Source organism: Strix uralensis, chromosome 34, assembly GCF_047716275.1.
Source record: "Strix uralensis isolate ZFMK-TIS-50842 chromosome 34, bStrUra1, whole genome shotgun sequence".
NCBI classification, from domain to species: domain Eukaryota; kingdom Metazoa; phylum Chordata; class Aves; order Strigiformes; family Strigidae; genus Strix; species Strix uralensis.
Window position 1 is genome coordinate 3,098,762 of NC_134005.1, and position 132,159 is coordinate 3,230,920.

The 132,159-nt window shown below is 52.5% G+C and overlaps 5 protein-coding genes and 2 long non-coding RNA genes across 30 annotated transcripts; 1 reads left to right on the top strand and 6 right to left on the bottom strand.

Annotated features, from left to right (window-relative positions):
* Positions 1-690: 690 nt before the first annotated feature.
* On the bottom strand, positions 691-2,147 carry LOC141936848 (uncharacterized). The gene is made up of 2 exons (XR_012626833.1): positions 1,829-2,147; positions 691-1,135 (listed from the first exon to the last, which is right to left on the bottom strand). It is a non-coding gene; the product is annotated as an uncharacterized LOC141936848 (long non-coding RNA).
* A 3,096-nt stretch (positions 2,148-5,243) lies between these two features.
* LOC141936845 (uncharacterized) lies at positions 5,244-7,062 on the bottom strand. The gene is made up of 4 exons (XR_012626831.1): positions 7,023-7,062; positions 6,523-6,614; positions 6,048-6,221; positions 5,244-5,380 (listed from the first exon to the last, which is right to left on the bottom strand). It is a non-coding gene; the product is annotated as an uncharacterized LOC141936845 (long non-coding RNA).
* A 37,917-nt stretch (positions 7,063-44,979) lies between these two features.
* Positions 44,980-79,528, bottom strand: LOC141936804 (uncharacterized). Of its 17 annotated transcripts, XM_074854118.1 has the most exons (18): positions 79,356-79,528; positions 79,045-79,223; positions 78,194-78,544; positions 77,390-77,450; positions 75,421-75,478; positions 74,818-74,960; positions 73,900-73,961; positions 72,803-72,956; positions 72,328-72,584; positions 72,035-72,152; positions 71,573-71,688; positions 70,985-71,096; positions 47,998-48,151; positions 47,523-47,779; positions 47,258-47,347; positions 46,767-46,882; positions 46,182-46,290; positions 44,980-45,681 (listed from the first exon to the last, which is right to left on the bottom strand). In XM_074854118.1, the coding sequence occupies exons 4-9, from the start codon at positions 77,416-77,418 to the stop codon at positions 72,413-72,415; spliced, it is 618 nt and encodes a 205-aa protein (XP_074710219.1). In that variant the 5' UTR covers positions 77,419-77,450; positions 78,194-78,544; positions 79,045-79,223; positions 79,356-79,528; the 3' UTR covers positions 44,980-45,681; positions 46,182-46,290; positions 46,767-46,882; positions 47,258-47,347; positions 47,523-47,779; positions 47,998-48,151; positions 70,985-71,096; positions 71,573-71,688; positions 72,035-72,152; positions 72,328-72,412. The 17 variants fall into 17 exon arrangements, 13 of the variants coding, with proteins under 13 accessions (XP_074710219.1, XP_074710231.1, XP_074710229.1 ...); XR_012626803.1 differs by lacking the exons at positions 70,985-71,096; positions 71,573-71,688; positions 72,035-72,152; ... (7 more) ...; positions 79,045-79,223; positions 79,356-79,528 and adding exons at positions 49,093-49,154; positions 50,100-50,147; positions 50,608-50,709; ... (2 more) ...; positions 54,233-54,364; positions 54,544-54,716; XR_012626802.1 differs by lacking the exons at positions 70,985-71,096; positions 71,573-71,688; positions 72,035-72,152; ... (7 more) ...; positions 79,045-79,223; positions 79,356-79,528 and adding exons at positions 49,093-49,154; positions 50,100-50,147; positions 50,608-50,709; ... (2 more) ...; positions 54,233-54,369; positions 54,544-54,716.
* On the top strand, positions 55,151-109,396 carry LOC141936803 (coiled-coil domain-containing protein 81-like). 5 transcript variants are annotated; one of them, XM_074854114.1, is made up of 8 exons: positions 55,155-55,482; positions 55,845-55,944; positions 57,098-57,207; positions 80,657-80,756; positions 107,318-107,379; positions 108,312-108,465; positions 108,682-108,938; positions 109,114-109,396. In XM_074854114.1, the coding sequence occupies exons 1-8, from the start codon at positions 55,456-55,458 to the stop codon at positions 109,219-109,221; spliced, it is 918 nt and encodes a 305-aa protein (XP_074710215.1). In that variant the 5' UTR covers positions 55,155-55,455; the 3' UTR covers positions 109,222-109,396. The 5 variants fall into 5 exon arrangements, 3 of the variants coding, with proteins under 3 accessions (XP_074710215.1, XP_074710216.1, XP_074710217.1); XM_074854115.1 differs by lacking the exons at positions 107,318-107,379; positions 108,312-108,465; positions 108,682-108,938; positions 109,114-109,396 and adding exons at positions 81,910-82,019; positions 82,778-82,904; positions 85,123-85,521 and having other exon boundaries at positions 55,161-55,482; XM_074854116.1 differs by lacking the exons at positions 107,318-107,379; positions 108,312-108,465; positions 108,682-108,938; positions 109,114-109,396 and adding exons at positions 81,910-82,019; positions 82,778-82,904; positions 85,129-85,521 and having other exon boundaries at positions 55,161-55,482.
* LOC141936802 (uncharacterized) lies at positions 59,667-61,920 on the bottom strand. Of its 2 annotated transcripts, XM_074854113.1 has the most exons (3): positions 61,689-61,920; positions 61,386-61,563; positions 59,667-61,015 (listed from the first exon to the last, which is right to left on the bottom strand). In XM_074854113.1, exons 2-3 carry the CDS (start codon positions 61,437-61,439, stop codon positions 60,218-60,220), a joined length of 852 nt encoding a protein of 283 aa, XP_074710214.1. In that variant the 5' UTR covers positions 61,440-61,563; positions 61,689-61,920; the 3' UTR covers positions 59,667-60,217. The 2 variants fall into 2 exon arrangements, with proteins under 2 accessions (XP_074710214.1, XP_074710213.1); XM_074854112.1 differs by lacking the exon at positions 61,689-61,920 and having other exon boundaries at positions 61,386-61,622.
* LOC141936800 (maestro heat-like repeat-containing protein family member 7) lies at positions 64,318-69,546 on the bottom strand. 3 transcript variants are annotated; one of them, XM_074854106.1, is made up of 13 exons: positions 69,052-69,546; positions 68,480-68,608; positions 68,292-68,359; positions 68,009-68,158; positions 67,699-67,853; positions 67,259-67,406; positions 66,816-66,953; positions 66,452-66,628; positions 65,952-66,107; positions 65,337-65,438; positions 64,857-64,959; positions 64,634-64,696; positions 64,318-64,516 (listed from the first exon to the last, which is right to left on the bottom strand). In XM_074854106.1, exons 2-13 carry the CDS (start codon positions 68,598-68,600, stop codon positions 64,383-64,385), a joined length of 1,515 nt encoding a protein of 504 aa, XP_074710207.1. In that variant the 5' UTR covers positions 68,601-68,608; positions 69,052-69,546; the 3' UTR covers positions 64,318-64,382. The 3 variants fall into 3 exon arrangements, with proteins under 3 accessions (XP_074710207.1, XP_074710209.1, XP_074710208.1); XM_074854108.1 differs by lacking the exon at positions 68,480-68,608; XM_074854107.1 differs by lacking the exon at positions 64,634-64,696.
* On the bottom strand, positions 89,956-92,018 carry LOC141936816 (uncharacterized). The gene is made up of 6 exons (XM_074854139.1): positions 91,997-92,018; positions 91,558-91,751; positions 90,975-91,076; positions 90,495-90,597; positions 90,272-90,334; positions 89,956-90,154 (listed from the first exon to the last, which is right to left on the bottom strand). Exons 1-6 carry the CDS (start codon positions 92,016-92,018, stop codon positions 90,021-90,023), a joined length of 618 nt encoding a protein of 205 aa, XP_074710240.1. The 3' UTR covers positions 89,956-90,020.
* Positions 109,397-132,159: the final 22,763 nt, after the last annotated feature.

A 132,159-nucleotide genomic window follows, 5' to 3' on the forward strand; every position in this document is an offset into this window, starting at 1 on the left:
CTGGCTCTTGGAAGACTTTCCAAGGAAAGTAAGAGTCCTGATGCCTGTTTGATGGATGAGGAGCTCAAAGCAGAGCACCCAGCTGAAAGGGCATGAGGTGCTGGGTCTGAAGGAGCCGCCCTCTGCAGCTGGGCAGCAGCAGATACACATGTGCTGGGCCTCAGGACTGAAGCAGCTTGGCCAAGGTTTGTGGCAGAGGGGCACAGAAATCAGTTCTCCCTTGTTTTATCCAGGGGCTCCATCTAGCAGGTGGTGTGGCCCTTTATGGGATCTGGGAGATTACGGCAGATCTGGATATAGGTGACTTGGTGCCCCTGGCCTGCACTGGAAATGCTCCTGAGGTTCTTGCTAATACAGGAAATAGCAGAAATAGACAGTGGGGGATGTCTGTGGATTGCTCATGAGCAGTAATGCCAGTGCCTTATTTGTAAAATAAAAGACAACCTTTTTTCTTGGTGGTGAGTTCAAGCTTGCAGAAGCCACCCAGACACTGCCAGTGACTATTGTCAGTGTGTGATGGTGTGGAATTAAGGCTGAGCTGTAAGAGTGGCAGGTGCTTTAATTATGTATTTTGTGATTTATTTACCCTTTTTCTGAGATCTGTACTTAGCGGCTTGGTGCATTCTAAACAGACACAAACACCACAAGGCTCACGCAGTTCTCCACTGGCAAAGTTTGGAGGCATCAAAGTCTAATTAAAAGTTTGAATTTATTTCTAGAATTGAAAAACCCAGAGGAAAGGAGTAACAAAATCCCTGCCAATGTAACTGCACAATGTAACTGACAGCTGTATTGTTTTTCTTCCCTGTTCCCAGATGCTTTGTGCTTCCCACCTTTCTCTTTGCTTCCTTTTGTAAAAGTGGCCAATTTAGTAGGAATCTGCTGCCGGACTGCAGCTGGTGTCTGTATCTGATTAGTTGCACCCAGGAGATGTATTGGCCCTTCACTCCTCAGCGCAGGAAGGGGGTGGTTCTCTGGGGTGGTTCTCCAGGGTGGTACCGTCCCTACGAGCCACGTCCAGACGTTCCAGATAATCCATCCCGGAGACGCTCGCTGGCACAGAGGCTTTCAGGACGGGTGCAGATGGTTCCAGCCCTTCTCCACCGAAGCTAACAGAATGACTTAGCATCTGCTTCTACATGAGGAAAAAGGCATTCTAAGTCAAACGGGTATTTTCACTCTCTCGGATATATTGAGGAGAGACCACCCTCAGCCCTGAAAACATAAAGCACTTCCTAGTGAAAAATGCAACAGGTTAGACGAAGCCCAAAGCGTGCTGGCAAATGGAAGAGCAAGATTACAGGTTCTTGAACACTGAAGAGAGCCTCAGCAGCTCCAGACTGCTTAATACTGCACCTAGCAAAGGAACGCAGAAGCACACTGCATTAGGTGATGGCAGGACGGACGGAAAGCAGGACTTTAAGACAGTAACAAATGAGCCCGTTTAATCAGACCCCAACCTTCACATTTTGAAACACAAGAAATGTTTTTAGAATCAACTGTACAAAATGCTATCAAGGCAGCACCCCTGCAACCACCTGCCTGCCATAGGGCAGTTCCTGTACTTAAAAAAATCCTCGGCCAGCCACGTTCAAAAATAACTTATTCTCTGTTTCTATCTTTCTAAAAAAATTTCTGATTACCAAATGTCTGGGTGGAATTTCACAGACAGTGGGGAGCTGCCAAGCCCTGGTCTCTGACAGTAGCCGTCACCAGCTATTTCAGATGTCGGTTCAAGGAGCCCGGCAAACAGCAAACATGGGTTAGCGCTGCAGAAAGGGGCAAGCAGGTTAACAGAAGTAAAACTCCAAGAAAATGAATTCCTCACCTGTCCCATTTCTGGGGAGAACGTGCCTGACACTGTGTTCTGCTTCTTCAGCTTCCTGACTGATCTGGACACTCCTTCTCTTTCTTGACTGCTCCCTGAGCTTCCCGCAGCCTCTCTAGGTCATGCTGACAGGCCTCTCGCTGCCTCTCGAGCTCTTCCCTCCCCTGATGCAACTTCTCTCTCAGCTGCCGAGTTTCCTGCAGCTGAGCTTCTGTGCTTTCAAATGCCCTCTGCTGCCGACTCCTCTCCCGTTCCAGGCGCTGCTGCTCCAGCTCCAGCTGCCTCTGCAGTTTCTGCACATTCACCAGTTCTCTCCGTTTTTCGCAGTTCCGCTGTTTCTCCTGCTCTAGCAGCAGATTGCCTCGGGTAGGCTGCAGCCGGTGTTGCTTCTCCCAGTCTACCGTGGTGGCTCGTTGCATCTCGATGCAGCTGTCTGCTGAGATATCACTGCCTGGAGGGGAGATAAGAAATTCAGCATGAAACCCATGGGTTCAGAAAACATGCGCAGCTGAACAAAAGACAACAGCATCTACCAGATTAATCACAGAGACTTCTGCCTTCAGGAGCAGATCTAACTTCCAGCTTGTACCGCCCATCGGGACCGACACGATACTGAAGATGGCTGAGCAAATAAGTTATGCTTCCCTATGGCAAAATTAACATTTCTTGCACCTAGAATTATTACTCTGAATCCAATCAGTCACAATATCACTGATTACAAGGTTACGGTAAAAACAACTAATACATACACATGTGTATATCAACAACAACTTTAAGAGGAAGTGGGCATGGAGAGCAGACAGAGCTCCAAGTAGCAGAAGAATTTCATTTAAGTGAGCCGGAAAAAGGAAACAATTACTTAAGACAAGAGATCTAACACTTCCTTCAAAATACCAGACACAGAGTTTGTTTCCTGGAGTCTCGGGTCTTAAATTCTGCACTTCACTCTAGCTTTAGGGGATATTTTCAACGCAGCTCATCTCCACACCTGCATAAATTTTATTACATTTAATGCCTAACAAACCTCTTGGATAGTAAATAGTGGTTTACATGAAGACTGGAGAGCACCTGTAACAGCATTTGTATCCTCTGGACAAGCTGCAGGGGAGGTGAGGCAGGGGGAGGGAAAAAAGACATTAGACACTTGAACAGAGCTCTGCTTTGATGCATTAGACTTCTGTTTTCTTTTTAAACAGTGAACATAATCAGCGGTATCTGTACAACAATACACACAACGGAAGCAGGGCTGTAAGAGTGCTCTAACACAGTTACAGCCAGTAAAGCCATTGGCCGGCACGACAAATGTCAGTGTATTCATCCTTGCAGTGATGTAAATCAGTGCCCAGCAAATCTCAGTGGGATGTCAGGGAGCAATCTTCATCATGTTTTCTTCACATGACCCACTTAATGATCGCTTCTTCCCATGCTCCAGCGCTGAATCACTACACAGGGAGTGTAGTGCCTCGCGGGAGATCCAGAGGCCAGTTCTGTCAGTGAGCAGAGACCACGCGATCCCTCCAAAGATGCAGGAGCAGCAGTCAGCCAGCTTCGAATCGCGTGTCTACACACCCAGAACCCACCTGTGCTTTCTAATGGGACTGTCACCTCTGCATTCATAATGTGTTTGAGTCATAAGGTACAGGCTGCTAATGTGCTTGTGGTTCCACGGACAAAAATACTGAGTTTTTTGGTGGGTTTTTTTGTTTGTTTTGTTTTTGCATGTTATTATTATAATATGGGTATTTGCCATTAGATTTCCTACCAGCAGAAACAACATACCCAAGACTCTGTGGTGGGCTGAAGACCACTGCTGTCAGCTGGCCTTGTCACATCGCACTGTAAAAAAAGACAAACCCAACACCTGTGCTAGAGACACTTGTTGGCGTTGGAAGTGCTGCCAGAACAAGGTGGAAGGGTTCATCTCATCAGGGAACAGCGTTTATGGCTGGAGCAGAGATTGCTCCCGTACACTGAAGGACACGTATCAAAAATATTTAAATCAGAGGCCGTTGTATGGTGATAAAGCTAGTGTTAATGGTACAGCATCAAATGAACAGATATAAAACCAAATTATCATGCACCTCAAGTGCTAAGTTATCTGCTTGCCCCAAAAAACATCCTCAATTGAGTAATTTGACAGAACTCTGTTACACTCTCACCCTACCAGCTATTACAACTTTTAACTTTGTGAGATTTGTTCTGTCAACACTAGTATGAAGAGGAACATGAGGAAATGCATTGATATCACGCATAAGGCAAACATATGGTTTGAGATCCTTCTCCGCATCAGAAGGGAGGTTGTGGAGCTGCACATCTGAACTCACTGCAGGGCCTCTCCAGTTCCACTGTCTCTGGTCACCACCACTGTTCCTCCTAAAGATACCAGCTGAAAGAGAAGTGAAGTATGAGTAGCTCACACCAGCACTGGGCCTGTGAAAACTCTTTGTATTAACAGAGAAAACAGGAAAAAATTGTGACTTTGAACTTAGAACCAATATGCAACTGCATGGCTTCTCCATGCTGATTCCAAGTGGAAGAGCAGACAATAGTGACGAGTAGCACTGCTCAAAAAAGTATGAAAACTTGAGGAGAGTGGGTTAAGATAAACAGGGGGAGTAAGTTCAAATTACATTATACTATTTTAAGTGAAGCAACCACAATGTGTGCATGAAAATGATCATCTGTGGCTACCAGAGTTGCAAGCTCGTAATATGGAATACCTGTTAGTAGAAAAATTCTATTCAAAGCAGCACCACTGTAAGCGTGGAAGGAGGTAGAGGGAAACCATAGTGTATGAAATGTCTGTAGTGTGACAGACATATAGCCTGTCAGAGACAACAGAAAGTATTCTAGAGCTTAACAACCAGTGAAAGAAAGACCATTTCTCAATAAATGCATAAAGCAAAAATGGAGATAAATAGTATCTACTATTTCCACTCATTTCGTTAATTAACTGATGGATCATCTGAGGCAAAAGGACAATTTATATTATCTAAGGATTCAGCGACCCTTTAGTGACTGTGCAGATACAAAAGAAAGTGGAAAAAAGTTTTCAAGATTCAATAATAAAAACAGGCAGCTGAATTTAAATTTCCTAGGTTTTGAGGTCAAGCTTATTTTTTTCAACAAAATTAAAATTCTGTGTGGAATTGTGATAATTAGGAAGTATGGGTTAATGAAATGCTCTCAGCATAACACCGAGAGCCCTACTCTGCTCTCTGCTGTTGGTATCAGAAGCAAAAGATACAACAGGCTAACACACTCAACACACGCTCTCATCCTCCTTTCAGAGCCTGGTGAAGCTTCCTTAAATCAGAGCTTCACTTAATTCATTGTTCTTATCTCATTCTCTGTGCAGAGAAACACAGTAAAGAGCTAAGCAGCGCAGAAGAATGCTGAAGGGTCCCTTTCTTACTTTTATTTGAAATTGAGGGACTACTGTCATATCCTCCAAAGGTCTCTGCTCTCCTGGGGAGTCCCAACCCAGAGCAATCCTCAGGCTGACAGGATCCACTGCCTAAGTGAGTGAAGATAAGGTTCTGGAGATTTCAGCTAGGAAAGAGGAGAGCATGTCATGTAAACAGCCATGTCTGTGCAGAGACAAGTGCATCATGCTAACAAGTTAAAAAAAGAATTCAACCATCAAGTACATTAAAAGATCGGGCAGTTTGAGAAATTTCCTGCAGTACAGATGAATTTCCCTTCATGACTAGCTCTTTACGACAGGCTCTTCGTATTGCACATATAAAGATGACCTCTTCCTCGATTGCAAGTTAGATTAGCGAGCCTTGAGTGTTTAGGGGTTTTTTTTCAAAATAAAAATTATGTTTGTGCTTATTTTCTTTTATACTTTATTATATTATTATATTATTCTTTAGATAGGCTATTTTAATATATAACCTTAATACAATATTATATTTCAGGACTGGTGCATTATTAGACCACTCAGTTACTCATCTGAATAGACTCACCCTAAGACTCCACTGGTTGATCCTTAAAAATAAAAAAATCCAAGGTGTGAGAAGGTCCTCCACCTAAAAACACCAGTGCACTTTACCTGTCTTGCAGATTGGTTCTGAGAATAAGGAAGTCTGAACAGTGTTACATACAAGTATTATGTTACTACAGGATGATTTTCAGGACCTGTACTTAGATCCTACGTGCTTATCCCCACCCCTGCACCTGAGGGAACGCAGACACATTCCCACAGTGCATTTACCTTCAAAATCACCTCTCCTTGCAGATTTTCTGAGATATCTCCTCGAAGAAGTAGCTTAGATCCGAGATCCTTGGGAATGGTCTCCAAACCCATTCATTTCAGGTATTTCTAGATAAAACTGTTGCTTCTCAGTTAGACTTTGCATAATCAGGTCGTCCTTCATGTCCAAACGCTCTAAAGGAAGAAACAAACTCAGTTCTGCCTTCCTAATCCCTGTCAGTATAATGTTCCATTTGGAACATTATTATTCATTTTATGGTCAGAGCATCAAACGCAGAGATATAATTAACAGGTAAGGGGAAAACTCATGGAGCATACAAAGCTTATTAGACTTACTTAACTATTTCTATATAAACTTGCACTACCTTGAAAGACTTATGAAGGAGAAACTTGATCATGTTTAAAAGAGTAAGACACTCATAAATCACAAATGATGCTGAGAAGCAGTTCAGGGAATATATAACTAGGTCATTACCTTGAAAATCTTTCAACTTAGCAGCTGTTGCTTCAGCCAGCCTCTTCTCTGCTCCAGGTTCATGAAACATTCCTCCTTCTTCATCAGGACAGCTGTGCAAAGCGGGAGACAGACAGAGGGTTGATGTGCACATTAGAGAACTTAAAACCATCTCAGGATTCAACCTGAAGCTTTTGCCTAGGATGTGGTGTATCTTGTGAGTCAATCTTCCTCCCTTATCCAAAGCCCTTTGGCATTTGACATCAGTGAATCATTTTTTTTGTTTATTTTTAAAAATAAAGCAGAATAAAGTCTTTGGCTGCTTTTTTTTTTTTTTTTTTTTTTTTGCATCTTTATGAGTGGCTTCTTCCCATTGAACACAGAATCGCACGCTTCAGTCTTACAAAGACAGTTTAGCGATAGTCAAATGGATTTTTACAATAAATTTATACCTATGAGTCTTGCGAAGAGAAGACAGATGAGCAAGAAATCAAACCCTCCCACTTTCACTCATCATTTACCTTTCTACAGCTCTGCGGATGTGTGTCATCCAGGAATTCCTCTTCTCTTTTGAGCTTGTGTGAATTTCATACATTTCTGGTCCTTTTAAGGAAGCGCTAATTAAAAACATTGCCTTTTCCTCATTAGCTACCTCTCTTACAATCAACTTTTGCAATGAGGTAACTCGTGGTTTAGAGTCCTGTGTTCAAGGAAGAAACATAATGACCAGACATGGGTATCTCTGGGTTTGCTTTATTAACAACTCAGAGTTGGGCCAACACCTCAGTGAGTGGCCAATGTCCAAAGGACTCAGGCAGGTTATACACTATTTCTAAATCTATTACCTAAGTCCAAAGTCTTTGTAAGTTTCCACTCAACCTTTTAGTTCTTGATTCTCATCATTTATTAAAGTCCACTGCAATCGCCTGTCTCAGCCAAATTCTCCTCTTTTCGTTCCAGTCCTCGTTTCAGTTTCAGGGTCATCTTTTGCGTCATCATCTTCTTCATCTGTCTTCCACTAGTTTTCATCTCACACAATTCTGAGAAAGACTCCAAGATGTTCTACGAAAAGCTTAGGTAGAGTGAGCAGTTTCGATATCCTAAATTCTCTTAATCTAGCAACCCCCCTGTGTTTAGTCAATTAATCATCCTTTGTTAAAACTGCCTCCATAGGATTAGCTTGACTGGGTTTTAGAGCAGCCTTGGGTCGGGACTATCCAAGAAGCGGGCTAAGAACACTTTTCAGGCCTGTTGAGCAGCACCCCGGTTGCCTTGGTAATACGACGAGATCGCTCAGTCCTGAACACGTTTCACTAGGCCTTAAAATCTATTTCAAATATACCAGAGGTTATATTTAAAATTCTTTTACATCCTGCAAAACAAAATATAATTTATTGCACTACATTATATACATTCTTTAGGGTTTGTGCTTCCTAGCTCCCCATCTTCCTACTTATACAAGGCCACCATGAGCCATAACATCACGACACTGTAACTTTATTGCTATGGCCTCTTCACATGACACTTTTGACATTGTCATCGTCAACCACAGCTAAAACATGGAATGAAGAAGGTACATTTCAAAAACAAGAGGTCTTGGTACCTGATTGAGTATTAAAGCATGTATCAATTTAAAGACCTGAGGATTCCCACTGGGTCCCAGAAGTGATTTTACACCAAATACTCAAGCATTTTGAACAAGACTCAGAATCACTGATAATGCAATTCACACAGACACTCCTGAATGCACTAACAGTGTTCTGCCTAATCCCTGCTCAACCACAGCGCTGCTTTCCTCATATTTGCAGAGGTTATTTCCATGCCTCACAATTCAAGATTGATACCACTCAAGGCGGCAGCAATTTATTGGGCTCCAGAGGAACAACTGCCTTTCTGCACAGAGTATTAGTAGGGGCTGAAGGAACTACAGGAAAGTTCAAATCACACCACAGGAGCATCAGAGTGTCACCACCAGCAGAGCATTACCACTTTTCTACCTTCACAAAGGAACTGTTTCCAGATAAAGGAACTGCAGCAGCCCTCTCTCACCCAGAAGGCATAAAACCATTAACAGCACAGTAAAATCCAATCTCTTTTTTTCTTTATCCTAACTACTGCTTGAGAAAACAGAATGGCAACTGGTACTGTCAAATACTTTCTAGTCTTTCTGCCCACCTACAAAATAAGTTCCTTTACCAAAAGCAGAAGCAGGACACCAGCAACTCAGTAAAGGAAACCAGGATTTGTTTCTTCCCATGTTTTTCAGGCATGCCTGTTAAAAGAGAAATAGAACAAAACTGGGAAGATGAACACCGTATCTGCTAGGGAAAAGCCTGATTATGTTTAAAGCACAGAGGACGAATGATTTAAGGTCTCTTCATCCAAACAGAACTATCACCCGCGCCTGGCGCCAAGATTGGTGATCTGCTTTAAGGCTCCTGGCTAGCACAGAGAAATGCTCACTTATAAATGTTTTCCATAATTACAGTAAAACTCTGAGAACAGGAGCAAAATGCTTACTTGGCCTTAAACACAAATAAATTAATAAAGATATAAAAACAAGACTGAGAGAAAGAATGAGTGCACAGACCTGAAAGATGTTATGCAACTTCCACAAGTGTGGGAAGTAAGAGCAGAATACTGCACTTTGAGTGGCAGAATACTGCCACACACAAAAAAAATCCACAATCACCTCCCATAACTTCTCTCTTATTTGTGGTATTTCTACCACTACTGCACCCCAGGCAACAAAACAAAAGGCACTATACCTAATTTCAAATGTATGTGCCTCTGCAAATGTATGATAAAAATGTATCAAAATTATTCTCTTGCTAAAACTACGTAGAGAATAACAAGATTAGCTATTTCAGCGTTGATAAGGGTCCACCTATCATCAGAAAATGAAGAGCTTGTTAAAAGACATGCCAAAACAACAAACGACTAGTTGTCAATGGAAACCCCTTTCCTCCTGAGACAAAGGAGCAAACTGTAGGCCAAAATTCCATCCCCCCCTGTCCCCCCCCCCAGAGGAAATAGAAAAAATTCTCCCTGATGTCAAGCTGGCTTGGATTCAAGTTTAGCTTGCAGACAGGTTCCCTTCAGGCCCATTGGTGGAGGGAAGTGTTGATGCAGCCACTGCCCTCCCACATGGCCCCGCAACATCGCCTCTGCTCTTGAAATCCACTTCATTCATCAAGAATTGTGTAATATAGTCACCTACACACATTTTGTTAAACTTTAACTAGACATTCATATTCCCTGACATTTACGCATCTTCAGTGATTACGTTCGATAATTATTTTCCTATTAATTATTAGTAGGACCAATTCTACTTCAAAAGCCTCGGTACCTTGTTAAGCTAACCGTAATACGGATATTAACTTAAAAATGTATTTCAGTTTTGAAATCATGCATTTGCTCCTGTCCTGGTTCAGCTAGGATAGGGTTAAGTTTCCCCAGCAGTGGGGAGGGAGCTCTGGCTGCAGTTCATTGACGATATCATTGTATGGGGGGACACAGCTGAGGAAGTCTTTGAGAAAGGAAAGAAGATAATTGAAATCCTCCTGAAGGCTGGTTTTGCCATCAAGCGACAGAAAGTTAAGGGGCCTGGAAGGGAGATTCAATTCCTAGGAATAAAATGGCAAGATGGGCATCGCCACATCCCAATGGAGGTGATAAACAAGATAACAGCCATGGCCCCACCAACCACTAAAAAGGAGACTCAGTCCTTCCTGGGTGCTGTGGGGTTCTGGAGGATGCACATCCCAAACTACAGCCTGATTGTGAGCCCTCTCTACCACGTAACCCGCAAGAAGAACGATTTTAAATGGGGCCCTGAGCAACAACAAGCCTTAGAACAAATTAAGCGGGAGATTACCCAGGCAGTGGCCCTCGGGCCAGTCCAGGCAGGGCAGGAGATTAAGAACGTGCTCTACACCGCAGCCGGGGAGAATGGCCCTTCCTGGAGCCTTTGGCAGAGAGCAGATGGGGAATCCCGAGGCCGACCTCTAGGCTTTTGGAGCCGGGGATACAAAGGCTCTGAAGCTAACTATACCCTGACTGAGAAGGAGCTACTGGCAGCGTACGAAGGAATTCGAGCTGCCTCAGAAGTGGTCGGCACTGAGACACAGCTCCTCCTGGCACCCCGACTGCCGGTGCTGGGATGGATGTTCAAAGGAAAGGCTCCCTCCACACATCATGCAACAGATGCCACGTGGAGTAAATGGGTTGCGTTGATAACACAACGGGCTCGAATAGGGAACCTCGACCGCCCAGGATTAGTGGAAGTGATCATAAACTGGCCAGAGAGCAAAGATTCTGGGATGTCACCAGAACAGGTGAAACGTGCTGAGGAGGCCCCACCATATAACAAGCTGCCAGAGGAGAAGCGATATGCCCTGTTCACTGATGGGTCTTGTTGCATTGTGGGAAAACACGATGATGGAAGGCTGCGGTGTGGTATCCCACACGATGAACCACTGAAGGTGTTGAGGGACAAGGTGAATCGAGCCAATTCGCAGAGGTGAAAGCCACCCAATTGGCTTTGGATATTGCTGAGCGAGAAAAGTGGCCGAGGCTCTATCTCTACACTGACTCGTGGGTGGTGGCAAGTGCCCTGTGGATGTGGTTGCAGCAATGGAAACAGAGCAACTGGCAGTGCAAGGGCAGACCCATCTGGGCCACTGAAGTATGGCAGGACATTGCAGCCCAGGTGGAGAACCTCGTTGTGAAGGTGCGCCATGTGGACGCCCATATACCCAAGAGTCGGGCCACTTATGAACATCAACATAACCAGCAGGCGGACCAGGCTGCTAAGATCGAAGTGGCTCAGGTGGACTTGGACTGGCAGCATAAAGGTGAACTGTTCATAGCCCAGTGGGTCCATGAGACCTCGGGCCACCAAGGCAGAGATGCAACATACAGGTAGGCTTGAGATCGAGGGGTGGACCTCACCATTGACACCATCGCAGAGATCATCCACGGATGTGAGATGTGTGCTGCAATCAAACAAGCCAAATGGGTGAAGCCCCAGCGGAATGGAGATCGATGGATGAAATATAAGTATGGAGAGGCCTGGCAGATCGACTACATCACACTGCCACAGACCCGCCAAGGCAAGCGCCACGTGCTCACAATGGTGGAAGCCACCACTGGATGGCTCGAAACTTATCCAGTGTCCCACGCCACCGCCCAGAACAACATCCTGGGCCTTGAAGACCGAGTCCTGTGGCGACACGGCACCCCAGAGAGGATTGAGTCAGACAATGGGACTTACTTCTGAAATAACCTCATAGATGCCTGGGCAGAAGAACACGGCATCGAGTGGGTCTACCACATCCCCTACCACACACCAGCCTCTGGGAAGATCGAGCGCTACAATGGACTGTTAAAAACTCCATTGAGAGCAATGGGGGGTGGAACCTTCAAACACTGGGACACACATCTGACAAAGGCCACTTGGTTAGTCAACACAAGAGGATCTGCCAATCGAGCTGGCCCGGCTCAGTCAAAACTTCCACGTGTTGTAGACAGGGATAAAGTCCCTGTGGTGCGCATGAGGGATCTGCTGGGAAAAATGGTCTGGGCTAGTCCTGCGCCGGGCAAAGGCAAACCCATCCACGGCATTGCTTTTGCTCAAGGACCTGGGTGCACCTGGTGGGTGATGCGGAAGGATGGAGAGGTCCGACGCGTACCACAAGGGGACTTGATTTTGGGTGAAAACACACCGTGAATTATACTGTGCTTTTGTTAATTTTTCTTTGTTATTGCTAATTGCTAAATGGCAGCTGGATGTGACGCAGATGGTACAGAATAAAGGGGTGGATTATGTCCTGGTTTAGCCAGGATACGGTTAAGTTTCCCCAGCAGTGGGGGGGGAGCTCTAGCCGGGTTATTCAATACCATGCTGACGTCAGGTCCGGGCGCCCAAGCGCGGGAGAATTGGTGACCGTGCGTGGTGTGCGGTCGCTCTCCTCACTGCTGTATTGGTACATTTTTTGTTCTGTTTATTGTTATTACTGTTATTGCTATTGTTACTGTTCTTGTTGTTGTTCGGTTTGTTGCTGTTGCACTGTTGTATTAAACCTCTCTTTATCTCAGCCCCGGGGTTTGTATTTCACTCCCTGTCCTGTTCGGCTGTAGGGTGGGGGAGGGGCAGCGGCAGCGTGGTCTCGGATCCTGGCAGGGCCTAAACCACCACACAGCCCCTCTCTATTTTATCACTTTGTACTGTCATCCTGCAATTTATTACAAAAGCTCGACCATAGCTGAGAGAATGAATAGGAGCCCAGTGTTACACCTTCCTGTTATTTAATAAACTTCAGCTGTCAGCTGACAGTGAGATGGACCAAGATCCTTTCCAAGGGTCTGCTGGAGATTCCCCAGCTCCACATACTATAACCTACTGCTGTGGCTCCTGCCTTAAGTATTTACAGCATATTTTCCCTTTCCCAGAATCCGATCCCTGCTATCCTGGATTGGCAACTTTGCAACTCCTTATTTACTCTTTTTCTGGCATCTGGACCACATTTCATAGAACCATTTAGGTTGGAAAAGACCTTTAAGATGATCAAGTCCAACCATAAACCCAGCACTGCCAAGCCCACCACTCCTTTCCCTGGATGCATGCAGGAATTGCTTCTCAGAAAATCATCTACGGATTTCAAATCAAGGAAAGGACAGGGAGGGGGAGTTGGCTTTGCAGTTAGGCCAGCTGTTGCATTTTTCATCCTCAGCATCCACAACACTGTATAGACAGAGCAAGAGTAAGCTAAGCCCTCACGTACACACCGTGCAAAACAGATTTCAGGCCAAAACAGCCCAAAGGCCCTGTGCAAACCAAGGCGGGCAAGGCCAGCGGCGGCGAGGCAGGCAGCCCCCATCCCCTCCACGTTTCACCCACAGCCCGGGTGCACTCACAGCCGCAGCCCGGGGGAAGAAAGGGAGACAGGCCGGCACTTTCTGTCTCCGGGAGCAAAGCTTGCTCCCTGCCCGGCTCCGCTGGGGGGGAGAAGGGGCTCCAGCTCCCAGCTCCTGACATGGAAAGTGCTGCAGCCTCCAGGTGCCTCTCGCCCAGCACAAGAACCCCCCACCCTGTGCTCCAGGAGTAACCTCCCCCTTCGGATCCTCCCCAAAAAAGCAGCTTTCGTGCAGGGACACAGATCCCACAGGAGGGCGAGCGCAGCACACTGCCAGCAGAGGTTGGGCAGGACCGAGGGCCCCCTGCCCCGGGCACCCCCCTGCCCCAGGCACCCACCTCTCGCACAAGGGATGCCCCCAGCCCTGTGGCGTGGGGCAGGGGGTGTCACACACATACACACACACACCCCCCCGCCTCTGAGCTCCCCCGCAGCCCCGGTCCTTGCTCTGCCCCGCTCCCAAGCCCCCCCCGCCCGCAGCTGAGCAGCCCGGCAGCACCGGCACCCAGAGCCGCCCTCCGGCTTTCGGCCAGGGAGGGGACGCAGCCACCACCCCCCCAGCATCCCCCACCTCTCCCACTCCGTGGGGGCCATGGGGATCCCTGCTGCCAGGGCAACTGGGCATCCCGGCCAGCCCCAACACTGCCATGGCAACAGCAGGGACAAGGGGTGGGGGCATCTCCGGGACACGGGGGCAGAGTGGACAGGGATGCTCAGCGCCCAAAGCCCCCAGTGAGCGCAGCAAGCAGCCCCTGAAACCGCCTCCAGCACACCCGCCCGGCTCCAGCACAGCCGCAGCCTCGGGTGCGTTACCCCGGCACGGGGCAGCGGCTACAGACAGTCCCTTGCTGACCCCGTTCCGCTCTCTGACCCAGTCCTGGGCGTCACCATGCCTGGAGATGGAAAAGTCCTCAGACAGACCCCCCCCTCGCACAGAGCTCCCTGCCCAGGTACACGGGTGCAGCTGAGACAGGGAAGTGGAGGGACGACCAAGCCTCTTCCAGGCTTCTTCCCGAGGACGGGGCTTATCGGTTCCAAGAAGGCTTGCAGGCCAGCCACAAAATGAAGCATCAGTGTGGTGGTTTAGTCCCTGCTGGGGTCTGAGACCATGCGGCCGCTGCCCCTCCCCCACAAAGGGAGTGAAATACAAAGCTCCGGGGCTGAGATAAGGAGAGGTTTAATAAAACGGTGCAACAGCAACACAACAAACAGCAACAATAACAACGAACAGAGCAAGGTATGTACAGATACAGCAGTGAGAGGAACGGCTGCACAAACCCACGCGCTCACCAATTCTTCCCACGCTATGGCGCCAGGACGTGACCTCAGCATGGTATATGAATAACCCAGCTAGAGCTTCCCCCCCACTGCTGGGGAAACTTAACCCTATCCTAGCTGAACCAGGACAATCAGGCATTGCCCCCAGGGGAGACCCACGCTTTCAAAAAGAGAGCCCAGAAGCTGAAATTGACACCACCCCCCATGCTCAGGAGCATGGACTCAGAGGATGTACGGGGTTTATATCGCTGCCCCCTCTCCATTCCTGGGGTTGGACATACCCACCTCTGCTCCCTCAGGGACCAACAAGCCCCTCTTCCCTTGCCAACACTCTCTCTGCCCCATGAGCTCCCCTCTGTTTTCCTGCACAATATCCAGCTGTCACCAGTAAGCTCAGCTTGGAGCCATCCTTCCCAACTCACACTTGGCTCTCAGCTGGCTGCCTGCGTTTCTGACTCCAAGAGGACACATGTGGAGCAGCCCAGGGCATGGAGAGGGGATCACACTGGCACACAGCCCAACACAGAAGCAAGCCAGCCCCCTCAGCACTTCAGACAAGCCACCCTCCTCCATCCTAGCAGGGTCTGACCGAAGCAGGCTGCTGGCCCTGCTCTCTTCAGAGGCACAGGGAACTGTTGGTTCATGCAGGGAGCCGCTCTACAGGGCTGAAAATCCTTCCCCCATCCCCTGGGAAATGCTGCTGACACAGCTCTCATCCTCCTGCAGAAACACACGAGCGTACAGCCAAGGGCAGCAGCAGGCGTGTGGCATTATTAACCTCTCTCTTGCTGCAGTGCCGGAAGGACACAGGGCACCATCAGCCTGCATCCCCCGACAGCCCTGCTGCAGGCTCCGAGACAAAGCCACAGCACAGGCACTGTCTAGCTTCTGAAAATCCAAAAAGAGTAAATTGGGTTTTCAAATAAAGCAAAGTCCTTGGCCCCAACAAGTGTAATGCCTCCTAGATTTTCTTTTTCTGTAATACTATGAAACCATTTAATCCAGCCAGCTGTCTTTGTGGAAATGCTGAAGAAAATTTACAAGCCTCAAGGAGTTAATCACAGCTCAAGGGGAATCTCTGACATGGAGGTCAGCAAGGCAGTAACTGTGAGGCTGTGATTGCCAGGAGACAATGCCACAGGAAGATGGGTCCGTTCTGGATGGAGGTTCAGGCCTGACTCAGCAGGGTACTGCCCTTAGGCATCTCAGCCTAAACAAGAAAGTGGACAGTTGTCAAGGGCACTGATCACCTACACAGTTACAGGATGCTTCAGTACTTCTGGGGCTCACTCTACCTTAATCCCAACTCTCCTGGCCTTGTGTTTCCTCTGGCAGCTAAAAACCACCTAAGTCCCCACCATATTGAGGGCAGAAACACGCTGCAGTGCCAGCACACTGTAGGAGCAGGGCTTAGTGGCCTTTCACAGTCACAGAGGCAGAGCAGGGGTCAGTCTCTCCTCCTCCACACCCAGCTCTTCTTCTCAGCTGGAAGAGTCCTGCCCCGGCATTCTCCATCCCACCCAGTGCCACAGGGCACCACGGGCTGGGCAGCACCAGGCCCTCCTCTCCTCCACCCAAGGAGGGCACAGAGCCTCCTTCAGAGCCCAAGCACATGGCAGCTCTCTACCACTGGGCATCTCACGCATTTAAAACCATGGCAATACCTGAGCACCCACAACCCTCCCATGGTCAGCTCCAAGGACCACGCTAAATGCCACAAGGGCTCCTTCCCTCCAACTTCTCCAGGCCAAGAAAAAAACCCTCACGTGCTTTACCTGGTCCACCACAGCTTGGTTGGCATTTGCAGCTTCTGGCATCACTTGGCAGCTCCATTTGCAGTGGGACGGGTCTCCTTGGCTCCTGGCTTCACAGCAAATCGGTCATCCAAAGCCCCAGCAGGTCCAGCACCTCTCCTGCAGGGCACTTTCAAACACCAACATCTGGGTCTGTGACCTGAAGCAAAGGAGAGGAAGATTAAAAAACCAAGAGCCGTTAAGTGGGACACAGGGAAGGGACAAACCCAGCCCGTGACATGCATTTCAGCCTCAGCCCACAGGAGCCCCAGGCACAGTCACGGCAGCTACAAAGCACCACAGCGTGTTCAGAAGCAGTGCTGGGGAAGGAGCAGCTTGCTTGCTTTATGCCTTGTGAAGCACTGAAGGGACAAGCTGGTCTCCTCGCCACTGCCAGGCCAGCGGGTGCAGCTCCCTGCAGCACACGGGCTGTGCCAAGAGGTGCTGGGGCAGCCTGAAGGCACCAGCTCTGCTGGGCGAGGAATTTACAACGTGATCAGGCATCAGGAAAAAAGGCAAAGTGGGATGTGACTCCCAGCACATCACATTTCGGCAGTGGGAGCAGAGGGGCAGATTTTCATTTTCCAAGCTGAACTGTTAAACGAGCTCTTCAGATTCTTCCTTTGAACCTCTTCCCACCCTTCACACATCCCAAGAACTATCATGAATCAAAGAGCCAGCAACGAAACCAGCCCCAAACATCTCCTGCAGATTCGCCTTGAGAGAAACCTTCCCACTCATGAAAAAACAGCTTTGTAATAAGCGTATGGCCCCAAAACACAAAGCAGGAGCGGAGCCACTCGTGAAATCAGACTGGTTGATCATAAACGCTGATCAGTCTGTGCAGGGAGCACCAAAGGCCTGAAAGAATGAATCTGCCAAGCCACTGGTATCATTTAAAACAGCTGGGATTTTAGAAGACAAGACAGTAACCACATTAAAAAAAACCAAAAATGAGGATAAAAAATTAAAAGATAGGCACCCCAGGGGGTCCAGAAACAGCCAGGTTTGCATCTCAGTGACCACCAGCACAAGCATCTCTGAGTTTCAAGGCTCAGCGTTGCAGGACAGACCCACCCAACCCGGAGCTGTCAGCCTCACGGCAGAGCTTTTGTTTCCCATTACCAGGTCTGTTACAGGAGCAGCTCAAGAGGGTGCAGGTTTGGTTTGAGCAGCCTCTCTCTGCCAACAATGAAAACAGGGACCTGAGTACCCCACTTGTGACTTCCTCTCACACTGAAAAGTCTTCCTAGTGCACCCTGGCACCTGATCTCATTAGAAGGGAAGAGGGGAGCAGGTGGAAACAAAAAGCAGCTGTCAGCTGCCAACCACTGACCCCATCCGACTCCATCCCTCGCCCCACTGTGGTAGAGGCACAACTGGCTGCTCCTGGAAGGACAACAACAAGGCCAGCAGGACATAAGGAGCATTTCAGGTGGGCAATAAACAGCAGAAGCAGATGAAATCTTGGTAAATAAGAGATCCTTTGTCAGGAAGTCTCAGGAAAGACAACACGTGAGGACTGTGCCACGTCTGGGACCATCCTGTCCCTGCAAACAGTGAGCAGCGGTGTGCTGGCCGGAACAGCCACGAAGTCTCAAGCCTCTCCAGCATGTATCTGCCTCCAGGCACCAGCAAACCCAGCAGCAAAGTCCTGCTCCATGAGCTGGGATCCCCGGCAGGGCCTGCAGGAATCACGCTCCTATCTCACAGCCTCTAGTTCAGGTATTCAAGCACTCCAGGAAGCCTCAGCAGACCCAGGTGATGTCCTGTAAGCAAGAGCATAAGAGAAGTTACATATATCCACCACCCTTCCTTCCAAGGTGTTTGCTTCATTCCTATCCCCAGAACATCCCCCGCAGGCTCCACCACAGAGACAGCATTGAAACTTTCACTTACAAAACTGCACGGGGACTCCCAGGGCAACCAGGCCACAGAGAAGAAACCTTCCCCATTTCCCGAACCAACCCAAAAGCCGTTCCTCTCTCCTATAGACAGAAAAAAAAAATTCCCCCCCCATGCCAGAGGCAGCACCTAAGATGGACCAAGGGTCATTAGTAAAAATAGAGCGAGGGTCTTCTCCCCTCCTTAGGGGTCCACATACTCTTCCTCACACTGTCCGGTAGTGAACTTTAGGTTTCTCGTGTCCGTATCTGGTCATAGAGTGACCTCATCCCTCCTTCAGCTCCTGTTTGTTCCAAGCAGGTCAGTTTAGACCAGCTTCCAGTCGCTTATCTTGACACTGGCGTCTTCTTAGACACTTGTTTTCTAGGTTCGTGCTATTAGGGATGTACTCAGGGAGTTTTTCAGACTGTCCAAGGTCTGTTTTATCTTTACTAGGCAAGGAGTTAAAGTTTTCAAAACATCTTACAAGTGGGTAATGACTACAGAGGGTAGTTAGGAAAAAGTATAAAAGAAATTATATACATTACAGTAAAGTACAGGAAGAATAAAAGTTAGCAAAACACAAGTGATGGTTAACGTTAAAACTAAATGTCCTACTTCACAGGTCCCTGTACATTAGCAATTTCGAGTATATTTGTAGCAACTTCCCTTCAAAAGAGGTTTCCAAACCTGTTTGGAAACATTTTTTTTCCAGGCTGGTCTCACCAGCACTGAGAACACTTTACTAATGATATCTCATTAAAGATACATCTGGGATTAACCAAGCCAGCTACATCACACCTTCCCAAGGAATAGCTGGGCTGCAGGGGAGCTGATGAACCTCCTTATGGAGCAGATCTGGGTAAGTAGCCCAGCAAGGAGACTGCTCAGGAAGCCTTCTTGTGAGTAACACTTCTTCTCCATGAGCAAGAGCAGTGACAGCTTTGCAGGCTGACTCTGGGAGGCTCCAGCTGCTGGCAGAACACAGCTCCCTCCTCCGCTGGTTTGCAAGCCCTCCCTCCCCAGGCAGAGGCAGCAGAAGAGGTAGCCAACCTCCCTTCAGACAGGACATCTGAGTCTATAATGGCAGCTTCGATCTCTGGGCTTAGCTTCCTTCCTCTCCACAGCTCAGAGCTTTTCTGCCTCGTTGGACTCACTGGTCCCTCCCTGCCTTGAACTCGAGAGAGGGCCCTGGGGAGGTCGGACTGGCCCCTCCATGCTTTCAAGCTTGCTGGGCTGTATCTCTGTGCAACCCACAGTCCCTGCACATAAGGGCAGCCCTTTTTTTAGTCTCTCTGGCAAAGCGAGCTGAAAAGCAGCTGGGGAGAAGCATTCACTTGGGAGAGCGGGATTTCTCCTTCCCAGCGAGCAGCATTTGCAGGGCAGCAGACAAACTGGCTGACATTTGCTGAGAGCTCTGAAGGCACACAAACCTCTAGAAATGCCCATCATCAGTCCTGCTGTTCTTGGCCCACAAAGTTTGTCTGTCTCCCACAAAAGCTACGACACAAAAGCAAAACCCTTGCACAGATCCTGTCTCCCTGGGAACTAACCCTACACTCGTCCTCCTTCACTTAACCATCCCCTTGAGCCCACAGAAAAATTTCAAGGCCTAGAAACACCTGGTATGAAATGGAAACAAAGGTCAGACATCAAGTGCAACCCCTCCTGGGGATGTACGCCCAACAAGAAACCCTCCCTCATTATGGTCGTAATCCAGGTAAGCCTGAAACAGCTGCTCTTGAGGAAAGAAGCAGTACAAGGAGCTCCTCCCCAGCACATCGCTCCCAGAGCCCTGCCTGGTCCCCGGGCAGGGCAGGGGCTGCTGCCAGCATGGGCTCCCCGCCTTCCCAAATTCCCCCCTCGACATTCCCACTTGCCCCACGTCTATGTACGGGTTCATCTGGCAACTTCACAGCAACAGCAGCTGTCTCTCCAGTGAAATAACTACATCTAGAAAAGGCAGCTAGCATCTGCTCCCTGGCAGAGCTTGCAGGAGATAGCAATATTGCCACATTTTACGTGTTTTACAATGCTTTTTTCTTTTCCTTTCACTCCTCATAAAGCAGACTACATGGGTCATCAGCAGGATCAGGCACAGAAACATGGAAAAATTTAGGTGGAAGAGACTTTGGATGTCTCTGGTCCAACCCCTCTGCACAAAACAGACAATTTCGAAGTTAAAACAGATTGTGCAGGGATGCACCCAGCAGTGTGAAATATCTCCCAGGGTGGAGATTCCCCACCTCTCTGGATCACAGTAAGCCTTTATCTGCCTTTAGAGTTACCAGACATTTGTCCTCAGCTACAGCACAAGCTCCAAGAGATACTGTGTGTTGTGACCCTGCAGCCTTTGTTCTGGCCGTTAACCTCAGCACATGCCTTCAAAGTCCTGGGCTCCTGGAAAAGAAGAGAAAGTCTCCTGGTTTGGGTGGGTTTTGTTTGTAAGCGGCCATCTGCTTAAGTATTGTCTGAGACCAAAATGCCAGCTGCTTCACACCACAGACGAAAGGCAGCGTACAGCAGAAAGGCACTGAGGTCATCTGCCTTGTGCATACGAGTGCCAGAAGATGTGCAATGGACCAACAACCCCATGGGAATAAAAGCAACCCTTTTTAGCAGCCTTTATTTTTGGCCCTGCAAATGTAATAAGATACGTACACCTCTTCTTCCTGGTCTCTTGCAATCCACCAGCACCAAGAAGTCCCCGGTTACAACATGTCAAACAAGCTGACCCTTAAGGTGGAAGAACCACCAGGGCTCTCAAAACTGAGAACAACACGGAGCTGGTAAAAGAACAGTTAAGTGCCACTGTTTTAAGGAACTAGCAGCAGGAGACACAGTATGGGCTGGGTTACCCAACATCCTCCCACGACAAGCCTTTGCAACTTGCTCTGAAAAAGCTGGTTGCACCCAGCACATGGGTTCAACAAAGCTTCACCCCCGTCCAGACTGGCAGCTCTGTGCTCCTTGGGGTGGGGAGGCAGGTGATGGCAGTACGAGGGTCATCCCTGTGGCCACACTGCCCACAGCAGTGAGCATGGCTAGCACAGCCTAAAGCCCCACAGCTACACTAATTTTTGAAAGGGTACTTCATTCAGCCCTGCTGCTACTACAAGGTGAACAGGTACCACTTGCCTTTAAATACGGGTGATTGCAGCAAATGGGTGCAGACTCCTGTCTGCTCCAAGCAGATGAGGTACTCTGAAGTGCTAACGGCTGCCCCGGGGCCTTTTCAGTAAGAAGCCCTTGGAGACACAGGCTGCCAGACTTGTGCCAGCCAGAAGAGGAAAGCTCAGCATGTCAGTGATTCTGGCTGAGCTGGCTCTCGTCACAAAGTCGGGAGGAAGAGTCTGGTTTTTTTGGTATGTTGGGCTACATCTCTTTGTGCTTCTCTTTCCCGGAAAAACTAAAGGTGATGGTTGGAGCAGTAACACAGAAAGGGCACGTCCCAGTCTCAGTCAGGGTCACCTACGTTATAGGAATGGTAAGGTCTGGTCCCCCAACGCCACCCGGCGCTCCCTGCAGTGGTAGGAGGGGGTTAACTGGGAAGCACCGATGCCTGTTCCACTTGCTGGTCTGTCAGCTGAGTACAGACAGAGCAAGTCAGAGATGGACATCCAGACAGACAGTTGCTTGGACAAACCAAAGTGTTTCAGCCAGAAAATACTGAAGAGAGGCCAGAGTCCCAAACAACCTGATAGTAGAGCATGTGGTAAATGGGCTGACGGAAAGGAGGAAAAGGGTTCCTGAAGCCCCCAAGGCCCACGGGGCAGGAAAAGTCAGAAAGCAGGCAGCATTCCTGAGAGTCAGGCCAGCTGTAAGTGAGCCCAGCTCATGGGCTCAGAAAAGCAGAGCTGTAACTCGCACTGAGCGCCAAGATCTGCTCAGCTAAGATATGTCAAACACTCAGTAAAACAGCAGTTCTGGTTCGTTTTGTTGGGTTTTTTTTCCACTGGATGAATAGTCTTTTCTATCGGGATGCAACCAGGAACCCAGCTCCAATGTGGCTGGGACAGCCTTTCCTCTGGTCAGGAACCTGGAAACCTCAGCTCAGCCACTCACAAGTTTCTCGCTCGCAGGGAGACTGCTTATAACAGCGCAGCAGGTTAAACACAACAAGCAGTCACTGCAAAAATCAAGGCAAACCCAGAGCTGCTGCTTGCCAGCAGAGCATTTTAATGGAGGGAGCGAGCAAAGGATCCTCCTTTCACTGATCCCTTGAAAGTATGCAACTGCTTTCCATCACTCATCGCCACCCAGACTGAGAAGGCTGAAGAGGTTCAGTTCTTCCTGCAGTCAGGGCCAAATAACGGGCACTTGTCACCACACATCTGCACTTGGGACTTGTCCGCATCTGACTGACACAACCACTGCAATAACACAGCGCAACACCCAAACTCTGTCCTAACACTCGATAACCACGCCTAGAGGGCACAGCCCATGAAACAGCAGGGCCAACCCTGAAACAGAGATCTGCCCAGGGCATGGGGAGAACGGGGAGGAAGATGCAGGGCTGGAAGCACTGGGTTCCTGAAGCTAACAGCAGCACGGATGCAATCTAGACAAAAAGCTCTGCCTGCTGCATTCCCATCGAGTAATCAGTGGGAGGTTTAGCTTTCTGTATTTGTAAGGTTGTCCTGTACCTTGCTAGAGGGGTATGTCTCGTGCAGATCTGCAGTAGGGGATGTCCCAGTTCACTCAGCCCCGGCAAATCAAAGCTGTCTCCTAATGACAGAAAGCAGAGCTGAGCCGAGAGATGGGACCACTGTGAAAGCCACTGCCTGACGTCCAGGACCGAAGAGCAGAGGTCTCCAGTCTCCATCAGAAGGGGCCACTCCCAAAGTGCCTCCTACCTTCTGGTCGGTAAAGCCGTAACTTACGGACCGGTGACAGCTTTGAGAAAGGGTCCGAAACCTCCACTACGAACAGCAGACGAGCCCCAGATGTCTTCAGCACAGGGTTGGCTGGATTATTCACAGCCAGGGAATCAGCTAAATGCAGTTTAGCTCATTTGCCTGCTTAATCCAGAGCACTTTTAAATCCACATAGATTGATCCAAGTTGCCAGAGGTATTTTAACCCTTGAGACCCCCAGATGCTAAACACTGGTTAAGAAAGCAATTTAAATACACAAATCGAATTTCCGTCAGTGTTGAAGTAACTGTGAATGAACTCCTCATCCATCCTGGCTACCAGCTCTTGCTAGAAGGAAGATTTATTCGGCTCCATCTTGCTTAAAATACTGAGCTGAATCAGCAGATCCTGTCCTGGAGGAACAGGTAACCCTGCCCTGAACCTCTGTGCATCACGCAGCCCCAATCTGCCGCTGCAGATTAAGGGCCAGAAGCAAAACAGAAACAGGACAAAGAATGAGCTGACATAAGCTGCTGGATTTGGAGGCCTGGTAGCCCCCTCCCAAAAGACACGTCCAAAGACACCTGGGCTAAAGGATTGTTCCTTCAAGTACAAGAGGTAATACAGTAAACCCTCTTGTTTTCTCCTGGATTTGGTCACCAGAGAGCTGCCCACCAGCCCCTGGCCAGAAGAGCACACATCCTAATTAAAGGCAACATGTAAAAGCCCAAAGCAACAAAAGTACAGATTCATTGGTGGCATTTGGCAAGTGACAAAGATACAGCAGCTTTTGGGAACAGTTCTTTGAAGGGGAAGCCAGAGTTGATAGGCAACCCCGCTGGAAGGCTCTGTGGCCAAGGGGTGTCAGGGGGGTTTGGGAAACACCCCCCCTCCCCAAATGGCCAAATCCCCAACCCCCAGCTACTCACTGAGGGCGAGGCAGGAGCAGACCCACTGCAGCACCGCCACGGTCTGGAGCCGGCGGCGAAGGGGGAGCCGGAGAGGGGTGAAGTGAAGGGGCAGGGCGGGGGGGGGGCACTGGGACTGGGGGGGTCAGTGGGAGCAGGGAGGGGCGGGGAACTTGGAGCTGCTGGTTTTAATGGAGCTGGTCCCACCCCAACTCCTGCCCTCCCCTGGGCAGGGGGGGTCAAAGGGTCGGATAATGGTGGGGCTTGTGCGAGTGGGTGTGCAAAGGCTGGGGCTGGTGTAAAGGCTTGTGCGAGCTTTGGGGCTGGGGAACGGCTCCTGCAACGTTTGGGACTCGTACAAACGCCTGTGCAAAGGCCTGTGCAAAGTCTGGAGCTTGTGCAAAGGCCTGTGCGATGCTCAGGCTTGTACAAACGCACGTGCCACGTCCGGGGCTGGTGCAAATGCGGGTGCAACACCCGGGACTTGTGCAAAGCCCCATTTTCACAAGTGCAGAGTCCTGGCGCGTGTGTTCAAAACTGTGAGTTTTAAAACTGTTTGGCTAACGCTGTGCTCTCGGTCAGCACTTCCACTGATGAGAACTGTGATAGGAGAAACAGAAAAAAACCGCTGTGTTTGAAGAACAAAAATTGTGAACATGGCAGATCAGCCAACTGGTATATGTTTGTTGTTTATTCGTCACAAATATGGGAGGTACAGTCAGGTAAGCCAGAAAAGGCATCGGCTGGAGCGGAGGAGGAGACAGCTGGGTGTATATCAGTCAACAGCAGTACTTCTAACCAGTTACCCTTATCCTTTTGCTTTATCACTGTTTTCTCTTTGCAATAAACTGTCAGCTCGGCAGGTGCCTTTCCAGATCACGACCTTATTTTTTGTAGGAAGAAGGAGACAATATTGCCTGTGACGCTTTTTTCTTAAACACCCCTGCCCAACCTTTATATAACTAAAACTGTATGCAAATAAAAACCATTATCATCGTCAACCATCTAAATGAGCCTTTCATGAAAGATTTCTGTAAGATTTCTCCCTATCACATGTGAAGTGCGAATCAGACAGCTCGCGAACGCGGGGGTGTTGGGATGGAGCCGCGCCCGTTGTGCTCTGCCCAGGCAATCCCTGCTGGTTCCATTTTTTGGAGCGGGTGGGAGGAGTTCAAACAGACAGGACTGGTTTGCTGCCCTGTGTGGAGGAGCTGGCAGGCAGGCTGGGACCGCAGAGACGTTACAAAAGAAAGTATTCTGATACTGAAGAGCTCTGGTTTGTCACGTCAAGCATCAGGCACCCCAGCAGCGGGTGGCTGTGGAAGGCGTGTGGACAGAGATAATTCAGCGGGCACGGGGAATGCGGGACAGGAAAGCTCACAGACAGACGCCAGAGGATGACAGCTTGGGCATTTGTTGCCAGGCTGAGAGAAGGCCGAAACACATGACAGAGAGAATTGAAGGCAGGTGTTTTTCCACTTCTTGGGTTTGCTTCTCGGTCAGAATGGAGCCGGGGAGACACGCAGCTTCAGCACTTGGTTTCTGCAACTGTCTGCAAAGTCTCCACAACACAGGATGGTGTGTACAGAGGACCCCCAAAACCCACATACGCTGCTGGTAGATTCACTTTCAGTCTTTTGCATTTCCTTTTACCTTCCCCACCACCACTTCTGAAGCAGCACAGGCACTGGGGAGCTGCTGCTTTATTTCCTTCACCACCACCACCCTCCAGCTGCAACATTTTCTTCCAGTTCCAGCAGAGATCACACCTGCGCTGGGCAGCACAGCCTGGCCAAGAGCACAGATACATCAAACCAGTGATACCAACCTGCCTGTGCAGCATCTGCCACCAGAAGCCACAAACAGGAACAGCAGCAACAACTGTAGTGTCACTGCAGTCAGACACTGGACCTGGATCAATCTGTCTGTGTTTGTAACACAGCAAACTGCACTACACCAGTAAAGAGAGCAATCTCATCTTCATAAAGATTAGAGGTCTCTTCCAAACAAGAAAAAGCATGTTTGGATTATCTTCTTCCTGAGAGTTTTCAGTAGAAAAACTAGCATTCACCGATTTAACTATTTCTACACATAGCAGAGCATGGCAGAAATATGAACTCTAATGCAATTATTTTCGGGAAGGAAGAAATATCCCTAAACACTTGCTATACATCTTTAATAGAAGAGATAGAAAGTACTGCAAAGCACAGGGCCAAGCTGAGTGCTCTAGTCAAGAAAAAATCTTCCCATCGTACAGTTGCTCCATAACTGTCCTCAGAGGGGTTTTGTCCCCAGGTTTTGGGCCCCTCACTACAAAAAGGACATTGAATTACTCAAGCATGTCCAGAGAAGGGCAACAAAGCTGGTGAAGGGTTTGGAGCACTTGTCGTATGAGGAGCAGCTGAGGGACTGGGGGGGTTTAGTCTGGAGAAGAGGAGGCTGAGGGGAGACCTCATCGCCCTCTCCAACTCCCTGACAGGAGGGTGCAGAGAGGGGGGATGAGTCTCTTGAGCCAAGGAACCAGCGCCAGGACAAGAGGGAATGGCCTCAAGCTGCGCCAGGGCAGGGTCAGACTGGCTCTTAGGAAGGACTTCTTTGCAGAAGGGGTTGTTGGGCGTTGGAATGGGCTGCCCAGGGCAGGGGGGGAGTCCCCATCCCTGGAGGGGTTGAAGAGTCAGGTTGACATAGCGCTGAGGGATCTGCTGGAGTTGGAAACTGTCAGTGCTAGGTTAAGGTTGGACTAGATGATCTTCAAGGTCCTTTCCAACCTAGATGATTCTGTGATTCTGTGATTCTGTCCCCTCCTCAGAAACACAAACTTCCAGTCACTTGCAAATACAAAGTACTGACCTGAGTGAACCACAGTCATTCCCAAATTATTTCCCCAGGGCAAATTCTATCTAGTAAGGAAGCTGCAGGTAATTTCCACAAGTTACCAAGGAAGTTCCACCCTCCCTTTTGGTCACCTCGTAAGGGAGGAGCGGCTCCTCTGGGCCAGAGGAGCAAGGCTCTGCTTTTATTTATTTTCTGACATGAACAAAACCTGCTTAAGGATGTAGAGCTCCAAAAAAATCATTTCTATAATGCTATCCAGGTTGTACTCCTCTCTGCCTCCAGTATCACCGACACAAGAACACCCCGCGTTCTCTTTCACACTGTTTTGCTGATTAAGGATACCAATTAAACTTGGACACCAGAGTGAAAAGAGTAGGCGTACTTTACTAGTGATAACCAAGTAATGTAACAGCGTAATACAGAGAACATGCAGTAAGAAGAAGCAGAATAGTGCACTTAAAGCAACAAACAGAGTAATGCATCAAATCATTACTACACGAGAGAGAGAGAATAGTAATTAAGAGAAATACATCACCACTTGCATATATAATCATCATCATCCGGATCTGCAGACGCTGGGCAGCCCCGGTTACAGCGAGGATTTGAGAGCCAGTCCCGGCAAGTGGGAAATCCTACGCGGTGCGTCCACCCGTAGGTGAGGCTTCCAAAGTCACTGCAAACGGGCCCAGCCTTATATACCAGAGATCGACAAGCCAGAATAGCTGGCACCTTTGTTCTGAGCGGAAAGTTTCTGGTTTCATTCTCCTGTTGGATTCCACCCAAAGCCTGGCCAGGGCTCGGGGGGGAGAACCAAGGGAGTTTCTAACAAGGCCAAATACTTGGGTTCTCAGCCTTGAACAAGGCTGTGAAAGGAAAGCCGGATACATTCTCTCCTCACTACTGATTATATTTTGTCTTTCACTAGCCAGTTTACATATTTTATTAATGACTACATGCTAAGTTAGCAGCTTCAGCTTGGGGCCTGTTGTTCAGGCTGCAGTATTTCAATGCTTTAGCATAAGTGGGTTGTTATAACTTAGTACAATACCTACTAGCACAATGGTTATCAGTTATAAAATATACAGGATTCATCTATAGGTCAAGTCTGGCTTGGGCCGGTTGTCCAAGCCTTAGCACTTCACACACGCACACTTGAGACGCTTGTTGCAGAGACAAACCCCTGCAGGTGAGTAAAGCCTCAGCTCCTCGTGGAGGCAGATCAGATGCAGCAGTCCTGCCATCCAGACCCCTCTCAGCACAGGCCTCCCAACAGCTCTTCAGACACCCCAGCAGAATTCCTACTTCTCATTTCCAACACAGCCATCACAAACCCCCACCTCTGACTCCACTCACCCACACACCATAAATCCTCTCACGCAATTTGGGTCCAAAGAAGGGACTGCAGAAGCCTGGACGTTAAGTACTAAATTCACTGTTTGGTGCAAAATGCTACCGAGCTCATGGACAGACTCCATGTGCTGAGCTTCACCGTCACTGGAAGCTTAATAAGTGCCTATTTTTTAGGGTCTGAAGTGACAGTTGACCCTCAGTCCGTGAGCGGCTGAAGCTGAGACAGCGACACGCTGTGCATCCAGCCAGCCAGGGCTGGGTGTGATCCTGGGGCCTCGACAGGAAGCGTTTGAACCTCAACAAGCTGAGAATGGAACTGCTGCACAGGTCAGGAGCAACGTGCTATTGGCACTTTTTACAAGAGTGAAATACTCTCGTGTTGTTGTTTTGGATCACCAACGGGAAGAAAATATATACACCTGTCACAGTTACATTGGCAGGGACTTTGTTATTCCTTTCCTCTGGGTTTTTAAATTCTAGAAGTAAATTCAAAGTCTTAATTAGACTCTGATGCCATAAAAATTTTATGATGCCATAGACAAACTCTGCCCTAAGCTCTGGCAGGAGAAGCAGCCCAGGCAGTTTTTCCCTTGGGCTCTGTCTGCCATCAGCGATGGGATTCAACCATAAACTGGCTCCTTCCCCCACACCAATATCTCACCCCGTGCCAGAGTAGGGATGGGAAGCTGCTCCCAGTGCCCAGCCAAGGCCATCTGGCAGCAGAACAGTTTCCTTCAGGCCTTTCCCAGCAATCCCAGTCTCATTCCGGAATCCATCGGAAGCAGTTTGTAATTAAAGGCACCTGCTGGAGATACCTCCCGGGCTCAGGGATTTACAGGGAGAGAGGCAAAATGTAATTAAAACGGCCAGATGAGGCTGGGTGGCTCCTCCACCAGGACAGTGCTGAAGGACGTTGCCTTTCCAGCCCCAAACCGCTGCTCCCCCCCCCCGCCCATTTCAGCTTCCCCCGGGAATTCAGCACCAAGAGCCACCGGACAGCCCGAGGGGCCGCGGGGGGGTGAAGCCGCTTTTCTGGTTTTTTTTTCCCTTTTCCCCCCCAAACCTCCCGCCGTTTCAGGGTCCCGCTGTACTCACCCAGAGCGGCTGCTCCCTCGCAGGGGCCGGGCGAGGCTCCCTCCTCCCGGGGGTCCCCACGGGGGGGCCGGAGGCGGCGGGGGCTGGGTGGGAGGCAGGACGGAGCGGCGCTTCACTCCCTCGGAGGGCGCCGGGCGCGGGGGGGGGGGCAGTTTCTCTGGCAGCAAAGCTCGTTTCTCTGGCAGCAAAGTTTCTCTGGCAGCAAAGCTCGTTAAACAAGAATGTTGGACAGGTCTCACCTCCCTCGTTGAGATCCCCTGTAAAATTGGGGTCTTAGCACGACAGAGGCTGTAAGAGGGAAGACGACGATACGGATTACGGCAGGGAAAATGCCCAGGCACAGTACGGCCTGGCTTGAAGGGAGGCACAAGCAAGCACTCGGGAGCAAACTCTTTTATTGCACGCACAAGGGAGTAAGGTCTGTGTTTGCTGCCTGCTGGAGCTGCCCACGGGCTCTACACCTCTCTTGCAACACAACTCCTCGGGGCATCATCCACAAGCCTCCCAACTAACGCCCTCGTTTTCACACGGGCTGCCGGGGCTGGCTGTGGAGAAGCTTTATGCAAAGCAGTGGGCGCCGTGCTCCTGTCTGCGCTGGGGGCTTCGGACCTGCTGGATGGACGGGCTGCCTGGAAAACTGCAGGCCCGTGGAGGGAAGGGCATCCGCAGCGGGATGGCTCTCCTTTCCATCCTGTGGTGTGGGCCGTTTTGTGACACCCCTTCCAGACTTCAGTTCGGGGGTCAGTGCAGGCCCACGTTGACATGTCCGCTCTAATACAGTGTCCACGATCTCTCTTGCCGTGGCCCTTATAGCCAAAGCTTTGGCTGAGGCTCTTGGATTTGACTTAATTTCACTCTCTAGCTTCTTCACTGCCATTTCAAGAACGTCAGGGACCACGGTTCTGGCATTCCCAGTCCGTTCTGCACAGCGCTGGTGAACTCTGGAGGTGGCATTTTGGATGCTCTCCCTGGCAATTGTGCAACTCAGTCGCGAGACTTCAGCAGCAGTTGTATTTGGCAGTGGTGGTGATACAGGCAACTTTGCTCCCTTGCTTGCTTCCAGGCTCTGCTGTTCAGATGCTCTGGGGAATTCTTGTCCTTGCAGCTCTTTGCCCACCAGTCCCATTTCCTGCTGGCAATCTGGAGAAGTCTCCGAAGGCTCTGCTCTTGTGGCACTGCCACACAAGCTTTCCCTGCTCCCCAGGGCAGCCTTCCTTAAAACAGAGGGATCCTGAGGAGCCTTCACCCTCTCAAACACTTCCTGTGCCACAGTCTCAGCCACCTCTTCTTCAAGCTGCTGGGCTTCTGCTGCAGCTTTTTGTTCAAGTGCAGCTTTTTGTTCAAGTGCAGCTTTGAACACACTGTCTGCAGCGACGTCTGGCTTCCTCTCGGAGTCGGCGTCGCTGCTGAGCCTCTGGGACAGCTTGGCACTTTCCCGTCCCAACTCAGGTTGGGAGCAGGTTTGGCCTTTGTCCAAAGCTCCTTTCACTCTTGTGCATTGCCTTCGTTTCCTGCCTTTGCGTGGAGGTGGGCAAGATGGTTTTTGAGGCTGCAGCAGCTGCTGTGCCAGGCGAGAAGTGTCCATCGCTGCCGCCGGTTCGGGGGCATCCTTAAATTTGGCCAGGTGCTGCCGAAGCCTCTCCTGAAAGGTGACACCAGGTTGTGGCTCGCTGTTGCCTGGACAAGCGCTCACACCCCGCCGTGCTGAGGCTTCACACAGGCCCAGGCCAGCGCTCTGCTTCAGCCATGTGATGAGGGCCGGAGAGAAGGGCTTCTTCCCTCAGCACTCCGCGTCCTTGCACATGACCTTCCTGCCCAGCCCATGCCCACCCCAGCACTCTGTGATAGCTCAGCTCTGAGCTGGGTGGTCCCTTCCCCGCCACAACGCCCGGCCCACCAGCCCAGCCCTCCCCTCTTCTGCACTGACCCCCTCCCTGAGACACAGCAAGTAAAGCCCCAGCCCTCGGCACCGTGCCGCTGGCAGGTGTCCGCGAACGCTCCGCTTTGCCTACCTCTTCTCGCCTGGCCACGTTCTCCGCCTGCAGCCTGAGTGTGAGCAGGTACTGTCTGTACTCGTTGAACTCCTTCAGAGTACAAACCACCTGTGAAGAGACGAGGGGAGGAACTGATCCAGGCCCTGTCAAGCGCCAGCTACGCAGACCCCAAAATGGCCCGAATGCAGCGGGCAGGGAGCTGTGCCCCTGCACACACTCCCTCAGCTCGGGGAAGCCCGCTTGGAGACAATCGTTTTTATAAGCCTCTCAGCGTCCAAACCTACCTGGCCATCGCTGGTGATGTAACCCGCCTCCTTCAGTCTCCTGAAGTTGTGTCTGCGTTTGTGGTATGCCTTCAGGTACGGGTCATGCAGGCTGTTGTACTCTGTCCGGAGTAGGCGACAGTAGGGATCTCCCAGGTCAAAATGTCCTGAGGGCAGGTGAAGCTGTAAGAGATATGTTCCAGAGCGTGAACAGGGGAGGAGAGAGCAGCAGGGACAGATGCACTTCCCAGCTCCTCCCACACACAGGCTGGCATTTCCAAACCTCCAAGGTATAGCCTAATTCCTGGATGACTTCCCACCCAGAGGAAAGTTCTCTCTACTTCAGAGACTCTCCCACAGAGAAGTCCAACTGTCAGACTGAAGGGCTGCAGCTCCCACTGTAGAGCAGGTGGCTGCAAGGACTTCTCTGAATGGCGGGGACCCTGTAAAAGAGAGCTTCTCTGCCCCTTTTCTACTTCCTTTACCTTCTCCCCCAGCTTTGCCCGGCTGAAAACAGGTCTGGAGCCAGGCAGCACAGGGATCTTGGCCCCGAGTGGAAGGTCCAGCAGCTCACGGTCCGTCAGGCTGATAGCTCCTTCTCCCAGGTGCTGTCTCCTGTGCCCGGCCTAAGAAAACAGAGACACTCAGGCGCTAGCTCCATTAGCCTCCTGCACAGCAGTTGCAAGAAAGGGCACATCCCGAGGCCCCCAGAGCAGTCCCCCACGTCCCAGGCTCCCTGGCTCAGCCCTCTCTATCGGCCCGCTGCTCACCTTTCTCCTCTTTCCTGGTGCGCTCTGCAGCGCGTCTGCCTTTTGCACGCCAGTGGTAAGATGGCGCTCCATGGCTCCTTCCAAGAGCTCTCCTGGAGCTGCGACCCTGCACTGATTCCTCTTGTACCAGAGGCAACCCAGCTGCGGCCGCATCTGCCGCTCTCCCAGCGGGCGGCTCTATATATAGAGCAATTGCGCATCATCATGCTGTCACATTGCTGCATTGTGACATCACTGCGTTGCCGTGGCGCCATTCTGATGTATCGCTGCGTTGCCATGCCGCCGCCTGGCTGCTGTCCACCGGCCGTGTGGAGGAGAGGGCTACCGTGGGTGGCCTTCTGCCCGAGGTCCGGGCAACCTTTTTTTCAGGAAACCCACCATCTTCTCTACCCCACACTGCGCTGGCTGCGCCAGAAGCTGGACGCAATCCATGCAGAACAGTGGTGGCTGGCAATGACAGCGGAAAAGCTGGTCCTGAATGCCCTGTGCTGCTACAGGCTGGACGAGGAGGCCACTGTCCAGCTGCTGCAGCACAGCCTCCAGGAGCACACAGCACCGCTGGTCCACGGCCTCATCAATGTCACCATGTGCCGGTGCAGCAAGGAGACCAGGAGGCTGCTGCTCTCCTACGCTGCCAGGAGGGAACACAACAGCCCCACATCCAGCCCCAAGCCCCACCACCTCCCAGGCAGGGTCTCCTGACTCCAGCCCGCTCTCCTCCAGCAGCCCTGAAAGCTCCGACAGGGAGGAGGAAGCCAGCACCTCGGAGGCCGCCCTCCATGGGGGTCCCGGCCACCCCCCATCTGCTCCTGTCCTGGCAGAGCAGAGGCAGCCCCAGGAGGAGCCGGGGGAGGTGGTGGCAGCAAGCCCCTCTGCCCAGGGCTGTAGCCGCAGCCCCTCCGCTCCCAGCCAGGGCAGGGACTCTGGTCACCTGGGGGGTCCCGACACCCCCCAAAGAGGAGGACACCCGGCCCCCAGGACTCTCCCCAGTCCTGCAAGAGGACGCCCCACCGGCAGCACTAGCAGGGCTGCAGCAGGTCTTTATTGAAGAAAAAGACAATAAATTCCTGTTTCCCTGACCCTGTCTCTGGGTGCTGCTTTCTCCCTCTTCTCCTGGTGCCTTTCCCTGTCCCCCATGCCCCACTGTCGTGGCCCCCGCCTGCTGGGGGCATGGCCATGGGCCCCCGGAGCCCCAGGGCCATGTCTGTGGTGCCTCCTCCCGCAGAAAATCCTGCTGCAGCCGCCCACCCGCTGCGCAGCAGATGCCGAGGGCAGAGAGGGCAGGAGGGGAAGCTGGTTTTGCCACAGATCCGATGGGGACCCGACTGGGCAATGAAAGGGTTGGGGTGAGCTGTAACCGTGTCCCCTCCAGCACTTGTCTCTGCGCCCCACAGAGGGTGACACAGCACGAACCTCTCCAAGGTGGGGAGGTGTTTGTCCTGCTGGAGTTGTCTGTGCCGGGGTGTCTGTGTATGTGTGCACAGGGCTCAGTTTCGGGCATCTCTGGAGACAGTGAAGAAGCCTGGTGTGGAAGGGAGTGACCTGCCAAGGAAGGGGCTGAATAATCCCTCGAGCTCCCCTCTTTCTCATGCTGCTCATGTTCACAGAATCACAGAATCACAGAATTGTCTAGGTTGGAAAAGACCTTGAAGATCATCCAGTCCACCCATTGACCTAACACTGACAGTTCCCAACTACACCATATCCCTAAGCGCTAAGTCAACTTTACTCTTAAACACCTCCAGGGATGGGGACTCCACCACCTCCCTGGGCAGCCCATTCCAACGCCTAACAACCCCTTCTGGAAAGAAAAGCTTCCCAACATCCAGTCTAAACCTTCCCTGGCGCAACTTGAGGCCATTCCCTCTTGTCCTATCGCTTGTTACTTGGTTAAAGAGACTCATCCCCAGCTCTCTGCAACCTCCTTTCAGGTAGCTGTAGAGGGCGATGAGGTCTCCCCTCAGCCTCCTCTTCTCCAGACTAAACAACCCCAGTTCCCTCAGCCGCTCCCCATCATACCAGTGCTCCAGACCCTGCACCAGCTCCGTTGCCCTTCTCTGGACACGCTCGAGTCATTCAATGTCCTTTTTGTAGTGAGGGGCCCAAAACTGAACACAGTAATCGAGGTGCGGCCTCACCAGTGCCGAGTACAGGGGCAGGATCACTTCCCTGTCCCTGCTGGCCACACTATTTCTGATGCAAGCCAGGATGCCATTGGCCTTCTTGGCCACCTGGGCACACTGCTGGCTCCTGTTCAGCCGGCTGTCAGTCAGCACCTCCAGGTCCCTCTCTGACTGGCAGCTCTCCAGCCACTCCTCCCCAAGCCTGTAGCACTGCTGGGGGTTGTTGTGGCCGAAGTGCAGTACTCGGCATTTGGCCTTATTAAAACTCTTCCAGTTGGCCTCAGCCCATCGCTCCAGCCTGTCCAAATCCCTCTGCAGAGCCTCCCTACCCTCGAGCAGATCAACACTTTCACCCAACTTGGTGTCGTCTGCAAACTTACTGACGGTGCACTCGATCCCCTCATCTAGATCATCAATAAAGATATTAAAGAGAAGTGGCCCCAAAATCGAGCCCTGGCGGACACCACTCGTGACCGGCCGCCAACCGGATTTAACCCCGTTCACCACAACTCTTTGGGCCCGGCCATCCAGCCAGTTTTTTACCCAGCGAAGCGTGTGCCCATCCAAGCCGCGAGTAGTCAGTTTCGCCAGGAGAATGCTGTGGGAAACGGTGTCAAAGGCCTTACTAAAGTCAAGGTAGACAACATCCACAGCCTTTCCCTCATCCAATAAGCGGGTCGCCCTGTCGTAGAAGGAGATCAGGTTTGTCAGGCAGGACCTGCCTTTCATAAACCCATGCTGACTAGGCCTGATCCCCTGGTTGTCCGTTATATGACTTTTAATGGCACCCGAGATGACCTGCTCCATGACCTTCCCTGGCACCGAGGTCAGACTGACAGCTCTATAGTTTCCTGGATCCTCCTTTCTGCCTTTCTTGTAGATGGGTGTCACATTTGCCACCCTCCAGTCCAATGGGACCTCCCCAGTTAGCCATGACTTCAGGTAAATCATGGACAGCGGCTTGGCGAGCACATCTGCCAACTCCCTCAGCACCCTGGGGTGTAACCCATCCGGTCCCACAGACTTGTGTGCATCCAAGTGGTGTAGCGGGTCTCTGACCACCTCCTCTTCAACTGTGCTGGCCTCAGTCTGCTTCCCCTCCCCATCTCCCAGCTCATGAGGCTGGATGGCCAGGGAACAGCCAGTTCCACTGCTAAAGACTGAGGCAAAGTAGGCGTTGAGCACCTCAGCCTTTTCCTCATCCTTAGTTACCATGTTTCCCTCTGCATCCAGTAGGGGAGGGAGATTTTCTCTAATCCTCCTTTTGCTGTTAATGAATTTATAGAAAGATTTTTTGTTATCCTTAACAGCTGCAGCCAAGTTGAGCTCTAGCTGCGCTTTGGCTCTTCTAATGTTCTCCCTGCATAACTTCACTATGACTTCATAGTCTTCATGAGAGGCCTGGCCCCTCTTCCAAAGGCAATAGATTCTCCTTTTGTTCTTGAGATCCAGCCAAAGGTCCCTGTTTAGCCAGGCCGGTCTCCTTCCCCTCCTGCTTGATTTTCGGCGTACGGGAACAGCCTGCTCCTGTGGCTTTATGACTTCGCTCTTGACGTATGTCCAGCCTTCCTGGACTCCCATTTCCTTCAAGGCAGCCTCCCAAGGGATTTTGTTAACCAGTCTCTTGAACAGGTCGAAGTTAGCCCTCCGGAAGTCTAAGGTGGCTGTTTCAACAGCTGCTCCGCTTGCTTTGGACATGTGAAGACTGCAGCTACTGCAGAAGACTCCTCCTTCGACAAAGCTGTGGCACTGTCTCCCAGAAAAACAAACAGACACTGCCCTGCCTCCTGCAGCTTAGGAGAAAGCTTAAACACCTGCCCGAGACATGAATATCTCAATAGCAAACCGGCAACTCCATAACAAAGGGGGCGTTTCTACCGTCCACCTACTTTGTAATCTTGCCCCAGTGTGTCATACCCAGCACCACCTTCTGATGTCAAAGGGGAGCCAGGCAGACAGGAAAGAAAGGTTTCCTGCTAGCAAACAGAAAGTGAGTAGCACTAGCATGATCACACCTTAATTTTATTCTAGAAAATTAATACTGTGATCATCTAATTCAGGGCTAGTGGAGGAGGGTGGACAGGATCGCAGCTCTATTATTTTATGCCCAGGAATGTCCTGTCGCTTTCCCAGAACCACTTTCACTTGGAAAGAATAGGAGAGGTCTTCCTGACCCCTGCACTTAAGGACTCCGCTCAGGGTGAGACACTGAGCACAATGAAACAGCCGAGTTAGGTCTGTTATTAGGGCATGAATGCCACCTAAATTTTCACTATAAAAAAGCACCATTAGCCAACAAAAGACCTGCCAGTCGTGCCGTGTGTTTCTGCACCTCTCCAGGACACTTCCGAGGCACCACTGCCTACCAGGTAGCGCCTGCCCTGCATTAACTTCTGAGAAGGAAGTAAAGACTTTCATTTCTACCAGTGGTGGAAAATGAGGTGAAGGCACGGATCTGGACTTGGAGAGCTTCCACGTCGGCTTCTCTTCAGACTTTCTGAGTCTGTGTGTGTCGACACTCCCCACAAAACAGAGTTGTTTGCAAGACGCAAATCTAGAATTTGTTAGAAGTGCAAGGGGTTAAATGTTCCTCCACAAAATGAGGTGTTGGCGGATTGGAATTTCAGTGGTTTTTAAGAGAAAAAAGATGCTACCCAGGTTGGTGGGATCGATGGTTTTTTTCCTGCCTACCAGCAGATGATCTTAGTTAACACCTGTGTAAATAAAAACCAAATCTGAATCACAGCAACAACTGTCTTTTCTTTGTAAACTCTTAAGCTGGGACTACTTAAAAAGTGAGGGATTTGTAATTCCTTGCTATATTTTTAAGCCTAGGTACCTCAAATACTACTTGAAATTGCTGAGTAGGGAAGGATGCTCTGGAGAAGACAGAATTGTCAATAAGTCATTCGTTTGCACTGTACACGTGAGTTGAATGATGAAAGCAGATGCAGACTCTAAGGTACGTTGCTAAAGGCTGAAATAAATCCACAGCATTGGTTTGAAGTCAGTGAAGTCAGTCCCTGTCCTGGTTTTTGTTCTGTATTGGCAATTTTGGCCGTCTATTTACTTGCTTGAACTGTGGAGTGAACGATAAATGTGAATTGATGTAAGAGCAAACACTTCATCTCCTACTCTACAAAGCATTGGTTAATGTTTGTAGGCATATTAAGTTATTTGAGAAGGAGCACATATTTTCCCACAAATGCAGGGGAAGAGTGGAGGGACAGAGACTGTCAGAGCTCACAAAGACATCAGATTGTGAAGAGCCTTGTGAAGACATTAGATGGTGAAGGAGCTAGTTATTTACAAAGGGAAATTGGTTATTTTAATGAAAGTTTAACACTGTCGTATGTTGCGCATCTTAAATCCCAGGCTCCTGAGACAAGGCGATTACGTGTGAACCTCTACCACTTTCCTTGTTCATCAACGCTGTTGTTAAAAGCGTTAACCCTAGCAACTCAAAGGGAAAGTAGAGAGCTGTCAGATGTAGAGCTTCAAAACTTTCCAGTTGTGCAAGCTTCTTGATTTTAGAAAGTTTTGCTTCATCTTTGAAAGTGCCGACACTAGGCTTCTGTTGGAGCCCTGACTGACATGATAAATCATAAAGCCCATCAGCATTCTGGGAGTTTTTTCTCAAAGAAAAAAAATGAATGAAGCATGCAGACAGAGTGTAATTATCGCAGTGCCTTAGCCTGGCCCAGAGCAGAGAGCAGGCAACAGGAACTCCACTTTCACCAGAGGAGGAAAGCCTGAAGTCTCGCATCCTTTGTCTCACCCTCAGCCCTTTCCCACTCCACCACCCTATGGACACCCCCACGTTCCTTACCTTTCCCATCTCCTGTGTGTTGAGGCTTTTGGCAGTACTCTTCACCTTCCCATTTTTCCACCTTGTTCATACACAGATGTTAGGAAACGCTGAAATGATGGTAAAAGCAATTTGATGTGTGGGAAGGTAAAAGTAATCCAACCGATATGTTCAGTTCAATTCCCTGCTTTGCCATCAGCTTCGGGTGCCTGCATCTACAGACTCTGCGGTGCTAGCCCAGCGTGCCTGTGGCCTACCTGCCCTCAAGGGTAACCAGGTTCATGAGTTGCAAGGTGGAAGAGAAGCTCGAGATCCACTCAGGAAATAAAAGGAGGCTGAACCTGGGTTTCTTCACATCTTGGAGTACTCCTAACATCCAAGGTAGAGTATAAGGTTGGGAAGGTGGGTGTACAGGTACTACGTTGTGCTTTATTTTTAGAGACAGAGGGCCATACCAGCCCTCTCTCTAAAAGGATGCCCCAGGTAGGCTCTCCTCTCTTGGTTAGAGGTGGGAACATCCTGGCAACACCTAAATCCTCATGTGAATCTAGCCTTCACTCAGAGCCGGTGGCTAAGAGCTATTAGAGCTCGTAGCTCACGATAGCAGCGAACTGGAAGCTCCTCGGGTAGTGTAGCTGTAATAAGCAGTTACAGAACCTCCATCCCCAGCAGGTCCGAATCCTTTGGGGGGAGCTAAGAGCACTTCTGATAGAAAGGTCATAGTCCGTAGCAGTCCGTAGTAGTCTGTAACGCCTAGCAGGCCTGGGAGAGTTTAAAATCACATGGGTTACTTCATGTTTTGATCTCTAGCGGTTGCAAGCAGGACACATGATGCAGTTTGCAATAACTGTGCAAGGACCTGGCACAAGTTCCACTTTCTTCTGCAGAGAGCCCTTATTTAGTGAGCACATCTATTTTGTCACAATTCCCACCTGAGAAATACACGCAGCTTTGGAACGCTGTTGGCCTGCAGAGCTGCCCAAAACTGGACAGTCCCATTTCAGTTTCTGATCAATGCACAGACATGCAGATGGGTATGTAGTGCAGGCGGGATAGTTCCCCTGTTAGAAGGCAGCTTTAAATGAGAACAGTGTGCAAAATGAGGTTATGGGTGCTGCTCTGGAGGAAAGAAATCTGTGCTGCATGAAATACTGGAAGTTTGCAGAGACATTCCTTTCCCTCGTGCACAAAAACACTCCCAAGACCTCAAAACAGCACGTATAAATGGGCCTCGCTATCCTCTTACAGAGCAAGTCCAGACCTTGTTGGCCAGCTCAGCGTCTCAGGGGCTCTTCAACATTGTGCAGGTGACTACAAAATCCCAGGAGTCCTTAGTCTTGGAGAGGATCTTCAGCAGCCCATAGTGGGACTACGGCATTAGAGAACCTTCCTGGACCTGTTTGTGTCTGCTGTATGATATTCTCAGTTGATGTCTGGGGAGTTAAAAGCGCCCATGAGGACAAGGGCAGTTGATCTAGAGACAGGGCAATGTTGATCGCATTCTTCATTAAATGTCTTTCAATAGCACCCAGCATGATCTCCCCCTTTTCTCTCCCCTTTCTTGAAGTGTACCGCTGCCATGTAACCGATTCGTGTACTTCAGATAACAGCTAATATGGTTCAGTGCCCGTGTTAATTTTTTTCTAAAAATGTGGTTCTGCCCCTTCCTTCCCACCATCTCCAGTAGCTGTGGCCAAATTTCAGCTGAACTGTAACTGAACACAGTTACTTGAACTCAAGACCTACTGAAACTTGGTGTGTAGGGGCGGTGAAGAAATCCAGATTGGTGTGTGCTGGAAGAGAGTTGTTTTCCCCCGTATCAGTTACAGACTAGTTGTCACGTGTGTGTGGAGCCGGACAGTCCCCCTGTGGGATTTAAGAGCTGGTACTTAACCTCGCCCAGCGAAGAGCAGACGTGCTGGGGGTTGGCAGGTTTTCTTAGGGGAAGCATGGTACCAGTTTGTAATAACTGTTATGTTATGGTAATAACTGTTATGTGATGGTCTTCGCGATCACAGACCGGCTTCTTATTTGCTTGAAGATGGAGAGTATTTGCCAAAAGAAAAAAGTACATAGGAAAAATACCTTTTAACATCTGTGTGCCTATCTGTCACTTCATCTTTCAACTTACTTTCTCCTCACTGTTCTAGAAATGCTTATTATCAGCCGACATCTTGCAGGCCACGGTTCTAACTGGTCGGAGAGCCAGGATGTGGGCCCTCAAAACTGCAGACCGAGTCCTAAATTTTAGGCTATGGTTTCTGAAAATGAGGTTTTGGTCCCTGAAAATGAGGATTTGGAAGCTAAAAACGAGGCTTGGGACATGAAGATGTGCTTTTGGAAGCTATAAACAGGTTTTGGACTCTAAAACTGAGGCTTTTAACATTCCAAATCAGACTTTGGTCCTTAAAAATGAAGCTCTGGGCCTTTAAAATCCTGCCCAAAGAGGCAAACCACCTCAGGCAGGTACCTGGTGGGTGTCCCGGGTAGCTGCCAGCAGCAGAAGATTCCCTCAGGTCCCGTTGTGGCCTCAGGCTGAGCTGAGGGGGCAGAGCCCAGCCGGGCTTTGGTTCCTCAGCTCTCCCCGCTGCAGACGTCAGGATGGCACCGGGCGTTTCGCTGCTCCGTGTGGCAGGAGGCCCCGCGCTCCTTGGGGCGACGCTGGCTGGGAAGCGCCAGGCCTTCCTCCCCACGGCAGCCCCTGGGACGCGGAGGGGCACGGGCCGGGCCGGGGGCTGGAGGGGCTCGGGGCCGCCGGGCCTCAGCCAGGGGCGGGTCCCTCCCCTCAGAACTTTCCCGCCTCTCTGCCGAGAGCGGCGCTGGGATTGGGCAGGGCACGCCCAGCGCTGATTGGCGGCGCTTCCCGCCGCAGCAGCCGATTGGCTGTCGCTCTGCCGGCCGGGGCGGGCTCTGGGCTGAAATGGCGGGAGAGCCCCGGCAGTGGGGGGGCGGTTGTCATGGCGGCGGCCCAGGCCCGGCCCTGCCGCGGCCTGCGCTGTCAGGCGCTCGGGGGGCTCCGGGCCTGCCCTCACACGCAGCCCCGCCGGGTCACTCGGGGTAGCGTCAGGAAAATTCCCTTCCCAAAGCGTTCTATCGGCCAGTCTCTGGAGTAGGAGGGCGCGTTGGCTTTGTGGTTGGCTCTCTCTGTTCCCAGCCCGGGTGCGGTGTGATGAGGGGCGGGAAGTGCGGGCAGGGGTAGTGTTTGTGCTGAAGGAAAACAAAGGAAAGGAGAGCCCGGCCCCAGAAAGAAGGACTGTGCTTCGGCAATTGCTCAGGGCAATCCAGCCTGCTTAGAGGTAAAAACACTACCCGAGACTGGGATCAGGCTTCAGACCACAGAAATACGGCTTTGTACCCTCAGAACACGGAGTTAGGCTTCAAAAATGACACTTTAGACCCCCCAAATGAGGCTTTGGGCCCTGAAAATCAGGGTTTGGACCCTAGAAATGAGGCTTCAAATCCCCAAAAATAATGAACACTTGGGCCCTAAAAGTTAGGGTTTGGAACCTAGAAATGAGGCTTTTAATCCTTAGAAATAATGAACGCTTGGGCCCTAAAAATTAGGGTTTGGACCTTCAAAATGAGGCTGTAAATCCTCAGAAACAATGAACCCTTGCGCCCTAAAATTAGGGTTTGGACCCTAGAAATGAGGCTTTAAAACCTCAGAAACAATGAACCCTTGGGTCCTACAATGAGGCTTGCAGCCCTTCAAATGAAGCTTTAATCCTGAAAGAGTTTGACCCCAAAAGGAGTATTTGGACCATAAAAATGCATATTTGGAAACCCTATGTGGTGGTTTGACCTTGGCTAAATGCCAGGTACCCACCAAGTCGCTCTATCGCTTCCCCCCCTTCCCCTTGTTTTCTCAACAGGGCAAAGAGGGGAAAGAAAATAAGATAGGGAAAAAGAAACCAATCCTTGTGGGTAAAACAAAAGCAGTTTAATATAAGCAAAGCAAAACAAAAGACCGCGCACAGAATCAAAAAAAAGAAAACAGATTTATTCTCTACTTCCCATGAACAGGCGATGTCGGGCCTTCTCAGGAAGCAGGGCTCCACTACGCGTAGGGGTTGCCTCGGAGGACCAAGGGTGACCCCACCCCTTCCTCCTCTCTCCCAGCTTTATACTGAGCAGACGTCATACGGTCTGGAATATCCCTTTGGTCAGTTCGGGTCAGCTGTCCTGGTTGTGTCCCCTCACAAGATCTGGCCCACCCCGTCCCACTGCGGGGCGGGGGGGGAAATGTCGGAAAGAGCCTTGGTGCTGTGGAAGCACCACTCAGCAGTAGCCACAGCACCAGTGTGCTATCAACACCCTGCCAGCTCCCAACATAAAACCCAGCACCGTGAGGGCTGCTACAGGGGAAAACCAGTTCCGGCTCAGCCACACCCAGTACACCCGAAATGGGGCTTTGGCCCTTATAAATGAGCCTTTGTATTCTCCAGATAAACCTTTGGACCCTAAAGCTGAGGATTTGCTTTTTAGTGAGGGCTTAGACCCTACAAATGAGCATTTAGTCAAAATGAGGCTTGGAACGCTTAAAACGAGGGGAGGGACCCTAAAAATCAGGCTTTGGGCCCTAAAAATGAGACTTGTAAACAGAAATTGTGCCTTTCAACTCTAAGAATGAGGTTTGGACCCTATAAATGAGGCTTAGACTGCTAAAAAGGAGGCATTGGGCCCTAAAAATGAGACTTTGGACCCTCAAAATTTGGGAATAGAAACAGAAAACAAGGATTTGGATAATAGAACGAGATTTTATACTCTTAAAAGAAAGATCTGGGTCTTCTAAATGAGTCTTTGGAGTCTCCAAGTAAAGCTTTGGACCCTAAAACGGAGCCTTTGTTCCCTAAAAAGAGGGTTTAGACCCTACAAATCAGTATTTGGCCCCTCATCATGAGGCTATTGGCCTTAAAAACGAGGCTCTGGACCACCTAAATGAGGCTTTGGTAATACAAGAGTCTGGCTCTAAAAGTGAGTATTTGGACTCTGAAAATGAGCATTTGGATTGTATAAATGAGGCTTTATAGCCTCAGCATGAGGCCTTGGACTGCAAAGTTAGGTTTTCTGTTCTATAATAAGGAATTGGACTGTATAAATGCAGCTTTGGACCCTAGTAATGAGGGTTTGGGCCACAGAAGTAAACTAAAACTGAGGCTTTGGACCCTAAAAATGAGGCTTGTTACCCTAAAAGTAAGGTTAAGACCCTACAAATGAAGTTTTGGAGCCTACAATGGAAGGTTAAAACACTAAAATGAGGCTTTCAGCCTTGAAAAGGATGTTTGGACCCTAAAATTGAGGCCTTGAACAATAAAGATGAGGCTTGGAGACCCAAAATGAGGTTTTGTTCCTTGAAGTGAGAGTTTTGATGATTAAATCGAGGCTTTGTGCCCTAGAAATTATGTTTTGGACTCTAAAAATAAGACTTTGGAAACAAAAAATGGTGCTTTGGGCCGTAAACAGAGGCTTCAGACTCTCTAAATGCAGATTTTGACTGTAAAGAAGTGGCTCTGTCCCTACAAATGAGAGTTTACACCCTTAAATGAAGCTTTGGGCCTTTAATATAAGAGTCCAAAAATAAGACTTTGAGCTGTAGAAGAGGGATTTGGACCCCAGGAATGAGAATTTGGACCCTAAAGTTGAAGCTTTGAGCCCTCTAAAGGAAGGTTTGGAAACCAGACTGAGGCCCCGGACTCTGAAGTGAGCTTTAGTGTCTTCAAATGAGGTTTGGACACTAAAACTGAGGCTTTAGAAATGAAAACTGAGGCTTTGCCACTGAAGAATAAGCGTCAGACCCAATTTTAGGTTTTTGACCTAAAATGAAGGGTTGAACCCTAAAACTGAGGCGTTGGACTCTGTAAAGGAAAGTTTTGGCCCTCAAAATTCCGGTTTGGAAAATGAAAACGTGGCTTTGGGCCCTAAAAATTCCAGAGCAGATCCTAAGAATTAGGTCCCTGAAAAACAGACTCTAAGAAATGGACTCTCTGGTCTCTGAACAATGGACTCTAAGAACTGAGGCTTTGTGCCCTAAACGTGAGGGTTGAGCCTCAAAAAATGAGATGGACCCTGGGGGTGGCCCACGGGGTGGCCAGAGGGGGCACCTGGGATTTAAATGGGATAAACTGGGAGAGAAATAGGATGATAAAGAGCCTCAGCTCTACCCCAAGTGGAAGAAAAAAGCCCAGCCCAGCAGAGCTGGGCTCAGCCTTGCTCTCTTCTTGCCCAGCTCCTTCTGGCCCTGGGTGGAAGTGAGCCCAGCCCAGCAGAGCTGAGCTCAGCCTTGCTCTCTCCTTGCCCAACACTGGGTGAAAGCTCAGGTGTCTCCCCTGCCCCTGCGCGTAGGTGCCATCCACCCCTCCCCGGCTGCACTCGCCTCCTCTCCTTTGCCCTCCAGGGACATTCCGACCTTCACGATGTCATTCCAAGTGCCTGGTTGCCCTCTATTGCCCCAAAAAGCCGGTTTCTTTCCCCAACAGCCATGGCAAAGGTCCCTGGGGAAGGTCCCTCCCATGGGACCACGCTGGGCTGATCTCAGCGCCACTGGCCAACTGCCAAACCCTTCTCCCCCTGCTGCGGTTGCAACCGATTAAAAAAGTCGACGCTCTTTTGCAACTTTCCCCCTTTATTTTTATTCCTCTTTTTCCTGATGGCTCCAGCCAGGGCCTCTCCGGCCCGGGGAGATCTGCTCCTCAGCGCGAGGCATCGCGGGGAGCCGGGTCCCCTCATCCCTCCATCGGTTGCCCCAAAGCCCGGGTGTTGATCAAGGGGCTCCTCGAGCAGGTTGGCCCCGGAGTTCCACATCCGGAATTGTTTTCCCAGGTTACTGCAACACGGGCCAGAAGTTCTGAGGAGGAAACTTCACAACACTCTCCATCTTATCCTCCGTAGCGGCCACTCGGGCCCGTCGCAGGAGGCCTCCTCGAGCAGGCTGGCCTCAGAGCTCGTCGTCGACAAAACAGCTATGACGGGTGTTCCGAAGTACGAGGCCTCCTGAGGAGGGGAGGGCTTGGCTTTCCGGGTCTTTGCAGCTGCCAGCATTTTTTCCACCATTCCTTGTCCTCGTCTTACTTGTCCTCCCCATCCTCCTCCTTTTTCCCCCCATTCTCCTTCTCCTCATCCTCCTCGTCCCCATCCTCCTCCTTTTCCATTTCCTTTTCCTCCTCCTCTGCAGCTCTGAGCCGTCGCTGCCTGCACTTGGGCTCGGCTCTGCTTTGACACTCGGTCTTTGAGTGCAGCTTTGCCCTTGGCTTGGCCGGTCCCAGGCTGCTTTTCTCCAGAGGAATCCCCCAAGATCTCCGGCTGCTGCCTGGAAGGACACAACGGCAGAGAGGTCTCTACCTGAGGAACACGCTGGGTTTGGGGCCGCATCCTGCCCCCCATGACCCTCTTTGTGCCCCTGAGCTAGGCCCCGCAGCTGACACACGGCTGTCCCCGTGTCCCCAGGCCACGCTGGGGCTCTCCTGAAGGGCTGGAGAAGATCCAGCCCTGTGAAACTGGCGGTCCCACTAGCCCCATCCCACCCCTCCGATGGGCGGTGATGAACGGCGAGTGCTTGGGGCTGGGGAATGGGCTCTGGCTGGGTCAGAAAAGTCACAGAACCACAGAATAGTTTGGGTTAAAAGGGACCTTTAAAGGTCCCTTTAGTTCAACCCCACCCCTGCCACGGCCAAGGACATCTTCAACCAGAGCAGGTCACTTCGAGCCCCGTCCAACCTGACCACGAATGTTCCCAGGAATGGGGCATCCACCACCTCTCTGGGCAACACGACCCTGTGCAGATCCCCAGCCCTGAGCCTTCAGCCTCACCTGACCGAAGACTTTATCTTCTTCCTCTTCTGCCCTGTGATCTCCCGGAACTGTGGTGGTTCCTGGTTAGGCGAGCTTGGAGCAGCGAACCCAGGACATCCCACTGGAACTGGGAGGAGAAACCTCGTCAGAAGAGCATCGCTGGGCCGCTGCCGGCCCCGGTGACACGCAGGGGTGCTCCGGCCCCTTCCCCAAGGTCCAAGAGGGCCGTTCTGCTCCCCTCGCAGCCGCCATCGCAGCCTCTCTGCCCCCAGTTCCCCATTGCCGTGGTTTTGCGACGGCATTGTCAGCTCCCGGTGTGGGAAGGGGGAGCGGGGAGGTGACCGGGACTCTTTTGGGGGGTCGTTTCTTGGCGGGGAGGAGGCGGCCTTGGATCACCATCCTCCCACCACACCCTTGGGCGCATCCCACCCCGGGGCTCCGTGTTGGTGAAGCCAATGAGTCGTTAGGACAAACGGCTGTGCCGAGCTGGGGGGAAGCTTTGGCACAAGTCGGAGCCCTTTGACACTCAGCGCCGGTGATTTCCAAGTCAAATGACAGAATTTGGTTGCCCGCACTGTGGAAAGGAGCCGGGAGCTGCTTTACCTTGTCCAAGAGGTGGCAGAAACTCTCTTCTCGTCTCCTCATCCTCGCCAGGGACTTGTCTCGAGGTCTTGAGAAGAGCCCTGAGAGGTGGTTTGTGCACAAACTCCATTTCAAGCCTGGGAACGAGGAGAAGACACCGCCGTGACCCAGAGCACCACCAGCCCTTGCCGCTCGCCGTGCTCACCGGCAGATTTTGGCATTGCCGTAAAGGCTGTTTTTTTTCCCCAACTCTACCATGTTTCTCCCCAAGTCCACCATGCCCCATCCCCAAGCACAGTCCTGGGAAAAGGAGTCACCCAGCAAAGAGTCCAGGCCACCATGGGAAGGAAGTGTTGCCTAAATTCCTTGGTCCTACCCATCAAATCTGCCTTATGGGAGTGACCACGGCCTGGGGACATCGAGAGTGGCTGCCGGGTGTCCCCATGGGAGGACACCCGTGGGGTCACAAGGAGCAAATGTCACCTTGAGAGCGGCTACAGCCGCCAACGTACTCTCTCGGGAAAGATGACGACATGGCCAGAGAAACTCAGGGAGGCCACAGGTACCATCCGGGACACCACCATGTCCAGCAGCCGGGGGACCTGCAATGGAGGAGCTCAAAGATGGTGGGATGTCCTCAACATGGCTGTGAGGCCGTATTGGAGGAGCTCGAGGCAGGGAGAGTTGGTAGGACCATCAACTCTCACCTGGCCGTGTCCTGCCGGGCCACCGCCATGGGACTGCCCACGCGCGCCACGGAGAAACAGAATCACTGACCTTGAAAATCACTTGTTCCAAGTTCTCCTTCCCAGACAACATCTCCAGGAAGTCGTAGTAGAACTTCATTTGCACCGTTGTGCCTTCAATGAGGAGCACCCCGATGTCCCTCAGGACGAAGGCGACGTTCTCCCCCTTCCCCAGGCAGTAAGAGAGGAGGGACACGGTGCCCTGGATGCAGCCCGCTGCTTTCTGCCGGGACACTGAGGCAGCTGCGGCCACCTTGGAGTATTTGAGGGGCTCCAGCTCCTTGTTGCCTGAAAAAAACCACACGAGAGGAGTGGAGACATTCACCCAGTGGCCCTTCCGCAGGCGCTTCCCAAGGCAAAACGATCGTTGCCTCCCCCAGAAAGAAAAAAAACCCAAATTTTGGGCTCTGCTCCACAGAGGGGGAGTCACTTCCGAGAACCTTCTCAGCCCCAGGGAAGGGACGCGATGACCGTGAAGCCAACCGGGGTTTAATCCGCCATCTTACCGGGCAGGTAGGCCTTGTTGTCCGACAGGTTGCGGACCACGATGAGGTTTTTGGCCGGGCGAAAGACGGGCCTGTGGATAGTCACGGCCTCCTCTCCAACCTGGATCTGTCTGGAGACAACGTCGAAGCAGCCGAGGGCGGGAATTCGGACACCCTGGAACAGAAGAGAAGGAAGGACCCAAGGGTGAGGACGGCAGAGGGAAGAGCTGGAGGTGGCCCTGACCAGGGATGGTGCGTTGGGATGGATCCTGCCCGCTCCCGCTTGGGGAGGAGACGCTGAGTCCTCCCCCTCTGAAAAAGTCAGGGCAGGAGCAGCCTGGAGAAGAATTTGAAATCCAACCGCTGGTCTATTTGAAATAGATTTTAAGGCCTAGTGAAACGTGTTCGGGACTGAGCGATCTCGTCGTATTACCAAGGCACCGGGGTGCTGCTCAACAGGCCTGAAAAGTGTTCTTAGCCCGCTTCTTGGATAGTCCCGACCCAAGGCTGCTCTAAAACCCAGTCAAGCTAATCCTATGGAGGCAGTTTTAACAAAGGATGATTAATTGACTAAACACAGGGGGGTTGCTAGATTAAGAGAATTTAGGATATCGAAACTGCTCACTCTACCTAAGCTTTTCGTAAAACATCTTGGAGTCTTTCTCAGAATTGTGTGAGATAATAATATCATAAATAACTAATAACTAAGAAAAGATGAGAATCAAGAACTAAAAGGTTGAGTGGAAACTTCCAAAACTTTGGACTCAGGTAATAGATTCAGATACAGTATATAAACGGTGCAAGTCTTTGGGACATTGGCTACTCACTGAGGTGTCGGCCCAACTCTGAGTTGTCAATAAAGCTAAGCCTAGAGATTCTTTAACAAGCCCGAGGGCATCCGGGGGGTCTCCAGTGCCCAGGATCAGCCCTGAGGTCCACCACCACCTCCCAGAGGTGATACCACCCTGGCCCAAGCCCTGTTTGTCCCCCAGTGGGGACTTTTGGGGTGAGTTTCCCACTTTCTGAGGAGGGAAGAGAAACGACAGGCTGTGCCCCGGGGCCGCGGGGACTCCCCAGCCCTCTGGGCGGACAAGGAGGATGCGGGTGTCACCCCACCTTGCGCAGCAGCAGCCGTTCTTAAATGCAGCCGGCCACCGCGTCCCAGACGGCTCTTCGCTCTGGAGAACAAAGGAAAACCAGGTCACGCTCCACGTCCACCAGCTCTCAACCCTCCGATGTCCCCCTGAGCTCTGGTGCATTGAAGACCGCGGTGGGGAGAAACACCAAAAAAATGGTGAAGAAAGTGCAGGGTGCGCTGCTGCCGCTGTTCTTCCACACCAACGAGAAGATCGAGAGCGTGGCCAAGGTCAGAGATCAGTGACTGGTGTCACGGGGAAGGGCGTGCTGACACCACGGGGGTGGCCTGGCCGTGAGGGACAATGGGATTGTGTGTCACCGCAGGGTCCCGCTGCGCCGGTCCCACCTCCACCGGCCTCCTTCCCCCCTGCTGCTGAGCTGGAGGGGGAGGTGGGGGCCCCCCCAGCCCAGAGGAAGGGTCCCTGCAGCCCCAGCACCAGCAGGGCCGGAGAACTGGGCACAGACATTTCCCTGCTCAGCAGCGGCCCGTGGCCACCGAGCACACGAGTCCCCACGGGCTCTGTGTGCTTTGAGCCCCCATCCCTGTCCCCCAGGGCTGTGCCCAAAGACCCCCCGGGGGGCTGGGGAGACACCCCTCATGGGAGAGGGCTTGGTGAGGACAACCCCCAAAGCCCCGGGCCGGGCTGGACGGGGGCTGCAGACGTGCCATGGGGTGGGCTGTGCTGCTCTGCATCGCCGCCCTGCTCCAGCCCCGCTGCTCCAGCTGCATCCTCCTTCCCTGCCCTCCAGCACGCACCCCCCAAGGGCAAAAACGAACGCAGGAAAGGCTTTTGCCTTTACAATCCTTTCATCCCTGTCTCCTGATTACGCTTCCCTCTACTGCTGCCCAAATCCAGATGGTTTATGCTTTGGGCCATTTGTTTCACGTACAGAAACTTTGTTTTCTGCCTCTTCTTTTCTTCCATGATTTGATATTTCTCAGCATGACACAGTTCTGCTGCTGTGTTCACTGGTAACATTCTCACCTGCCCACGCTCTGCGCTGGGTTTCTGTCCAGCTCCAAATCCAGGCTGCTATGACAGAAACTCCGAGTTAGTTTCTCACATTTGGAAAACTTCCCTTCTGTAACTGTCAGTGAGGCTTGAAACTGCCCCCACTGGCTGATAGACCAAACCCTTTCTCGTGGTTACTCAAGGAGGTTGTGGGGTCTGATGTCTTTACACTCGAGTTTCATGGCTGTCTTCATCAGCAAATAATTTAAATATGGGGGAAGCAGCAGCAGGCAGAGAATTCACTCTGAGAATGAACCATTTCCTCTGAACCAAAACACTACTGGGACCAGAGGTTACAGCGTCTGCATTTTGTAGAAGTTTTGGAAGGTTCTTGGGAAGATTATCCCTATGTTGTGACTACAGAGAAAGGGAATTTGCCTGCAGCGGAGCAATCTGCCAAAGCAAGTTTTGGCAGAACTGGGAGGAGGTGAAACACTGAAACCCCAAAAGTGTGCTGCCCCCGAATCCCGTTGCACTGTACCTGGGGAGCAGGTGGCATTCGACCTACACACGTGCTCTGGTGTGTATCTCCCACGGGGCTGCCAGCAAGCCAGAGAGAACAGAGGGAAGGTGCAGAATGTTTCTAGAGAAAGATGCAAGAATACGTGGTTAAAAACCAAAATAAACTAAAAAAGAAATACTGTACTGAAGAAAGTACTAGTTAACAAGGAGCAGTGGGAATAAATGGATGAAAGGGAACATTTGCGACGGCCTGGAAAGGCTACTCAAAGAAAAGGCAACACTTTTAGCACAGGTCACCTCCTCCCCTCCACCCGCGGTTTCGAAACCTACTTTGTAAAACCTAATTATGTGTTTCCTTCCCCGGATCAGGCATTTCCCCATCCTCCTTCACCCAGAATGCCTGTTCAGTTCATGAGAACCGTGCTGCCTTTTGACGAGAGCATCCGAGAGAACCAGGCTGTCCCTCAGCACCCTGCATGTGGTTCCCTGCGTTCAGCCCACTGCAGTCACTCCCGTCACGCTGGAATTTGTTCAGTTTTCTCTGTCTTTCTGCACATCCCAACCCCCACTGCATTAGTGCTAGGAAGGCTGACGAGTGTGGAAAGGTCTGTCAGCATAGTTTTTAAATGCCCAGCTCACATCATTGCAATTTTCTTTGCAGATTTAGGAGGGAACTGCTCAGGTTCAAAGGGTGATCGCAGCTCGTGATCGTGTTGCCAAATAGAAGGCTCAGAGCAATGTATCCAGCACGGCTGGTGCTGCTGCAGTGCTCTGTGCTCTCAGGGAAGAGCACTGTAGTGCATTTCTCAAGGCAATTAGAAAGGTGTGGGAAAAACCCCTTTTCCTTCAAAAAAGGGAAAATAAAATCTTTTTATTGGGTGCACAGTTAAGCACTACTTCTGTACTCCCCGTCCATCCCCTCCCTTCACTTTTTGGGTACGACCTGAAGGACTCAGACAGAACGGCCTGTACTGCTCCGTTGTTAGAGGGGGACGTACTGGAACTTGTAGGCTACAAACCTTGGGAGGCCTGATAAAGGGAAGAGAAAAGCACTGAGAAAAGTGCTGATATGGTGAAGAATTGCTAACCTGTGAGTCATGCTTGATAAAGGGCCGAAGACGGTGCAGACAGCTAGGAATTTAGAGTTTTTTACAGGAGTGGCTTAGTTGCTATTAGTCCAATTGCTAAAGTTTCAGTAGCTACCGATTAGCGCGTGCTGATAAGAATTCTGAAGCATAGCAACCAGTCAATTTAACACACGCATCTTCTGATTTTCTATAAAAATGAGTGTTACATGTAATAAAGTGAGAACTTTGCTTCCATCAAGCCTGTCTCCCGTCTCTCAGTTGCGGCATTCACTCCTTCTGACTAACAAACTCGCTGATTTCTAAACATTTCTGAATTCCAAACTCATTGGCTGTTGTCTTGCCCCACTCGCTTGCTCTTAAATCTTTGGCTTTTGGTGGGAGAAGAGGTAAAAAACTTCTCTGTAAAATTTATACGACCAAAACGGGAACAAAATTATTAGTTTTTATTGCCTGCGATGGCATCTAGCACGTAACACGGAATGGGACTTGAGGTGTTTCCGCGTTGTTCAGAATGATACGGATTTGCCTCCACTGCGTTATCACCGGAGTTTGGGTGGATAGCAAATTAGGGAATCTCAGGGAAATCGATGCCGCTCCCTCAGGAATCCCACGTTGCAGCACACTGTCTCTAGGTCACCACTTGCTAAGGGAAATATGCGAACACTGGGGTTTTGTGGCCTCTAGAAACGTGCTTCTGTTAAACAATTGAAAGCGACTACATCTTCCCTTCTGGACCTTTCCAGAACATACAGTCTCACAAAGTACACCACAGACGGGGGTTATTCTTCTCAAACGGTGCCCACATTATCCATATTTTACACACACTCAGGAGTCAGTATGAACAAAAACTAGTTCTGGTTTTCACAGGGCTTCTCTTGAGGGACAAACCCATCTCACTCACCTGAATGCAGCAAAGACAGGAATTGTCATTCGGTGCGTTTATCTCTGGGCCTCAAAGGAACCTGTAACACACATGAAGAAAACCCTTGTTTTCTTGGGCTTTAAGCAAGATGACTTCTTTAGGGATGAATGGGAAGTACAGCTCTCGAGAAACACAGACACGTGTTTTCATCAGCGTGGGAAAAAACAAGTATGATCACTCAGTTTTAAATGTGTTTTCATTCTGACTGATCCCACAGCAAAGAACCTGGAGGAAATGGCCTTATTTTCAGTTTCAACAATGCTGGAAAGGGCAAGAAATGAGAACCTGACAGCACCACGGTTTTTCACTGTAAAATTAGATGATCAAAGTGTTATTTCTGGCCGTCATTGCTGCATCCTATGAAAAATCTCTTTATAAGCAGAGAGGTGGGGTTGCTTTTATTCCCTTTGCTCGTCACATCATTTCAATTGTATTTCAGGCAAACTGCCCAGTGCCTGCAGTGTGCCACAGCCCGCAGCCCCCGAACAGCCCTCCCAGCTCTGCAGCACCAAGGCTGCGCTGTGTCGCTTTTCAGGAGTTAGATACTATCCAGTAGGAACAGATGATCAGCTTCAGAGAGCGGGGCCTCTCTCACTGCTACGCTTCTTAAGCGAGTAAATGTTCAGTCAGGACGATTCAAGTGAAAGCGGGCACCTTCTCCTTGAGAATGACTTACAGCATCACAGTTATTTCACGTCTGGTATATTTACCCTGTTACTCCTTTCCATCAGTATATATACTTAACTGCATTTCTCGAGAAGGAGGAATTTTATTGCTTTTTACCTTGGATAGGCCCTTCTGTCAGTGCTGGCAGAATGCACCTTCCCCGGCCTTCCTGGGGAATCGCTCGGCGCTGCTGAGGCCGCCCCCGAGTGCTGTGTCCAGCGCTGGGATCCCCAGGACAAGAGAGGCGGGGACAGACTGGAGAGAGTCCGGGGATGGGCCACGAAGGGGATGGAGCACGAGGCTGAGCGAGCCGGGGCTGTGCAGCCTGTGGAAGGCTCAGGGGGATCTTGGCAATGTGCACCAACACGCGATGGGATGGAAGGAGGCAGACGGAGCCACGCACTCCTCAGCAGCGCCCACCAACAGGGCAAGAGGCAACGGGCACAAATGAAACACATAAAACCCCACCTGCACACAAGAAAACACACTTTTTGTTACTGCGAGGGTGGGTCAAACACTGGCACTGGCTGCACAGAGAGGCTGTGGAGTCTCCAGCCTTGGAGTTACTCAAAATCCAACCGGACATGGTCCTGCACAACTGGCTCTGCTGGCGCAGGGGGGGTGGACTCGATGACCTCCAGAGACCCCTTCCCACCTGAACCCCTCAGGGAATTCACAGAATCACAGAATTATCTGCGTTGGAAAAGCCCTTGAAGATCCTCCAGTCCAGCCATGAACCTCACCCTGACCGTTCCCAACTCCACCAGATCCCTCAGCGCTGGGTCAACCCGACTCTTCAACCCCTCCAGGGATGGGGACTCCCCCCCTGCCCTGGGCAGCCCATTCCAACGCCCAACAGCCCCTTCTGCAAAGAAATCCTTCCTAAGAGCCAGTCTGACCCTGCTGCAAAATTCATTTCCCTTCCCTGGCCCCGCTCCCTGCTGCAAAATTCCTTCGCAGCCGCTCACCCAAACGCCCTCGCTCCACCACGGCCCTGGCAGCCCCGCTCTGAACGCAGCGCCGGGCGGTACAAATCCTGTCGCCAGGTGCAAAGTCTGAGTTGCTTAAGGAAGAGCTTCATGGCGGTGAACTGCCACTGACTGCCCTGCGGGAAGATCGGTGCTGTGCCACGCCGGACAAGTATTGGCTGGAAAAAAACACCCAACCCCCCTTGAAAACCCCGCAAAAAACCCAACGCACCCCGCAACGCCTCAAACCCCTCCCCCAGAGCCCTCCCCCCATCCCACCCCCACCGCCCAAAATAAAGAAGCAAAGAGACCTTATTGCCTGTGCTCTGTGCCAGCAGCGTTACACACACTTTCCCTTGGACTCTCCGAAGGGTGTTTCCGCGCGGCGCGGATCGCAGCTGCAGGGCCCGACACCGGGAAGTCACCCCGCACGCAGCCTCACGGGCTGAACTGGGCAGAAAAAGGGTTTATTTGTGAGAGGAAGCGCGGCTGCACAGCCCTGCCCCGCGGCTGGCTCCGGCGCCGGGCTCTGCTCAGAGCCGCGGCTTCCGGGCGGGGTCCTGCCGTGCCCGGGGCGTCCCTGTGCCCGCCGGCACGCGCGGGTCAGGCGCTGGGCCGGGCACCTCTAGCGGGGGCCTTGCCGGAGCTGCCCCGGCCCCGCCCCGCCCCGGGACGCTCTTTCCGGCGGCGGCGGCGGCGGCGGCGCGTGCAGGTACCGCGCGGCGCGGGAAGGGCCCGGCCGGGGCCGCCGGCGCCTGGGCCTGGGGACGGGCGGGGCGTCTCCGGGCCCGGCCGCTCGTCCCAGCGGGGCGGGGGAGCCGGCAGCGGGGCTGAGCGGGCGATCGGGTGCCGGGGGAAGAAGCGGCGGGTGCTCGGAGGGGAATCGGTGCCTCTGCTCGGGCACTGAGCTCGGTGCGTGCGGCCTCGGCAGGGCCGGGGGGAGGAAACGCGGCGAGAAGTGTCTGAGGGGCAGAAACGAACTCGGTACCTTCCGGGGAAAAAAACCGCAGCGGGCAGAGCTGTTGAGGTTCATCTGCTAAAGAAGCTGCCAGGTCTGGGAACACTGTGCTGCTGAAGCTCCTCCACTGGCGATGTTGTCTGCGCTCACCGTGAATTCTGCAGCGGCTTCTCCAAATATTCCTTAGCTACGGGTGTTACTGGGGTTTTGTAGACAAGCGCTTTGGGGTTTTCCGAATGCTTCTCGGTGCACGTTGAGGTGAAAGATGCGTCTGGCCAGAGGAAGAGGCAAGGTTTGGATTCTCTAGATACTGATTTGCACAGAAATACAGATTGCTGTGTATTAAATTATGTTTAAATAATGAGGGAGCAATTGTATGGAATGTACAGTTACGGACCAGTTTTGATGCATGTGGAGTGTGTTTACACTCTAGTACCGTACAAAAGAAGTCTTGTGGTAGTCTGTTGCTATGTTGTGCTCCTCAAATCTGCTTTTTTTCCTCTGTTTAGCTGGAGATTTCTGTTCAGCGGGTATTTCTCTGGTGTGCACTTTCCCCCGAGCAAAAGGGCTCAGTCTCAGTCTTGTTGCCCTGAGGTAGCTCCGCCGTAGCTGAAATGTCTCACCATCTCTTCTGTCTCCTGTTTTCTCTCTCAGGGGCCCCGTGGTGAAGAACAGTCCCCAGAGGGCTCTGGTGCTCGCAGACAGCGGCTTGATGGCTTGTGCCGTGTCCCTCTGGTGCCGTCTCCAGGAGCGGGTGAGTGGCGTCACACCGCAGTAAGGCAGCGTCCCGCTTTGGGAAGAAAGTGTGCTGGGTTGGAACCCCTTGGGCAGGCCGGGAGGAGGCTGCCTTCCCGGGTCAGGGCTGAGCGCTGGCCTGTCTTACCTGATGTGGAGTTGATGTCTGCCCCCGCTTTAGCTCTAGAACTACTCTGAGAGCCGGGGAGCTCCGGTTCCCTTAGGCTGTGTCCTTGGAGCTTTCCCACGCTGTGGCATCCCGTTGGGGTCCCAAACTCTGACCCGGCGTGAGGAGAAGGGGCCCAGTTTGAGTTTTGTCCCGTTTGGGCGCTGGGGAGGCAGAGTTCTGGGCTGAACGCTGGTGTTAGAGGAGCTGCTTTCCCGTTCCCTGCCTGCAGCTCTGGATACCCCAGGGGACCAGCGTTAGCAAGTGCTGGTGGAGAGACGTGGGGGTGACCGTGCCCAGCCTGCCTGGGTGAGCCTGTTCCGAGTGCCCCCACCCTGTTCAGTCCCACCTGCACCTCCAGAAGGCTTGAGGGGCCGTGGTCACGTCTGCCTCGGGTCACAGTTAACAGTCACGGGTTCAGGTCGGCTTTTTAAGGCGGAAAAGCAACGACGATCTATTTTCTGCTGGGGCTGCCGGTTCCGTTTAGGGTTTGCAGTCGCCATCTCCTGGCGGGTTTAGATTCGTCTTGCACATTCACACACTCCTTAAAATGCTGTGAGCGGCCACTGCTTTGCACAGCAGTTCAAAAGTTTCTGGCAGTCCTACCTGTATCTTGCAGTGTTGTGGGACAGGCACATCGCTGGTGGTGTGTGTGCTTCTGGTTTTGTTGTTTGTTGGACGTCTGGGGGTTGTTTTTTTCAGGAGAAGGTGATAATGAGCAGGCTTCAGCTGACACTGTTGTTTCCTGGAATTTGTACTTTCCTAGTGACCCCCAGAAACGTGGCCAGACGTGCCACAAATGGTATTTCCCGGGGCAAATAGAGGGATTTCTCAGTGCGTGTGAGTTGCAGGAGACATTGGAAATAAGCCGGGTGGTAGATGTCCCCGCAGCTGCCAGGAACGTTAATGATCAGAGTTACCCAGTCTCTGCCCGTGAATCCATTTGTTCTGTGGCTGATCCTCAGTACCAGCTGCTGTCTGTAATTGTGTCTCTCTGGTTGCACAGGATTCCTGGCTGTACCAGACCGGCTGCATGAAATAAATGTGGACTTGCTGGGTCGGTGGCTTTGTGACCATCAGGCACCTTCTGGAGGACGCGGTGGGGGAGCAGAGAAGGTATTAGGTGGCTGCTTTTGTTTGTTCAAAGCTCAGTGGAGATTATTTTGTGTGAAGCTGAAGAGTTTGGGGAAAATAACGTCATGACTCTTAGGAAATACTGTGTAAAGTGCTCAGAGTGTTTTGGCCCTTGTTTTGGTTCTTTGTTGTGTCACTAACACTTGTCCCCCAGTCTTGAAGTGCTCTTGGTTTGAGGCCTCACTTTAGGACAGTCTCTGTACTGAAGTAGGCCTTGCCGGTCACTTGAACCCTGTTAAATCAGGGTCTGAATTGTTTTTGCCGTTGGGAATTCTCTCTTCTTTCGTATTTGTAGAAACATTACTGCTTTAGTGCATGTTAGTCCCGGGCATAATCGTGTTTGACATGGCAGCAGGAGATGGTGTAACCTGGAACAGACTCCACTGACAAATGGATCATCGAGCAAGAGATTCTTTCTTCCCCCCTAAAACTGAAACTAGTTGATCTGAAGCTCTTTGTCCTCACTCCTGAAAAGGGTTTGTGGTTTTTTAGCCTCTCCCATTGAAGGTCAAGGCTGTTTCTTGCATTTTTGTTCCTTGCAGAAGGGGAGAGGTCCCCTAAGAGAAGGCTGCATCCAGGAACTCTCTTTTCTTTCTTCCTGAAGAAACTCAAATTTTAAGTGTTGTTTCTCTGCACCAGTGTTACGACAGCACACCTGGTAGTCTGCAGAATGGCCCGTACAGTTTGCAACGTCGTGTTTAAAGCAACCTCCAGTCATGTTCTGCTTCTCTGTTTGCCAGTTCCCTGACGTGTGGTGTTGGTGGGGGGCGCTGGCAGGTTACGCCGGAATGTGGGAGAGAGAGAAACCGCGGCTTTACTGTGCCTTGGGGCGGGGAGACGGGGGTTTGCTGCCAGCCCAGGAGCATGGTAAGGAATCCTTAACTACCTGAAGTTCACTTCATGAAACCTTCAACTGGAAAAGTGTTTTTTCTCCTCTGAGTGTAACTGGTCACTGGGCTGCAGTTTGATTAGAGGGCAGAACAGGGTGGGGCTGCTGTAGGCGGCTCCTGGGGGAGCACGTGCTGCTTTCCAGGGCCTGTGCGCTGCCACCCCCCGCACGGGAGTCAGCTGCTGTTCTACACAGCTGGGGCTCCCCAAACACCTACCACAGGTTGTTTCTCACAAGACCACTTCGAAGATCTCTGTCAAAATCCTATTAAAAAGCCTCCCTTGCAAATCTTTTGAGCCTTTCTTTCTCGAAAGGCTTTTAGATGGGGTCAAACAACAACTCAGCTGTCCAGTGGCGCGATGAGTTTTCTGCTCAAAGCCTGGAATTAATTTATTTTTCATGACTTCAAAAGGCTTTTGTGTGCAAGGGAATGGCAGCGCTGCTCAGGTGTTCTTTATCCATGAAGTTAAACGAATTAGAAAAAATGTTTTTGAACTCCCTGTTACCTTTGCAAGTGCCACTTCTTTTTGCCAAGGGAATCACAGTCAGGACAGAGGATTATGCCCCACGCTGTCCCCCTGCCCCCCAGGTGATGACCTTCAGCCCCAGCCTGGTGCCCACAGCCACCTCCCCTGGCACCACCACTGTCGCCAGTGTCCAGCCCGTGGCCAGACTGGTGTTGATGGCACCTGCGGTCCCAGTGTCACTGTCACCAGCAGCGTCCAGAAGGACATCGTGGTGTCCCTGCCCCCAGCAGTGACACCCCCATGGGTGCCCCCACCCCAGGACCCAAACTGTCCCCGTCAGCCACCACCTCCCCCAGTGTCCCTCCCAAATCAGAGCCTGGGACAGTCCACAACCACCCCCCCTCCTCTGCTGGGAAAGCCAAGAGGACCCCCGGGTGGTGGCACAGTGCCCCCAGTCTGCCCAGTGACCCTACTGGGACCCTGATGCTGGGGACAGGGGGTAGCCTGGGGGTCCCCCACTGTCCCTGTGGCCCCTCCCAGTGTCCCGTGATCCCTCTATGGTGACAGAGACGGAGGCTTGGGGTCCCCAGAGTGTCCGTGGATGTCCCCCAGTTTCCCCATTTACCCCCCCCAATATCTCCCAGTGTCTCCCAGTGTGCTCCCCTCCCAGGGGAGGGCAGGGCTTGGGGTGGGACCAGCTCCATTAAAACCAGCAGCTCCCATTCCCTGCCCCTCTTCCTCCAGCTCCCCGTGCCCCTCCCTGCTCCCACCGACTCCCCCAGTCCCAGTGCCCCGCCCCGCCGTGCCCCTTCACTTCACCCCTCTCCGGCTCCCCCTTCGCCGCCGGCTCCAGACCGTGGCGGTGCTGCAGTGGGTCTGCTCCTGCCTCGCCCTCAGTGAGTAGCTGGGGGTTGGGGATTTGGCCATTTGGGGAGGGGGGGTGTTTCCCAAACCCCCCTGACCCCCCTCGGCCACCCCCTCCTCCTCCTCCCAGCTGCTGGGGACAGCGCCACGCCTGCAGCAACCTGGGCTTACTTAAGATGGAGCTTAAGCGGACGCCCAGGAGATGGCGAAATCTTCTCATCGGTCGCTGTAGGGACACGAGTCACCACACAGCGCCTTAATGCTCATTTTGGGGAGAAAGAGACATTTTCACACATCCCTGACCTCCAGAGATCCTTGCCTGCCGGTACTCTGCTCGTTCCTAATCTAATGAGTTTTGTTTGTGCCTTCTGTGCTCTTTCCCCGAGGAAAAGAAGGGACCCGCGTGTGGTGGGTTGATCTCAGCCAGGAAAAGCCCGACCCGGGGATGGAACAGCTGATTTCAGCGGCGGCCTTGGGAGCAAGGACAGAGGTGGTCGGGGCTGTGGGAAAGGAGGCGGGCATGTGGGGAACACCAGGAGAAGAGAGAGAAGAGAAGGAGGCACTAAAGGTCTGAGTGTAACCACTGCAAACGTAAATTCATCAACAAACTTCATCTGTTTGTTACAGGGCGGAGATGGAGCCAAGGGGTGACATTCCCCAGCACAGTGCTGCCCAGGCACTCACGGACACGGGATTGCTTAAACCAAACTAATTTATTGGGGATTTCTTCAGGGTATTTGTCTATTTCTTTATAATAAAATAAATATTATTTCTATTGGGTATTTATTGACGCCCTCCTGCGCCTCCGAGCTGGAGCAGCGTGCCAGCGGAGCGGGTCAGAGGCTGCGCGGGAAGCGGGGACCCGGCTGGTGTTGGGGTGCTCCCGGGGCAGAGGAGGCGGCGCAGCACGTTCCCCGTCAGGAGCTGCCGGGGGTGCAGCAGCGCGTTGCCGGCAGAGCCCCCGCGGTGCCCAGCGCTGGCGGACGACGTGGCCCAGGGGTGGTCTCGGGGGCGCGAGCAGCAGGCGCTGGGGGATGTTGTTCTCGGGGCACTCGTAGGCGCTGCCCTGTCCCAAGGCTGGATGCGGCCCCGTCAGGAGGGAGTTGTTGGGGCGGGCTTGCTTGGCAGGCGCCGCGGAGCTCCCCGCCTTCTGCAGAGGCTTGTGTCCAGCCAGGGTGTCACTGGGCTCTGCTTTGCCCTCGCAGTCCTCGTCCTCCCCTCTCTGCTCCTCGGCACCGCTGGCGCTTCCCCGCTGGCTGCTGCTGTCGCCGTCAGCGCCGCTCTGCCTGGGCAGCCAGTAGAGCCCCAAGAGCACGAGCAGGGCGTCGGCGGAGGCCCAGAACCACCAGTGCTGGCAGGCCCCGAGGAGCAGGCCTTCCGGAGCGAGGCCGCGCTGCTCCTGGCTGCTCTGCTCCACCTCCTCCATCAGCAGGGTCATCTCCTGCTGCTCCTGCTCCTCGCGCTGCCGCAGGAGCTCTTGCGTGGCCGCGTCTTGCCGGTCCCCGGCTCTCAGCACGTACTGCACGATGCTCAGCAGGGTCAGGACGCGGGTGATGAACACAGCCATGGTCTGGAGGAGGAGGAGGGAGAGAAGGGGCTCAGTGGGGCTGGGTGGGAGGGAGGTGGCGGCTGGGGCAGCAGGGGAGAATATGCCGGGGCTGGGGCCGGGTGGGAGAGGGCCCGAGGGAGCTGGGAGGCAGTAAGGGGGAGGGTGGTGAGCGCTGCAGGGACGGGGACATCTCCCCACAGCCCCCGGGCACTGGCCGTGGCTGGCAGCCCCGGCACCCCTGCGCCCAGCCCCGAGGGCGGCACCTGCCCTGCCCCAGGCGCTCCCCGCAGCGGCTGCGCCCTCGCCCCGGCTGTAGAAACCCCCCTGAGGGGCCAGAGCTTCTGCCCCGGCCCTCGTCCGGCCCAGCCTTCCCCCCACCAGCCTCACCCACCGCTGGCCCGAGCCGTACTGCAGCGGGTGCTGCCGGCTGGCACCCTGGTGACATCCCTGGGTGACTTCTCCTCTGTGATGTCACAGGCACCAGAGCCCCACGGGGACACCCGCCCCTTGGGCCACGGCCACTGCCCCCGGCTCTGCAGCCCCCTGGCAGGACAGAGCTCCTGGGGCCCCTAAACAGAATCACAGAATCATTCAGGTTGGAAAAGCCCCTCGGGATCATCGAGTCCAACCATCACCGGCCTCTACAAAGTTCTCCCCTACCCCACATCCCCCCACAGCTCATCCAAATTCATACCAGACCTGCAGGTCACGCTGTCCAGGAAGGAAGTGGCACCTCAGCTGGCTGGAGCTGTCACCCACGGGCAGAGGTGGCTTATGTTGGCAACGCTTTAGAGCTTCCTTCAGCTCTATTTTCTGCTCCGATCCTCCCGTCTTTTATCACATTCCACCTCAGTTTCCCACTTGCAAAACACCAGCTGAGCAGCCCAGCCGGAGAAGGAGAACCCCCGGCGAGGAGCTGGGGATGGGGAGCCTTGGTGCTACCCCAAGGTGCACCCCGCTGCCTCCTGCCTTGGGCACTGGGTGTCTGGGTGGGTTTGCTGTGAGATGAGGCTTCCCAGCACTGATGCCCTGGTTTAAGTGCTACTTTAGACAGGTATGTGCTGCCTTCCTCCAGTCCTGCTTGCAACGGGACAAGATTTTTCTCCTCACACTGCAGAGTTGCAGAAGCTGATGAAAAGCTGAGCTGGTTCAGCCTGGAGCTGGTGATTGCAGGCATGGTTTCTGAGCAGCAGGTGCGAGCCGATGGCACTCGTTGCTCTGATTTATTACACTCTGCCATAAATTCGTAAGACCCCACTACCAGAAGAGATCAAAAATGGGCTACTTCAACAGGCCGTAGTTTGAGGAGCTTCTCCTTCCCCCACTCTCTATAAACAGCCTCACCCTGGAGCTTGAGATGTCTTTAATTAAACAGAAGGTTTATACTGTCACCAGAAATAGAAGTCTGGAGATGCTGATGCCCTCATCGGGTGTTTCCTGCCATTGTCCTGGCTGTCGGTCCTAAAGCCTTCAAATATTGCAGGTGCTTCTGACAGACACAAGCAATGGCAGCTGAGTCTCATTTCCATGTGTTCCCCGGCGGGGGCACCTCTATCATGTCCCCAGCGTGGGAAACCAGCTTGGACCGCGGCTCTGTCATGGCAGCAGAACACGCGTGATGAACTGTTTCCTGCCAGTGCTGTGCTGGGGCCGAGAGACAAATCCATAGGAGGAAACATTTCCACTGAATGGGGGTTTTTCCCCTTCAGTTTCACTCCTTTTGTCAGCACACTTACCTAGAGCAAATATTTAACTTCATTCTTACAAACAGTCCCCGCTGTTTTCAAGAGGAATGGAGAGTTCCTGCAGCACAGGCACCTGCTGCTTGTTGCAGGCTGGTAGCAACCCACTGTTTTAAACACAGCTGCAGCTACAAGCCCATACCCCTGACAGCCTGTTGGCCAGCACCCCAGCCCTTCTCCTGCCCTTTCCCTCGAGCTATTTTTAACACACACTCTCAAATCCGTGCTTTTTTTTGCCCCCCCTCCCCCGGAGTTTTTCCAGTTTCTGTCTCCCTGTAGAATAAGAAGCCTTGACTCACGCTCTGTGCTGTGCTGGTGCGGAGGTGACCTGGCAGCAAGCAGAAATGCCTGTGTGATGCTGGGGGGACAAAAATAAGAGCCCCCTGATTTGGGAGGAGTGCTCCCAAAATGCCGTGGGGATGTTTAGATCCATTTAGGACATTTGTTTTCCTTCACTGGGTGTTTTTCTGGTTTGTCTCTCTCTCTCCTGCTGTAAAGTTCTGACTGCAAATAATAATTTATTAAAGAACTATAGAATTTATTATTAGTATCTCTTTTATTTTATTAAAACCAAACCACCCAACCACTCGTTTCGGTGGAAGCATGTTCTTTACCATGCAGGCTGCCACAGGTTGATTAGCCCACTGTCATGCTAAGAAAGGCTGTGCTGGTGGTGATGTTCTTCTGCCAGCCTCCAGGAAAAAAAAGAAAAAATCCATTTTTTTTACTTGGAGAACTGAAAATCAATGTTAGTTTAACTGGCACCGGGACAGGCTGCCCAGGGAGGTGGTGGCGTCCCCAGCCCTGGCGGTATTTAACAGACGCGTAGACGTGGCGCTCGGGACGCGGTTTAGTGGTGGGTTCACCAGTGTTGGGTTCACGGCCGGACTCGGTGACCTTAAAGGTTTTTTCCAACCAGAATTATTCTGATTCTCCGATTCTATTAATTCTCTAGTGCTGTCTTGCACCCAGTAAGGGAACGCTACTGCTGGTACCTGAAGGGATTTTGGGGTTTTTTTGAGAGGCAAAATTGCCACTTGGTGTCGTGGTTTAACCCCAGTCGGCAACTAAGCACCTTCCCCCCCAGCAGGATGGGGGAGGAGAATTGGAAAGGGAAAAGTGAGAGAAGTGGTGGGTTGAGATAAGAACAGTTCAATAACTGAACTAAAATAACATCAATAATAATAAATTGTCATGAAAAGGAAAAATTAGCAAAGAGACGGAAATGAAACCTAAGGAGGACAAGTGATGGCAATGAAACCAACTGCTGACCACCAACCGACCAGTGCCCAGTCAAAACCAGCCCAGCTCCCCAGTACAGGAGAGGATTTTGGTGCTGGGACAAATGGCGACGTGCCAGCTTGGCGTGGGGGTGCCTTTTTGTGCCCTGAGACCCCTTGGGAGGGGCAGGATGGGCTAAAGCTTCCCTCCTCCTCCTCCTCCTTCTCCTCCTCTCCGGGCTTTGTGGTCTCGCGGGACACCCCGGGTGCGGGTGTGCGGCCCTGGGGGCAGCGGCACAGGGACACTGCTCGGGGGCTCCCCGTGGGAAGGACACCGTGGGACTGGGCTTGTTGCTCCAGCTTGATTTAAAAAAAATTTTATTGAAGTACGGCCTTTCCCCGAGAACTGCACCTCTCCGAGGCTCATCAGGCGCAGCACCACAGCGACCGCAGGCTCCATCCTGACCTTGGCTTCTGCTTTAGAGCTGTCAGGATGAGGACGGTCTGAGCTGCCAGGCACCTGATGGAGTGCTCAGCGTCGTTCTCCAAGGACTGGAGGGCTGCGAGAGAAGGAAACAGAGCAGAGGTGAACCCCCCCTGCCCGCAGAGACCCCAGGAGCCCAGGCTCTGTCCCCTGCCCCACCAGCCCCCGCCAGCACAGCACTGCCCCTACTCACCACTCTGGCAGATCTCCCACAGCTTCTCCAGCCTGAGGATCCTCCGGCGCCGCGCAGCAAGCCCTGGGGCACAGAGCTCCTGTCAGAGCTCTGCTCCCCATCGGCAGGGCTGTCCCCCAGCAAGGACAGCACCCGAGGGTGCTGGGAACCAGCAAGACTCCCAGCGAGCCCCACCAGTGGGGACTGGGGCCGGGCGACCAGAAACGGGTCCCCGGGAACTCACCGATGAACCTGACGGCCGCCTCTCGCACGCTGGCCTGAGGGTTCTCCACGTAGAGCAGGCTCTGGAGCAGATACTCGTCTGCGCTGTTCCTCTTGTGCGTTATCTGAGGGAGCACAAGGGCACGGGGCTGGTACGGTCCCTCCGCAGCCGTCCGGACCAGTCCCTCCTGCCAGCATCCCGCTCCCTCCCAGTGACTCCCGTCTCCCAGCCAGGAGCCCCGTGGGGCTGAGGGTCAGAGAGAATCGCAGGCAGAGGGGGCTGGGGGTGCTGAGACCCCTCCGTCCCGCTGCCAGGGCCCAGATGGGCCGGGGTCTCGTGGAGAAGAGCCCTTGGGGGGTGCGTGCTGGAGGGCAGGGAAGGAGGATGCAGCTGGAGCAGCGGGGCTGGAGCAGGGCGGCGATGCAGAGCGGCACAGCCCCGTCCACGGCACGGCTGCAGCCCCCGTCCAGCCCGGCCCGGGGCTTTGGGGGTTGTCCTCACCAAGTACTCTCCAATCAGGGGTGTCTGCCCTGTCTCGGCCAGGAAGCTGAGCCTCCTCCAGCCCAGGAACTCTGCACAGGCGCGGAGGGTGTCCCAGGAAGCCTGCGGAGAAGCAGAAGCTTGGAGACGGCACCAGAGCCCAGGGAAGGAGACCTGGCATCCTCCTCCTCTGGGCCTGGCTTTGAGCTGCGCGGACGGGGTGATCCCGGGATTGGATCCCCCTTCATTCCTGGGGCCATCCCGCGCTCTGGGAGCTGGCCCTGACACCCGGGGGGTCTTTGGGCACAGCCCTGGGGGACAGGGATGGGGGCTCAAAGCACACAGAGCCCGTGGGGACTCGTGTGCTCGGTGGCCACGGGCCGCTGCTGAGCAGGGAAATGTCTGTGCCCAGTTCTCCGGCCCTGCTGGTGCTGGGGCTGCAGGGACCCTTCCTCTGGGCTGGGGGGGCCCCCACCTCCCCCTCCAGCTCAGCAGCAGGGGGGAAGGAGGTCGGTGGAGGTGGGACCGGCGCAGCGGGACCCTGCGGTGACACACAATCCCATTGTCCCTCACGGCCAGGCCACCCCCGTGGTGTCAGCACGCCCTTCCCCGTGACACCAGTCACTGATCTCTGACCTTGGCCACGCTCTCGATCTTCTCGTTGGTGTGGAAGAACAGCGGCAGCAGCGCACCCTGCACTTTCTTCACCATTTTTTTGGTGTTTCTCCCCAGCGCGGTCTTCATCACGTCTTCGAAGAGGCGGATGGAGAGCTCCCGCACCCGGCTGGACTCCTGGCAGGGAGGAGGACAGAGGGAGCTCAGCATCAGCCGCTCCTCGCCCACGGGGAGCAGGGCCGTTAGCGTGGCTGGGGGGAGAGGAGCTGCCCCAGGGTCGGATCCTGAACGCAGGAGCCGTCGGCCAGACCTGCAGCTGCGGCTCAACGGCCCCGGAGCCCTGAAAGGCCTCGGAAGAGGAGCGGGGAGGGGAATAGCCTGGAAAGGCCACGGAAGGAGAGTGGGAAGAGCCCCGAAAGGCCACGCAAGAGGAGCCAGGGGGACATCCCTGCCCAAATGCTGCCCGCAGGGCCGGGCTGAACGTCCTTCACCCATCGCCTCAGCTCCGCCTCCCGCCTTACATCATCGAAGAGGAGCGGGAGCTTCTCCGCCAGCCTCAGAGCGATGAGGTTGGCCTCTTTCCTCTTCATGTGAGGAATCACATTGATGAAGAGCATCAGGGCCTTCATCCTGATATCGCTGTTGGCTGCCAGCAGGTTCTCCATGATGTCGGGCAGCAGCACCAGCATTTTCCTGGCCTGTACGGAACACACCGGTCACCTTCTTGTGAAGTGGTGAAAGACCCGCCCCAGGCACCCCCCAGCCCCTCCAGAGCAGGGAGGGTGCTTGGAGCCGTCACCCCGCACCCTCCCGGCCGGGGCCAAGCCACCGCATCCCCCAGGCCCCGGCTACCAACTTGGCTCCCCTTGCCGACCCGCCACTCACCGTTTCGGATGTTTTTGAGAGTGTCGTGAGGCCCGCGAGCACGAGAGAGAGCATCACCGGGCTGGGACGCCTCAGGTACCTCTGGGTTTTGTAGAGGGCAGCAAACTGCTTGCTGTCAATGACAGCGTTGGCCAGCAGCTAAAATGGAGACAGTGGTGAGAGACCAGCAGAGCTGCGGGGCTCCCTCCCCTGCACCGGTACGGCCCGTGGCAAGGGTCTCCTCTCCCCTTGAAGCCACCTCCGAGTCCCCACATCTCTGTCCCGGGGCCAGAGCCGGGCAGGGGGATGCAGGCAGGGTGGAAGGCAGAGCGCTGCCTGCGCTGGGACAGGCTTGGTGGGGCCAAATCAGCACCGGGTGGGCCCGAGTGTGTGGCACAGGGGTCTGGGAGGAGGAGGAGGAAGAGGAGGAAGGCAGAGCACTGGAGCTGAGCGTGGTCACTCACAGCCAAGGGGTAGATGCAGGCGTCGTCTGCGGCACAGCTGAACACCCTGCGCAGCTGCCAGTCCCGCAGCACGCGGAGCAGCTCCGACACGACTCTCCACAAAGCCCAGGGCACGGAGATCATCACCTCCCACATGGCCACGGCAGCGCTGCGGAGCCAGAGCCAACTCGGTCAGCAGAGCTGCCTCGGCTCCTCCAGACCCCGGCCCTGCCCACCCCCCTCATTTCGGGGTGCCCGGGGAGGCAGAGGGGGTGAGGTTCTGTTCCCCATGGGGCAGGGGCTCCGCTTTGGCCGGCTCTGGCTGGAGTGGGAAGCGTGGTGGGATGGAGAGCCCTGCTCCTCGGGGATATCCCACAGTTTTCCGTGGGTCTGGCAGCCAGAGAGTCTCTGGGCCACTCTCCCCGTGGGGAACGAGCCTTCAAGGCTGTCGGGGCCGGTACCTGTCACACGTTGGAGAGATGACCAACAGGCTCCTGACCACCTCCCTGGGGCTCCACTTGGTCAGCAGCAGCAGCAGCGAGTCCAGGCTGTGCCGGGCCGGCTCCGTGCAGATCTGCTCCACGTTTGTGTGGATGCATCTCAGGACTTCTGGCACCTGGAGGGGACACGGGTGAGGATGGTGCTGCCCTTCCCATCCCTCCCTGCCGCCTTGACATGGCTTCGGGTGCCCGAGAGAGCCGGGTTAGGGCAGGAAGAACAAGACTTGACACGGTTTGACACGGAAGGACAGTCCAGCCACGGGGCACTTACATCCGTCAGCCAGGATGCCGGGTCTGTCATGGCCGTGTCCACGATGTCGCTGCCCATCTGCCTGTCGTGGACATCGTCTGCCGTCAAGGCCTCGATGGCCACGAGGAGAACATCTGTCTTCTGAGAAGGCTGGAGGTATTCGCCAAACACCTACAGGTGGAGGGACGGGGGGGGAAGATGTGTCACGCTGAGCTTGGCTGAGCAGCTCGGCCACCTCTGGGTCCCCTTGCTCACACAAGCCGATGCCACGGACAAGGGTCCCGGGGAGGGGGGAGCTCGTTACCGTAGTCATGTCGCTGCTCTCATAATCCCATCCCGGTTTCTCCGGCATCTCCTCTGGCAGCGTCTCGTCTACACAGAAACACGGAAGAGTCGGTAAGACAACGGCCATCTTGGCCAACCAGCCTCCCAAAGGGTGAAAAGAGCTTGAAACGGGGGAAACGGGGTCCTGGCGTCGGCCCCCTCACTCACCGATCCGCAGCGGCAGGACCGTGGTCACCTCGCAGGGCTCCAGCGGAGAGCTGCTCTCCTGGGGAGCCCCCACCTCCTCCTCCCAAACCACTCTGGGACTGCTGGGGGGTCTCTCTGCCATCCTCAAAACTGGGTGAGGGACAGTGGGGGGGGTTCAGCTTTAGGGAGTGACGGGAAAAGACGTGGGCTGTGCTCAGGAGTCTCCTCGCTGCGCTCCTGCCCTGTCCCTTCCCCGTCTTGTCAGACGCTGCGGGGCTGCGCTGCTTAAATACGGTGCCATGGGGTGACACGGAGTGATGTCACAAAGGGGTGTCACAAAGGGGGGTCACACTGTGACCTGTCACCCAGGCTGGGTGGGGCAGGGGTTCCGCTGCAGGGGGTAGGGACCCAGCTCGCCACTGGGCCACGGCTCCTCTCGGGGTGTCCCCAGCCCCCCATCATGTCCCCTCAGGACCTTCCCGTACCCCCCGGCTCGTCCCAGAGGGTTCACACACCCCGGCATGGCCCCCGGACCTTCTGCTTCGATCCCGACAGAAACACTCCAGACTGCCCCGTCTCTACTTTGCGCTCACCTGGAGCGTTTGCTCGCCTGTCTCCCGTTCTCTCCCACACTCCCAGAGTAGCTTTAATCTGCTACAGCAGTGTCCTGGTTTCAGCTGGGATAGTTCATTTTCTCGAGCTGGGAGGGAGCACAGCCGCAGTGCTGTGTTTTGTGACGGCGGCATCTTCCTTCTGTCGGGATCGCTGGCCGGGAGCGGGCTGTTGGTCGGTGGGTGGTGAGCAGTCGCCTTGTGCATCACCCATATGTACTTTCCATTGTTGTTATTTTTTTGCTTTACTACAATCACTAAACTGTTTTTTTTATATCAACCTACGAGTTTTCCGTGTGTCCCTCCACTCTCTTGCCCCATTCCCCCGACGGGGGGAGGGGGAGCGACCGGCTGCGTGGTGTTTGGCTCCGACCGAGTTCAAACCACGAGAGTCCTTTTTGGTGCCCAGCGTGGGGCTCGAAGGGTTGAGATAACGGCAGATCGGGTCAGTGGGTCAGAACCATTTGTTAGGAGCATTCATTAGATTGGCTTAGCAATTGCTGGGCACAATGTCGATCGCTTGGCTCCTTAAAATTTCTTCTCCTCATTTCACACAGAATCACAGAATCATTCAGGTGGAAAAGACCCTCGGGATCATCGAGTCCAACCCACAGCCATGGCAAAGGTCCCTGGGGAAGGTCCCTCCCATGGGACCACGCTGGGCTGATCTCAGCGCCACTGGCCAACTGCCAAACCCTTCTCCCCCTGCTGCGGTTGCAACCGATTAAAAAAGTCGACGCTCTTTTGCAACTTTCCCCCTTTATTTTTATTCCTCTTTTTCCTGATGGCTCCAGCCAGGGCCTCTCCGGCCCGGGGAGATCTGCTCCTCAGCGCGAGGCATCGCGGGGAGCCGGGTCCCCTCATCCCTCCATCGGTTGCCCCAAAGCCCGGGTGTTGATCAAGGGGCTCCTCGAGCAGGTTGGCCTCGGAGTTCCACGTCCGGAATTGTTTTCCCAGGTTACTGCAACACCGGCCAGAATTTCTGAGGAGGAAACTTCACAACACTCTCCATCTTATCCTCCGTAGCGGCCACTGGGGCCCGTCGCAGGAGGCCTCCTCGAGCAGGCTGGCCTCAGAGCTCGTCGTCGACAAAACAGCTATGACGGGTGTTCCGAAGTACGAGGCCTCCTGAGGAGGGGAGGGCTTGGCTTTCCGGGTCTTTGCAGCTGCCAGCATTTTTTCCACCATTCCTTGTCCTCGTCTTACTTGTCCTCCCCATCCTCCTCCTTTTCCTTTTCCTCCTCCTCCTCCTCGTCTGCAGCTCTGAGCCGTCGCTGCCTGCACTTGGGCTTGGCTCTGCTTTGACGCTCGGTCTTTGAGCGCAGCTTTGCCCTTGGCTTGGCCGGTCCCAGGCTGCTTTTCTCCAGAGGAATCCCCCAGGACCACCGGCTGCTGCCTGGAAGGACACAACGGCAGAGAGGTCTCTACCTGAGCACACGCTGGGTTTGGGGCCGCATCCTGCCCCCCATGACCCTCTTTGTGCCTCTTTGTGAGGAACGAAACCCCCTGAGCCGGGCCCCACGGCTGACACACGGCTGTCCCCGTGTCCCCAGGCCACGCTGGGGCTCTCCTGAAGGGCTGGAGAAGATCCAGCCCTGTGAAACTGGCGGTCCCACTAGCCCCATCCCACCCCTCCGATGGGCGGTGATGGACGGCGAGTGCTTGGGGCTGGGGAATGGGCTCTGGCTGGGTCAGAAAATCACAGAACCACAGAATAGTTTGGGTTAAAAGGGACCTTTAAAGGTCCCTTTAGACCAACCCCACCCCTGCCACGGCCAAGGACATCTTCAACCAGAGCAGGTCGCTCCGAGCCCCGTCCAACCTGACCACGAATGTTCCCAGGAATGGGGCATCCACCACCTCTCTGGGCAAAACGACCCTGTGCAGACCCCCAGCCCTGAGCCTTCAGCCTCACCTGACCGAAGACTTTATCTTCTTCCTCTTCTTCTGCCCCGTCATCTCCTGGAACTGTGGTGGTTCCTGGTTAGGCGAGCTTGGAGCAGCGAACCCAGGACATCCCTCTGGAACTGGGAGGAGAAACCTCGTCAGAAGAGCATCGCTGGGCCGCTGCCAGCCCCGGTGACACGCAGGGGTGCTCCGGCCCCTTCCCCAAAGGTCCAAGAGGGCCGTTCTGCTCCCCTCGCAGCCGCCATCACAGCCTCTCTGCCCCCAGTTCCCCATTGCCATGGTTTTGCGACGGCATCGTCAGCTCCCGGTGTGGGAAGGGGGAGCGGGGAGGTGACAGGGACTCTTTGGGGGGTCGTTTCTTGGCGGGGAGGAGGCAGTCTTGGATCACCATCCTCCCACCGCACCCTTGGGCGCATCCCACCCCGGGGCTCCGTGTTGGTGAAGCCAATGAGTCGTTAGGACAAACGGCTGTGCCGAGCTGGGGGGAAGCTTTGGCACAAGTCGGAGCCCTTTGACACTCAGCGCCGGTGATTTCCAAGTCAAATGACAGAATTTGGTTGCCCGCACTGTGGAAAGGAGCCGGGAGCTGCTTTACCTTGTCCAAGAGGTGGCAGAAACTCTCTTCTCGTCTCCTCATCCTCGCCAGGGACTTGTCTCGAGGTCCTGAGAAGAGCCCTGAGAGGTGGTTTGTGCACAAACTCTATTTCAAGCCTGGGAACGAGGAGAAGACACCGCCATGACCCAGAGCACCACCAGCCCTTGCCACTCGCCGTGCTCACCAGCAGATTTTGGCATTGCCGTAAAGGCTGTTTTTTTTCCCCAACTCTACCATGTTTTTCCCCAAGTCCACCATGCCCCATCCCCAAGCACAGTCCTGGGAAAAGGAGTCACCCAGCAAAGAGTCCAGGCTAACATGGGAAGGAAGTGTTGCCTAAATTCCTTGGTCCTACCCATCAAATCTGCCTTATGGGAGCGACCACGGCCTGGGGACATCAAGAGTTGCTGCCGGGTGTCCCCATGGGAGGACACCCGTGGGGTCATAAGGAGCAAATGTCACCTTGAGAGCGGCTACAGCCGCCAACGTACTCTCTCGGGAAAGATGACGACGTGGCCAGAGAAACTCAGGGAGGCCACAGGTACCATCCAGGACACCCCATGTCCAGCAGCCGGGGGACCTGCAATGGAGGAGCTCCAAGATGGTGGGATGTCCTCAACATGGCTGTGAGGCCACAATAGAGGAGCTCGAGGCAGGGAGAGTTGGTAGGACCATCAACTCTCACCTGGCCGTGTCCTGCCGGGCCACCGCCATGGGACTGCCCACGCGCGCCACGGAGAAACAGAATCACTGACCTTGAAAATCACTTGTTCCAAGTTCTCCTTCCCAGACAACATCACCAGGAAGTTGTAGTAGAACTTCATTTGCACCGTTGTGCCTTCAATGAGGAGCACCCCGATGTCCCTCAGGACGAAGGCGACGTTCTCCCCCTTCCCCAGGCAGTAAGAGAGGAGGGACACGGTGCCCTGGATGCAGCCCGCTGCTTTCTGCCGGGACACCGAGGCGGCTGCGGCCACCTTGGAGTATTTGAGGGGCTCCAGCTCCTTGTTGCCTGAAAAAAACCACACGAGAGGAGTGGAGACGTTCACCCAGTGGCCCTTCCGCAGGCGCTTCCCAAGGCAAAACGATCGTTGCCTCCCCCAGAAAGAAAAAAAACCCAAATTTTGGGCTCTGCTCCACAGAGGGGGAGTCACTTCCGAGAACCTTCTCAGCCCCAGGGAAGGGACGCGATGACCGTGAAGCCAACGGGGGTTTAATCCGCCATCTTACCGGGCAGGTAGGCCTTGTTGTCCGACAGGTTGCGGACCACGATGAGGTTTCTGGCCGGGTGAAAGACGGGCCTGTGGATAGTCACGGCCTCCTCTCCAACCTGGATCTGTCTGGAGACAACGTCGAAGCAGCTGAGGGCGGGAATTCGGACACCCTGGAACAGAAGAGAAGGAAGGACCCAAGGGTGAGGACGGCAGAGGGAAGAGCTGGAGGTGGCCCTGACCAGGGATGGTGCGTTGGGATGGATCCTGCCCGCTCCCGCTTGGGGAGGAGACGCTGAGTCCTCCCCCTCTGAAAAAGTCAGGGCAGGAGCAGCCTGGAGAAGAATTTGAAATCCAACCGCTGGTCTATTTGAAATAGATTTTAAGGCCTAGTGAAACGTGTTCAGGACTGAGCGATCTCGTCGTATTACCAAGGCAACCGGGGTGCTGCTCAACAGGCCTGAAAAGTGTTCTTAGCCCGCTTCTTGGATAGTCCCGACCCAAGGCTGCTCTAAAACCCAGTCAAGCTAATCATATGGAGGCAGTTTTAACAAAGGATGATTAATTGACTAAACACAGGGGGGTTGCTAGATTAAGAGAATTTAGGATATCAAAACTGCTCACTCTACCTAAGCTTTTCGTAGAACATCTTGGAGTCTTTCTCAGAATTGTGTGAGATAATAATATCATAAATAACTAATAACTAAGAAAAGATGAGAATCAAGAACTAAAAGGTTGAGTGGAAAATTCCGAAGACTTTGGACTCAGGTAATAGATTTAGATACAGTATATAAACGGTGCAAGTCTTTGGGACATTGGCCACTCACTGAGGTGTCGGCCCAACTCTGAGTTGTCAATAAAGCTAAGCCTAGAGATTCTTTAACAAGCCCGAGGGCATCCGGGGGGTCTCCAGTGCCCAGGATCAGCCCTGAGGTCCACCACCACCTCCCAGAGGCGATACCACCCTGGCACAAGCCCTGTTTGTCCCCCAGTGGGGACTTTTGGGGTGAGTTTCCCACTTTCTGAGGAGGGAAGAGAAACGACAGGCTGTGCCCCGGGGCCGCGGGGACTCCCCAGCTCTCTGGGCGGACAAGGAGGATGCGGGTGTCACCCCACCTTGCGCAGCAGCAGCCGTTCTTAAATGCAGCCGGACACCGCATTCCAGACGGCTCTTCGCTCTGGAAAACAAAGGAAAACCAGGTCACGCTCCACGTCCACCAGCTCTCAACCCTCCAATGTCCCCCTGAGCTCTGGCGCATTGAAGACTGCGGTGGGGAGAAACACCAAAAAAATGGTGAAGAAAGTGCAGGGTGCGCTGCTGCCGCTGTTCTTCCACACCAACGAGAAGATCGAGAGCGTGGCCAAGGTCAGAGATCAGTGACTGGTGTCACGGGGAAGGGCGTGCTGACACCACGGGGGTGGCCTGGCCGTGAGGGACAATGGGATTGTGTGTCACCGCAGGGTCCCGCTGCGCCGGTCCCACCTCCACCGGCCTCCTTCCCCCCTGCTGCTGAGCTGGAGGGGGAGGTGGGGGCCCCCCCAGCCCAGAGGAAGGGTCCCTGCAGCCCCAGCCCCAGCACCAGCAGGGCCGGAGAACTGGGCACAGACATTTCCCTGCTCAGCAGCGGCCCGTGGCCACCGAGCACACGAGTCCCCACGGGCTCTGTGTGCTTTGAGCCCCCATCCCTGTCCCCCAGGGCTGTGCCCAAAGACCCCCCGGGGGGCTGGGGAGACACCCCTCATGGGAGAGGGCTTGGTGAGGACAACCCCCAAAGCCCCGGGCCGGGCTGGACGGGGGCTGCAGCCGTGCCATGGGGTGGGCTGTGCTGCTCTGCATCGCCGCCCTGCTCCAGCCCCGCTGCTCCAGCTGCATCCTCCTTCCCTGCCCTCCAGCACGCACCCCCCAAGGGCAAAAACGAACGCAGGAAAGGCTTTTGCCTTTACAATCCTTTCATCCCTGTCTCCTGATTACGCTTCCCTCTACTGCTGCCCAAATCCAGATGGTTTATGCTTTGGGCCATTTGTTTCACGTACAGAAACTTTGTTTTCTGCCTCTTCTTTTCTTCCATGATTCGATATTTCTCAGCATGACACAGTTCTGCTGCTGTGTTCACTGGTAACATTCTCACCTGCCCACGCTCTGCGCTGGGTTTCTGTCCAGCTCCAAATCCAGGCTGCTATGACAGAAACTCCGAGTTAGTTTCTCACATTTGGAAAACTTCCCTTCTGTAACTGTCAGTGAGGCTTGAAACTGCCCCCACTGGCTGATAGACCAAACCCTTTCTCGTGGTTACTCAAGGAGGTTGTGGGGTCTGATGTCTTTACACTCGAGTTTCATGGCTGTCTTCATCAGCAAATAATTTAAATATGGGGGAAGCAGCAGCAGGCAGAGAATTCACTCTGAGAATGAACCATTTCCTCTGAACCAAAACACTACTGGGACCAGAGGTTACAGCGTCTGCATTTTGTAGAAGTTTTGGAAGGTTCTTGGGAAGATTATCCCTATGTTGTGACTACAGAGAAAGGGAATTTGCCTGCAGCGGAGCAATCTGCCAAAGCAAGTTTTGGCAGAACTGGGAGGAGGTGAAACACTGAAACCCCAAAAGTGTGCTGCCCCCGAATCCCGTTGCACTGTACCTGGGGAGCAGGTGGCATTCGACCTACACACGTGCTCTGGTGTGTATCTCCCACGGGGCTGCCAGCAAGCCAGAGAGAACAGAGGGAAGGTGCAGAATGTTTCTAGAGAAAGATGCAAGAATACGTGGTTAAAAACCAAAATAAACTAAAAAAGAAATACTGTACTGAAGAAAGTACTAGTTAACAAGGAGCAGTGGGAATAAATGGATGAAAGGGAACATTTGCGACGGCCTGGAAAGGCTACTCAAAGAAAAGGCAACACTTTTAGCACAGGTCACCTCCTCCCCTCCACCCGCGGTTTCGAAACCTACTTTGTAAAACCCAATTATGTGTTTCCTTCCCCGGATCAGGCATTTCCCCATCCTCCTTCACCCAGAATGCCTGTTCAGTTCATGAGAACCGTGCTGCCTTTTGACGAGAGCATCCGAGAGAACCAGGCTGTCCCTCAGCACCCTGCATGTGGTTCCCTGCGTTCAGCCCACTGCAGTCACTCCCGTCACGCTGGAATTTGTTCAGTTTTCTCTGTCTTTCTGCACATCCCAACCCCCACTGCATTAGTGCTAGAAGGCTGACGAGTGTGGAAAGATCTGTCAGCATAGTTTTTAAATGCCCAGCTCACATCATTGCAATTTTCTTTGCAGATTTAGGAGGGAACTGCTCAGGTTCAAAGGGTGATCGCAGCTCGTGATCGTGTTGCCAAATAGAAGGCTCAGAGCAATGTATCCAGCACGGCTGGTGCTGCTGCAGTGCTCTGTGCTCTCAGGGAAGAGCACTGTAGTGCATTTCTCAAGGCAATTAGAAAGGCGTGGGAAAAACCCCTTTTCCTTCAAAAAAGGGAAAATAAAATCTTTTTATTGGGTGCACAGTTAAGCACTACTTCTGTACTCCCCGTCCATCCCCTCCCTTCACTTTTTGGGTACGACCTGAAGGACTCAGACAGAACGGCCTGTACTGCTCCGTTGTTAGAGGGGGACGTACTGGAACTTGTAGGCTACAAACCTTGGGAGGCCTGATAAAGGGAAGAGAAAAGCACTGAGAAAAGTGCTGATATGGTGAAGAATTGCTAACCTGTGAGTCATGCTTGATAAAGGGCCGAAGACGGTGCAGACAGCTAGGAATTTAGAGTTTTTTACAGGAGTGGCTTAGTTGCTATTAGTCCAATTGCTAAAGTTTCAGTAGCTACCGATTAGCGCGTGCTGATAAGAATTCTGAAGCATAGCAACCAGTCAATTTAACACACGCATCTTCTGATTTTCTATAAAAATGAGTGTTACATGTAATAAAGTGAGAACTTTGCTTCCATCAAGCCTGTCTCCCGTCTCTCAGTTGCGGCATTCACTCCTTCTGACTAACAAACTCGCTGATTTCTAAACATTTCTGAATTCCAAACTCATTGGCTGTTGTCTTGCCCCACTCGCTTGCTCTTAAATCTTTGGCTTTTGGTGGGAGAAGAGGTAAAAAACTTCTCTGTAAAATTTATACGACCAAAACGGGAACAAAATTATTAGTTTTTATTGCCTGCGATGGCATCTAGCACGTAACACGGAATGGGACTTGAGGTGTTTCCGCGTTGTTCAGAATGATACGGATTTGCCTCCACTGCGTTATCACCGGAGTTTGGGTGGATAGCAAATTAGGGAATCTCAGGGAAATCGATGCCGCTCCCTCAGGAATCCCACGTTGCAGCACACTGTCTCTAGGTCGCCACTTGCTAAGGGAAATATGCGAACACTGGGGTTTTGTGGCCTCTAGAAACGTGCTTCTGTTAAACAATTGAAAGCGACTACATCTTCCCTTCTGGACCTTTCCAGAACATACAGTCTCACAAAGTACACCACAGACGGGGGTTATTCTTCTCAAACGGTGCCCACATTATCCATATTTTACACACACTCAGGAGTCAGTATGAACAAAAACTAGTTCTGGTTTTCACAGGGCTTCTCTTGAGGGACAAACCCATCTCACTCACCTGAATGCAGCAAAGACAGGAATTGTCATTCGGTGCGTTTATCTCTGGGCCTCAAAGGAACCTGTAACACACATGAAGAAAACCCTTGTTTTCTTGGGCTTTAAGCAAGATGACTTCTTTAGGGATGAATGGGAAGTACAGCTCTCGAGAAACACAGACACGTGTTTTCATCAGCGTGGGAAAAAACAAGTATGATCACTCAGTTTTAAATGTGTTTTCATTCTGACTGATCCCACAGCAAAGAACCTGGAGGAAATGGCCTTATTTTCAGTTTCAACAATGCTGGAAAGGGCAAGAAATGAGAACCTGACAGCACCACGGTTTTTCACTGTAAAATTAGATGATCAAAGTGTTATTTCTGGCCGTCATTGCTGCATCCTATGAAAAATCTCTTTATAAGCAGAGAGGTGGGGTTGCTTTTATTCCCTTTGCTCGTCACATCATTTCAATTGTATTTCAGGCAAACTGCCCAGTGCCTGCAGTGTGCCACAGCCCGCAGCCCCCGAACAGCCCTCCCAGCTCTGCAGCACCAAGGCTGCGCTGTGTCGCTTTTCAGGAGTTAGATACTATCCAGTAGGAACAGATGATCAGCTTCAGAGAGCGGGGCCTCTCTCACTGCTACGCTTCTTAAGCGAGTAAATGTTCAGTCAGGACGATTCAAGTGAAAGCGGGCACCTTCTCCTTGAGAATGACTTACAGCATCACAGTTATTTCACGTCTGGTATATTTACCCTGTTACTCCTTTCCATCAGTATATATACTTAACTGCATTTCTCGAGAAGGAGGAATTTTATTGCTTTTTACCTTGGATAGGCCCTTCTGTCAGTGCTGGCAGAATGCACCTTCCCCGGCCTTCCTGGGGAATCGCTCGGCGCTGCTGAGGCCGCCCCCGAGTGCTGTGTCCAGCGCTGGGATCCCCAGGACAAGAGAGGCGGGGACAGACTGGAGAGAGTCCGGGGATGGGCCACGAAGGGGATGGAGCACGAGGCTGAGCGAGCCGGGGCTGTGCAGCCTGTGGAAGGCTCAGGGGGATCTTGGCAATGTGCACCAACACGCGATGGGATGGAAGGAGGCAGACGGAGCCACGCACTCCTCAGCAGCGCCCACCAACAGGGCAAGAGGCAACGGGCACAAATGAAACACATAAAACCCCACCTGCACACAAGAAAACACACTTTTTGTTACTGCGAGGGTGGGTCAAACACTGGCACTGGCTGCACAGAGAGGCTGTGGAGTCTCCAGCCTTGGAGTTACTCAAAATCCAACCGGACATGGTCCTGCACAACTGGCTCTGCTGGCGCAGGGGGGGTGGACTCGATGACCTCCAGAGACCCCTTCCCACCTGAACCCCTCAGGGAATTCACAGAATCACAGAATTATCTGCGTTGGAAAAGCCCTTGAAGATCCTCCAGTCCAGCCATGAACCTCACCCTGACCGTTCCCAACTCCACCAGATCCCTCAGCGCTGGGTCAACCCGACTCTTCAACCCCTCCAGGGATGGGGACTCCCCCCCTGCCCTGGGCAGCCCATTCCAACGCCCAACAGCCCCTTCTGCAAAGAAATCCTTCCTAAGAGCCAGTCTGACCCTGCTGCAAAATTCATTTCCCTTCCCTGGCCCCGCTCCCTGCTGCAAAATTCCTTCGCAGCCGCTCACCCAAACGCCCTCGCTCCACCACGGCCCTGGCAGCCCCGCTCTGAACGCAGCGCCGGGCGGTACAAATCCTGTCGCCAGGTGCAAAGTCTGAGTTGCTTAAGGAAGAGCTTCATGGCGGTGAACTGCCACTGACTGCCCTGCGGGAAGATCGGTGCTGTGCCACGCCGGACAAGTATTGGCTGGAAAAAAACACCCAACCCCCCTTGAAAACCCCGCAAAAAACCCAACGCACCCCGCAACGCCTCAAACCCCTCCCCCAGAGCCCTCCCCCCATCCCACCCCCACCGCCCAAAATAAAGAAGCAAAGAGACCTTATTGCCTGTGCTCTGTGCCAGCAGCGTTACACACACTTTCCCTTGGACTCTCCGAAGGGTGTTTCCGCGCGGCGCGGATCGCAGCTGCAGGGCCCGACACCGGGAAGTCACCCCGCACGCAGCCTCACGGGCTGAACTGGGCAGAAAAAGGGTTTATTTGTGAGAGGAAGCGCGGCTGCACAGCCCTGCCCCGCGGCTGGCTCCGGCGCCGGGCTCTGCTCAGAGCCGCGGCTTCCGGGCGGGGTCCTGCCGTGCCCGGGGCGTCCCTGTGCCCGCCGGCACGCGCGGGTCAGGCGCTGGGCCGGGCACCTCTAGCGGGGGCCTTGCCGGAGCTGCCCCGGCCCCGCCCCGCCCCGGGACGCTCTTTCCGGCGGCGGCGGCGGCGGCGGCGCGTGCAGGTACCGCGCGGCGCGGGAAGGGCCCGGCCGGGGCCGCCGGCGCCTGGGCCTGGGGACGGGCGGGGCGTCTCCGGGCCCGGCCGCTCGTCCCAGCGGGGCGGGGGAGCCGGCAGCGGGGCTGAGCGGGCGATCGGGTGCCGGGGGAAGAAGCGGCGGGTGCTCGGAGGGGAATCGGTGCCTCTGCTCGGGCACTGAGCTCGGTGCGTGCGGCCTCGGCAGGGCCGGGGGGAGGAAACGCGGCGAGAAGTGTCTGAGGGGCAGAAACGAACTCGGTACCTTCCGGGGAAAAAAACCGCAGCGGGCAGAGCTGTTGAGGTTCATCTGCTAAAGAAGCTGCCAGGTCTGGGAACACTGTGCTGCTGAAGCTCCTCCACTGGCGATGTTGTCTGCGCTCACCGTGAATTCTGCAGCGGCTTCTCCAAATATTCCTTAGCTACGGGTGTTACTGGGGTTTTGTAGACAAGCGCTTTGGGGTTTTCCGAATGCTTCTCGGTGCACGTTGAGGTGAAAGATGCGTCTGGCCAGAGGAAGAGGCAAGGTTTGGATTCTCTAGATACTGATTTGCACAGAAATACAGATTGCTGTGTATTAAATTATGTTTAAATAATGAGGGAGCAATTGTATGGAATGTACAGTTACGGACCAGTTTTGATGCATGTGGAGTGTGTTTACACTCTAGTACCGTACAAAAGAAGTCTTGTGGTAGTCTGTTGCTATGTTGTGCTCCTCAAATCTGCTTTTTTTCCTCTGTTTAGCTGGAGATTTCTGTTCAGCGGGTATTTCTCTGGTGTGCACTTTCCCCCGAGCAAAAGGGCTCAGTCTCAGTCTTGTTGCCCTGAGGTAGCTCCGCCGTAGCTGAAATGTCTCACCATCTCTTCTGTCTCCTGTTTTCTCTCTCAGGGGCCCCGTGGTGAAGAACAGTCCCCAGAGGGCTCTGGTGCTCGCAGACAGCGGCTTGATGGCTTGTGCCGTGTCCCTCTGGTGCCGTCTCCAGGAGCGGGTGAGTGGCGTCACACCGCAGTAAGGCAGCGTCCCGCTTTGGGAAGAAAGTGTGCTGGGTTGGAACCCCTTGGGCAGGCCGGGAGGAGGCTGCCTTCCCGGGTCAGGGCTGAGCGCTGGCCTGTCTTACCTGATGTGGAGTTGATGTCTGCCCCCGCTTTAGCTCTAGAACTACTCTGAGAGCCGGGGAGCTCCGGTTCCCTTAGGCTGTGTCCTTGGAGCTTTCCCACGCTGTGGCATCCCGTTGGGGTCCCAAACTCTGACCCGGCGTGAGGAGAAGGGGCCCAGTTTGAGTTTTGTCCCGTTTGGGCGCTGGGGAGGCAGAGTTCTGGGCTGAACGCTGGTGTTAGAGGAGCTGCTTTCCCGTTCCCTGCCTGCAGCTCTGGATACCCCAGGGGACCAGCGTTAGCAAGTGCTGGTGGAGAGACGTGGGGGTGACCGTGCCCAGCCTGCCTGGGTGAGCCTGTTCCGAGTGCCCCCACCCTGTTCAGTCCCACCTGCACCTCCAGAAGGCTTGAGGGGTCGTGGTCACGTCTGCCTCGGGTCACAGTTAACAGTCACGGGTTCAGGTCGGCTTTTTAAGGCGGAAAAGCAACGACGATCTATTTTCTGCTGGGGCTGCCGGTTCCGTTTAGGGTTTGCAGTCGCCATCTCCTGGCGGGTTTAGATTCGTCTTGCACATTCACACACTCCTTAAAATGCTGTGAGCGGCCACTGCTTTGCACAGCAGTTCAAAAGTTTCTGGCAGTCCTACCTGTATCTTGCAGTGTTGTGGGACAGGCACATCGCTGGTGGTGTGTGTGCTTCTGGTTTTGTTGTTTGTTGGACGTCTGGGGGTTGTTTTTTTCAGGAGAAGGTGATAATGAGCAGGCTTCAGCTGACACTGTTGTTTCCTGGAATTTGTACTTTCCTAGTGACCCCCAGAAACGTGGCCAGACGTGCCACAAATGGTATTTCCCGGGGCAAATAGAGGGATTTCTCAGTGCGTGTGAGTTGCAGGAGACATTGGAAATAAGCCGGGTGGTAGATGTCCCCGCAGCTGCCAGGAACGTTAATGATCAGAGTTACCCAGTCTCTGCCCGTGAATCCATTTGTTCTGTGGCTGATCCTCAGTACCAGCTGCTGTCTGTAATTGTGTCTCTCTGGTTGCACAGGATTCCTGGCTGTACCAGACCGGCTGCATGAAATAAATGTGGACTTGCTGGGTCGGTGGCTTTGTGACCATCAGGCACCTTCTGGAGGACGCGGTGGGGGAGCAGAGAAGGTATTAGGTGGCTGCTTTTGTTTGTTCAAAGCTCAGTGGAGATTATTTTGTGTGAAGCTGAAGAGTTTGGGGAAAATAACGTCATGACTCTTAGGAAATACTGTGTAAAGTGCTCAGAGTGTTTTGGCCCTTGTTTTGGATCTTTGTTGTGTCACTAACACTTGTCCCCCAGTCTTGAAGTGCTCTTGGTTTGAGGCCTCACTTTAGGACAGTCTCTGTACTGAAGTAGGCCTTGCCGGTCACTTGAACCCTGTTAAATCAGGGTCTGAATTGTTTTTGCCGTTGGGAATTCTCTCTTCTTTCGTATTTGTAGAAACATTACTGCTTTAGTGCATGTTAGTCCCGGGCATAATCGTGTTTGACATGGCAGCAGGAGATGGTGTAACCTGGAACAGACTCCACTGACAAATGGATCATCGAGCAAGAGATTCTTTCTTCCCCCCTAAAACTGAAACTAGTTGATCTGAAGCTCTTTGTCCTCACTCCTGAAAAGGGTTTGTGGTTTTTTAGCCTCTCCCATTGAAGGTCAAGGCTGTTTCTTGCATTTTTGTTCCTTGCAGAAGGGGAGAGGTCCCCTAAGAGAAGGCTGCATCCAGGAACTCTCTTTTCTTTCTTCCTGAAGAAACTCAAATTTTAAGTGTTGTTTCTCTGCACCAGTGTTACGACAGCACACCTGGTAGTCTGCAGAATGGCCCGTACAGTTTGCAACGTCGTGTTTAAAGCAACCTCCAGTCATGTTCTGCTTCTCTGTTTGCCAGTTCCCTGACGTGTGGTGTTGGTGGGGGGCGCTGGCAGGTTACGCCGGAATGTGGGAGAGAGAGAAACCGCGGCTTTACTGTGCCTTGGGGCGGGGAGACGGGGGTTTGCTGCCAGCCCAGGAGCATGGTAAGGAATCCTTAACTACCTGAAGTTCACTTCATGAAACCTTCAACTGGAAAAGTGTTTTTTCTCCTCTGAGTGTAACTGGTCACTGGGCTGCAGTTTGATTAGAGGGCAGAACAGGGTGGGGCTGCTGTAGGCGGCTCCTGGGGGAGCACGTGCTGCTTTCCAGGGCCTGTGCGCTGCCACCCCCCGCACGGGAGTCAGCTGCTGTTCTACACAGCTGGGGCTCCCCAAACACCTACCACAGGTTGTTTCTCACAAGACCACTTCGAAGATCTCTGTCAAAATCCTATTAAAAAGCCTCCCTTGCAAATCTTTTGAGCCTTTCTTTCTCGAAAGGCTTTTAGATGGGGTCAAACAACAACTCAGCTGTCCAGTGGCGCGATGAGTTTTCTGCTCAAAGCCTGGAATTAATTTATTTTTCATGACTTCAAAAGGCTTTTGTGTGCAAGGGAATGGCAGCGCTGCTCAGGTGTTCTTTATCCATGAAGTTAAACGAATTAGGAAAAATGTTTTTGAACTCCCTGTTACCTTTGCAAGTGCCACTTCTTTTTGCCAAGGGAATCACAGTCAGGACAGAGGATTATGCCCCACGCTGTCCCCCTGCCCCCCAGGTGATGACCTTCAGCCCCAGCCTGGTGCCCACAGCCACCTCCCCTGGCACCACCACTGTCGCCAGTGTCCAGCCCGTGGCCAGACTGGTGTTGATGGCACCTGCGGTCCCAGTGTCACTGTCACCAGCAGCGTCCAGAAGGACATCGTGGTGTCCCTGCCCCCAGCAGTGACACCCCCATGGGTGCCCCCACCCCAGGACCCAAACTGTCCCCGTCAGCCACCACCTCCCCCAGTGTCCCTCCCAAATCAGCCTGGGACAGTCCACAACCACCCCCCCTCCTCTGCTGGGAAAGCCAAGAGGACCCCCGGGTGGTGGCACAGTGCCCCCAGTCTGCCCAGTGACCCTACTGGGACCCTGATGCTGGGGACAGGGGGTAGCCTGGGGGTCCCCCACTGTCCCTGTGGCCCCTCCCAGTGTCCCGTGATCCCTCTATGGTGACAGAGACGGAGGCTTGGGGTCCCCAGAGTGTCCGTGGATGTCCCCCAGTTTCCCCATTTACCCGCCCCCAATATTTCCCAATATTTCCCAGTGTGCTGGGTAGGACCCCTGGGTGGGGGGGATGACAGGGTGTGACCTGGGTGCCCATTGATGTCCCTCAGGGGTCCTGGGACACCCTTCCAGTACTGCCCCGCACCCCCCCCGGGTGACCCCCTGTTAATACCTGCACCCGCATGCAGTTAATAACCCAATAAACTCCCAGTGCCCCCCAGTTCATCCCAGTGCCCTGCAGTTTATCCCAGTGCCCCGCAGTGCAGCCCTGTCTGTCCCCGTCCTGGGGGTTTGCACCCGCATTTGCACCAGCCCCGGACGTGGCACGTGCGTTTGTACAAGCCTGAGCATCGCACAGGCCTTTGCACAAGCTCCAGACTTTGCACAGGCCTTTGCACAGGCGTTTGTACAAGTCCCAAACGTTGCAGGAGCCGTTCCCCAGCCCCAAAGCTCGCACAAGCCTTTACACCAGCCCCAGCCTTTGCACACCCACTTGCACAAGCCCCACCATTATCTGACCCTTTGCCCTGTCCTGCCCAGGGGAGGGCAGGGCTTGGGGTGGGACCAGCTGCATTAAAACCAGCAGCTCCCAGTTCCCTGCCCCTCTTCCTCCAGCTCCCCGTGCCCCTCCCTGTTCCCACTGACTCCCCCAGTCCCAGTGCCCCCCCCTGCCGTGCCCCTTCACCCCTCTCCGGCTCCCCCTTCGCCGCCGGCTCCAGACCGTGGCGGTGCTGCAGTGGGTCTGCTCCTGCCTCGCCCTCAGTGAGTAGCTGGGGGTTGGGGATTTGGCCATTTGGGGAGGGGGGGTGTTTCCCAAACCCCCCTGACCCCCCTCGGCCACCCCCTCCCCCTCCTCCCAGCTGCTGGGGACAGCGCCACGCCTGCAGCAACCTGGGCTTACTTAAGATGGAGCTTAAGCGGGCGCCCAGGAGATGGCGAAATCTTCTCATCGGTCGCTGTAGGGACACGAGTCACCACACAGCGCCTTAATGCTCATTTTGGGGAGAAAGAGACATTTTCACACATCCCTGACCTCCAGAGATCCTTGCCTGCCGGTACTCTGCTCGTTCCTAATCTAATGAGTTTTGTTTGTGCCTTCTGTGCTCTTTCCCCGAGGAAAAGAAGGGACCCGCGTGTGGTGGGTTGATCTCAGCCAGGAAAAGCCCGACCCGGGGATGGAGCAGCTGATTTCAGCGGCGGCCTTGGGAGCAAGGACAGAGGTGGTCGGGGCTGTGGGAAAGGAGGCGGGGAGGAGGGCATGTGGGGAACACCAGGAGAAGAGAGAGAAGAGAAGGAGGCACTAAAGGTCTGAGTGTAACCACTGCAAACGTAAATTCATCAACAAACTTCATCTGTTTGTTACAGGGCGGAGATGGAGCCAAGGGGTGACATTCCCCAGCACAGTGCTGCCCAGGCACTCACGGACACGGGATTGCTTAAACCAAACTAATTTATTGGGGATTTCTTCAGGGTATTTGTCTATTTCTGTTTATAATAAAATAAATATTATTTCTATTGGGTATTTATTGACGCCCTCCTGCGCCTCCGAGCTGGAGCAGCGTGCCAGCGGAGCGGGTCAGAGGCTGCGCGGGAAGCGGGGACCCGGCTGGTGTTGGGGTGCTCCCGGGGCAGAGGAGGCGGCGCAGCACGTTCCCCGTCAGGAGCTGCCGGGGGTGCAGCAGCGCGTTGCCGGCAGAGCCCCCGCGGTGCCCAGCGCTGGCGGACGATGTGGCCCAGGGGTGGTCTCGGGGGCGCGAGCAGCAGGCGCTGGGGGATGTTGTTCTCGGGGCACTCGTAGGCGCTGCCCTGTCCCAAGGCTGGATGCGGCCCCATCGGGAAGGTGTTCTTGGGGCGGGCTTGCTTGGCAGGCGCCGCGGAGCTCGCCGCCTTCTGCAGAGGCTTGTGTCCAGCCAGGGTGTCACTGGGCTCTGCTTTGCCCTCGCAGTCCTCGTCCTCCCCTCTCTGCTCCTCGGCACCGCTGGCGCTTCCCCGCTGGCTGCTGCTGTCGCCGTCAGCGCCGCTCTGCCTGGGCAGCCAGTAGAGCCCCAAGAGCACGAGCAGGGCGTCGGCGGAGGCCCAGAACCACCAGTGCTGGCAGGCCCCGAGGAGCAGGCCTTCCAGAGCGAGGCCGCGCTGCTCCTGGCTGCTCTGCTCCACCTCCTCCATCAGCCGGGTCATCTCCTGCTGCTCCTGCTCCTCGCGCTGCCGCAGGAGCTCTTGTGTGGCCGCGTCTTGCCGGTCCCCGGCTCTCAGCACGTACTGCACGATGCTCAGCAGGGTCAGGACGCGGGTGATGAACACAGCCATGGTCTGGAGGAGGAGGAGGGAGAGAAGGGGCTCAGTGGGGCTGGGTGGGAGGGAGGTGGCGGCTGGGGCAGCAGGGGAGAATATGCCGGGGCTGGGGCCGGGTGGGAGAGGGCCCGAGGGAGCTGGGAGGCAGTAAGGGGGAGGGTGGTGAGCGCTGCAGGGACGGGGACATCTCCCCACAGCCCCCGGGCACTGGCCGTGGCTGGCAGCCCCGGCACCCCTGCGCCCAGCCCCGAGGGCGGCACCTGCCCTGCCCCAGGCGCTCCCCGCAGCGGCTGCGCCCTCGCCCCGGCTGTAGAAACCCCCCTGAGGGGCCAGAGCTTCTGCCCCGGCCCTCGTCCGGCCCAGCCTTCCCCCCACCAGCCTCACCCACCGCTGGCCCGAGCCGTACTGCAGCGGGTGCTGCCGGCTGGCACCCTGGTGACATCCCTGGGTGACTTCTCCTCTGTGATGTCACAGGCACCAGAGCCCCACGGGGACACCCGCCCCTTGGGCCACGGCCACTGCCCCCGGCTCTGCAGCCCCTGCAGCGGGCAAAGCACAACCCCCCTGGCAGGACAGAGCTCCTGGGGCCCCTAAACAGAATCACAGAATCATTCAGGTTGGAAAAGCCCCTCGGGATCATCGAGTCCAACCATCACCGGACTCTACAAAGTTCTCCCCTACCCCACATCCCCCCACAGCTCATCCAAATTCATACCAGACCTGCAGGTCACGCTGTCCAGGAAGGAAGTGGCACCTCAGCTGGCTGGAGCTGTCACCCACGGGCAGAGGTGGCTTATGTTGGCAACGCTTTAGAGCTTCCTTCAGCTCTATTTTCTGCTCCGATCCTCCCGTCTTTTATCACATTCCACCTCAGTTTCCCACTTGCAAAACACCAGCTGAGCAGCCCAGCCGGAGAAGGAGAACCCCCGGCGAGGAGCTGGGGATGGGGAGCCTTGGTGCTACCCCAAGGTGCACCCCGCTGCCTCCTGCCTTGGGCACTGGGTGTCTGGGTGGGTTTGCTGTGAGATGAGGCTTCCCAGCACTGATGCCCTGGTTTAAGTGCTACTTTAGACAGGTGTGTGCTGCCTTCCTCCAGTCCTGCTTGCAACGGGACAAGATTTTTCTCCTCACACTGCAGAGTTGCAGAAGCTGATGAAAAGCTGAGCTGGTTCAGCCTGGAGCTGGTGATTGCAGGCATGGTTTCTGAGCAGCAGGTGCGAGCCGATGGCACTCGTTGCTCTGATTTATTACACTCTGCCATAAATTCGTAAGACCCCACTACCAGAAGAGATCAAAAATGGGCTACTTCAACAGGCCGTAGTTTGAGGAGCTTCTCCTTCCCCCCCCCTCTATAAAGAGCCTCACCCTGGGAGCTTGAGATGTCTTTAATTAAACAGAAGGTTTATACTGTCACCAGAAATAGAAGTCTGGAGATGCTGATGCCCTCATCGGGTGTTTCCTGCCATTGTCCTGGCTGTCGGTCCTAAAGCCTTCAAATATTGCAGGTGCTTCTGACAGACACAAGCAATGGCAGCTGAGTCTCATTTCCATGTGTTCCCCGGCGGGGGCACCTCTATCATGTCCCCAGCGTGGGAAACCAGCTTGGACCGCGGCTCTGTCATGGCAGCAGAACACGCGTGATGAACTGTTTCCTGCCAGTGCTGTGCTGGGGCCGAGAGACAAATCCATAGGAGGAAACATTTCCACTGAATGGGGGTTTTTCCCCTTCAGTTTCACTCCTTTTGTCAGCACACTTACCTAGAGCAAATATTTAACTTCATTCTTACAAACAGTCCCCGCTGTTTTCAAGAGGAATGGAGAGTTCCTGCAGCACAGGCACCTGCTGCTTGTTGCAGGCTGGTAGCAACCCACTGTTTTAAACACAGCTGCAGCTACAAGCCCATACCCCTGACAGCCTGTTGGCCAGCACCCCAGCCCTTCTCCTGCCCTTTCCCTCGAGCTATTTTTAACACACACTCTCAAATCCGTGCTTTTTTTTGCCCCCCCTCCCCCGGAGTTTTTCCAGTTTCTGTCTCCCTGTAGAATAAGAAGCCTTGACTCACGCTCTGTGCTGTGCTGGTGCGGAGGTGACCTGGCAGCAAGCAGAAATGCCTGTGTGATGCTGGGGGGACAAAAATAAGAGCCCCCTGATTTGGGAGGAGTGCTCCCAAAATGCCGTGGGGATGTTTAGATCCATTTAGGACATTTGTTTTCCTTCACTGGGTGTTTTTCTGGTTTGTCTCTCTCTCTCCTGCTGTAAAGTTCTGACTGCAAATAATAATTTATTAAAGAACTATAGAATTTATTATTAGTATCTCTTTTATTTTATTAAAACCAAACCACCCAACCACTCGTTTCGGTGGAAGCATGTTCTTTACCATGCAGGCTGCCACAGGTTGATTAGCCCACTGTCATGCTAAGAAAGGCTGTGCTGGTGGTGATGTTCTTCTGCCAGCCTCCAGGAAAAAAAAGAAAAAATCCATTTTTTTTACTTGGAGAACTGAAAATCAAGGTTAGTTTTACTGGCTGGAGCTCAGCTATAGCAAAACTTGGGAGGGAGCAGCTCTTGTCCGTGGGGAGCGAGCTGGGCGCTCCTCACGCCCCCCCAGCCCGGCACACGGGCTCCTCTCCCCGCTCTGTCCCCTCTGTCCTCTCTTGCCCTCTTCCAGCCTTCCCTTTCTTCATCCCTCACTTCTCCTCTGTCTCTTCCCCCTCTCTCCCCCTCTCTCTGGCCCTGGTCAGATACTTCCTTCACCCCCACCGCTATTGTGTTCTCCGAACACCAGAGCGAAAAGCAGGAAGAATTTCTTCACCGCGAAGGTTGTCGCACACCAGGACAGGCTGCCCAGGGAGGTGGTGGCGTCCCCAGCCCTGGGGGTATTTAACAGACACGTAGACGTGGCGCTCGGGACGCGGTTTAGTGGTGGGTTCACCAGTGTTGGGTTCACGGCCGGACTCAGTGACCTTAAAGGTTTTTTCCAACCAGAATTATTCTGATTCTCCGATTCTATTAATTCTCTAGTGCTGTCTTGCACCCAGTAAGGGAACGCTACTGCTGGTACCTGAAGGGATTTTGGGGTTTTTTTGAGAGGCAAAATTGCCACTTGGTGTCGTGGTTTAACCCCAGTCGGCAACTAAGCACCTTCCCCCCCAGCAGGATGGGGGAGGAGAATTGGAAAAGTGAGAGAAGTGGTGGGTTGAGATAAGAACAGTTCAATAACTGAACTAAAATAACATCAATAATAATAAATTGTCATGAAAAGGAAAAATTAGCAAAGAGACGGAAATGAAACCTAAGGAGGACAAGTGATGGCAATGAAACCAACTGCTGACCACCAACCGACCAGTGCCCAGTCAAAACCAGCCCAGCTCCCCAGTACAGGAGAGGATTTTGGTGCTGGGACAAATGGCGACGTGCCAGCTTGGCGTGGGGGTGCCTTTTTGTGCCCTGAGACCCCTCGGGAGGGGCAGGATGGGCTAAAGCTTCCCTCCTCCTCCTCCTCCTCCTCCTCCTCCTCCTCCTCCTCCTCTCCGGGCTTTGTGGTCTCGCGGGACACCCCGGGTGCGGGTGTGCGGCCCTGGGGGCAGCGGCACAGGGACACTGCTCGGGGGCTCCCCGTGGGAAGGACACCGTGGGACTGGGCTTGTTGCTCCAGCTTGATTTAAAAAAAATTTTATTGAAGTACGGCCTTTCCCCGAGAACTGCACCTCTCCGAGGCTCATCAGGCGCAGCACCACAGCGACCGCAGGCTCCATCCTGACCTTGGCTTCTGCTTTAGAGCTGTCAGGATGAGGACGGTCTGAGCTGCCAGGCACCTGATGGAGTGCTCAGCGTCGTTCTCCAAGGACTGGAGGGCTGCGAGAGAAGGAAACAGAGCAGAGGTGAACCCCCCCTGCCCGCAGAGACCCCAGGAGCCCAGGCTCTGTCCCCTGCCCCACCAGCCCCCGCCAGCACAGCACTGCCCCTACTCACCACTCTGGCAGATCTCCCACAGCTTCTCCAGCCTGAGGATCCTCCAGCGCCGCGCAGCAAGCCCTGGGGCACAGAGCTCCTGTCAGAGCTCTGCTCCCCCTCGGCAGGGCTGTCCCCCAGCAAGGACAGCACCCGAGGGTGCTGGGAACCAGCAAGACTCCCAGCGAGCCCCACCAGTGGGGACTGGGGCCGGGCGGCCAGAAACGGGTCCCCGGGAACTCACCGATGAACCTGACAGCTGCCTCTCGCACGCTGGCCTGAGGGTTCTCCACGTAGAGCAGGCTCTGGAGCAGATACTCGTCCGGGCTGTTCCTCTTGTGCATTATCTGAGGGAGCACAAGGGCACGGGGCTGGTACGGTCCCTCCGCAGCCGTCCAGACCAGTCCCTCCTGCCAGCACCCCGCTCCCTCCCAGTGACTCCCGTCTCCCAGCCAGGAGCCCCGTGGGGCTGAGGGCCAGAGAGCGCCGCAGGCAGAGGGGTCTGGGGGTGCTGAGACCCCTCCGTCCCGCTGCCAGGGCCCAGATGGGCCGGGGTCTCCTGGAGAAGAGCCCTTGGGGGCGGCGTGCTGGAGGGCAGGGAAGGAGGATGCAGCTGGAGCAGCGGGGCTGGAGCAGGGCGGCGATGCAGAGCGGCACAGCCCCGTCCACGGCACGGCTGCAGCCCCCGTCCAGCCCGGCCCGGGGCTTTGGGGGTTGTCCTCACCAAGTACTCTCCAATCAGGGGTGTCTGCCCTGTCTCGGCCAGGAAGCTGAGCCTCCTCCAGCCCAGGAACTCTGCACAGGCGCGGAGGGTGTCCCAGGAAGCCTGTGGAGAAGCAGAGGCTTGGAGATGGCACCAGAGCCCAGGGAAGGAGACCTGGCATCCTCCTCCTCTGCAAATGCACCTGTGGTAGGACATCATCCGTGCTGAGTCATCCTCCATAAATGGAAAAACCCAAGAAAAGCCCGCGAACATTGTTACAACTTCGCAGACCCCTCAGGGAACACGCCCATCTTCTTGAATATGTATAAGGACTACATTATAAAAGGAATCAGTTTTGTTGTGTGTGTGTGTGTCCTGGTAGAGGAGAGACTCCCGGCACACCCAGCGCTATTTGCTTGTCTTTATTCAAACAATAAATTCGGAGTTAAGTTTTTAAAATCTTAAGGAGTCTGAGCTCATTTATAACAATTGGGGGCTCATCCGGGATGGTCTTAGATCCTGCATTCTGACTCAATACAGGGGAGGTGCCCCACCACTAGGTGTCTCCTGGTGAAGTCGGATCGGGACTAACACCATCCTGAACCCGAATAAAGACAAGCAAAGAACTTAATTTTTTTTGTGAGCTCCCTTGCCGGCTGCAGCAAGTTTTTTTTTTGCCCGTAATTCTGCGCGCGAAGATCCGGACGAAGATGACAGAGTCGTAAGAATTGCATATACCGTTCTGTTGGGTGGGATCCAGTTGTCTGTGTGTGAGTGAGAGTGTGACTGAGACGGAACCTAGTTCCGAAGTGATTGTGGAGGTCTTTTAGCCGCGGTTCCAATCTCCCGCGAGGGAATTGGCCGGTGAAGGACCGAAGCGATTCCTATAGGATTCGTGGGTGGGTGATAGGTCCTAAACCCCCTGCGGGACACTCTCACTGGCAACCGAAGGGCTGTAGGAATTACCATGTAAAATTCCTAGATGGGTCAGAAGAAATCGAAGACCCAGGACCAGAGGAAAGGGAGCAAATTATTAGACATACCTCCAGAGAGTCCATTAGCCATAATGATTAGAAATTGGAACTAAAGGGGCCCCAGAAAAGGAAAGAGCAAATTAAAGTTAATACAGTACTGTATGGTTGAATGGCCAAAGAAACCTTTAAGACCACATGTCTTTTGGCCTGTTTTTGGATCCTTCGAAGACTGGATCTGTCAAGCTTTAAATGAATATGTTAATTCAAAGAAACCTTTTCATCAAGAAGAGAGTGATTATGCAGGATTGTGGGGCAGGACTTCACGTCCCTTTCCAGCCTCAATACTTACCTTAAAAACAAACAAAAAGTTTGAGGAAGAAGAAGGAGATAAAAATAAAAAGGAGGAAGAAAAAGATGATGAATGGGAACCATTAGATAACTTGCCGCCTCCATACTCTAACTATTCAGCTCTGACAGCCCCAGAGGCTTTAGCGGCTCCGGCGGCCTTAACGGCTCCCCGGCGACTTTAACAGCCCCGGCAGCTTTAACAGCGGCAGTGGCTTTAGCCCCGGCGGCTTTAACAGCGGCAGAGGCTTTAGCGGCCCCGGCGGCCTTGACGGCTCCGGCAACGGTTCCCCTTCCACCTCCTGCTGCATGCACAAGAAGTAAAACTGCTGTAACTGAGGGAGCTTCTTTATATCCCTTACGGGAGGTACCCCTCAGAGGCAATCAAGGAGGCATCGGATTTGTAACAGTCCCGTTAAACACCACCGATGTAAGAAACTTTAAAAAAGAGATGGGGACTCTATTAGATGATCCTCTCGGAGTAGCTGAGAGGTTAGATCAATTTTTAGGTCCCAATACTTATACTTGGGAAGAAGTGCAGTCCATTTTAAGCATCTTAGTTACTGCTGAAGAGAGAGGAATGATTAGGCAAGCCGGAATGAGAATTTGGGAGAGACAAAATCAGGCAGGACCCCCAGGGGATCATAAATGGCCAAATGTGGATCCCCACTGGGATCACCAACAACCCCAGGGGAGACAAAATATGAGAGATCTAAGGATACTGATTATTCAGGGGATAAAAGAAGCGGTTCCCCGAGGACAAAACATTAATAAAGCATTTAATGAACAGCAGGGAAAAGATGAATCTCCAACGGAATGGTTGGAAAGGTTAAGAAAAAGCTTACAAATGTATTCTGGAATTGATCCGAATACAGTGGCTGGAACCGCACTCCTCAGAACTCAATTTGTAGCTAAATCCTGGGGAGACATAAGAAGAAAACTAGAAAAACTAGAAGATTGGCAAGAAAGAGGATTGGAAGAATTACTTAGAGAAGCTCAAAAAGTTTATGTTAGGAGAGATGAGGAGAAGCAAAAAGCAAAAGCGAAAATTTTTGTGGCAGCATGTGGCAGGTGCATCCGCCCAGTGAAAACAGAGCTTCCTGGCTGTTGAAATGTGGCAGCTTTTGGCTGTCTTTGTTTTCAGGGTCTTGCGGTAGTTGAGACCTTCGACCAATGGAAGCCGCTATTGACTACAGGTCAGATTCGGTCTGGGTATAAACGGAGTCCCTTGGGGGAGCCATTTTGAGCTCGTCCCCCTGGAGCTGCACGCTGCGGCCAGAGGACTCTCCCCTTGGGTTCGGGACGCCGCCCAGGGAAACTCCTCGAGGTGCCTTGGGTTGGGATGCTGCCCTGAACAGGTCCTCGAGGTTGAGAGCCCTCACTTTCCAGGTGAGTGATAGAGCGTTTTGGGTTGTCGTTAAACCCTAGGTAGTGAAGCTTTGTTTACGTTTGGGGTTGCCGTTAAACCCCTGGGGTGTGAGGTTTTGTTTTATGTTTCGGGTTCCCGTTAAACCCCAGGAAGTGAAGTTTGCGTTTGGGGTTGCCGTTAAACCCCTGGGGAGTGGGGCTTTGTAAAGTCTTTTGGGTTATTGTTAAACCCCAGAAAGTTATTCTGTCCTCCTCTTGCAGACATTCGGATCTGTAATCTACGGAGGGCTGATTGGTGGTTTTAGAAAAAAAATAAATTTATTTATTTATTTTTAAAAATTGGTGGTGGGTTGCTTATTTGTAAGCCTCCGTAGCACAGCAGTAAGAGAGAGTCAGAAAAATAGGGTTCCATCTGGAGAAATAAAGGGAAAAAGAATAGAACGAACACCCCGAGGACGGCTTTATCAAGAAAAATTCACAGTCCCTGTCTGTTACTACTGTAATAAGAAGGGACATGTTAAAAGGAACTGCCGTAAACGGGAGCAAGACGAAAAAATGTTTAAAGATGATTAGGGGTGTCAGGGGCTATACTTACTGGGGACTTTAACATCAACAGAGCTCTTGATAAAATTATTGATAGGTCCCCACAAAGAAGAGGTTTTATTTTTAGTAGATACGGGAGCTGAAAGGTCAACTATTCAAAGACTCCCAAAGGGGATAGAAAAAGGAAAAGATTATACTTCAGTAATAGGAGCAAAAGGGGAGCCTTTTAAAGTTCCTATTCTGAAAAATGTAGAAATAGAAACAGAAAACAAAATCTACCTCAATGATTTACTTTTACTCCCTGAGGCAGAATACAATTTATTAGGAAGGGATCTGATTTTGAAATTAAATCTAAGCATCCGAAGCCAAGGGGATAAATTACAGATCCAGCTATATACTTTAACACAAGAAGATGAAAAAGCTATAGACCCCTCAGTATGGTATAAGGAGGGGGAAACTGGAAAAATAGAAATGACCCCCATAAGTGTCCAAATAATGGATCCGGGTCGTCCAATCAGAATTAGACAGTACCCTATACCAATGGAGGGCCGGAAAGGATTAAAACCTATAGTGGATAGACTTTTAGAAAAAGGAACTTTAGAACCATGCATGTCACCTCATAATACGCCCATCCTCCCTGTAAAGAAACCGGATGGGACATATAGAATGATACAAGACCTAAGAGCTGTAAATCAGCGAACAATTGGTAAATTCCCTGTGGTGGCAAATCCCTACACTTTACTAAGTCATATATCCCCAAAACATACTTGGTACAGTGTGATAGGTTTAAAAGATGCCTTTTGGGCCTGCCCTCTAGATGAAGAATCTAGAGATTATTTTACTTTTGAGTGGGAAGACCCTGAAACAAGACGGAAACAACAATTAAGATGGACTGTGCTGCCACAGGGGTTCACAGAGTCACCAAATCTATTTGGACAGACCCTAGAAAAAATATTACAAGATTTTATATTACCTAAAGAAGTAAAACTACTACAATATGTGGATGATTTATTAATAGCAGGAGAGACTGAAGAAGGGACACGAGAGACCACTATTAAATTGTTAAATTTCCTAGGTGAAAAAGGATTAAAAGTGTCCCGATCAAAATTACAGTTTACAGAACAAGAAGTAAAATATTTGGGACATTGGTTAAGCAAAGGGAAAAAGAAGCTGGACCCTGACAAAGTGTCTGGGATTTTATCCCTAAGACCCCCCAAAACAAAGAAAGAAATTCGACAAGTGTTAGGATTATTAGGATATTGTAGACCCTGGATTGAAAGCTATAGTGAAAAAGTAAAATTTTTATATGAGAAATTAACTAACAACCAAATCAAATGGTTTACAGAAGACGAGGAAAGATTGGAAGAGATAAAAAAGGCATTAATACAAGCACCTGTGCTAAGTTTACCAGATTTGGAAAAGCCTTTTTATCTTTTTGTAAATACATCAAATCAAACAGCATATGGCATTCTTACTCAGGATTGGGCAGGAGTAAGAAAACCCGTAGGATATTATTCTAAATTACTCGACCCGGTAAACAGAGGGTGGCCTGCTTGTCTTCAAGCTCTAGCTGCCACAGCACTGCTTATAGAAGAAGTTAGAAAGATTACCTTTAGTGCCCCTTTGAAAGTATATACCCCACATAATGTCAGGGGTGTTTTACAACAAAAAGCAGAAAAATGGTTGACAGACAGCCGAATCCTGAAATATGAAGCAATATTAGTTGATTCTCCTAATTTGGAACTAAAAGTGACCTCTATTCAAAGTCCAGCACAATTTTTATTTGGGGAGCCATCTGAAAAATTACAACATAATTGTTTAGAAGTAATTGAAACCCAGACCAAAGTGAGACCAGATCTAGGAGACACTGAATTAAAGAAAGGAGAAATATTATTTATAGATGGTTCATCTCGGGTAGTAGAAGGAAAAAGAAAGTCAGGATATGCAATAATTAATAAGGATCTCGACCTTATAGAATCAGGACCCCTGAGTCCATCATGGTCAGCTCAGGCCTGTGAATTATATGCCTTATACAGGGCCTTGGAGCTATTAAAAGGAAAAAGTGGAACTATATTTATAGATTCTAAGTATGCATATGGGGTAGTCCACACTTTTGGAAAGATTTGGGAGGAGAGAGGCTTAATTAATACACAAGGAAGAAATTTAATACACCAGGAATTAATAGTAAAAATTTTAAAGGCACTAAGAGAACCAAAAGAGATAGCAGTAGTGCATGTAAGGGGACATCAAAAGGGATTAGAGTACCGAACTAGAGGAAACAATTTAGCAGATAAAGAAGCCCAGGAAGCAGCCTTAAGGACTCAAGTTGTTAAAATAAACGTAATACAAACTGAAGAAAACACCAGAGAAGAAAAACAAGACGAAAAAGAGAAGAAGTTTACCCCTGAGGAGCAAACCAAATTAGAGGGAATAGGAGCAAAATTAGAACAGGGAAAATGGACTCTGCCGGACGGGCGAGAAATGTTGCCGAGAGCATGTACCAGGCAAATATTAGAACAAATACATATGAAAACACATTGGGGTACGAAAGCATTAAGTGATCATTTTCTTAAACAATTTGGCTGTATTGGAATTTTTGAAATAGCAAACCAAATTACACAAGGCTGCCTAACTTGTCAAACGATGAATAAGAAAGTGTTCCGACAAGTAGCTATAGGAGGGAGAAAAACTGCTTATAGACCTTTTGAGAAAATACAAGTTGATTTTACTGAATTACCTAAAGTGGGAAGGATAAGATACCTATTGGTAATAGTAGACCATTTAACACAGTGGGTAGAAGCTTACCCTGTCACCCGAGCAACAGCACAGATGGTGGTGAAGATTTTATTAGAACACTTAATACCTAGATATGGAATAATCCAATACATTGATTCTGATCAAGGTACACACTTCACTTCTAAAGTAATAAAATTATTATGTCAATCACTGGGTATTAAATGGGAGTATCATACCCCGTGGCATCCACAAAGCTCCGGGAGAGTAGAAAGAATGAATCAAACAATAAAACAACAATTAGCTAAATTAATGATAGAGACCCAAATGCCTTGGACAAAATGTTTACCATTAGCACTTCTAAACATTAGAACAAAACCTCATAGTGAAACTGGATTATCACCCTATGAAATGCTGTACGGAATGCCATACTCCAGGGAATGCCTTTAGGAAACGATGTTATTGAAGATCATAATACACAGAAATATATAATAACTACTGGAGAAAGACTGAAAGAATTAAGGGAAATAGGAATGATAGTTCAAACACCACCTCTGGGATTTGCCATCCATCAATTTAAACCAGGAGACAGAGCAATGATAAAAGCTTGGAAAGAAGAGAGTCTCTCCCCTCATTGGGAAGGACCATTCCTGGTGCTGTTAACAACAGAAACTGCTATAAGAACTGCTGAAAGAGGGTGGACTCATGTTTCTAGGGTAAAAGGACCTGTTACAGAAGAACCTCAGTGGAAGATTGAATCGACACCAGGAGACCTGAAACTGGTGGAATTAGCAGAAGAATGGACTCCTTGAAACTGACTGAATAATTGAAAGGACTCTATATTGGTAACAATAAGATTTGAGGTATTTGTTATAAAGTTTTCTAACATCCTAAATGTTTATTATAATAAGTTGTGATACATGTTTTATAAATAAGTGTATAAGCCGTTGTATATAGTCTAATAAAGAAGTTAAATAAGAATAACAAAAAGGAGAAAAAGACTAAAAATAAGTTTAAGTGAGGGCAAGACCGGGTTGGCCTCCATTTCTGCTGTTAAGAAGATAAAAACCCAACCGTTGGCAGCAACCCAATGGGTCCAGGGATAAACAGAAAAATGTGCCATACCGGACCTCACTATAGTGGTTTCCTTTTTCTCCTAATTATATGTGTCAGTCCTGTAATAACCACAGAAAGTCGAAATGTTCCATATGATCCCTTTGAAGATAATGAGTTTATTTTATTAGCCAAAACAATAAGCAAAACCTTCAATCTAAGCCATTGCTGGATCTGTGGAGGACCCTTAGGACTATCCAGCTGGCCGTGGGTCTCTGTACCCCTTACTCCATCGCAGATTGTGAGTAATTATAGTGATGTTGACAATACTGTGAAGAATATGATGGTGATTCGTGTTAAAATATGATGACTTTGTTAAGAGTTTACCATGTACACAAGTTAAAGGAGATTTGTCATAGTTTTATGGTTCAAAGGAGTTTGGAGGTTTTTTCCCTCAGTGACAGATGCTAAGCAGGTGGAAAATTACTGGCGGGACCCCTGTCAGAAGTCCCCAGCAACACCGGATTGCGCAGGTGAAATACGATTGGAGGAATCCCTGCCAGGAGCCCCAACAACACCAGAAAGCCCGGGAAAGTTTGAGGGACCCTGCTGCGCATGTGAAGAAAGGACTATAAAAGAGAGTGACGTAGCACCACCCGGTGCTTGTCGGTGCGGAGTGGGAAGCCCCCCCTGCCCCCCGGCGTGCCGAACTTTTTTTTGCTTGTTCTTATTGCAAATAAATTTATAAAAGATATTTTCGGCTCTGCCTCGACATTTATAACAATACTACCTGGGAAGAAAACGGAACATGGCCAGTCCAATTTCCAAATCAAGGCCGATTTTGTTTAAATCGAACTCAGAAAGGAGGAATTGATGTAGGAGAAAGTAAGTGCCAGTGGACACTTACACATAAATTAATCAACAAAGATAGAGGTATTTATATATGGTTATGGCTTAATGAACAGGGACACAGCAAAGGATTCAAGGGATTTTGGTCAGATAAAAATGAAACTGAATATGCTAAATTGTACGGAAATAACTTTTATAATCGAACACGTGTATGGATGAATGATACGGGATCCTGGTATTGCACTATACAGATAAATAATAATTTAAATGAAGTTTTCAGTCCTTTAGGAGATAAGAACACAACCTACTTCCAGACTCCAAGGACCACAGAGGGACCATTCGCTAAAGGTGCCAAAGCCAGAAAGGGCCACTATTGGATATGTGGACACACTGCCTACAAACAATTACCTGCAAATTGGTCAGGGGTATGTTACATAGGAATTATATGACCACTGTTTTTCCTTCTTCCAGAAGCAGATGGACCTCAATTGGGAATAAAATTATATGATAAATTAGGAAATAAAAGTGTCGCCCGTGGTAAGCAATCTGTTGATTTCAAAATAGGAGGAACCCAGAAGTGGGGAGAGAATGAATGGCCTCCCGAAAGAATAATCAAACACTATGGGCCTGCCTCCTGGAATCCTAATGAACCAATATCAGGAGCCAGGGAACCAATTTATAATTTAAATCGTATTATTAGATTACAAGCAGTCTTAGAAATTATTACAAACAAAACTACTAACGCTATAGATCTTCTAACCCAACAGGCTCAACAGATGCGCACTGTGATTCTCCAACACCGCATGGTATTAGACTATCTGCTTGCTGAAGAAGGAGGGGTATGTGGAAAATTGAAAGTTTCTAATTGTTGCTTAGAAATAAATGATGTAGGGGAAGTGGTCCTTCAGCTGACCAAGGATATTAGAAAACTAGCTCATGTCCCTATCCAGACGTGGAATGGCTGGAATGGCGATTTATGGTCCTGGTTACCCGGTGCACCGTGGGTAAAACAACTCTTAATTTTATCTGTTGTGTGCAATAGCTGCCTTAATATTTATACCGTGTATGATTCCATGTTTTATTAGACTTAATTCATTCAGATGTACAAGGAATGCAGATCGCAGCAATACCAGTGGATCCTGAGAAGGTCGGAGGCGGGACAACACATTCATTAATGATATTAAAATTGAAAAAGGAAGATAAACCAAATCTTATTCAACAAACTTTAGCACGTTTTGAAGATCAGGCACGAATCAATGCTATGAAAAAAGAAATGGGGGATTGTGAGATGTGTTTATCTGATTCGTGCCCATGTGAGTGATAAAATGTAATTCTCTTATGTATGGAATTCCTAAATGCTTTTGTATTTTTTAGGAAATAAGATGTTATGTACATAGTTCTTGTTGTTAAGATCAATTGCTGTTAGAAGGGAGTTAAAATGGCTCCTTCATCAAACCAGACAGTGTCATGTCTGGACTTATTGATACTATGTCTGCAAATGCACCTGTGCCAGGACATCATCTGTGCTGAGTCATCCCCCATAAATGGAAAAACCCAAGAAAAGCCCGCGAACATTGTTACAACTTCGTAGACCCCTCAGGGAACACACCCATCCTCATGAATATGTATAAGGATACATTATAAAAGGAATTGGTTTTGGTGGGGGGGTGTGTGTGTGTCCTGGTAGAGCAGAGACTGCGGGCACACCCAGCGCTGTTTGCTTGTCTTTATTCAAACAATAAATTCGGAGTTAAGGCTTTAAAATCTTGATGAGTCTGAGCTCATTCATAACAAGGGGATGTGGGGAACACCAGGAGAAGAGAGAGAAGAGAAGGAGGCACTAAACGTCTGAGTGTAACCACTGCAAACGTAAATTCATCAACAAACTTCATCTGTTTGTTACAGGGCGGAGATGGAGCCAAGGGGTGACATTCCCCAGCACAGTGCTGCCCAGGCACTCACGGACACGGGATTGCTTAAACCAAACTAATTTATTGGGGATTTCTTCAGGGTATTTGTCTATTTCTTTATAATAAAATAAATATTATTTCTATTGGGTATTTATTGACCCTAAACAGAATCACAGAATCATTCAGGTTGGAAAAGCCCCTCGGGATCATCGAGTCCAACCATCACCGGCCTCTACAAAGTTCTCCCCTACCCCACATCCCCCCACAGCTCATCCAAATTCATACCAGACCTGCAGGTCACACTGTCCAGGAAGGAAGTGGCACCTCAGCTGGCTGGAGCTGTCACCCACGGGCAGAGGTGGCTTATGTTGGCAACGCTTTAGAGCTTCCTTCAGCTCTATTTTCTGCTCCGATCCTCCCGTCTTTTATCACATTCCACCTCAGTTTCCCACTTGCAAAACACCAGTTGAGCAGCCCAGCCGGAGAAGGAGAACCCCCGGCGAGGAGCTGGGGATGGGGAGCCTTGGTGCTACCCCAAGGTGCACCCCGCTGCCTCCTGCCTTGGGCACTGGGTGTCTGGGTGGGTTTGCTGTGAGATGAGGCTTCCCAGCACTGATGCCCTGGTTTAAGTGCTACTTTAGACAGGTGTGTGCTGCCTTCCTCCAGTCCTGCTTGCAACGGGACAAGATTTTTCTCCTCACACTGCAGAGTTGCAGAAGCTGATGAAAAGCTGAGCTGGTGATTGCAGGCATGGTTTCTGAGCAGCAGGTGCGAGCCGATGGCACTCGTTGCTCTGATTTATTACACTCTGCCATAAATTCGTAAGACCCCACTACCAGAAGAGATCAAAAATGGGCTACTTCAACAGGCCGTAGTTTGAGGAGCTTCTCCTTCCCCCACTCTCCATAAACAGCCTCACCCTGGAGCTTGAGATGTCTTTAATTAAACAGAAGGTTTATACTGTCACCAGAAATAGAAGTCTGGAGATGCTGATGCCCTCATCGGGTGTTTCCTGCCATTGTCCTGGCTGTCGGTCCTAAAGCCTTCAAATATTGCAGGTGCTTCTGACAGACACAAGCAATGGCAGCTGAGTCTCATTTCCATGTGTTCCCCGGCGGGGGCACCTCTATCATGTCCCCAGCGTGGGAAACCAGCTTGGACCGCGGCTCTGTCATGGCAGCAGAACACGCGTGATGAACTGTTTCCTGCCAGTGCTGTGCTGGGGCCGAGAGACAAATCCATAGGAGGAAACATTTCCACTGAATGGGGGTTTTTCCCCTTCAGTTTCACTCCTTTTGTCAGCACACTTACCTAGAGCAAATATTTAACTTCATTCTTACAAACAGTCCCCGCTGTTTTCAAGAGGAATGGAGAGTTCCTGCAGCACAGGCACCTGCTGCTTGTTGCAGGCTGGTAGCAACCCACTGTTTTAAACACAGCTGCAGCTACAAGCCCATACCCCTGACAGCCTGTTGGCCAGCACCCCAGCCCTTCTCCTGCCCTTTCCCTCGACCTGTTTTTAACACACACTCTCAAATCCGTGCTTTTTTTTCCCCCCCTCCCCCGGAGTTTTTCCAGTTTCTGTCTCCCTGTAGAATAAGAAGCCTTGACTCACGCTCTGTGCTGTGCTGGTGCGGAGGTGACCTGGCAGCAAGCAGAAATGCCTGTGTGATGCTGGGGGGACAAAAATAAGAGCCCCCTGATTTGGGAGGAGTGCTCCCAAAATGCCGTGGGGATGTTTAGATCCATTTAGGACATTTGTTTTCCTTCACTGGGTGTTTTTCTGGTTTGTCTCTCTCTCTCCTGCTGTAAAGTTCTGACTGCAAATAATAATTTATTAAAGAACTATAGAATTTATTATTAGTATCTCTTTTATTTTATTAAAACCAAACCACCCAACCACTCGTTTCGGTGGAAGCATGTTCTTTACCATGCAGGCTGCCACAGGTTGATTAGCCCACTGTCATGCTAAGAAAGGCTGTGCTGGTGGTGATGTTCTTCTGCCAGCCTCCAGGAAAAAAAAGAAAAAATCCATTTTTTTTACTTGGAGAACTGAAAATCAAGGTTAGTTTTACTGGCTGGAGCTCAGCTATAGCAAAGCTTGGGCCAAAATCTCTGCAGGTGTAAAGCAGTACAGCGGCTTTGGCCGGAGAGTGCTCGTGCCAGCTGAGCCAGATGGGTTTTATTGCTTGTTTGATCAAATTAAAGGAAGTTCGGGTCTCACGTCAATTCTGACAAAGAGATTTGTAAGCAGGAGCATTAAGGATGGCAAAAAGTCCTGCACGTGACCACTTGTTATTAAAAACGAATCAGACTTGCATGGTCAGCACAGGATCCCCGGGCTGTTACTGACCCTAAGACCTGTCCTCCTCCTGGGGAGGTCAAACAGGGCTGTTATTTGTGTGGTGTGAGCAGCGATCACCCCAAAACCTCAAACCTCCCCCGACAGCAGCGGGGCAGCACGAGGGCGGCCCTGGCTTGCACAGGGAGCTCCACGGCCCCGGCTGAGCCCCGGGCTCGGGCTCCCGGCTCCCCCCATGGCCCAGCACCACCAGCAGCAGCAGCCGCAGCAGCAGCCAGGAGCCTTTGGGGAGAAGTTCTTTCTGGCGCTGTCCCACGTGTGCGTGCAGCACACGCACCCCCACTTCTGCTGCTCCGACCTGTGCCGGATTGTTCCAGCCCTGCGGCGCACCCAGAGACTCCTGACTGCCCGGCCCGTGGGGAAATCAGATCCCCCTGATCAGGAGAGGGACGGAGGCGGGTCTGTCAGTGGCCATGTTTCTGCTGTTTTAACATTGTCTTAACATTGTTTAGGCAGCGATAAACCAGCATGCAGGGAATAAATAATTAACGAAATGAGTCTTTCACAGGTCCCGCCCCTCCTGGTTGTCACCAGGCGCTGTTCTTCACATCCCCTTTCCTTAACCGCCGCCCGTTCTTCCACCTCCAGCCACCCTTTGACAAATGTTTCTTCTCATTTTCCTTGGGGTGTTTTCCCTTGAATTCCCCATCACGGGCGTGCCGATACGTGTTAGGGTGAGCAGATTCTGGGGGGAATTACAGCTGCTGTTTGCAGATCGTGCTGCGGACCCGTGCTGGGGCAGCGGCCACAAAAGGCCACCCCCACCCCAGGAGAGGGAGCAGCTCTTGTCCGTGGGGAGCAAGCTGGGTGTTCCTCACGCCCCCCCAGCCCGGCACACGGGCTCCTCTCCCCGCTCTGTCCCCTCTGTCCTCTCTTGCCCTCTTCCAGCCTTCCCTTTCTTCATCCCTCACTTCTCCTCTGTCTCTTCCCCCCTCTCTCTCCCCCTCTCTCTGGCCCTGGTCAGATACTTCCTTCACCCCCCTGCTATTGCGTTCTCCGAACACCAGAGCGAAAAGCAGGAAGAATTTCTTCACCGCGAAGGTTGTCGTGCACCGGGACAGGCTGCCCACGAGGTGGTGGCGTCCCCAGCCCTGGGGGTGTTTAACAGACGCGTAGACGTGGTGCTCGGGACGCGGTTTAGTGGTGGGTTCACCAGTGTTGGGTTCATGGCCGGACTCAGTGACCTTAAAGGTTTTTTCCAACCAGAATTATTCTGATTCTCTGATTCTATTAATTCTCTAGTGCTGTCTTGCACCCAGTAAGGGAACGCTACTGCTGGTACCTGAAGGGATTTTGGGGTTTTTTTGAGAGGCAAAATTGCCACTTGGTGTCGTGGTTTAACCCCAGTCGGCAACTAAGCACCTTCCCCCCCAGCAGGATGCGGGGAGGAGAATTGGAAAAGTGAGAGAAGTGGTGGGTTGAGATAAGAACAGTTCAATAACTGAACTAAAATAACATCAATAATAATAAATTGTCATGAAAAGGAAAAATTAGCAAAGAGACGGAAATGAAACCTATGGAGGACAAGTGATGGCAATGAAACCAACTGCTGACCACCAACCGACCAGTGCCCAGTCAAAACCAGCCCAGCTCCCCAGTACAGGAGAGGATTTTGGTGCTGGGACAAATGGCGACGTGCCAGCTTGGCGTGGGGGTGCCTTTTTGTGCCCTGAGACCCCTCGGGAGGGGCAGGATGGGCTAAAGCTTCCCTCCTCCTCCTCCTCCTCCTTCTCCTCCTACTCTCCGGGCTTTGTGGTCTCGCGGGACACCCCGGGTGAGGGTGTGATGGAGAAAATAAAGTTTCTGTACGTGAAACAAATGGCCCAAAGCATAAACCATCTGGATTTGGGCAGCAGTAGGAGGAAGTGTAATCAGGAGACACGGATGAAAGGATTGTAAAGGTAAAAGCCTTTCCTGCATTCATTTATTACTAGATCTGATTAATTTGAACAAGTATTTTAAAAAAAGCCTACCTAGCCATGCATTTGTGATGGCTCAGTGTAATGGAAAATCTAAATAACTGGGATCCTGTAAAATCCGTCTCAGCTTTCAAAGAAACTTCCAACCCTCCCACCCTCTTTTTCTGGACAAGCAGAGAAGCTGCCAGGAAAAAAGCCTGGTCTTAATTCAATTCCTCACTTGCAGGAGTGCGATTCGGAGTAAGAACCTTCAGATTGCAAACCAGTAGTTTTCTGTCCTTAGAGAAAAATTCTTGGCTAGTGAGAATAGTTTTAATTTTCAAGTTGGCTGTAAGAGAAATTTCAGCTCCCTGGAATCTGAAGGATACCAGCTGTTAGAACTGACAGCACAGATCACGGTCCACGTGCCTTTCCTGATGTCGTCTCCTTTGATGTGTTTTATCTAGTCATTGTTAATGTTGGGAAGAGGGGACAAGATAAAGATGACTGGTTTTGCCCTTGGGGGGTGCGTGCTGCGGGGCAGGGAAGGAGGATGCAGCTGGAGCAGTGGGGCTGGAGCAGGGCTGGACTATTGCTGGTGGGAGTCGGTCTCTTTTCCCAAGTAACAAGTGATAGGACCAGAGGAAATGGCCTCACGTTGCACCAAGGAAAGTTTAGATGGGACACTGGGAAAAATTTCCTCACCAGAAAGGTTGTCAGGCACTGGAACAGTCTGCCCAGGGCAGTGGTCGAGTCACCGTCCCTGGAGGTATTGAAAAGACGTGTAGGTGTGGTGCTCGGGGGCATGGGTTAGTGGGGCCTTGGCAGTGTTAATTTCTGTGGGTACGGGATGATCTTAAGGGTCTTTTCCCACCTGAATGATTCTGTGATTCTAAAAGAGGCTTTCTGCCCTAAAAATGAGGGTTTAGACCCTAGATGTGAAACTGTGGGCCCTAGAAAAAGGCTGTGGGTAATAAAAGACAGGTTTGGACCCTGAAAATGAGGGTTTCAGCCCTCAAAATGCAGCTTTGGGGACCACAAATGGCTCAAACCGTTGTCGTAAATGGCGCTACATCAGGCTGGCAGCCAGTCATCAGTGGTGTTCCCCGGGGCTCAGCTGTAGGGCCAGCGCTCTTCAATGTTTTTATAAATGATCCGGACACAGGAGTCAAATGTACATTAAGTTGCCAACGGTACTGAAGTAGGAGGAGCTGTGGGTGCCCTCGGGGGTAGAGATTCCTTAGAGAGATCTGGGTAGACGGGAGAGCTGGGCAGTCACCAAACGTATGGGATGTATCAAGAGCAAGTGGTGGATTCTCCACCTGGGATGGGGTAATCGTGGTTCTATGCACAAACTGGGGGGCGAGAGGCTGGAGAGTGGCCCCGCAGAAAGAGATCTGGGGGTCTGGGTTGATGGCAAGTTGAATAGGAGTCAACAGCATGTCCTGGCAGCCCGAGGGGCCAAGCGTGTCCTGGGGTGCGTCAAGCACAGCATCACTGCGCTGCTGGGCACTGGAAAGGCCCTGGGACACCTCGCTTGGAGCGCTCCGATTCAGCCCCTGAGGGCTCATCCCACTGGAGCAGCCGGGAGTGAGTGGATGAGCCACTGGTGATCATGGCAACTAGGATGAAAATCAGGATTTGGCACGATGGGGGATGGAGAAGCGTCTCGTGCCGGGCTGATCGACAAGAGCACGTTTTCCCTGTGCTGCCTGCTGGTTTGAGGAGAAAACACAGGATTCTGGGGCTGAGACAGCACAGGTGTACGTCAGCTGGGCACCGGGCAGGGAGGAAGGAGCCGGTGGCAGCCCCGTGGCAGAGGGCAGCGGGTCAGCGGTGGCCACGTCACTGTGACCAGCCAATCAGCGGTGGCCACGTCACAGTGGGCATCGCTCCCATCAGCAGCTGCATCACTGTGACGTCATGCGCACGAGGGTGTAAGAGCTGCAGAGCAGTGGGTTCTGCCATCCAGCGAGCGTCCGCAGGACGAGCAAGGATGAGCTCCCACCCGGCTGTCGCCGTTAAGGAGCGTCCTGCCAGCATGAGGCTGCGCGGGATGGACTTCTGGGATGGGATGGAGCACAACTTCATGATGCTCAGCATCACCGCCGAAGGTACAGGCACCCACAGCCACTGCCGGGCCATTGCGGTGCCCAGTGGGTTGAGGGTTGTGTGGGGAAGACTCAGCACTGGAGCCACCTCAGGGATGTCTCCTCCTGGGGACAACGATGACACTCCCATTGTCCAACGCGCAAGAGCTCGGGGAGACGTTGGGAGGGTTGAGAGCTGGTGGACGTGGAGCGTGACCTGGTTTTCCTTTCTTCTCCAGAGCGAAGAGCCGTCTGGGACGCGGTGGCCGGCTGCATTCAAGAACAGCTGGTGCTGCGCAAGGTGGGGTGACACCCGCATCCTCCTTGTCCGCCCAGAGAGCTGGGGAGTCCCCACGGCCCCGGGGCACGGCCTGTCGTTTCTCTTCCCTCCTCAGAAAGTGGGAAACTCACCCCAAAAGTCCCCGCTGGGGGACAAACAGGGCTTGTGCCAGGGTGATATCGCCTCTGGGAGGTGGTGGTGGACCTCAGGGCTGATCCTGGGCACTGGAGACCCCCCGGATGCCCTCGGGCTTGTTAAAGAATCTCGAGGCTTAGCTTTATTGACAACTCAGAGTTGGGCCAACACCTCAGTGAGTGGCCAATGTCCCAAAGACTCGCGGTGTTTATACACTGTTTCTAAATCTATTACCTGAGTCCAAAGTCTTTGGAAGTTTCCACTCAACCTTTTAGTTCTTGATTCTCATCATTTCTTAGTTATTAGTTATTTATGATATTATTATCTCACACAACTCTGAGAAAGACTCCAAGATGTTCTACGAAACGCTTAGAGCAGTTTTGATATCCTAAATTCTCTTAATCTAGCAACCCCCCTGTGTTTAGTCAATTAATCATCCTTTGTTAAAACTGCCTCCATAGGATTAGCTTGACTGGGTTTTAGAGCAGCCTTGGGTCGGGACTATCCAAGAAGCGGGCTAAGAACACTTTTCAGGCCTGTTGAGCAGCACCCCGGTTGCCTTGGTAATACGACATCGCTCAGTCCTGAACACGTTTCACTAGGCCTTAAAATCTATTTCAAATAGACCAGCGGTTGGATTTCAAATTCTTCTCCAGGCTGCTCCTGCCCTGACTTTTTCAGAGGGGGAGGACTCAGCGTCTCCTCCCCAAGCGGGAGCGGGCAGGATCCATCCCAACGCACCATCCCTGGTCAGGGCCACCTCCAGCTCTTCCCTCTGCCGTCCTCACCCTTGGGTCCTTCCTTCTCTTCTGTTCCAGGGTGTCCGAATTCCCGCCCTCAGCTGCTTCGACGTTGTCTCCAGACAGATCCAGGTTGGAGAGGAGGCCGTGACTATCCACAGGCCCGTCTTTCGCCCGGCCAGAAACCTCGTCGTGGTCCGCAACCTGTCGGACAACAAGGCCTACCTGCCCGGTAAGATGGCGGATTAAACCCCCGTTGGCTTCACGGTCGTCGCGTCCCTTCCCTGGGGCTGAGAAGGTTCTCGGAAGTGACTCCCCCTCTGTGGAGCAGAGCCCAAAATTTGGGTTTTTTTTCTTTCTGGGGGAGGCAACGATCGTTTTGCCTTGGGAAGCGCCTGCGGAAGGGCCACTGGGTGAAGGTCTCCACTCCTCGTGTGGTTTTTTTCAGGCAACAAGGAGCTGGAGCCCCTCAAATACTCCAAGGTGGCCGCAGCCGCCTCGGTGTCCCGGCAGAAAGCAGCGGGCTGCATCCAGGGCACCGTGTCCCTCCTCTCTTACTGCCTGGGGAAGGGGGAGAACGTTGCCTTCGTCCTGAAGGACATCGGGGTGCTCCTCATTGAAGGCACAACGGTGCAAATGAAGTTCTACTACGACTTCCTGGAGATGTTGTCTGGGAAGGAGAACTTGGAACAAGTGATTTTCAAGGTCAGTGATTCTGTTTCTCCGTGGCGCGCGTGGGCAGTCCCATGGCGGTGGCCCGGCAGGACACGGCCAGGTGAGAGTTGATGGTCCTACCAACTCTCCCTGCCTCGAGCTCCTCCAATATGGCCTCACAGCCATGTTGAGGACATCCCACCATCTTGGAGCTCCTCCATTGCAGGTCCCCCGGCTGCTGGACATGGTGGTGTCCCGGATGGTACCTGTGGCCTCCCTGAGTTTCTCTGGCCATGTCGTCATCTTTCCCGAGAGAGTACGTTGGCAGCTGTAGCCGCTCTCAAGGTGACATTTGCTCCTTGTGACCCCACGGGTGTCCTCCCATGGGGACACCCGGCAGCCACTCTCGATGTCCCCAGGCCGTGGTCACTCCCATAAGGCAGATTTGATGGGTAGGACCAAGGAATTTAGGCAACACTTCCTTCCCATGGTGGCCTGGACTCTTTGCTGGGTGACTTCTTTTCCCAGGACTGTGCTTGGGGATGGGGCATGGTGGACTTGGGGAGAAACATGGTAGAGTTGGGGAAAACAAACAGCCTTTACGGCAATGCCAAAATCTGCCGGTGAGCACGGCGAGCGGCAAGGGCTGGTGGTGCTCTGGGTCACGGCGGTGTCTTCTCCTCGTTCCCAGGCTTGAAATAGAGTTTGTGCACAAACCACCTCTCAGGGCTCTTCTCAAGACCTCGAGACAAGTCCCTGGCGAGGATGAGCAGACGAGAAGAGAGTTTCTGCCACCTCTTGGACAAGGTAAAGCAGCTCCCGGCTCCTTTCCACAGTGCGGGCAACCAAATTCTGTCATTTGACTTGGAAATCACCGGCGCTGAGTGTCAAAGGGCTCCGACTTGTGCCAAAGCTTCCCCCCAGCTCGGCACAGCCGTTTGTCCTAACGACTCATTGGCTTCACCAACACGGAGCCCCGGGGTGGGATGCGCCCAAGGGTGCGGTGGGAGGATGGTGATCCAAGACTGCCTCCTCCCCGCCAAGAAACGACCCCCCCAAAGAGTCCCTGTCACCTCCCCGCTCCCCCTTCCCACACCGGGAGCTGACGATGCCGTCGCAAAACCACGGCAATGGGGAACTGGGGGCAGAGAGGCTGCGATGGCGGCTGCGAGGGGAGCAGAACGGCCCTCTTGGACCTTGGGGAAGGGGCCGGAGCACCCCTGCGTGTCACCGGGGCCAGCAGCGGCCCAGCGATGCTCTTCTGACGAGGTTTCTCCTCCCAGTTGCAGTGGGATGTCCTGGGTTCGCTGCTCCAAGCTCGCCTAACCAGGAACCACCACAGTTCCGGGAGATCACAGGGCAGAAGAGGAAGAAGATAAAGTCTTCGGTCAGGTGAGGCTGAAGGCTCAGGGCTGGGGATCTGCACAGGGTCGTGTTGCCCAGAGAGGTGGTGGATGCCCCATTCCTGGGAACATTCGTGGTCAGGTTGGACGGGGCTCGAAGTGACCTGCTCTGGTTGAAGATGTCCTTGGCCGTGGCAGGGGTGGGGTTGGACTAAAGGGACCTTTAAAGGTCCTTTTTAACCCAAACTATTCTGTGATTCTATGACTTTTCTGACCCAGCCAGAGCCCATTCCCCAGCCCCAAGCACTCGCTGTTCATCACCGCCCATCGGAGGGGTGGGATGGGGCTAGTGGGACCGCCAGTTTCACAGGGCTGGATCTTCTCCAGCCCTTCAGGAGAGCCCCAGCGTGGCCTGGGGACACGGGGACAGCCGTGTGTCAGCTGCGGGGCCTAGCTCAGGGGCACAAAGAGGGTCATGGGGGGCAGGATGCGGCCCCAAACCCAGCGTGTTCCTCAGGTAGAGACCTCTCTGCCGTTGTGTCCTTCCAGGCAGCAGCCGGAGATCTTGGGGGATTCCTCTGGAGAAAAGCAGCCTGGGACCGGCCAAGCCAAGGGCAAAGCTGCACTTAAAGACCGAGTGTCAAAGCAGAGCCGAGCCCAAGTGCAGGCAGCGACGGCTCAGAGCTGCAGAGGAGGAGGAAAAGGAAATGGAAAAGGAAATGGAAAAGGAGGAGGATGGGGACGAGGAGGATGAGGAGAAGGAGAATGGGGGGAAAAAGGAGGAGGATGGGGAGGACAAGTAAGACGAGGACAAGGAATGGTGGAAAAAATGCTGGCAGCTGCAAAGACCCGGAAAGCCAAGCCCTCCCCTCCTCAGGAGGCCTCGTACTTCGGAACACCCGTCATAGCTGTTTTGTCGACGACGAGCTCTGAGGCCAGCCTGCTCGAGGAGGCCTCCTGCGACGGGCCCAAGTGGCCGCTACGGAGGATAAGATGGAGAGTGTTGTGAAGTTTCCTCCTCAGAAATTCTGGCCCGTGTTGCAGTAACCTGGGAAAACAATTCCGGATGTGGAACTCCGGGGCCAACCTGCTCGAGGAGCCCCTTGATCAACACCCGGGCTTTGGGGCAACCGATGGAGGGATGAGGGGACCCGGCTCCCCGCGATGCCTCGCGCTGAGGAGCAGATCTCCCCGGGCCGGAGAGGCCCTGGCTGGAGCCATCAGGAAAAAGAGGAATAAAAATAAAGGGGGAAAGTTGCAAAAGAGCATCGACTTTTTTAATCGGTTGCAACCGCAGCAGGGGGAGAAGGGTTTGGCAGTTGGCCAGTGGCGCTGAGATCAGCCCAGCGTGGTCCCATGGGAGGGACCTTCCCCAGGGACCTTTGCCATGGCTGTTGGGGAAAGAAACCGGCTTTTTGGGGCAATAGAGGGCAACCAGGCACTTGGAATGACATCGTGAAGGTCGGAATGTCCCTGGAGGGCAAAGGAGAGGAGGCGAGTGCAGCCGGGGAGGGGTGGATGGCACCTACGCGCAGGGGCAGGGGAGACACCTGAGCTTTCACCCAGTGTTGGGCAAGGAGAGAGCAAGGCTGAGCTCAGCTCTGCTGGGCTGGGCTTTTTTCTTCCACTTGGGGTAGAGCTGAGGCTCTTTATCATCCTATTTCTCTCCCAGTTTATCCCATTTAAATCCCAGGTGCCCCCTCTGGCCACCCCGTGGGCCACCCCCAGGGTCCATCTCATTTTTTGAGGCTCAACCCTCACGTTTAGGGCACAAAGCCTCAGTTCTTAGAGTCCATTGTTCAGAGACCAGAGAGTCCATTTCTTAGAGTCTGTTTTTCAGGGACCTAATTCTTAGGATCTGCTCTGGAATTTTTAGGGCCCAAAGCCACGTTTTCATTTTCCAAACCGGAATTTTGAGGGCCAAAACTTTCCTTTACAGAGTCCAACGCCTCAGTTTTAGGGTTCAACCCTTCATTTTAGGTCAAAAACCTAAAATTGGGTCTGACGCTTATTCTTCAGTGGCAAAGCCTCAGTTTTCATTTCTAAAGCCTCAGTTTTAGTGTCCAAACCTCATTTGAAGACACTAAAGCTCACTTCAGAGTCCGGGGCCTCAGTCTGGTTTCCAAACCTTCCTTTAGAGGGCTCAAAGCTTCAACTTTAGGGTCCAAATTCTCATTCCTGGGGTCCAAATCCCTCTTCTACAGCTCAAAGTCTTATTTTTGGACTCTTATATTAAAGGCCCAAAGCTTCATTTAAGGGTGTAAACTCTCATTTGTAGGGACAGAGCCACTTCTTTACAGTCAAAATCTGCATTTAGAGAGTCTGAAGCCTCTGTTTACGGCCCAAAGCACCATTTTTTGTTTCCAAAGTCTTATTTTTAGAGTCCAAAACATAATTTCTAGGGCACAAAGCCTCGATTTAATCATCAAAACTCTCACTTCAAGGAACAAAACCTCATTTTGGGTCTCCAAGCCTCATCTTTATTGTTCAAGGCCTCAATTTTAGGGTCCAAACATCCTTTTCAAGGCTGAAAGCCTCATTTTAGTGTTTTAACCTTCCATTGTAGGCTCCAAAACTTCATTTGTAGGGTCTTAACCTTACTTTTAGGGTAACAAGCCTCATTTTTAGGGTCCAAAGCCTCAGTTTTAGTTTACTTCTGTGGCCCAAACCCTCATTACTAGGGTCCAAAGCTGCATTTATACAGTCCAATTCCTTATTATAGAACAGAAAACCTAACTTTGCAGTCCAAGGCCTCATGCTGAGGCTATAAAGCCTCATTTATACAATCCAAATGCTCATTTTCAGAGTCCAAATACTCACTTTTAGAGCCAGACTCTTGTATTACCAAAGCCTCATTTAGGTGGTCCAGAGTCTCGTTTTTAAGGCCAATAGCCTCATGATGAGGGGCCAAATACTGATTTGTAGGGTCTAAACCCTCTTTTTAGGGAACAAAGGCTCCGTTTTAGGGTCCAAAGCTTTACTTGGAGACTCCAAAGACTCATTTAGAAGACCCAGATCTTTCTTTTAAGAGTATAAAATCTCGTTCTATTATCCAAATCCTTGTTTTCTGTTTCTATTCCCAAATTTTGAGGGTCCAAAGTCTCATTTTTAGGGCCCAATGCCTCCTTTTTAGCAGTCTAAGCCTCATTTATAGGGTCCAAACCTCATTCTTAGAGTTGAAAGGCACAATTTCTGTTTACAAGTCTCATTTTTAGGGCCCAAAGCCTGATTTTTAGGGTCCCTCCCCTCGTTTTAAGCGTTCCAAGCCTCATTTTGACTAAATGCTCATTTGTAGGGTCTAAGCCCTCACTAAAAAGCAAATCCTCAGCTTTAGGGTCCAAAGGTTTATTTGGAGAATACAAAGGCTCATTTATAAGGGCCAAAGCCCCATTTCGGGTGTACTGGGTGTGGCTGAGCCGGAACTGGTTTTCCCCTGTAGCAGCCCTCACGGTGCTGGGTTTTATGTTGGGAGCTGGCAGGGTGTTGATAGCACACTGGTGCTGTGGCTACTGCTGAGTGGTGCTTCCACAGCACCAAGGCTCTTTCCGACATTTCCCCCCCCGCCCCGCAGTGGGACGGGGTGGGCCAGATCTTGTGAGGGGACACAACCAGGACAGCTGACCCGAACTGACCAAAGGGATATTCCAGACCGTATGACGTCTGCTCAGTATAAAGCTGGGAGAGAGGAGGAAGGGGTGGGGTCACCCTTGGTCCTCCGAGGCAACCCCTACGCGTAGTGGAGCCCTGCTTCCTGAGAAGGCCCGACATCGCCTGTTCATGGGAAGTAGAGAATAAATCTGTTTTCTTTTTTTTGATTCTGTGCGCGGTCTTTTGTTTTGCTTTGCTTATATTAAACTGCTTTTGTTTTACCCACAAGGATTGGTTTCTTTTTCCCTATCTTATTTTCTTTCCCCTCTTTGCCCTGTTGAGAAAACAAGGGGAAGGGGGGGAAGCGATAGAGCGACTTGGTGGGTACCTGGCATTTAGCCAAGGTCAAACCACCACATAGGGTTTCCAAATATGCATTTTTATGGTCCAAATACTCCTTTTGGGGTCAAACTCTTTCAGGATTAAAGCTTCATTTGAAGGGCTGCAAGCCTCATTGTAGGACCCAAGGGTTCATTGTTTCTGAGGTTTTAAAGCCTCATTTCTAGGGTCCAAACCCTAATTTTAGGGCGCAAGGGTTCATTGTTTCTGAGGATTTACAGCCTCATTTTGAAGGTCCAAACCCTAATTTTTAGGGCCCAAGCATTCATTATTTCTAAGGATTAAAAGCCTCATTTCTAGGTTCCAAACCCTAACTTTTAGGGCCCAAGTGTTCATTATTTTTGGGGATTTGAAGCCTCATTTCTAGGGTCCAAACCCTGATTTTCAGGGCCCAAAGCCTCATTTGGGGGGTCTAAAGTGTCATTTTTGAAGCCTAACTCCGTGTTCTGAGGGTACAAAGCCGTATTTCTGTGGTCTGAAGCCTGATCCCAGTCTCGGGTAGTGTTTTTACCTCTAAGCAGGCTGGATTGCCCTGAGCAATTGCCGAAGCACAGTCCTTCTTTCTGGGGCCGGGCTCTCCTTTCCTTTGTTTTCCTTCAGCACAAACACTACCCCTGCCCGCACTTCCCGCCCCTCATCACACCGCACCCGGGCTGGGAACAGAGAGAGCCAACCACAAAGCCAACGCGCCCTCCTACTCCAGAGACTGGCCGATAGAACGCTTTGGGAAGGGAATTTTCCTGACGCTACCCCGAGTGACCCGGCGGGGCTGCGTGTGAGGGCAGGCCCGGAGCCCCCCGAGCGCCTGACAGTGCAGGCCGCGGCAGGGCCGGGCCTGGGCCGCCGCCATGACAACCGCCCCCCCACTGCCGGGGCTCTCCCGCCATTTCAGCCCAGAGCCCGCCCCGGCCGGCAGAGCGACAGCCAATCGGCTGCTGCGGCGGGAAGCGCCGCCAATCAGCGCTGGGCGTGCCCTGCCCAATCCCAGCGCCGCTCTCGGCAGAGAGGCGGGAAAGTTCTGAGGGGAGGGACCCGCCCCTGGCTGAGGCCCGGCGGCCCCGAGCCCCTCCAGCCCCCGGCCCGGCCCGTGCCCCTCCGCGTCCCAGGGGCTGCCGTGGGGAGGAAGGCCTGGCGCTTCCCAGCCAGCGTCGCCCCAAGGAGCGCGGGGCCTCCTGCCACACGGAGCAGCGAAACGCCCGGTGCCATCCTGACGTCTGCAGCGGGGAGAGCTGAGGAACCAAAGCCCGGCTGGGCTCTGCCCCCTCAGCTCAGCCTGAGGCCACAACGGGACCTGAGGGAATCTTCTGCTGCTGGCAGCTACCCGGGACACCCACCAGGTACCTGCCTGAGGTGGTTTGCCTCTTTGGGCAGGATTTTAAAGGCCCAGAGCTTCATTTTTAAGGACCAAAGTCTGATTTGGAATGTTAAAAGCCTCAGTTTTAGAGTCCAAAACCTGTTTATAGCTTCCAAAAGCACATCTTCATGTCCCAAGCCTCGTTTTTAGCTTCCAAATCCTCATTTTCAGGGACCAAAACCTCATTTTCAGAAACCATAGCCTAAAATTTAGGACTCGGTCTGCAGTTTTGAGGGCCCACATCCTGGCTCTCCGACCAGTTAGAACCGTGGCCTGCAAGATGTCGGCTGATAATAAGCATTTCTAGAACAGTGAGGAGAAAGTAAGTTGAAAGATGAAGTGACAGATAGGCACACAGATGTTAAAAGGTATTTTTCCTATGTACTTTTTTCTTTTGGCAAATACTCTCCATCTTCAAGCAAATAAGAAGCCGGTCTGTGATCGCGAAGACCATCACATAACAGTTATTACCATAACATAACAGTTATTACAAACTGGTACCATGCTTCCCCTAAGAAAACCTGCCAACCCCCAGCACGTCTGCTCTTCGCTGGGCGAGGTTAAGTACCAGCTCTTAAATCCCACAGGGGGACTGTCCGGCTCCACACACACGTGACAACTAGTCTGTAACTGATACGGGGGAAAACAACTCTCTTCCAGCACACACCAATCTGGATTTCTTCACTGCCCCTACACACCAAGTTTCAGTAGGTCTTGAGTTCAAGTAACTGTGTTCAGTTACAGTTCAGCTGAAATTTGGCCACAGCTACTGGAGATGGTGGGAAGGAAGGGGCAGAACCACATTTTTAGAAAAAAATTAACACGGGCACTGAACCATATTAGCTGTTATCTGAAGTACACGAATCGGTTACATGGCAGCGGTACACTTCAAGAAAGGGGAGAGAAAAGGGGGAGATCATGCTGGGTGCTATTGAAAGACATTTAATGAAGAATGCGATCAACATTGCCCTGTCTCTAGATCAACTGCCCTTGTCCTCATGGGCGCTTTTAACTCCCCAGACATCAACTGAGAATATCATACAGCGGACACAAACAGGTCCAGGAAGGTTCTCTAATGCCGTAGTCCCACTATGGGCTGCTGAAGATCCTCTCCAAGACTAAGGACTCCTGGGATTTTGTAGTCACCTGCACAATGTTGAAGAGCCCCTGAGACGCTGAGCTGGCCAACAAGGTCTGGACTTGCTCTGTAAGAGGATAGCGAGGCCCATTTATACGTGCTGTTTTGAGGTCTTGGGAGTGTTTTTGTGCACGAGGGAAAGGAATGTCTCTGCAAACTTCCAGTATTTCATGCAGCACAGATTTCTTTCCTCCAGAGCAGCACCCATAACCTCATTTTGCACACTGTTCTCATTTAAAGCTGCCTTCTAACAGGGGAACTATCCCGCCTGCACTACGTACCCATCTGCATGTCTGTGCATTGATCAGAAACTGAAATGGGACTGTCCAGTTTTGGGCAGCTCTGCAGGCCAACAGCGTTCCAAAGCTGCATGTATTTCTCAGGTGGGAATTGTGACAAAATAGATGTGCTCACTAAATAAGGGCTCTCTGCAGAAGAAAGTGGAACTTGTGCCAGGTCCTTGCACAGTTATTGCAAACTGCATCATGTGTCCTGCTTGCAACCGCTAGAGATCAAAACATGAAGTAACCCATGTGATTTTAAACTCTCCCAGGCCTGCTAGGCGTTACAGACTACTACGGACTGCTACGGACTATGACCTTTCTATCAGAAGTGCTCTTAGCTCCCCCCAAAGGATTCGGACCTGCTGGGGATGGAGGTTCTGTAACTGCTTATTACAGCTACACTACCCGAGGAGCTTCCAGTTCGCTGCTATCGTGAGCTACGAGCTCTAATAGCTCTTAGCCACCGGCTCTGAGTGAAGGCTAGATTCACATGAGGATTTAGGTGTTGCCAGGATGTTCCCACCTCTAACCAAGAGAGGAGAGCCTACCTGGGGCATCCTTTTAGAGAGAGGGCTGGTATGGCCCTCTGTCTCTAAAAATAAAGCACAACGTAGTATCTGTACACCCACCTTCCCAACCTTATACTCTACCTTGGATGTTAGGAGTACTCCAAGATGTGAAGAAACCCAGGTTCAGCCTCCTTTTATTTCCTGAGTGGATCTCGAGCTTCTCTTCCACCTTGCAACTCATGAACCTGGTTACCCTTGAGGGCAGGTAGGCCACAGGCACGCTGGGCTAGCACCGCAGAGTCTGTAGATGCAGGCACCCGAAGCTGATGGCAAAGCAGGGAATTGAACTGAACATATCGGTTGGATTACTTTTACCTTCCCACACATCAAATTGCTTTTACCATCATTTCAGCGTTTCCTAACATCTGTGTATGAACAAGGTGGAAAAATGGGAAGGTGAAGAGTACTGCCAAAAGCCTCAACGCACAGGAGATGGGAAAGGTAAGGAACGTGGGGGTGTCCATAGGGTGGTGGAGTGGGAAAGGGCTGAGGGTGAGACAAAGGATGCGAGACTTCAGGCTTTCCTCCTCTGGTGAAAGTGGAGTTCCTGTTGCCTGCTCTCTGCTCTGGGCCAGGCTAAGGCGCTGCGATAATTACACTCTGTCTGCATGCTTCATTCATTTTTTTTCTTTGAGAAAAAACTCCCAGAATGCTGATGGGCTTTATGATTTATCATGTCAGTCAGGGCTCCAACAGAAGCCTAGTGTCGGCACTTTCAAAGATGAAGCAAAACTTTCTAAAATCAAGAAGCTTGCACAACTGGAAAGTTTTGAAGCTCTACATCTGACAGCTCTCTACTTTCCCTTTGAGTTGCTAGGGTTAACGCTTTTAACAACAGCGTTGATGAACAAGGAAAGTGGTAGAGGTTCACACGTAATCGCCTTGTCTCAGGAGCCTGGGATTTAAGATGCGCAACATACGACAGTGTTAAACTTTCATTAAAATAACCAATTTCCCTTTGTAAATAACTAGCTCCTTCACCATCTAATGTCTTCACAAGGCTCTTCACAATCTGATGTCTTTGTGAGCTCTGACAGTCTCTGTCCCTCCACTCTTCCCCTGCATTTGTGGGAAAATATGTGCTCCTTCTCAAATAACTTAATATGCCTACAAACATTAACCAATGCTTTGTAGAGTAGGAGATGAAGTGTTTGCTCTTACATCAATTCACATTTATCGTTCACTCCACAGTTCAAGCAAGTAAATAGACGGCCAAAATTGCCAATACAGAACAAAAACCAGGACAGGGACTGACTTCACTGACTTCAAACCAATGCTGTGGATTTATTTCAGCCTTTAGCAACGTACCTTAGAGTCTGCATCTGCTTTCATCATTCAACTCACGTGTACAGTGCAAACGAATGACTTATTGACAATTCTGTCTTCTCCAGAGCATCCTTCCCTACTCAGCAATTTCAAGTAGTATTTCAGGTACCTAGGCTTAAAAATATAGCAAGGAATTACAAATCCCTCACTTTTTAAGTAGTCCCAGCTTAAGAGTTTACAAAGAAAAGACAGTTGTTGCTGTGATTCAGATTTGGTTTTTATTTACACAGGTGTTAACTAAGATCATCTGCTGGTAGGCAGGAAAAAAACCATCGATCCCACCAACCTGGGTAGCATCTTTTTTCTCTTAAAAACCACTGAAATTCCAATCCGCCAACACCTCATTTTGTGGAGGAACATTTAACCCCTTGCACTTCTAACAAATTCTAGATTTGCGTCTTGCAAACAACTCTGTTTTGTGGGGAGTGTCGACACACACAGACTCAGAAAGTCTGAAGAGAAGCCGACGTGGAAGCTCTCCAAGTCCAGATCCGTGCCTTCACCTCATTTTCCACCACTGGTAGAAATGAAAGTCTTTACTTCCTTCTCAGAAGTTAATGCAGGGCAGGCGCTACCTGGTAGGCAGTGGTGCCTCGGAAGTGTCCTGGAGAGGTGCAGAAACACACGGCACGACTGGCAGGTCTTTTGTTGGCTAATGGTGCTTTTTTATAGTGAAAATTTAGGTGGCATTCATGCCCTAATAACAGACCTAACTCGGCTGTTTCATTGTGCTCAGTGTCTCACCCTGAGCGGAGTCCTTAAGTGCAGGGGTCAGGAAGACCTCTCCTATTCTTTCCAAGTGAAAGTGGTTCTGGGAAAGCGACAGGACATTCCTGGGCATAAAATAATAGAGCTGCGATCCTGTCCACCCTCCTCCACTAGCCCTGAATTAGATGATCACAGTATTAATTTTCTAGAATAAAATTAAGGTGTGATCATGCTAGTGCTACTCACTTTCTGTTTGCTAGCAGGAAACCTTTCTTTCCTGTCTGCCTGGCTCCCCTTTGACATCAGAAGGTGGTGCTGGGTATGACACTGGGGCAAGATTACAAAGTAGGTGGACGGTAGAAACGCCCCCTTTGTTATGGAGTTGCCGGTTTGCTATTGAGATATTCATGTCTCGGGCAGGTGTTTAAGCTTTCTCCTAAGCTGCAGGAGGCAGGGCAGTGTCTGTTTGTTTTTCTGGGAGACAGTGCCACAGCTTTGTCGAAGGAGGAGTCTTCTGCAGTAGCTGCAGTCTTCACATGTCCAAAGCAAGCGGAGCAGCTGTTGAAACAGCCACCTTAGACTTCCGGAGGGCTAACTTCAACCTGTTCAAGAGACTGGTTAACAAAATCCCTTGGGAGGCTGCCTTGAAGGAAATGGGAGTCCAGGAAGGCTGGACATACGTCAAGAGCGAAGTCATAAAGCCACAGGAGCAGGCTGTTCCCGTACGCCGAAAATCAAGCAGGAGGGGAAGGAGACCGGCCTGGCTAAACAGGGACCTTTGGCTGGATCTCAAGAACAAAAGGAGAATCTATTGCCTTTGGAAGAGGGGCCAGGCCTCTCATGAAGACTATGAAGTCATAGTGAAGTTATGCAGGGAGAACATTAGAAGAGCCAAAGCGCGGCTAGAGCTCAACTTGGCTGCAGCTGTTAAGGATAACAAAAAATCTTTCTATAAATTCATTAACAGCAAAAGGAGGATTAGAGAAAATCTCCCTCCCCTACTGGATGCAGAGGGAAACATGGTAACTAAGGATGAGGAAAAGGCTGAGGTGCTCAACACCTACTTTGCCTCAGTCTTTAGCAGTGGAACTGGCTGTTCCCTGGCCACCCAGCCTCGTGAGCTGGGAGATGGGGAGGGGAAGCAGACTGAGGCCAGCACAGTTGAAGAGGAGGTGGTCAGAGACCCGCTACACCACTTGGATGCACACAAGTCTGTGGGACCGGATGGGTTACACCCCAGGGTGCTGAGGGAGTTGGCAGATGTGCTCGCCAAGCCGCTGTCCATGATTTACCTGAAGTCATGGCTAACTGGGGAGGTCCCATTGGACTGGAGGGTGGCAAATGTGACACCCATCTACAAGAAAGGCAGAAAGGAGGATCCAGGAAACTATAGAGCTGTCAGTCTGACCTCGGTGCCAGGGAAGGTCATGGAGCAGGTCATCTCGGGTGCCATTAAAAGTCATATAATGGACAACCAGGGGATCAGGCCTAGTCAGCATGGGTTTATGAAAGGCAGGTCCTGCCTGACAAACCTGATCTCCTTCTACGACAGGGCGACCCGCTTATTGGATGAGGGAAAGGCTGTGGATGTTGTCTACCTTGACTTTAGTAAGGCCTTTGACACCGTTTCCCACAGCATTCTCCTGGCGAAACTGACTACTCGCGGCTTGGATGGGCACACGCTTCGCTGGGTAAAAAACTGGCTGGATGGCCGGGCCCAAAGAGTTGTGGTGAACGGGGTTAAATCCGGTTGGCGGCCGGTCACGAGTGGTGTCCGCCAGGGCTCGATTTTGGGGCCACTTCTCTTTAATATCTTTATTGATGATCTAGATGAGGGGATCGAGTGCACCGTCAGTAAGTTTGCAGACGACACCAAGTTGGGTGAAAGTGTTGATCTGCTCGAGGGTAGGGAGGCTCTGCAGAGGGATTTGGACAGGCTGGAGCGATGGGCTGAGGCCAACTGGAAGAGTTTTAATAAGGCCAAATGCCGAGTACTGCACTTCGGCCACAACAACCCCCAGCAGTGCTACAGGCTTGGGGAGGAGTGGCTGGAGAGCTGCCAGTCAGAGAGGGACCTGGAGGTGCTGACTGACAGCCGGCTGAACAGGAGCCAGCAGTGTGCCCAGGTGGCCAAGAAGGCCAATGGCATCCTGGCTTGCATCAGAAATAGTATGGCCAGCAGGGACAGGGAAGTGATCCTGCCCCTGTACTCGGCACTGGTGAGGCCGCACCTCGATTACTGTGTTCAGTTTTGGGCCCCTCACTACAAAAAGGACATTGAATGACTCGAGCGTGTCCAAAGAAGGGCAACGGAGCTGGTGCAGGGTCTGGAGCACTGGTATGATGGGGAGCGGCTGAGGGAACTGGGGTTGTTTAGTCTGGAGAAGAGGAGGCTGAGGGGAGACCTCATCGCCCTCTACAGCTACCTGAAAGGAGGTTGCAGAGAGCTGGGGATGAGTCTCTTTAACCAAGTAACAAGTGATAGGACAAGAGGGAATGGCCTCAAGTTGCGCCAGGGAAGGTTTAGACTGGATGTTGGGAAGCTTTTCTTTCCAGAAGGGGTTGTTAGGCGTTGGAATGGGCTGCCCAGGGAGGTGGTGGAGTCCCCATCCCTGGAGGTGTTTAAGAGTAAAGTTGACTTAGCGCTTAGGGATATGGTGTAGTTGGGAACTGTCAGTGTTAGGTCAATGGGTGGACTGGATGATCTTCAAGGTCTTTTCCAACCTAGACAATTCTGTGATTCTGTGATTCTGTGAACATGAGCAGCATGAGAAAGAGGGGAGCTCGAGGGATTATTCAGCCCCTTCCTTGGCAGGTCACTCCCTTCCACACCAGGCTTCTTCACTGTCTCCAGAGATGCCCGAAACTGAGCCCTGTGCACACATACACAGACACCCCGGCACAGACAACTCCAGCAGGACAAACACCTCCCCACCTTGGAGAGGTTCGTGCTGTGTCACCCTCTGTGGGGCGCAGAGACAAGTGCTGGAGGGGACACGGTTACAGCTCACCCCAACCCTTTCATTGCCCAGTCGGGTCCCCATCGGATCTGTGGCAAAACCAGCTTCCCCTCCTGCCCTCTCTGCCCTCGGCATCTGCTGCGCAGCGGGTGGGCGGCTGCAGCAGGATTTTCTGCGGGAGGAGGCACCACAGACATGGCCCTGGGGCTCCGGGGGCCCATGGCCATGCCCCCAGCAGGCGGGGGCCACGACAGTGGGGCATGGGGGACAGGGAAAGGCACCAGGAGAAGAGGGAGAAAGCAGCACCCAGAGACAGGGTCAGGGAAACAGGAATTTATTGTCTTTTTCTTCAATAAAGACCTGCTGCAGCCCTGCTAGTGCTGCCGGTGGGGCGTCCTCTTGCAGGACTGGGGAGAGTCCTGGGGGCCGGGTGTCCTCCTCTTTGGGGGGTGTCGGGACCCCCAGGTGACCAGAGTCCCTGCCCTGGCTGGGAGCGGAGGGGCTGCGGCTACAGCCCTGGGCAGAGGGGCTTGCTGCCACCACCTCCCCCGGCTCCTCCTGGGGCTGCCTCTGCTCTGCCAGGACAGGAGCAGATGGGGGGTGGCCGGGACCCCCATGGAGGGCGGCCTCCGTGGTGCTGGCTTCCTCCTCCCTGTCGGAGCTTTCAGGGCTGCTGGAGGAGAGCGGGCTGGAGTCAGGAGGCCCTGCCTGGGAGGTGGTGGGGCTTGGGGCTGGATGTGGGGCTGTTGTGTTCCCTCCTGGCAGCGTAGGAGAGCAGCAGCCTCCTGGTCTCCTTGCTGCACCGGCACATGGTGACATTGATGAGGCCGTGGACCAGCGGTGCTGTGTGCTCCTGGAGGCTGTGCTGCAGCAGCTGGACAGTGGCCTCCTCGTCCAGCCTGTAGCAGCACAGGGCATTCAGGACCAGCTTTTCCGCTGTCTTTGCCAGCCACCACTGTTCTGCATGGATTGCGTCCAGCTTCTGGCGCAGCCAGCGCAGTGTGGGGTAGAGAAGATGGTGGTTTTCCTGAAAAAAAGGTTGCCCGGACCTCGGGCAGAAGGCCACCCACGGTAGCCCTCTCCTCCACACGGCCGGTGGACGGCAGCCGGGCGGCGGCATGGCAACGCCGCGATACATCAGAATGGCGCCACGGCAACGCAGTGATGTCACAATGCAGCAATGTGACAGCATGATGATGCGCAATTGCTCTATATATAGAGCCGCCCGCTGGGAGAGCGGCAGATGCGGCCGCAGCTGGGTTGCCTCTGGTACAAGAGGAATCAGTGCAGGGTCGCAGCTCCAGGAGAGCTCTTGGAAGGAGCCATGGAGCGCCATCTTACCACTGGCGTGCAAAAGGCAGACGCGCTGCAGAGCGCACCAGGAAAGAGGAGAAAGGTGAGCAGCGGGCCGATAGAGAGGGCTGAGCCAGGGAGCCTGGGACGTGGGGGACTGCTCTGGGGGCCTCGGGATGTGCCCTTTCTTGCAACTGCTGTGCAGGAGGCTAATGGAGCTAGCGCCTGAGTGTCTCTGTTTTCTTAGGCCGGGCACAGGAGACAGCACCTGGGAGAAGGAGCTATCAGCCTGACGGACCGTGAGCTGCTGGACCTTCCACTCGGGGCCAAGATCCCTGTGCTGCCTGGCTCCAGACCTGTTTTCAGCCGGGCAAAGCTGGGGGAGAAGGTAAAGGAAGTAGAAAAGGGGTCCCCGCCATTCAGAGAAGTCCTTGCAGCCACCTGCTCTACAGTGGGAGCTGCAGCCCTTCAGTCTGACAGTTGGACTTCTCTGTGGGAGAGTCTCTGAAGTAGAGAGAACTTTCCTCTGGGTGGGAAGTCATCCAGGAATTAGGCTATACCTTGGAGGTTTGGAAATGCCAGCCTGTGTGTGGGAGGAGCTGGGAAGTGCATCTGTCCCTGCTGCTCTCTCCTCCCCCGTTCACGCTCTGGAACATCTCTCTTACAGCTTCACCTGCCCTCAGGACATTTTGACCTGGGAGATCCCTACTGTCGCCTACTCCGGACAGAGTACAACAGCCTGCATGACCCGTACCTGAAGGCATACCACAAACGCAGACACAACTTCAGGAGACTGAAGGAGGCGGGTTACATCACCAGCGATGGCCAGGTAGGTTTGGACGCTGAGAGGCTTATAAAAACGATTGTCTCCAAGCGGGCTTCCCCGAGCTGAGGGAGTGTGTGCAGGGGCACAGCTCCCTGCCCGCTGCGTTCGGGCCATTTTGGGGTCTGCGTAGCTGGCGCTTGACAGGGCCTGGATCAATTCCTCCCCTCGTCTCTTCACAGGTGGTTTGTACTCTGAAGGAGTTCAACGAGTACAGACAGTACCTGCTCACACTCAGGCTGCAGGCGGAGAACGTGGCCAGGCGAGAAGAGGTAGGCAAAGCGGAGCGTTCGCGGACACCTGCCAGCGGCACGGTGCCGAGGGCTGGGGCTTTACTTGCTGTGTCTCAGGGAGGGGGTCAGTGCAGAAGAGGGGAGGGCTGGGCTGGTGGGCCGGGCGTTGTGGCGGGGAAGGGACCACCCAGCTCAGAGCTGAGCTATCACAGGGTGCTGGGGTGGGCATGGGCTGGGCAGGAAGGTCATGTGCAAGGACGCGGAGTGCTGAGGGAAGAAGCCCTTCTCTCCGGCCCTCATCACATGGCTGAAGCAGAGCGCTGGCCTGGGCCTGTGTGAAGCCTCAGCACGGCGGGGTGTGAGCGCTTGTCCAGGCAACAGCGAGCCACAACCTGGTGTCACCTTTCAGGAGAGGCTTCGGCAGCACCTGGCCAAATTTAAGGATGCCCCCGAACCGGCGGCAGCGATGGACACTTCTCGCCTGGCACAGCAGCTGCTGCAGCCTCAAAAACCATCTTGCCCACCTCCACGCAAAGGCAGGAAACGAAGGCAATGCACAAGAGTGAAAGGAGCTTTGGACAAAGGCCAAACCTGCTCCCAACCTGAGTTGGGACGGGAAAGTGCCAAGCTGTCCCAGAGGCTCAGCAGCGACGCCGACTCCGAGAGGAAGCCAGACGTCGCTGCAGACAGTGTGTTCAAAGCTGCACTTGAACAAAAAGCTGCACTTGAACAAAAAGCTGCAGCAGAAGCCCAGCAGCTTGAAGAAGAGGTGGCTGAGACTGTGGCACAGGAAGTGTTTGAGAGGGTGAAGGCTCCTCAGGATCCCTCTGTTTTAAGGAAGGCTGCCCTGGGGAGCAGGGAAAGCTTGTGTGGCAGTGCCACAAGAGCAGAGCCTTCGGAGACTTCTCCAGATTGCCAGCAGGAAATGGGACTGGTGGGCAAAGAGCTGCAAGGACAAGAATTCCCCAGAGCATCTGAACAGCAGAGCCTGGAAGCAAGCAAGGGAGCAAAGTTGCCTGTATCACCACCACTGCCAAATACAACTGCTGCTGAAGTCTCGCGACTGAGTTGCACAATTGCCAGGGAGAGCATCCAAAATGCCACCTCCAGAGTTCACCAGCGCTGTGCAGAACGGACTGGGAATGCCAGAACCATGGTCCCTGACGTTCTTGAAATGGCAGTGAAGAAGCTAGAGAGTGAAATTAAGTCAAATCCAAGAGCCTCAGCCAAAGCTTTGGCTATAAGGGCCATGGCAAGAGAGATCGTGGACACTGTATTAGAGCGGACATGTCAACGTGGGCCTGCACTGACCCCCGAACTGAAGTCTGGAAGGGGTGTCACAAAACGGCCCACACCACAGGATGGAAAGGAGAGCCATCCCGCTGCGGATGCCCTTCCCTCCACGGGCCTGCAGTTTTCCAGGCAGCCCGTCCATCCAGCAGGTCCGAAGCCCCCAGCGCAGACAGGAGCACGGCGCCCACTGCTTTGCATAAAGCTTCTCCACAGCCAGCCCCGGCAGCCCGTGTGAAAACGAGGGCGTTAGTTGGGAGGCTTGTGGATGATGCCCTGAGGAGTTGTGTTGCAAGAGAGGTGTAGAGCCCGTGGGCAGCTCCAGCAGGCAGCAAACACAGACCTTACTCCCTTGTGCATGCAATAAAAGAGTTTGCTCCCGAGTGCTTGCTTGTGCCTCCCTTCAAGCCAGGCCGTACTGTGCCTGGGCATTTTCCCTGCCGTAATCCGTATCGTCGTCTTCCCTCTTACAGCCTCTGTCGTGCTAAGACCCCAATTTTACAGGGGATCTCAACGAGGGAGGTGAGACCTGTCCAACATTCTTGTCTCGTTTAACGAGCTTTGCTGCCAGAGAAACTTTGCTGCCAGAGAAACGAGCTTTGCTGCCAGAGAAACTGCCCCCCCCCCCGCGCCCGGCGCCCTCCGAGGGAGTGAAGCGCCGCTCCGTCCTGCCTCCCACCCAGCCCCCGCCGCCTCCGGCCCCCCCGTGGGGACCCCCGGGAGGAGGGAGCCTCGCCCGGCCCCTGCGAGGGAGCAGCCGCTCTGGGTGAGTACAGCGGGACCCTGAAACGGCGGGAGGTTTGGGGGGGAAAAGGGAAAAAAAAACCAGAAAAGCGGCTTCACCCCCCCGCGGCCCCTCGGGCTGTCCGGTGGCTCTTGGTGCTGAATTCCCGGGGGAAGCTGAAATGGGCGGGGGGGGGGAGCAGCGGTTTGGGGCTGGAAAGGCAACGTCCTTCAGCACTGTCCTGGTGGAGGAGCCACCCAGCCTCATCTGGCCGTTTTAATTACATTTTGCCTCTCTCCCTGTAAATCCCTGAGCCCGGGAGGTATCTCCAGCAGGTACCTTTAATTACAAACTGCTTCCGATGGATTCCGGAATGAGACTGGGATTGCTGGGAAAGGCCTGAAGGAAACTGTTCTGCTGCCAGATGGCCTTGGCTGGGCACTGGGAGCAGCTTCCCATCCCTACTCTGGCACGGGGTGAGATATTGGTGTGGGGGAAGGAGCCAGTTTATGGTTGAATCCCATCGCTGATGGCAGACAGAGCCCAAGGGAAAAACTGCCTGGGCTGCTTCTCCTGCCAGAGCTTAGGGCAGAGTTTGTCTATGGCATCATAAAATTTTTATGGCATCAGAGTCTAATTAAGACTTTGAATTTACTTCTAGAATTTAAAAACCCAGAGGAAAGGAATAACAAAGTCCCTGCCAATGTAACTGTGACAGGTGTATATATTTTCTTCCCGTTGGTGATCCAAAACAACAACACGAGAGTATTTCACTCTTGTAAAAAGTGCCAATAGCACGTTGCTCCTGACCTGTGCAGCAGTTCCATTCTCAGCTTGTTGAGGTTCAAACGCTTCCTGTCGAGGCCCCAGGATCACACCCAGCCCTGGCTGGCTGGATGCACAGCGTGTCGCTGTCTCAGCTTCAGCCGCTCACGGACTGAGGGTCAACTGTCACTTCAGACCCTAAAAAATAGGCACTTATTAAGCTTCCAGTGACGGTGAAGCTCAGCACATGGAGTCTGTCCATGAGCTCGGTAGCATTTTGCACCAAACAGTGAATTTAGTACTTAACGTCCAGGCTTCTGCAGTCCCTTCTTTGGACCCAAATTGCGTGAGAGGATTTATGGTGTGTGGGTGAGTGGAGTCAGAGGTGGGGATTTGTGATGGCTGTGTTGGAAATGAGAAGTAGGAATTCTGCTGGGGTGTCTGAAGAGCTGTTGGGAGGCCTGTGCTGAGAGGGGTCTGGATGGCAGGACTGCTGCATCTGATCTGCCTCCACGAGGAGCTGAGGCTTTACTCACCTGCAGGGGTTTGTCTCTGCAACAAGCGTCTCAAGTGTGCGTGTGTGAAGTGCTAAGGCTTGGACAACCGGCCCAAGCCAGACTTGACCTATAGATGAATCCTGTATATTTTATAACTGATAACCATTGTGCTAGTAGGTATTGTACTAAGTTATAACAACCCACTTATGCTAAAGCATTGAAATACTGCAGCCTGAACAACAGGCCCCAAGCTGAAGCTGCTAACTTAGCATGTAGTCATTAATAAAATATGTAAACTGGCTAGTGAAAGACAAAATATAATCAGTAGTGAGGAGAGAATGTATCCGGCTTTCACAGCCTTGTTCAAGGCTGAGAACCCAAGTATTTGGCCTTGTTAGAAACTCCCTTGGTTCTCCCCCCCGAGCCCTGGCCAGGCTTTGGGTGGAATCCAACAGGAGAATGAAACCAGAAACTTTCCGCTCAGAACAAAGGTGCCAGCTATTCTGGCTTGTCGATCTCTGGTATATAAGGCTGGGCCCGTTTGCAGTGACTTTGGAAGCCTCACCTACGGGTGGACGCACCGCGTAGGATTTCCCACTTGCCGGGACTGGCTCTCAAATCCTCGCTGTAACCGGGGCTGCCCAGCGTCTGCAGATCCGGATGATGATGATTATATATGCAAGTGGTGATGTATTTCTCTTAATTACTATTCTCTCTCTCTCGTGTAGTAATGATTTGATGCATTACTCTGTTTGTTGCTTTAAGTGCACTATTCTGCTTCTTCTTACTGCATGTTCTCTGTATTACGCTGTTACATTACTTGGTTATCACTAGTAAAGTACGCCTACTCTTTTCACTCTGGTGTCCAAGTTTAATTGGTATCCTTAATCAGCAAAACAGTGTGAAAGAGAACGCGGGGTGTTCTTGTGTCGGTGATACTGGAGGCAGAGAGGAGTACAACCTGGATAGCATTATAGAAATGATTTTTTTGGAGCTCTACATCCTTAAGCAGGTTTTGTTCATGTCAGAAAATAAATAAAAGCAGAGCCTTGCTCCTCTGGCCCAGAGGAGCCGCTCCTCCCTTACGAGGTGACCAAAAGGGAGGGTGGAACTTCCTTGGTAACTTGTGGAAATTACCTGCAGCTTCCTTACTAGATAGAATTTGCCCTGGGGAAATAATTTGGGAATGACTGTGGTTCACTCAGGTCAGTACTTTGTATTTGCAAGTGACTGGAAGTTTGTGTTTCTGAGGAGGGGACAGAATCACAGAATCACAGAATCATCTAGGTTGGAAAGGACCTTGAAGATCATCTAGTCCAACCTTAACCTAGCACTGACAGTTTCCAACTCCAGCAGATCCCTCAGCGCTATGTCAACCTGACTCTTCAACCCCTCCAGGGATGGGGACTCCCCCCCTGCCCTGGGCAGCCCATTCCAACGCCCAACAACCCCTTCTGCAAAGAAGTCCTTCCTAAGAGCCAGTCTGACCCTGCCCTGGCGCAGCTTGAGGCCATTCCCTCTTGTCCTGGCGCTGGTTCCTTGGCTCAAGAGACTCATCCCCCCTCTCTGCACCCTCCTGTCAGGGAGTTGGAGAGGGCGATGAGGTCTCCCCTCAGCCTCCTCTTCTCCAGACTAAACCCCCCCAGTCCCTCAGCTGCTCCTCATACGACAAGTGCTCCAAACCCTTCACCAGCTTTGTTGCCCTTCTCTGGACATGCTTGAGTAATTCAATGTCCTTTTTGTAGTGAGGGGCCCAAAACCTGGGGACAAAACCCCTCTGAGGACAGTTATGGAGCAACTGTACGATGGGAAGATTTTTTCTTGACTAGAGCACTCAGCTTGGCCCTGTGCTTTGCAGTACTTTCTATCTCTTCTATTAAAGATGTATAGCAAGTGTTTAGGGATATTTCTTCCTTCCCGAAAATAATTGCATTAGAGTTCATATTTCTGCCATGCTCTGCTATGTGTAGAAATAGTTAAATCGGTGAATGCTAGTTTTTCTACTGAAAACTCTCAGGAAGAAGATAATCCAAACATGCTTTTTCTTGTTTGGAAGAGACCTCTAATCTTTATGAAGATGAGATTGCTCTCTTTACTGGTGTAGTGCAGTTTGCTGTGTTACAAACACAGACAGATTGATCCAGGTCCAGTGTCTGACTGCAGTGACACTACAGTTGTTGCTGCTGTTCCTGTTTGTGGCTTCTGGTGGCAGATGCTGCACAGGCAGGTTGGTATCACTGGTTTGATGTATCTGTGCTCTTGGCCAGGCTGTGCTGCCCAGCGCAGGTGTGATCTCTGCTGGAACTGGAAGAAAATGTTGCAGCTGGAGGGTGGTGGTGGTGAAGGAAATAAAGCAGCAGCTCCCCAGTGCCTGTGCTGCTTCAGAAGTGGTGGTGGGGAAGGTAAAAGGAAATGCAAAAGACTGAAAGTGAATCTACCAGCAGCGTATGTGGGTTTTGGGGGTCCTCTGTACACACCATCCTGTGTTGTGGAGACTTTGCAGACAGTTGCAGAAACCAAGTGCTGAAGCTGCGTGTCTCCCCGGCTCCATTCTGACCGAGAAGCAAACCCAAGAAGTGGAAAAACACCTGCCTTCAATTCTCTCTGTCATGTGTTTCGGCCTTCTCTCAGCCTGGCAACAAATGCCCAAGCTGTCATCCTCTGGCGTCTGTCTGTGAGCTTTCCTGTCCCGCATTCCCCGTGCCCGCTGAATTATCTCTGTCCACACGCCTTCCACAGCCACCCGCTGCTGGGGTGCCTGATGCTTGACGTGACAAACCAGAGCTCTTCAGTATCAGAATACTTTCTTTTGTAACGTCTCTGCGGTCCCAGCCTGCCTGCCAGCTCCTCCACACAGGGCAGCAAACCAGTCCTGTCTGTTTGAACTCCTCCCACCCGCTCCAAAAAATGGAACCAGCAGGGATTGCCTGGGCAGAGCACAACGGGCGCGGCTCCATCCCAACACCCCCGCGTTCGCGAGCTGTCTGATTCGCACTTCACATGTGATAGGGAGAAATCTTACAGAAATCTTTCATGAAAGGCTCATTTAGATGGTTGACGATGATAATGGTTTTTATTTGCATACAGTTTTAGTTATATAAAGGTTGGGCAGGGGTGTTTAAGAAAAAAGCGTCACAGGCAATATTGTCTCCTTCTTCCTACAAAAAATAAGGTCGTGATCTGGAAAGGCACCTGCCGAGCTGACAGTTTATTGCAAAGAGAAAACAGTGATAAAGCAAAAGGATAAGGGTAACTGGTTAGAAGTACTGCTGTTGACTGATATACACCCAGCTGTCTCCTCCTCCGCTCCAGCCGATGCCTTTTCTGGCTTACCTGACTGTACCTCCCATATTTGTGACGAATAAACAACAAACATATACCAGTTGGCTGATCTGCCATGTTCACAATTTTTGTTCTTCAAACACAGCGGTTTTTTTCTGTTTCTCCTATCACAGTTCTCATCAGTGGAAGTGCTGACCGAGAGCACAGCGTTAGCCAAACAGTTTTAAAACTCACAGTTTTGAACACACGCGCCAGGACTCTGCACTTGTGAAAATGGGGCTTTGCACAAGTCCCGGGTGTTGCACCCGCATTTGCACCAGCCCCGGACGTGGCACGTGCGTTTGTACAAGCCTGAGCATCGCACAGGCCTTTGCACAAGCTCCAGACTTTGCACAGGCCTTTGCACAGGCGTTTGTACGAGTCCCAAACGTTGCAGGAGCCGTTCCCCAGCCCCAAAGCTCGCACAAGCCTTTACACCAGCCCCAGCCTTTGCACACCCACTCGCACAAGCCCCACCATTATCCGACCCTTTGACCCCCCCTGCCCAGGGGAGGGCAGGAGTTGGGGTGGGACCAGCTCCATTAAAACCAGCAGCTCCAAGTTCCCCGCCCCTCCCTGCTCCCACTGACCCCCCCAGTCCCAGTGCCCCCCCCCCCGCCCTGCCCCTTCACTTCACCCCTCTCCGGCTCCCCCTTC

Bases quoted from the DNA above. Each gene is read 5' to 3' on its own strand.
- LOC141936803 (XM_074854114.1), top strand. From the start codon at position 55,456: ATGCGTCTGGCCAGAGGAAGAGGCAAG. The intron at 55,483-55,844 runs GTTTGGATTCTC...TTTCTCTCTCAG, and splicing joins TGGCCAGAGGAAGAGGCAAG to GGGCCCCGTGGTGAAGAACA. The intron at 55,945-57,097 runs GTGAGTGGCGTC...CTGGTTGCACAG, and splicing joins GGTGCCGTCTCCAGGAGCGG to GATTCCTGGCTGTACCAGAC.
- LOC141936802 (XM_074854112.1), bottom strand. From the start codon at position 61,613: ATGATCCCGAGGGGCTTTTCCAACCTGAATGATTCTGTGATTCTGTTT. The intron at 61,016-61,385 runs GTGGGTGAGGCT...CTCCTCCTCCAG, and splicing joins CAGTACGGCTCGGGCCAGCG to ACCATGGCTGTGTTCATCAC.
- LOC141936800 (XM_074854106.1), bottom strand. From the start codon at position 68,600: ATGGCAGAGAGACCCCCCAGCAGTCCCAGAGTGGTTTGGGAGGAGGAG. The intron at 66,629-66,815 runs GTGAGTGGCGGG...TGTTCCGTACAG, and splicing joins TCTCAAAAACATCCGAAACG to GCCAGGAAAATGCTGGTGCT. The intron at 64,960-65,336 runs GTGAGGACAACC...GTGCTCCCTCAG, and splicing joins CCCTGATTGGAGAGTACTTG to ATAACGCACAAGAGGAACAG.
- LOC141936804 (XM_074854117.1), bottom strand. From the start codon at position 71,837: ATGGGGCATGGTGGACTTGGGGAAAAACATGGTAGAGTTGGGGAAAAA. The intron at 71,097-71,572 runs GTAAAGCAGCTC...TTCTCCTCCCAG, and splicing joins TCTGCCACCTCTTGGACAAG to TTCCAGAGGGATGTCCTGGG. The intron at 70,466-70,984 runs GTGAGGCTGAAG...GTGTCCTTCCAG, and splicing joins AAGATAAAGTCTTCGGTCAG to GCAGCAGCCGGTGGTCCTGG.
- LOC141936816 (XM_074854139.1), bottom strand. From the start codon at position 92,018: ATGGCTAATGGACTCTCTGGAG. The intron at 91,077-91,557 runs GTTCAGGATGGT...GCTTCTCCACAG, and splicing joins CTTTGCTTGTCTTTATTCGG to GCTTCCTGGGACACCCTCCG. The intron at 90,335-90,494 runs GTGAGTTCCCGG...TCTGTGCCCCAG, and splicing joins GGCAGCTGTCAGGTTCATCG to GGCTTGCTGCGCGGCGCTGG.